The sequence below is a fragment of the Sturnus vulgaris genome, chromosome 5 (assembly GCF_052056855.1).
Source record: "Sturnus vulgaris isolate bStuVul1 chromosome 5, bStuVul1.hap1, whole genome shotgun sequence".
Taxonomy (NCBI): Eukaryota; Metazoa; Chordata; class Aves; order Passeriformes; family Sturnidae; genus Sturnus; species Sturnus vulgaris.
This window is the reverse complement of record NC_142247.1, coordinates 8,395,724-8,523,249: the sequence shown is the minus strand read 5'-3', so window position 1 is coordinate 8,523,249 and position 127,526 is coordinate 8,395,724. Positions and strand designations below refer to the sequence as shown.

Sequence of the window (127,526 nt, the reverse complement as noted above, 5' to 3'; positions counted from 1 at the left end):
ATACAAGTGGGACACATTGCATACACTTTAATTTAATTTCTTTCTGTATAAAAATTATTAAATATTTAATTGTTATTAATTTTAATGGCTCAGTGATGAAGCTTGTGGTATTTCAGAAAGAAGGGTATATAGTCCATATTCATGCACTTTCTTACAGGGCCCAAGGAGGAAAAGTATTATGAACATTACTCAAGAGGGAAAAAGCATGGAAGTGATACAGTTGGGATCCTGAAGGACAGAAAATGTCAAAAGATAAATTTTTTCCCTTTTAGATTCAATGGAAATACTTTCATTAACTTCTTTCATGTTAGCTTAGCCATCTCATACTAACTGAGGAGGTATTAAAGGATCGAGGTGGCTCCTTAGCTGATGGAGACACTTGGGCTCATTAGAAACTAAGCCTGTGATTTGGGGGTCTAGCATCTCCATTAGCAAAGGAAATCATTCAGAACAGTATCAGTCATTCTTTTTTTTTTTTTTTTTTTTTTGTAAAGGAAATATTTGCACAACACTGGCTTTGGAATCAATGTGTGTTCTAACTTAATGGAGCCATCATTTTGTTTTGCATCTAAGTTTCTTCCATGGCTGCGTCTTGTTTGTCATTACAGCAGTTCTTGCTCACTATTGCTGAACCAAATGTTTGAAACTACAAAATAAGTAACTTATCTTCATGTACAATCTTTCAATTTTGTAATCAAACAGCTTGAAGACCAAATTAACGAATATGCCCAGAAGACAACTGTTGATGAAGTAATTAAAAGGACAGAGAGATACAACAGGCAGCAACTATTAAAGACAGTAGCACCAGAAGCTACTGAACAGTTAGTCTTTGTGATTTCATTGTTTTTTTATTACACAGGGGATGATGCATTTCTCAAGTTTTGGCAATGCACAAAAGATAAAACTTCACCATGTCCATGCAGCCAGGGATATGCATCACTCTTTCGTGATGTTCTTGGACTGTGCAAGCTCAGCAGAATCCAGTTCCATGGAAAACTCATAAGATTTGGTAAGATCTGTGTCAGAGGAACCCCTGGGATGGATCCAGGCTGGGGATGAGCAGAGGGAGCAGCCCTGGCAGAAGGGCTTGGGGGTGCTGTGGGTGAGAGCTGGCCCTGCCCCAGCCCAGAACCCCCCTGTGCTGGGCTGCACCCAGAGCCCCAGGGCAGCAGGGGAGGGGGGATTCTGCCCCTCTGCCCCGCTCTGCTGAGACCCCCCTGCAGGGCTGCACCCAGCCCTGGGCCAGCACAGCAAGGACAGGGAGCTGCTGGAGCCACGACAGAGCAGGGACACCAAGGGATCAGAGGGATGGAGCAGCTCTGCTGGGAGGAAAGGCTCAGGGAATTGGGATTGTTCAGCCTGGAGAGGAGAAGGCTTTGGGGTGACCTCACTGTGGCCTTCCAGTGCCTGAAGGGAGCCACAGGAAAGATGGAGAGAGACTCTTGACAAGGGCCTGCAGTGACAGGACAAGGGGGAATGGCTTCACACTGACACAGGGCAGGGTTAGATTGGATATTGGGAAGAAATTGTTCCCTGTGAGGGTGGTGAGGCCCTGGCACAGGTTGGCCAGAGAAGCTGTGGCTGCTCCTTCTCTGAAAATGTCCACGGCCAGGCTGGATGGGGCTCTGAATATTGTGGTTGAGTGGAAGGTGTCCCTGCCTGTGCCACAGGAGCTGGAATGAGCTGGTCTTTAAAGCTCCTTCCAACACAAATCATTCTATGATTCTATAATTCTAAGACTACCCAGAAACCCTGTCCTCCTGCTGTTGTTAATGATCATTCAAATGGGACAAGCTTCTCTGCAATAGTCCTGTTCTGCCCTGCTTGTGCTGAGTGAAATAAGCCTGGAATGAATAGGGCTGAGAGCTCTGTGTGAATTGAGTGGTTAAATGGGTTTCCTTGTCAGAACTGGAGTGACAGACACCCTGATGTCTCTGGTAACTGCCTGGGCACATATGTGTTCATGTGAAATGCAGTCTGAAATTGCTTCTCCATCACTTGTGGTCTTCAAGGATCTCTGCATCTTTTGTGAAAGGAAAGGGCTTTGCACTTCATGTCTAGGTGGAATTCTAACTGGGAGTTTTCACATTCTTCCTGCTTTGATTTCCCTTCCAACAAGAAGTTCATCAGTCCCTGCCCTGGCAGCACAGCTGCTTTTCCTCCTGGCTATGTAGCTGAGCGGGAGCCAAGGCCATTGCCCACCTTAGTGGCATTTTTGACACTGCTGCTCTGATCCACAGCTTTGTGTGGGGCAGCCAGGCAGCTGCTACCTGGCTGGGCAGAGCTGCTGCTCCCCAGAGTGACACAGGTCACTCCAATAGAGATAGCCTGGTGTGACAGTGGTAAACATAACACCATACCCGTTTTCTGATTTCTTATTCCAGACCAAGTCACAGAAGTGGGCAAAAGCTGTCCCCAGCATGGAAGTGCCTGAATAACCCAGAAGTGCAGACATGACATCACCAGTTAGCCTTTGCAGGGTTATACTGTTGGTTCTTGCTGGGTTTTTTAGGGAGGGCTCAGATCAGGGCCCAGGCTCTGCTCTGTGGGGTCCAGCAATGGCACCAGAGGAATGGGCAGGGACTGAGCCCAGGAACTTCCACCTCAACACGAGGAAGAAATTCTTTCCTGAGCACTGGAACAGGCTGCCCTAAGAGGATGTGAAGTCTGACTCACTGGAGATATTTCAGACGCCTCTGGACACAAACCCTGTGCTCTGGGATGGCCCTGCTGGAAGGAGAGAGTTGCAGCAGAGGAGCCACTGTGGTCCCTCAGCCTGAGCCATTCTGGGATTCTGTGTGAGCACCAAAGGTGTAAGACACGTTAGTGAAGGAGGATGCCAAACTCAGCTCCTTTTCCAAAGAGCACCTTAGTATCTCTGGCTTCACTGGCCTGGCTTTTCTAGGGACTGGGTGAGTAGGTGCAGACCCTCCCTTTGCATCCTTGGACTTGTCTAATTTTTAATGCAGTTCAAATTCGGAAAAATGGTAACTGCAGCTGTGGTAAGGACCTTGGGTTAATATCACCATTCTATGTGTGACTTTCCTCTGGTAAAGGTTTCCAATACCTCCTCCCTGTAAGGTCATCATCAATCCCTTTCTTTTAAATAAACAGACACTTTGCCTTTTGTGAGCACAAAACAATGACCTAGTCACACAATTTAATATGAATTAATCTTGCCTGCAATTTCTGCAGAGTTCTATCAGGTTTTTTTCTCCAGATGAAAGTGCTCATATTTGAGACTGTCGTCACCAGCATTACTATTGTGGCTGATTCTCTCCAGCTTTGATTGGATTTGTGCAGCCAGATTTCCTTATCACAACTATTAAGCATTTGATCTGATGGTAAATACTTGTTCAACTGAACATAAAATGTGCTTGCTTATCCAGAAGCTTTACATTCATAGAAAGGAATGATAATTTGCTAATTTTTCTCAAATTTTTAGTACTTCTTATGCTGCTGCATTATTTAATGTTTTTTTCTTTTAATCTGTATAATTAAATAAAATATAATGGCAAGAATAATCACTGTAGGAACATTTGGGAAGTCAGGACAGAGCTGTGCAGGATGCTTATAAAAAAATACATCCTAGTCAGGAGTTCCAAAGCAGCTGAAGGAAACAAAAATTTCGGAGAAAACCCTCAGCAGCAGGGGCTGCAACTACAACTTTTCAGGGAAACAGGAGGTGGGAGAAGTATAAGAAAACCAGGGATATGTAACACTGAGAGGGACACAATGGGAGACTGCTGCCACTCAAGAGTGCTGCTCCTCTTGGGTGCAGAAAGGCAGAGAAAAGAAAGAGAAGGGCACAGGGGAGGAAGATGAGAAAGTTCCTTGCCAAAACAGATGACCTCAGATTGATCCCTAAATCTGCTTTGAAGGAATCATGTTTCCCACCTCCCTGCAGTTCTGTGTGGTTCTGGGGTCTGAATCCATTCTGCAACATTTCTTGTCCAGGAGTTAACTGTGGCTCATGAAGAACAGGGACAGCAGCAAATTCTACAAATGACACTTTTCCTCAAGTTTGCTAAATGAATTAATGTGATTTCTTCTGGCACTTGTTGCTTTCCAGGTGAAGTTTTATCTCCGTCTGTCAGTGCTTTTGCTTAAAGTACCAGTCTCAGAAATATAGTCAAATTTTGCTCTCTGATTCTTCCTGGACAGATTTGAAGTTGTACACAATAGAACTCTATTTAAATGGCTTACTGTCAATGCAAGGAAGAGAGATAATTTTCAGTGCAATTTAAAACTGAACCATAGGATAAAACACCCAGATATTAATTACTCAAAACAGCATATTTAGAAGTGAAAAAAGGGCCATTCTAGAACTTACTTTATTTCTCATCTAACATGTGTTGGAAGATCATGGCATGCCAATGGATGACAGTGGATTTAATTTACTGTTAGTTGATTGAAGTTAGGGTTACTAGATGGAGTGTTGAGTTATCTCTATTTTGGGGCAATACTGGAAGTTTAAAAAAGTTAACAGCACTAAAGCATGAAACAAACCTTTCCTGAGAGATCTAGAACTTTTCTATTTCAAGTGAAGGCTATTGGTGAAATTGGGAAGAGATCATTTATATGATTTTTAGCACACTGTCTGTATTCTTTGGCTGCTGATCCAGCTAAGCTGCTGATCAGGCCAGGAGGGAGGCTGAAACATGTGGGATATGAACTAAGATCCACAGGTAGTTGCTATGGAGTTGTTGTCACTAACAGATTGCAAGAAGTAAATGACTGATTGCTCTGCCTCGAACAGATCCTCGTCCTCAGCATTTTGAAACTCTTACTCACAGTCTTGGAATTACATTATATCCTATATTATCATTGATGGTTTATAGTAGTGATGTTATGGTTTATAGTAGTGATGTTCAGCAACTTTTTCTATTCTGTGTAAAAAGCCAGAAGACAGTAACCAGTCCTTTAAGGAAAGACATTAATGCCCTGTTTTAGCAGCAGTACATACAGCAGAACTCTGTGGTGTGGCCTGGGTTTAATTTAAAACACTGCTTTTGGATCTTTAAGCTGTTAAGGAATGTAACTACTAGAGAATGCTGAAATGCTTTTGCCTATAATGCAATGGATGGTTTTATTAGGGTATCAAGAATCACAGTAATTGGGCAAGGTTTGCTGTTGGTATAGGTACAGATGTGTTATCCACCCATATAATGAGGATGTGGTCTTCATTGATTTATTGTTGCTAAAGAGTGAATAAAAAAAGAGCATATTCATCGTTTGGGAGCAGATTTTTTTCATGTCAGCTACTTGCCTTACCCCATCAGTCATTTCACTGATTTCAAGGCACTGCTGGGTTTTCATTTTCAGCCCTAAAAGACGAAGTTTGTGGAATCTGAGCTAATTGCTTGGGGTGGAAGCCTCAGTGTAGAGTAAAGCTAGTAAGTAATTATCCATTTCTTTTTAAATTTATGCTTTAGGTTTAATTTTGTGGGTGAAATTCTGATGCCACTGAAGTCAAAGACAGTTTTGTCATTGTTTTCAAGGCCTGTTTTAACTTCCATATTGTGCCTCTGTAATTTTTCTCAGAGGCTGTATTTACTTTTTTCATGCTGTTACTACTGTTTTCTGCTGTCATTATTTCTCTACTTGGAGTAAGACAAGAGGAAGAGCTGGCTCGTGGGTGGCTGACATAATATTCAGGTTTTTCCTCATTCAGGCCTAGATGTTCAGAAGTTTGTGAATGTAGTTTGTGAATGCAGCCAGCTAATCAGCTATCCACCAAAATATGCACACCTTTACATCAAGTAGCATAATAAAAGATTTTTGAAACAGGTTGACCTCGGGGAAAACGAGTGTGCCAGCTCTTTGATTTAAATCAAGGATCAACAGTGTTTTGTCTGTATTTAAAGCTTTTGCCAATTATGAGAATCACAGCTTTTCTTTCCATATGTTACTATATCGCATAGTTGTAAAAGGAAGTGTGACCCACATTTAATATAAAGTAAGTCTCAGAAACCAGAAGGCAAAGGAAAAAACCCTCCTAACTTTTTCTTCTTTTTCGATGATTTGTGATTCACTGGGGTAGAGGGTGGTCTATAGTTACAGAAAAAGAGACTTGATCTTCTTATAATCTTTAGTGGGAAGATAGCATAAGTGCAAATGTTCTTGACTATATTTCAATAGAAACTCAAATTAAAAAAAAAAAAAAGAATAGTGCAAGTCTGTAGGGAAGAACAGGTTTTAAAGTGTAAAATTAGGAGAGGTTAAAATGATGCAGTGAAAACTATTTAGTGATTTTTTGTCTGAGCAGTTGTTCAGGCTCTATATGTCAGCATATGTAAATCTTTTAAAAAGAAATGAAACACTCCTTTATGACAGACCATTATCTTAGTGGTTTTTCCATCAATCAGGAATAGGGTGCAGTGAAATACCAGTGTGTACGTTTTTCTTTGCAAGTTTTTCCCCTTTTAAAATCTGTCATTAATTTCTTCACTCATCTTTGTGACTCATATGTTGCACAAAAATCCTAAAATGCTCAAGAAGTTGCACAAGATGCTTTTTCTCTTTTTCCCCACAGAAGCAAGGCAAAACAGGCTCCTAGAGTACCACTGCCCAATGAGCAGAAGGGATCAGATCTCAGTCACCAAAATAGATTTTCTGTGGCCTAAAAAGTACCTTAGTCCTTCAGGATTGGAAGGACATGAGTGCCCTGCTGGGAAAGTGGCTGACCCTGCTGGGCTGTGGCATAATAAACTTGTGACAATGCAAAGCTGTTTGTGTGGGACTGATCCTTGCCAAAACATCAGGCAGAAGAGTTTCAAGGGTGATGCTCTGTTAAGTCAAAGGGTTTTGGTGGAAAATCCCCTGAAACAGCTGGTTTGACTGGAGCCGAGCTTTCTTCAGTTTGAGATTTCCTTCTTCATCTTGTGCTGGGGAAATTACAGCAGCTGAGGCCATTACAGCAAATTGGGTGGACACCACTAATGCTGCAGAGAGCTGCTGGACTCTGTCAAGCTGTGCTGTAAAGAATCCAGTTGCACGATTTCTTGGTTTGTTTATGCTTTATTACTGTGCTATTTATCTTTAATATACTTTCAATATTTGCTACACTTCAATTTCATTCTTGCAGATGGGAGATTGAATGGGCTGGGAGCTACATTATGTACCAGCCCAAACCACAGAGCAAATGATGCTAAATGCCACTGCATGGCTGCTGGAAAATGTCTCAGTCACGTTAATGATATGCTGATGGATGTCTATGGGGTGAATACATCGAGCTTTGGTTCACTTTTGGCAGTAGAGCTGGGAGCTATTTTGATCCAAAAATTCGTTTTAAGAGTTGATTCGGAGGACCTGTTGGGAAAGTGGCTCTAAAAATTATGTTGGATTTCAAGTTTTCTGTGTTCTCAGAAACTCCCAGTTCAAATACATTCCATTTTCAAGGCAAAACCTTTTTGTTAAATTCTTAATTGTTTTCTCTTCAGCACTCTGCCAGGAAAATACATTCAGGGTTATTTTTTCCCATCCTTTTGTGAGCATAGCTATTAAGTATTCTGCAAATAGCAAAGAGTATCTCTGCACTACTCATTCATGGAACAGCCCATCTATTCATGAGAATGATCCTTCAAGAAGGTGTTCTTAGTTCCCAAAGTTTGCAACACGGTGATCTTAATCAAGAGTTGATTTTCCAGCTTTTCTACATTTGGTTATTATTTTCTGTAAGGCAAAAGTACAAATGTTTTGTATTCTTTAACTGCATTCAAATACTTCCCTGTTGTCAGTACTAGTCGAGAGCAAACCTTTGATATTTATGTTTAAAAAATATGCAGTAGACCTGTTATATATATTTAGTTTCGTATGTTTAGTTAAATATTCCTTGTTAGGACACCTATTCTGCCTTCTGTGAAACAGACAGTAGCAGTGACAGTATCAGCAAGTCCTGAACAGCTTTTGGTTTGCCTTGAGGAATTCCTGCTGTACCCACTGGGTTTGTTGGGAAGGAACCTGCCCTCCATGTTACATTAGCAAGAATTCTGTCGACTGCTTCACACCCAAGCAGTGTGGAAGTGCTTCCTTGGCTCTTGCCATCTCACAAGTAAGCAAGAAAAAGTTGCACAGCACCTACAGTAACCTGCTGTGTTTACAGAAATGAATATACAGTGTGAATACTAGTAGTGGGTATAAACGAAGATGTATTAAAATACATCTTTATCAAGCTTAAGTGGGGATCTCTATCAAGATCTCAGTGATTTATGGCTGCATTAGATTAGACATTGAATCTACTGAGTCTGGATTAGAATAACAGAACTATCCCTGGTGGCTGTTTCAGTCTGTGAGGTCAAACATATGAACTGGTGCCTGAGCTGAAGCCTTAGAGCTGAGTGAGCCTCCAAACTGGAAAACTTTGCTGCATCTCCCAGGCACGCAGGGCTGGGGAGATGGTTTGGGCATCAGCTGTCCTGTTGGAGGGAAGTGCAGGCAGGGTATTACCTGCACTGTCTGACACAGTGTCTGTCCGGTCTGGCACTAATATTGCTGCCAGGGCATCTCAGACCAGTGGAGCCTCTTGCTCCAGAGATTTAAGCCAGCAGGGCAACAGGAGCAGACAAGGTCAGGAGATGTACAGAGACCCCACGGAGTGGGTGGAGGACAGAGAGTAGAGCCACACCTTCCTTTCTTGTGAGAAGTGATACTGCTTAAAATGTCCGGAATTTTAAAGTTTGAGCTCAAATTTGACGATAAACAAAATTTAAGCCATAAAAGAATCATTCTAAAAGCTCAGTGTGAAACTCTGTTTAGCTGTGCAAAGAGAGACAAATTTATAAAAATAATGACAAGATACAACAGGACTGGAAAAGCTCCTGATCAGCAACTCATCTCCGCTGTGGCAGTGATGATGTGATATATACACATAGGCTTATTTCCCAGTTTTTATTTGTCTCTTACAGCATTACTGTTGGCTCTGATGGTAGTAATATTTATCTGCTTGGTTTGTTTTTCTTTTTTCCTGAATTGGACAACTAAGTGAATCAAGGACATCAGTCTAAAACAAGAAAGGAAACTGATGTTCACAGAATCATTAAAGCTGGGAAAAAACTTCCAGAATCATTGAATCCAACCTCTGACCCAACACCACCACGGCAGCTAAACCCTATCACAAAGTGCTGCTACATTTGCTCATTTTTTGGACATTTCAAGGGGTAGTGAGTCCACCACTTCCCTGGAAGCCTGTTCCAATGCTTAACCACCCTTTCAGTGAAGAAATTTTTCCTGTTATCCAACCTGAACCTCCCAAATGGTGATTGGATCTTGCTACCAGTTGGAATCTGAGATTACTAATTACTGTTGTGCTCTCATTTGCATTTCAGTTTATACCTAGCTAGAAATTGAAATATTTTGAATTTAGGTCCAGAACTTCCCCATTTCAAATACTCCTGTTGATTCAGAAGTTTACCAAAGAAAACACAGTGAAGCCTGATGAGCACTTGCATTTTTACAGCAAAGTTTTCAGACTATTTTATTGGTCAATTGTTGATATTTATGGACTCTTCTCTCAAGAGGTGCTTCTCAGGTGTGGCAGTCCTTGTGCAGCACATGGATTTAGTCAGGTTTCTGTGCACAACAACCTCTCCTGAGTCTCTCCTATTCCTCTGTGTGCTTGGATTCAATCAGAAGCGCCAGCTCCCAAAATTCAGGCACTTGCAATGGTGGCTGAATTTGCAAATGTTTTTTTGCCTTACTCCCCGTTTCTGGCCATGCCTTGGTGACTCACAGAGATAGTTTTGGTCTATGTAATTGATGTAAATCAAGGATAATCTTCCTGGAGTCACTCCAGGATATAATTGTTTCTGAGATAATTAACATTTCCTTCTATGTGTATAAATGATCCGTGCTGGCTCTTGAGTTTGAGGGAGAATTGAACAGCATTGATTTGAAAATAAATAGGGAATTACAAAATTTAAAGCATCTTCGCTAACCTGCAGCCAGGGAAATAAGGCAATATTTAAAGAATTAAGTTTACACAGATATGAAGTAACAATCTTTAATGTGTATCGTACAAATTAGAAAACAAAACCACTACCACCCTGAAGAACAACAAAAGGGAAGGAAACTCGTGGAGATGAAAGCTCCCACTAACGTAAAACATAGTTGTTATTTTATTTTTTTTTTCTTCTCTGTGAAAAAAACAGATGATAAGGGATGCAGAGCTAGCTTGTGATCACGCTCATTACTATCTTGTTATCAAAGCAAGAACCAGATGGTATGACCTAGTAAGGGTAAGAAGAATGTTTTCTTTAAATAAATAAGCAGCACTAATAGATTTCAGAACATCATGCAATGTTGATCTTCAGATTCTATAAATATTCAAAGAGACCCATGCAAAATAGCTCATTAATGATAAAAACTTACTCTGTAATTAAAAAGAAATCTACTGTCTGAATAATATGCAATTTTTGCAGCGTTCATTACGTAGTAGATGCTATCATGGTTATTTCTAAAACATTCTTCATATTCTACTGTTGTTAATTTTATTTAATTTTTCTGTTGTAAGAGGAGTAATGTGCTACACCTGAGGCCTGGCTACTGACACTGTACACAAACACAGATTTTTGTTCTGCTGACACTCAGTGCTTGCCATCACACTGAGGGGTGATGCTTTACCATGCAGAAAGACTCTCATAAACCTATCCTATAAAAATATTCCTGTCTTTTTAAACTTCTTGAATAGTTGAAATATTTGGTCAACAAATCAGCAGAAGGAATAAAAAAAGAATATTATTTTTTCACTAACTGTGTACATTAAACAGTAGTAGTGGTAATCTCAGTATAATTTAAAAAGTTTTTAAATTGGCTGGTAAAACCACCAACCAACCCAAGCAACCAACACAAACCTAGAGCAAAATCTAATTAGTATTAGATGTAGAATGAATTGGAGAGAAAATCTGCAGGTCTGTCATTTTTTAGTCTGTTACCTGATCTAGTTGAAGATGTCCCTGCTCACTGCAGGGGATTGGACTAGATGGCTTTTGAAAGTCCCTTCCAACCCGAAGTATTCTATTATTCTATTATTTTCCGTTTCTTTCTCAATTCCCATGATTTATTCAGCTTGTAGACAGATCAGACATTTTGTCAAGCTTGTTGGTTCTTGTTAGAGATGATTTCTTTTGCATTCCAGAATTTTCAAGGGTTTGACAGTGAAGGGAATGGCATTATACAGCCAAGGGAGTTGAAGAAGTTCTTGTTCCCATTTGGCATTCCAATCACCCTGGAAGGATTGAAGCAGCTTTGGGCAAGGTATAGCAACTCTAAATGATTAGGTCTTGCAATAATGCATCTTTTATAGGATTACAGAGCCTTTGGTAGTGCAGTGAATGACAATAGACTGTGCTTCACAAGAGCTCTTTTATTTTGTTATGATTGCAACCTCAGAACACGACACTCTTACAGGAGGCAATGTCTTATCATACAAACTCAGTTAGATCCATCAGTTTCCAATGAATTCAAAGATAGAACTTCCTCTTGGCTTCAGTATTTCTGATCCTTTTAATTGAACATGCATGTTCTTCTCATATGGCACTGTAGGTCACTGGTTAAATTAACTTCCAGCAGTTTTTCTTATAGACACAAATGCCCAGCTCAGTGTGTCCTGGGTTAAAGTCAATTCCAGATATCTCAGGTCAGGTGGGAACTGCAAACAGAGCTTCCATCCAGGAGATCTGTGGACAGTCCACTTGGCACACCTGCATGAAGGCACAACCTCTTCTTTTCAGAGCAATAGGTTGACTTGCAATATTTTCAACCTAAATAAAAGCAACACGGTCAAAAGAAAAATGCCACATACCAAATACTTAACAAATAAAGCAAGGCAATTTCATGCTGTGTAAAGATTTCAAGTAATGTCGTGAAATGTTTTTATAGACAAGTAATTTGCTGTGAAGTGGGGGGAGCTTGTCTGTCTTCAACAAAGAGGAGCTGTGCTATAAACTGTGTTTGCAGTGGAATAATGTCAGCTGTATATGACATCATATAGAAAGCTACCTTCATTACAGGTCTATTTTGAAAAGTAATCACTCTAATATACAGAATCTTAGTGTATTGCATTTTGGTTACAAACTGCATTACCTATATAGATCTTTCTTTGCATTGATTCATTTATGAACTATTTTCTACTTCATTAGATTTTACTTGCCATTCTTATTCCTGATTCTTATGGCACGTTGAAGTGCATAACTTCACTCCCATCAGCCACGCCTTTTAGAGAATAGCTAAAATCTCTTACCTGCCTGATATATCTGTAATTTGAATAAAGGAATTAGAGTGAAGCTGAGGCTAAATTAGGCATTGCCATGCATCAGAGCACTGGCAGGGGGAGAAACTCCAGAAGAAACAGCCTATGGAAAAACTTATACCTAAGAAAATACGAAAAGTGTTTATGAAGCTAAACCTATGTTTCTGAAGGACCATTACAACTCTGAGCATCTTGTGTGACTACTTTGAGATACTTGAGAATGGATTTTTTGGAGACCTCTCCCTTTTGCATCTCAAACCAGACTCTGAAAGACTGCAGAACTGAGAGCTGGAGAATACTCCTGGCAATTTTTTACTCAGGGTAGTATTTTTAGAAGTGACTCTGTGACTACAATGTGTAAGCCCCATCCTTTCAGCCTCATGTAAAGTCACTCATTCATTTTCAGTGTGGTATGGCACCTCTGTAAGGAAGGGAAGTCAGTGAGAGCTAAGCTGTTAAGTCAGTTAAGGACATCTGTAATGCCTTTCTATGGGGAACACATGAATATTTAAAAAGAGCATTTCTTTTTCAAGGTATGATACAGATGAGAAAAGATAACTAACTCGCCAAGAATTTTTAAGAAACGGGGGATAGAGTTTCCATCCACTGACAGAGGCTCAGCCAACATATCACAAATGACAACCATGCACATTTACAAGCACTAATTTTGTTTATTATTAGAATAATAAACAAAAGAAGCATTCAAAGCTGAAAGAGCAGCCAGAACAGCAGAAAATAAAGCTCTGCATGTAAAATAAATTACAAATCAGACTAAGTTATTTATGAGCTTAGCATTTAACTTTCAGTGTTTGTGTTTAGTTTGTCAAGATGACACTGTGAGCAATACAAATACAATGTTACTAAAAAAAAGGTTCTGAAAAAGAGTCTTGGAAAGTGCTGGACTAAGCTTATCCATAATGTTATTCCCTTGATTTGCTGGAGATGAACCTAGCTTGTGTGCACTGGGAGACCTTTCACAGATACTCTCCATGGGTTGTATCTTTTACTACACACACCTTGTGGCAGCATCTCTGCTGGCAAACACAATGTCCAGAGACATGCCCAGGCTGCTGCTGCACTGCCAAACCTTTGACTTGTGGCAGCTGATGTTTTCCCTGCACTGCCTGGGAGCAAGAGTGGCTGGAGGACAGCTCCTCCTGGGCAGCTTGGAGGCAGCTGCTCCCTTTGGGTGGCTGAGAATGTTCCCTGGCAGAGCTGTGCCAGGTGTCCCCTGTGCCTGGGCCACTCTTTGGCCTGTCCATAGGCATCAGCTCGTGCTTCCAGTCCTAACGCTGCTGTCAGCTCAGACTGAAGGAGAAGAACAAGTGCAGGTCCCTCCCCGCAGACTGCTCCAGACATCCTTGGCTTGGACCTGGTTGTGCTCACCAGGGGCTTTCCTTGCAGCTGGACTGGGTGCGTGGGTAGGACGCTGTGGACCCGTCTCACTCCCTGTTCCTTGGATGAGGGATGGGTGACAACCACACTCAGCTTCACATACCTCTATCAGCTCCTTAAATTTCTAGGAAATGGGTCTGGAGTGCAGCAAAACCAGCCTTGACAAGGACGGACCCTGGCTCCAAAAAGCATCACGTCTCCAAGTCTCTGTCTGAAACAAAATCAACACTCACGGTTAAGAGGTCACTGCTCCTGAGAAGAGCATTTAACAAAATAACAAATGACAAAATGATCTCCTGCTTGCAGTGGAGTGTGATGATCCAAGCTTGCCCCAGTGAGTCAGCAGTGATTAGCCTGCTGCTCCTGCTCCTGTAAGATTCCTGCACCTGCCAGCAGATTGAGGCAGCAGGAGAATCCTCTGCCCACCACAGTGCTGTTAAAACTTCATATTTTTGTGGATAAACACCACCTGGATGCTTATCATGTTTCCTGCTTGTGCTTTCACTCTTCTCCTGAAATGCATTATATTTTTTATTTTTTATTTAGGAGTATAAACCCTTGGGAGCAAAACCCATGTAAAAATATATCCCTAGGAGCACAGATTTGCTTTCTTTTGTGCTAGGAAAGGGTCTGGAAGTTGTAGAAACTAATAAATTATTGTTTATAAGAATGATAATTCCCGATGACATTGTTGGTAAAGTTGATACACTCATAAACAGAGAAAAGCAGCCTTGCCTTGCAGATAAAGAGGCAGCTTGGGAAATCAGCTCACAACTGCCCCACAAAAGAGAGACAGAAGCCTGCAAACTAAGGCTTTTGCCTTTTTACCCTGCTTTTTAAGATTCTGTTTCTCAGGATCCCAAATAGCCTGAAAGAATAAGAGCAAAACTGTCTCTTTTTTTTTCAGCATCACGTCTCTCCCACCTGCATTGCAGCTCTGGCATAAACTGCACTTACAGCAGGTACCAACAAGAGTTCCACCTGTAGGGAATTGTGTCATATAAAGCAGACATGGGGAGGCAGCTGCTGTGTTGCAGGCATTGTTTATTATTGTATTTGATGTGAAACTGCCTCACACTGGGTTTCTCCTCTCCATTTTTTGTACCAGCCTGTTATCTCTAGTCTGACTTGGATGAAGAGCTCTTCTGGTCAGGAACCTTCTATTTCTTTCCTGTTAGTGCAATGCCAAGTGTGAGGCAGCCCAGCCTCCAATGCTATAAATAAGAAGCATCTCTGCAAGTCAGGAAGATGCTGTGTGCTGCAAGCAGAAATTTTACAGTGTGGCTCAAAGATGCAAATACTCCTCCTGAAGCAGCTGGAGAGTAATTAAATCAATGGAGAAGACATGCCAAGTAATAATAAAATAGTCATGATGTGTGATGCTGGCAGGTCTGCATCCTTCAGAATTATTTGCTGTTGTGAACCTATTGTAACAACAACTGTGGTCAGAACTGCAACAAATCTCACAGATACACATTGCTTACACTTTATTGGGAGAAACAGAAACTGGAGACTGGGTCACATAGAACTGAATGTAGTTATGTGCTAGCAGCTGGAGCTCCTGGTTGAGGTAGAACAGGGTTCTAATAGATGGACATGGAATATTCTGACCCCTGCACTGAGGGCTGCCTCATCCTGAGAGCTGACAGTTTGCAGAGTGGACTGGTATAACCCATTCCAAAATGGCTTTCTAATTATTTGTTAGATTCTGCTTTTCTTAATTTTTATATATAGAACACCTAGTTCTGATCTTAATATTTTGAAATTTGTCACCTGCAGCTTTGTCTGGGAATGATTCACCGATCAATCACTCATGGTCTGCAAAAGTAAGTCTTGCTGTCCATTATTGCCACCTTCAGTTTTGCTGAATATTCTCTTTTTACCTCCCACACTTCTTCACCCAGCTCCTGGACAGTGGGAGCAGTCCTGTGCTAGCAGTGCCTGTCTGGTTTTCTCTCTTGGATATCTGGATGTGGAAGACAAGTTGCATCCAGACCTCTGGACTTTTCAGATTCCATGTAAGGCCCTGGAAAGCCATAAATGACTCTGGAGCCGGAGTCACTGTGCAGTGGATGAAAACCTCCATGTGTGTGGAGCTGTGAGGGCAGGAGTCCAGCCCAGTGTCACCTGCAGCTGCAGCAGCCGCTCAGAAGCAGAGCTGTGAGCAGCAGAGGTGGGACATGCCCCTGATGGGGAGGTCCGTGTAAGGAGATCAGCTCTTGGGCAGCGAAACCAGTGCAGGGGCTGCAAAACCCAGCCAGGGAGTTCCACAGGGGCCTCAGCCCACTTCTGCTTCTCGGTGTGCTGGGAAATGATTCCCTTCACCTCTCCCGTTCCAGCTGGGAGGAGATATTTGCCTGCAGTGTGGATTTGCTCTTTACAGGACCCACTTCAGCAGCGCTGGGAGCAGCACCTGCTCCCCTTGCCATGGTCCTGCACAAGCCCTCGCGTTTTTCCTTGCCCAGTGGCCACATCCAGCCTGTGTCCTTACCTGTGAACCTCACCCTACCAGCTTTGGAGCAGTTTCAGGGCCCTGTGATTGCACACTGTGAGGCAGACAAAAGCTCTGGACATCTTACAATTCAAAACATACTGCCTTGCACTTCTTGGTTTGTTTTTTTTTTTTTCCTTTTGCTTTTGGAACAAATTGCCTAAATTAGAAACAGACATTGAACAGTGTGCAGTGGCTCTGCAGCTCTTCAAGAAAAAATACGAAACATTTGCAAGAAAATATTATTTTTTTGGCACTGCAGCTTGATCTATGGTTTTAATCCACATTTTCTCCATGTAGATATTTATTGCTGTGAGTGGAATAATTACCACCTGGAAATCTTTTATTAGACCAAAAAATGTTGAATGCTTCAATTTTCCAAAAATATGAATCTCAAAATCTCAGCCTCTACTTTCATTGGGACTATTCTGTGATTCTGTGTAGATTTAAGTGGAAGATGACAGCAGTGATGAAGAGTGGCACTGAAAGTAAATATAGTTGAAAAAGAGTTGCTGAATTTTCCTGCAATGAGGGTACAACGTGTACCATATCAACCCTTCAAAGCCCAGCCCTGCAAGATGGAAGGGGCTGTGCTGAATAGACTTTGGGGCTGGCAGAGATCAATGCCTGGCTGAAATCACAAATTGTCCTTCGGGTGATCAGCTGGCTTTGGCTTTTAAGTGGCTGTCCTGCTTCCTTGGTGTGACTCTCCTGGTCTTCTGATGGGCTTCAGTTCCCATCCTCCTCCACCATTGCCCCATTCCTGTAAATCTATGGGATTTAAGCATGGCACATCATCTCTAAAAAAGCAAGCCCTCCTCTGACAGGGGATTTTAGATTTGTTTCTCTGCTGGAAAGTCTGCAGGCTTCTGAACATAATAATATTTGAAACTCAGAGGTGTAATTAGCAGATGTTGTATCTCTAGAGTCTGGTGTGTAAGAGGAGGCTGAGCTGGTTAGTCAGTAATTAGGAGCACGGAGATTGGGGAGAGCAAAGCCAGCAGGAAAGCAGTGCAAGTGCACCCTGCCTGCTGTGCACCCTCTGCAGAGCCCTTCCATGTACAAGTGTTGCTGTGAGTGTGAGCCCAGTGCCACATGGTATCAGGAGTAGGATATGAAAGAGGGGAAGGAATTAAGCAGAAAAAGAGAGATTTGAAAGTGAGAGAAAAAGTGATAGCTCTTTAGGGGCTTTTAGAGCCTCTAAATCACACGGGCATTATTGCAGTTTCCTTGAAAAGCCTCACATCATGCCTTGGAACTTATATACAGTGCCCAGATTAATCATAAGGAAGCTCACAACTATTTTCTGGAATATTGCAGGAGTAGGAGCTATCAAAGTTTTTAATGGCATGAAGCCAAGCCGGGGTGAGAGGGCAATCCATGCAGTTACAGAAAGTAAGTTGAAGGAATATTGCACTCGCAAGGAAACTTGAACTTTTGAAAGACGCAGGTTTCATATAAGAATGCAGAGGGAGGAATCCTTTGAAGAATTTTTGGCTGATCTTAAAATAACAGATCAGTCAAGTAGCTATGACATTTCAGAGATTCCATTTTAAAGGATCAAATCAAAGATCCAAAGATACAGAAAAGATCCCAGCAAGGTAGGATCAAAAAAAAAAAAAAAAAAAAGAGAGAAAAATATGTCTGTTTAGTCAAGCTAGGACAGTTGTAAGGGACAATATGGAAATACTAGAAAGGGAGAAGGACATGTTGTCTGTCTGTCTGTCAGAAAAGGAAACAAGAAAAATTTAACGCCTCTTCAGAGCTATCTGCAAATAGCCAGTGTGAAATACGTGAAAATTCACAGATTCACATTATGTTCAGGAGTTTAGAAATTCTGCAGCAGCTATAGGAAATGCAGTTTTCCTGCAGGACTTTGCAACTGGAAAAGCAGAAGAAAAAGAAAACATCCTCCATATCCCCAGATCTATGTGACGGAGCACAAACATGCAATACAAATAAATGTCACAAAGCAATGCTGTGCAAAAGCTTCAAAAGGGGGCTGCAGACTAAGAAACAACCTCTAAATTAAAAACTGGTGCTCAGTCACTGTTACCTCCAAACACACTGCAAAATATCTGGCCCAGGAATCTCTCCATGTAGAGGAAAGATTATTGAAATGAAGGTGTCTAGCAAGAATCTGATTTGTATCAGAGGATTGAATGATCTTAATCTGAAAAAGATAAACAGGGTAGTTTAAATTTATAACAGAAAGAGTTAGTGCTTGGTTTTTATTAAATATGCCTGTTCCTGGGCTTGGTTAAAGAACTGAGTTGAGGAAGGATCCATAAACATAGGAGATCAGCACCCAGAAATTTTTAATGTCAGAGAAAAAGGAGATACTGAATGGAGAGCTGTGTTTTCACAGCAGTGTGTGCTTCCAGGAGCATCCCTCTGGTCGTGAGAGAGAAGCTCATAAAGGGGCTTGAAAATGAGCCAGGTAGCAACAGCAAGATGTAAAGAGAAGTGACTGAGATTGCTCTTGGGACCAAGTATCTGTTTCAGGACAGCCACTTTCCTGCAAAGAATGTTCTCAGGTGAAAAGGCTGCATAGCTGTTTACAAATATCAGTAATTTTTAAACAAAAACTAAAAATCCGGATTGTTCTGCTGGATCTAAGTAAACTTCCTTGTGTCTGACAAGGTGTTCAACACCTTGCATTTTTACACTGCTGGACAAGAGGTTTTGCTTTCAAAGACTTCCTTTAGGCTTTAAGTTCATTCTTGAGTTTTCACAGGGAAGGCCAATCACTTGAAGAAAGTGTCCTGCTTAAACTGAGATGTCAAGTAGAGAGAAAACCAGTCAGGAGTCTGAGAAAACCATCTGAGAGCCTGAGAATGTGATTATACAAAAATTCAAATGTAAGGGAGGAGAAATAGAATAAAAGATGAGCTGTCAACAACACAAGCCCGAGTCATTAGAAAAATATCACCCACAAAGATAACAAAGGTGTCCAGAGGTCACTTAGCACAGGAATGTCACATGAGAGTTCATTTTACACAGGAAACCCGTGCAAGCAGCTTTTGATTTAGTACAGAAAATGGACATACTGAGCTGTAAATGTGGGAAATGAATTCCCAAATTAAAAGCATTTATAAAGACAACCTCTGGCCTTACATATAGTGGCACTAGAAGACACTCAAAGTCTTCAAAAGATGGCTTACAGGCAGTATTATTAAAAACAAAAAAGGAAATGTGTGGCCTATGTTTCTAGGACAGCTGTCAAAACCAGGACTGGGGCACAGACTGAGAGCAAGGCTCTGGCTCTCACTAATATGGAATATTTCTATAATCAGCAGAGCTCTGCTCTGCTCTCTGGTTGTAAGGAATGTCACATATTTCCTAATCCACCTGTATGGTCAGAGCTGAGACAAACCACTCTGCAGGCAAAGGAAAGAGCAGCTTCCAGAATGTAAAAATAGCATGACTTTTAGTGGCTTGGCTGGTTTTTTTTAGGTAAGACCTAAAAACTAAAAGCTTGATAAAAAAGTGAAGATTGGAGAAATACCTACTGATCAAAGACACTTTACAGAGCATTCAAGGAGTCTCCAGATATTTTGAATACAACGCTGAGCTGAGCCAAAACCGTTAAAACACAATTCAAGCAAGCTGCGAAGCTGAGCAGTAATCCATACTTTTCAACTGAACTTGAGAAAAATGTTGAAAAATGGTTTCTTGCCAGTGAAACTTGGTTAAGGGGAGAGTTAGTCCACGTAACAGAGAAAGGTACAGTGGATCTGAAGCATGTAATAAATAAACTGCTAACAGCACACCTAAGCCATGTCATAATTCAGGCTTTTTTAAGGTGGGTGATTCCAGACACAATGGTGTTTCCTGAACCCTGAGGGCTAGGGAGAAATTACTCTTTGTTCCTATGGAGTGCAAAGCAAACTTCAAAAGTTTGGATTCTTAGGAGAAAAAATAGGCAAGGAAAATAGATTGTCCTTGTAAAGACTAGACTGAACTTACAACTTCTTGAAAACAAATAGAAAACCAAGGATTCTGCAAATTTGAGAGGAAAACAGCTGAGAACAAATTGCAGAGAGGCTTTTGATTGAGTCAAGATGCAGAGAATCACATTGCTTGAGTTTCCAAAGTTTGATCAAAGTCCCTGATATCAGTGAAATATAAGTGACAAAATGAAGGGGGAGGAAAAGTCAAGACTTTGAGGTTGAATTTAATCATTTAAGAAGTGATATCTCAGAGAGGTTTGAAGGTCCTGATCTGAAGTCCAGCACATGGGCATGGATCAGGGCATGGATCCCATGGGCATGGGATTGTTCTGCTCCAGGTTTTGTTGAAGTTGTCCTGCTGTGTCAGAGTTTCAGAAGCCTCAAGAATTGCAGAGAGTTATGGTGCCAAACCCTTATAATTTTAATGGCTGTAGTAATAATAAACATTTTGTAACTCTGATCAGGACAGGCTTTAAAAGAGAGGATTATGTTTTGCATCTGCAGTTTTGAATCTCTTAAATAGCATTTCTTTATAACAAGAGGCCCAGGCCATACAATTCCATGCACAAATTAAATGGAGGGCATATTGGATTTGAAGTTTATTTCTGAACAATGTGGCAGTTTTTGAATAAACTTTATGAACTTACCACGCACAGATAAAAAACTCAAAATCTTTCCCTGCCCCTCCACCCCTATTCTGTGTATTTGTTTGTGTCCTTTTAGCCCATTTAACAAAGGAGCTAAAATAAACTTCTGCTTTCTTTCAGGAATAAATTCAGGGATGACTTCCAAGATTTCAATAATGCCTTTCATAATGGATATAAAGACAGCTATGTAAAAATATGTGGCCTGCACAGGACATTACAAGAATTCAAGCCTTAAGATAAGGCTTGATGGTGATGATGATTTCAGCAGTTTTCTAAACAGGTTTGTTTGATTATCTCCTTAGGACCTCTTTGTTCATACCACACCACCTATAAGCTTCTAGTGAGTGTTAAGTAAATGGAAAAACCCTGTTAGAACTAATGGAGATACCCACAGGTTTATAACTGTAGATGTGTGAAAAATATTTTTGCATAATGAGTTGATGTTGTGGGAAAAAAAAGTTAAATGGTTCCTTCCTTTTTTTTATTTTTAAGTATTCTTTAAATATGTGCATTTGTTTGCTAGGTTGTTTCACTTATTTTATTTCAGTTTAACTGAGCAAGGGTGTGCAACATCTTGTTCAAAATGGAAACACACAATTATATCAGCTTATTAGATAACATTAGCTTTCAAATGATCCAGTGCTGCTGCCATGACGAGCTGTCCTTTTAATTCTCTGTATTAATATGAGAAGAAAAATCTCTATTGTAGAAGCTGAAGAACACAAAGGACCTGCTCCAACATTGGGTTCTGCAGTTCTCTGCCCCAAGCCAGCCCCCAGAGGTCACATGCCTGGCAGCACTGGGTTTTGTTCTCCAGTGCCTGCCACACCAGACTCATTTTTGAAATAAAATTAACAAAGTCTTTTCACAGTTCACCTTTAATTGGGTGATCAACTTTTTATGAATTGAAACCTTAATAGGAATCTGCTGCTTGTTTCTTTCTCAAAGACCTCTTGATGATAAACACCTCCATTCATTGTAATTTTGTGCAGATTATTCCTTTCTTGATCCAAAATAGTCTTTTCTAAATAATACAGAGTAGATTAGCATATGCATTTAGTTTTATTACTAAAATTTTAATGCCCACTTGGCAATTTATTTCTCCGCTGAAATGGTGTTGATTATTTCCTTTTCCACACACTGTCTCCAATATTGGAGCCAGCTTGACACGGGTAGTATGTGGGAGTGCTGTGCAGCTGCAAGATGCAAAATCAGGGCTCTTGAATGTTTTTTTTTCTTACTAGCAGATATGGGGTCTATAGTTAATTTCTTTTCCAGCCTGTTTTATAAAGCTTCCTCTTTGTTTTACTGGCTCTCCCCATTAATTAGACATTCTTGTAACTGGATATTCTGGTGATTGGTAGCTGAGGCATTGGTCCCTGGTGATTTACTGTGGAAACAGATGATAAAAGTGTGTTACAGTAATTCATTTTTAAACAAGAAAATCGAGGTTGTGTGGTGGGGCCATCTCCTCTGTCAAATCTTGGGTCTCTAGGACTTGCCATTACCATAATTCTAACAAAAAAGCTGAGTGCAAGACTGAAAAATCTTCAGGCTTTCCCCTGCAGCATAGGAATCTTCAGGCTTTCCCCTGCCTAACACGTGTGTGTGAAGAACTCATGGTTCTGATAGTTGTCTGTAAAATTATTAAAGTATTTTGTATACCTCTCCAAAGATGGTAACTCTAAAGTCAGTCTGGAATAGTTCCATGGCAGCCAGTGGATCTGTATCAAACATGCCTGGTGTGAATTGCGTTCTGGAGACTCTCTGGTGATCTTTTAAATTCCACACCAGGAAATTCCACAGTCTGCCTGCACTGGCTTAATACAGGGAAAATGAGGGCAGAGCAGCCCCTGCTCCTGTATCCATTGTGGTGATGAGCTCTACAAGCTCACTGGGCTTCTTTGGAGTCCTTGTTTAAAATATATCAGGTGCCTTTTCATTAAGAAACCACAAGTCACAGGCTATTGAAAATAGCTTTTCATGTAATGGTCACTGCTATTCATCTTGTCTTAAATTTTCATGCTAAATTACTTTTAGAGTCACATATTTTATGTATAAGTGAAGCTTGCCTGAATTCCAGTCCTTCTAGAGTAAAATATGCAAATGAAAATTAATTTAGTTTGGTAACATAGTCCTCTGCAAAAAAAACCCCAAAAACATTCCCAAATCATATGCAATATCTCATGATTCCCCTTGCTGATATCTGATGCAAAAACATTTTCACTGTTGTTACCTGGAGCTATCTGCATCCCACTCCATCTCCAGTGTGACAGAACTCAGAATTCTCCAGTGTCTCTGATCCAGCAGATGTTTCAGGTGACAGACAGAAATTTGGGAAGCTCTGAGTGAAGCCTGCAGAGACCATGGGCAGGACTCCCAGATACAGGATGGGCTCCCATGTATGGGATGGGTCCCAGGTATGGGGTGGGCTCCCAGGTATAGGATAGGCTCCCAGATATGGGATGGGCTCCCTCGTATGGGATGGATCTCAGGTATGGGCTGGCCACAAGTGAGCAGGAGAAAAGCCCTTGCAGGACACTTCACCCCACAAGGCAGCAGGGCCAAATGCACCAGCCCTCTGTGTAGCTCACTGAGCACCCCAAAGAGAGCAGGGTCTGTGCCTGAGGCAGCGAGGCTGAGTCCTGCCAAGAATGTGTAAAATAATTCTCTAGTAGCCTGCCCAGCCATGCTAAGAGAAGTGCAGGTTGAGAAAGAAGTCAAACCCTTTGTCATAACCATAGGCAGAAGTGTTGTATGGAATAAAGTTTGGTTATTTCCTCTGTGGTAGAGAAACTGTGAGTATAGATTTGTGTTGCTACATCCACAAAACCAAGCGCAGAAAGGTTCTGGATATCACACTGCAGGTCTGGCAGGAGCTTACAAGGCTGTCTGTGGTTCTGCTGCTTCCTCTTACAATGATCATGAGATTTAGGAGGGTTAAGCAGCACTTCGGCATCTGCGAGTCAAAGATGTTTCTGTAAAGCTGAAGGGCAAGGGCCAGTATCAGCACTTAGCACCAGGAACATCCATTGCTCACCAGAGAGTGTGATGTGAAAGAGAATTCCACAGACAAAGCTGGGAGGCTGCACGTCCTCCAGCCTCATCTGGGATGGCGAGCCCATCAGTGAATGGGGATCCAGACACTGTGCTGAGTTTAAAAAGCGAGGAGCTGTTCCTGATGGACAGGAAGGTTTCACACTTGGGCCCAGGCTAAAGCAGGTTTCCTCCTGAGCATCTGGAGATCGGCCTGGATCTGCATCTGAGACTGTGGTTGAATTTAAATGACAGGATGGGTATCTTAGACCTGATAAAAAGCTTGGGCTGGAACTAACAAGATTTATACACTGACACCACAAGCATATCCTGAAGTGCTGCTGCAGTACAAATAATACATCATAATAATTAATCAGTTCAGACAACATGAGATAATAATTTAAAATCTTTGATATCTCATTCTGTGTTTTTTCCTTAGCTTAGGAATCAGCATTCATGACAGCAAGCTCTCTTATTTTGATTTCCTGAGAGCAATTGAGGATGGCAAAGCATCTGAATACCAGCAGAAACAAAAGCAGGCTGCACCACCTGCAAGCTCTGCAGAACTCAGCTTAGAACAAACCCTAATAAAGATAAAGGAAACAGTTACATCATCTTTGGATTTGTTGTATAAGGTAAGTTTCATCTTATTCAATGTCTATTTTTTTCTGCCTGGCTGGGTACTACCCCAAAGGCTCCAAAATTTTTCTCCTATTGAGTGCTACCAGCAACCTTGGCCTATGTAGAAATACCATCTTCTGAAAACTGCAGGCTTCTTAATTGATTGCATTCTGGTAATTCCACAAAGTAAACACATATCAAATCAAGCCTAGAGGTGTTGTGACAGTAAGATTTGGAAAGGAAAAAGCAAACAGGAAATTATCAGGGCCTTCCTCTCTCCCAAAAAAACCCCCTTTCCTCCTCTAGGTGTCTGTAAATTGTGTCCCAAGCCTGTAAATATCACATCTTCCAAACAGCTCTGTTGATTTTTCTAAGCTGAGACTTGTTATAACTAGATATAATGTGCTACTGCAGGCAGGCATTATGGTTTTATCAGGCAAAAGAAGCATGTAGCAACTGAGAATAAAGACATCTGATCAGATGTGAGCACATTTTAGTGGTTGCAGAAGTTATCATCTGTCACCTGGGGCTCTGCAAGTACCTGCATTTATGCTCTGGGCCATTTCTGATTCTGACACAGACAGATAAGGTGCATTAGCTGTCAAGCAGCATGTTTCCTGGTTTCCCCACCTGTAAAATGAGAACAAGAAAAATAACCACTTCTCCCTAGAATTTGGAAAGCTCTGAATGAGGAAAAAAAAAAAGCTGTATGCTAAGTAGTCTTGGTCGGTTGTGTCGCAGTCTAGTGAAACGCAGCAGCCTCTAGGGGAAATAGCTCTTCCTGCCACAGCAAGATTGTTATCAAGCATGGGAAAGAATAATCAAAAAAAACCTTGAAGAAAATGTTGCCATCACAAAGAAGTCTAGGGCCATGTCATCTGCCCCTGCAGTTTCAGGCCCAGTTTATGCTCAGGTTTTAGAGGCAGACCCTGCATCCCCAGCAATGTGTTCCTGCCTTCTGCCTTGGTCAAAACCAGCACTTTTCTTCTGGCCCTCTGACCTGGGTCAAGGAACATCAACATGATAAAAGCCTGAACAGTGATGTGTGGCCATGGGAGACCTGCAGCCTGCACAGGGGAGGGAAGGGAACAGTCCCTGGGAGGATAATGGGGATAGAAAATCCCTGTCATCAATGGCTTCATTTCTGAAATCTCAGTCTGTGACTCAGAAATAACAGAGATTTCTACAAACACACTGCTAGGGATGTCCCTGGAACTAGAACCCCAAAGAAAAGAGTTCCACAGGGATGCTGCTGTTTTACAGAAATCTCTTTTCACACTATCTGGAGGCTCCAGGAATGTTTGTTCCAAACTTATTGGGGTCATATTGCCACAGCTTTGTTCCAAAACAAAGCTGGTCCATAGCTTTTCTAGACTTTGGTATTTCTGCCACTCTCTTGAACTGCTCTCTCAAAACTTCTGCTGCTGCAACTCTTCCCTAAACTGTTTCCCCTGAGAAACCTCTGGAAAACTCCCACAAGGAATAGGCTGGGAATTTTGTGCAAGGGAGGATGAGAAAAAAGTAAGCCTTCAAGATGAGCTGAAGTTAATGAGGATGAAAGGCTATTGAGTCCTTTATTGAGCAGGTAACGAACTTGCCTCACCAACAGTTGTGGTGGGGGGAAAAAGGCAAATTGAATATGCTCAAGTGAGTTTAATTTTAAAATATTTTCATGTAAATTATTTAAGGCAGCCATCTAATACTTCTGTTTGCTTCATCTCTTGTCTTAACCACTACCTTTTCTGGAATGTTTGGATATTGCTATAATGCCTTTAAGCTTTTACTGCAGGTTGTTGTTTATTTCCATACTTATATTTACACATGTTGCAGGACAGCAAACTATTTTTGGCTCGTTTCAACAATTGCAACTTATTTTTAAAAATAAAAGAAAGGTTCAAGTTAAATGTGGTTCTGAGAAAGGTGTTTTGTTTCTTCATGTAAAAAACACCTGCAATTAAGAAGCATATGGATCTCAGGTGTTTCCATGTGAACTGCTAAATGGCTACCAAAAACGACTGCTCTTTTGGAATGTGTAGGTTTGCTTAAATAATTTGAATTCTTGCTTCTCGGGCATTTTTCACTGTTGGAGAAAGATGACAGTGGTAAGCACTGGAATTTCAGCAAGTACTTGGCCATTTCCCATTTAAATGGTGATACAAACAGTTCAGGCACTTTCTCGAGAACCTCAGCTTTTGTGAGTATTTCACAGTACACTGGAAAGAAATATAAACCACCTCATACATCAGAAGAGCCACCAAGTTATAATACATTTCTTTAAAAGATGGTATTGGATGTGTTAGCAATAACTGACTAAGCATGTGATTCACATATAATCGCATATTTTCAAAAAGTCACAAATATTTCTGTTGACTTCTATCTAACTGCATGAAGTCCTTTCCTTGTTTCAAACTGCTGTAATGAGTTAAGTTGTACACTCACTGAGATTTTGGTCTGGACAGGCAGCAAGCTGGAAGCATTACCATGAATGCAGCCAGATCACCCCATGTGGGTGATACAGGACATGGGCTACTCAAAAATGCCAAATGATTCCTGATAGACTGGCAGGGGCATACAGAAAAATGAGTGGAGTGGGAATCTCACCAGGTTCTTGGTGCCAAACTAGAATAGCAGAGTAGGTGTAGCAGGAAGGTCAAATACAGAGATTAGTCAAGTACAGAGAAAATCCTGACTGCAGTCATGGACAGGGTCTTCTAATGTTCTGAATATGAGAGTTGCAACAACTCAAATTAAACCAGATTTGCTGTTTCTCTGTGCAGAGGTCAGTGCCAACAGTGTCTCACTTGGTGCAGATTGCAGGAGCAGATCCCTCAGTTCGTAATCATGTCCTGTTATCAGTGCAGTCATCCTTTCCATGTTTGCAAATAACAGGAACATTACCAAATGTGTAAACCAAAGAAGTCTCTGTCCTGTTAATTTTCACAGTCCTTTCTTCTGGCTTCTCCCCTCTCAGCCTGCCTTCCCAGTGGGAAGCAGGTGTGAGTAGATCTGAGGGTTCAGGAGCCCAAATGACCTTTTCTTACAGCTCATTTCTGAACCTGGCTAAGGATGTGAAAGTTGTTTGCTAGAAAAGAGTATTAACTTGCAGATTATGTCCTAAGAAAGGAACCATGTTTCGTTTTCAAAAGTACAAGTAAAATGAGAAAAAAAATAATAATCATCATCCAATGGCAAACTGTACCTCTCTATTGCCATGGCAATGCTGGAATGTTGTGCTAAACAGAGCTATACAGCTATTAAACCTCCTGTCATAAAGAAGAAGCTGGAAAACCAGTGACACCAGTCTCAGCCTCTTCAAATCCTGAGTCAAAGTCTGTCAAGTATCAAAATTACAGGGCTTGAGTGATGCACAAGAGAAGGAAGAGGAAGGACCACAGGTTTGAAATGAAGGAAAATCCATAAACAGCTCCAAAAGTTTCCAGTGTGATTCTGAACGTTTGTAATGTTTTACAGGCATTTGTAGCTGGTTAGAGACTTTGTCAGTTGGCAATAGACAGTTTTACCAAAGTGCTTATTGTAAGTGTAGCTTTATTAAAAATTTTATAAGGTTGCTTAAATTTATTTTATTCTCTGTAAATTCAGCATTAATATTTATAGTAGTGCAACTCTTACTTTGTCCATAATAATAGTTATTTTAAAAATAGCTGGAGACTTAAAAACATTTAAGCTGTCAGCTTATGGAAATTAAAATGCAGTTTTAACAAATAGATTTCATAGCTTTCATGTATGAAATAGTGGGATATTTTCTAGAGGTTTGCAAATGCCACATTTCCCCTTTCTTGCTTTTATGCTGGAATAAATTCAGTAAGTTTCACCTGAGTCATATCAACAGAAAGACCAATTGAATGAGCTATAACGTGCCTGTATAATTATTGAAAGAATCTATTTTTGTCCTGTAACACTGACCCACCAGCAAGCTCTCGGGCTGCCTTTAGAACAGGCAGCTGTTTTTGTTAGGGCACGGTTGGCTGTGATGTCCTCTCCTCCTCCAAGGAGGTGTTAAGCATCCTTAACAGCTCATCAAGCTGCACAATGGGGTCAAAAACTCTACAGGACTGTGTGTTTTTACATGAAGTCTCTTTTAACAGTCCCCCAAGACCCCCAATACTTTGCACCTCAACTAAGCAATAAAACAAGGTGCCTCCACATCTTTTAAGAGGTACTTGGTCCGTGACAGGCTGGAGCTTGAGCTGCTTTTTAAAATACTGACTGTTCACCTTGAACAGCTTGTTGGGCTGTGTTAGTGGTAGAATGGATAAATCCATCATTAAAATACAGAATTAGTCCATAAGGAAACATTTTTGAAAAGACAAAGCAAATACAAAGCAGGTTTGCAGTGCTGGTTCAGCTTTCCAGGTCTTCTGAAATCCTCCGTTTTCATTTTGGGTTCAAACCAACATTTCCCACCCACACCTTTAGAATTTCATCCCACCCTGGTTCACATGTATTCCTGGGCTCCTGTGCAGGTTGAGAGAAAAGGCTGCTTGTAAAATTTTTCACTTCATCCAAACACTCTACAGTTTTAGCCTGTAAAGCATGTATGTAAATTAATGAGGTATGCAACTCATTCAGGCACATTAGGAAAACTGATCATTATGCTATACAATTTGATCACTGAAGTATATTAAAAAGTAACAAGTAAAGTATGCAGCTTGATCATTAAAGTATGGAAAATTTACTGAACTAGTAAAGTATGAGCCTGGGATGACTTTTGTCTCACATGGCACCTCATAAATAAAACCCATAACCACAAAGGAAAACATTCACAAACTCAAAAGCCATACAGATTTAACTTTTGGGGCTTTTTTTTCCCTAGAAAACAGCTGAATAAGGAGAGATAAAAAAAAGTCTTGTGGAAATTATTTCTAAATGTTTCATGTGTCACGTGGATCTTCTGATGGCTTTGACATATGTTAATGAGCTTTACATTATGATTAACTCTCTAGAATAGACATTACAGCATCTGTATCTGAGCAGGATGCCTACTGAAATACATCAATGTAGAGCTATAAGGCTGCACTGTACAAAAATAGAATTAAATAAATGTGAAACTTTTTAAGCAGTGTGATTGCAGCTCAATATTCCAGCAGGAAAGAATCATGGTTAATAGCATTTCGATTGGATGTTGCCAGCTAACTGCAGAGGAGCAGAGGGAAGAGACAGACAGGGCACTGGCTTAGGTGGGATTCCATGAACCACTAGTGAATTGTCTGAGAATATTTGTAAAAATCCAGCTCCTGAAGCTATGAGCACACAATTTTCTTGGCTGGCCTGACAGTCTTGTGATTAGTAAGGCCTGAGTGGAGATCTTCTGGTCTGGAACAAGTGGCAAATGCTGTCAGAACTAATGAAAGCTGCAGTCAGGATTCAGGTTTCCCCCAGAACAGAACGTCCTTCCCCTTACTGTGAGCTGTTCCAGAGGTGGAAGCACACAAAGTAAAGAGTTAAAAACACTAATTCAGGGCATGCTGGTCAGGCCTAGAACAGCAAGGTGTTCATCCAGGATCATCACAGCTGCCTGGAGAGGAGAATGTGTGGGGAAAGGATGGGTTATGATCAAGGCCAGATAATTCAGTGTTTAGCCTTCTGGAGCTGAGGCTGCTGAGTGATTTGCTGGAAGCAGAGTAAACCTTTCCCTGTCAAATCCAGCAGTGAGCAGAGAGGACAGGTCAGGTTGAGATGACAGGCAGAAGTGACAGATTACCACTCCTGCCTGTTCAATGGCAGGAGCTGAGCTAGCCAGGGGTCTGTTCACACTTGTGTCTTTCAGCTGACAAAGGGAATTACTGGAATGAATGGAAACAGATTAAGCAATGGTTTTGTTTTCTTAAAAAAATAGTCTTTTCATCTAAAGTTATGACATTGAGAAATCAAATTGAATTCCAAGACTATGCAGAAAAATTTGCAGAATATTTCAATATCAAATCAGGCATTTGGCTTAGCTTCATCCTGAACTTTCTGTTTCCACACTAAATTCTCTATTTTTGTTCATGTTTAACTTCCTGTTCTGAGTTTCTCTGCAGTCTGTCTCATGCTGCCAAGTGCCTTCTTCAGCAGCTGAGTGCCTTTTGTTTTCAACCAGTGCCATCTAATCTGCAAGCCTGCAAAACTGCAGGCTTGTCTGTTCATCCATAATGCTCTTCCTGCTTCTGCTTGGACGGGTACCTGAGAGAGGATTCCTCCTGTACAGTAAGTTTGCATCTCTTCTTGACGTCTGTGAGAATTGTACCTCCAGGTCCAAGGAATAAAGTTCCTGCTATTCCTAAATTAGCAGAGAGGAGAGGGCTGACACACCAGCTTCACAAAAGGAGAGTGGCTGTGCTGTGACTCCCCCGTTCACCTGCAGGCAATGCAATGCATAGAGTGCAACTCTACACTGAATCTGTGGAGCTCAAAACCCCCATGCAATGGAGAAGTGACATCCTCAGTCTGTCTACAACCCTACTTCCTAAATTCAGGTTGCTATTCAAGCCCTTCATTCAGATGTGGGGGCCTGAAGCTGATTTTGCTGACCTGTTCTACTGTGAAGTTGCAGCACAATTATGTAAAGAGCCTCACTGTGGCTTCTATTTTTTTACCCCCTTCTATATGTACTTAATATTTCATAGTTATTTAATACAGTAGTTATTTTAATTGCATTTAGAAGAACGTGGGGTTTTTTTCCAGGCAAGACAGAGGCATGTGAGCCACCTTTGACTCATTGTGTCAAATAATTTTGTCAAACTGTTTTATATTTTGCATATTCCAAACACTCCCAAGAATATCTTACCCTGCAAGTGCGACCTCAAAGCATCAATCTGTGCATTGCAAAGATTTGGTCAAAAGGAAAAAGGTCCATTACAGAATGACCTTCAATAGAGTTTTCATCTTTTGCTTGTAGCTGGGTTTATTATTGCAAGCTCCTGTTGCACAGCAGTTATCAAATCCTCAACAGGTGTAAATCAGCACTCGGGTTAATGAAGCAGACTGATCACTGCCAGGTGAGGGTACAGCTCTACATGTAAACCAGGGATAAAACACAAGTTTCTCTACAGTTGCTGACACTCTGAGAGCTGGAACAGGCTGGCTGGCAAATTACTGATTATATGAACATGAGAACAAAAGACACTTCCACCCCAATCTATGCTCAGGCAACTGAGCCTACTGCTTCCACACATCTTTAGGGGAGAGCATTTATATAACATAACTTGAAGATATATGCTGTGAGGCTAAAGGAGGACCCATGGGCTAAGCTCAGAGGCCTCTAAATCTATGTAAGCTGTCAAAAGGGTGATTCCTTCTAGTCAAGGTCATTCTCACGTACAAAGAGGAAAATGCATTTTATTTTAGGAGAAGATACAAGGGCCTTCTTATGTAAGCTGTCTCCCAAGGTCTTTGCTTTCTGGGCTTTTTCAGAGAGGGAAGGTCAGACTTGTGACAGGGCAATGCAATTCTGGACAGGTCCATAAAAATTCTATTTTATCTTAATGTACTGATTTACTAACTAATTAAGAATTCCTCTTAACAGAAAAATCTCCCAGAAACAGGAAGGAGCTGAAGGAATGGAGCTTCACTGAGCAGGTGTGGGTGGCGGAACCTTCTTTTATTACTAATCAGCACAGTTATGCCATTTATAGAAAAGGACATGAGGCTGTGCAAGGAACTTTCTAAAGAAGAAAAATACAGCACTGCTTTGAACAGCAAGTCAGCTACCTAAGGTGGCCCATAACAAAATCCATGGCTCTGGATTCTGAAGTAATACACAGGGATTGCTGGGGTGAATTGGGCATGTGGCAGTGAATGGCCAAACATCACAAGAAGCAGAATAGCCCCTTTTCTATCCTATTCCACTATACATGTGCTGTACACACTGCTGGGGAAAACACTGCACAGCCCTGAAGCAGCTCATTCCTGCTGCTCCCTTTCATCCATGAGCTGAGAGTCAGACAGAGAAACCCACACTGCATCCCAGGTTAGCTTCAAATGCAGAAGTTCCACTTAAATATCCCAGTGCCCTGTCCAGAGTCTGAGATTTTCATCTCCATCTCCATTATTTCAGCTAAAGGGGATTATTGTAGCTCATGGATGATGGAGTCAGGGATATACACTGAATGTACATGGTACAGGAAATTTCAATCCATGGTTTGTAAGAACAAGTGATTTGATTTTTTATTGGCTCTCCAAGCATTTTAAGATCAAAGTGCCCTAGGTCTCCTGAAATAAACAAAAAGATATCTTGAGATAAAATAAATCAGGAAAGCTTGCATTTACAAAATATGTTTCTTTAAAAGATTACAGAAGTGCCACTTTCCCCAAGACTTCATTAGAAGAATTGAAAGCAGCAGTACAGTGCTTATTAGTTGCAGCAATGTCAGGCAGGCTGAAGGCACACTGCAATTTTCATTTCTATGGCACAGTCCAATTTTCAATCTGCATGCACAATTCCATTTCTCCTATTTCTTCTCTTCACAATCCAACTGTAATACCTATCCCACATGCATGCTTTCTCAAAAATAATACTGAAATACGGATTTTTTTCAGTAATACTGAAAGTGGTATTTGTATCTCAAGATAGAGGAGGTTTTTTCTGATTAGGAAGCAGGTTTCTTGCAGTTCTGTAAGAAACATATTTTCTTTTCCATCCAGTTATAATGATCACGTGAGATGTGACAAGGAAACAGGAGCGCAGGACCAAAAGCCATCTGTTTCTTTTTTGGAATTTCATATTGCATGGAGCAAGAAGGTGGCAAAGATTCTATGCTTCAGCATGGGGGCATAAAATGCAATCGTAATATTTAACATGCTGTAAAGAAATAGCTTTGAACCAAAAAGACTTTTTTTTGTTGTTGCTGTTTTTACCAGGACATCTTACCACAGCTATAGTAAAACTGGCTGCTACTTGTGTTTGTGAAAACTTTGCTTTCAAGATATTTTACATATTTAGTTTAGACAGCGCAGTGGGTGGAAAGTCAGCTTTCATTCCCAAAAATAAGCAGCTTCTTCTTCAAAATTCTGATAGTGTTTTTTTAAATTGTTATTATTCTCATTCTTTGATATTGTGTCATTCTTGAGACTTATTTTATACTTAAAAGTTGGTTTAATTTTTAAAACCTGAAGTTTCTAATTCTGGAGTTTGAATGCAAATGTTGAAAAGATTTCATTGATATTTAACTTTATGAAATGTAGCCTTTTGCATGCAGTTAGATTTTTGGCTTTTTCAGGTGTGTCCCTAACACAGCCTAGCAGTTCTTTGCTCTGCAGTTTGTTACAACCTACTGCCTTTTGTCTTATTTATTTTTGCCTGCCATAAATCCTCCTGTATTTACTCAAAGTGTGCATTTCCACCCTGCAGAATGCATAATGGGAGTTTAGTCAGTAATAAGCTCCAGTGGCAGATTTTAAAAACCATACTCCAGTGTTAGATTTGAAAAACAGGGGTTTGTGCTGGCATTAACACGCTTTCTTCCACCCCCTCTCACTCATTCTGGACCTTTGCAGCCTTCAGCTGCATCATTTCACTGCACTGGCCCTGCTGTGGATGACCAGATTAAAAAGTACTGCCCTAAATATACCTGAACTTAGAAAGGAAAGGGACATAATTGCCCTCTCTTTCATCTCAGGACTGAAGTGCCTTTTCAATCAAAGAGATTTCCACTGCTTGCTAAAGACTATTCAGATGAGAAGAATACTTTTGGGATTTTTTGGGGGCTAGTTGGCACTCCCCTTTTTTCTGCATTAACAGAATAACCCTCTTTGTAAGATCACCGAATTTTTTTAGACCAAGTTTTTTAGTTTAGGTCAGTCTTGGAATCCTGTGCTTTTGTTGGCCTGTCACCAGACTTGTAATCTATTTTTTCCCCTTAACTACTTGCATAACCCCTTTTCTCTTTTGTGGTGCAAGCCAGAATTCGTGGAAGCAGGTTTTACTGCCTGGGGGATCTCAGAGGCCGCTTTCTCCATGGATATTTCCCTCTTCAACTGGCTAAATGCCACACCGACGATTTATAATTTATTCAGGGGATCCATTAGTGATTCTCTGTGTATGTTTCTTGTCTAGACTGAGGAAGGGCAAAAAGTCATTCTGCCTAAATCTGCTTGGGAGCTGTCAGGGAGAGCCATCCTCTCGCAGATACCAGAAGTACTGACTGCTGGTTTTAAAACAGTTGCAAAAGAGTTTCAAGATATGTACTCTTCTAAAGATAATACATTATCAAAAAGAGGAGTTCTGGGATGCATGTAACTGACATTTCCAGTGGCTGAAGAACAAGTAAGAAAATTATATTCTTTTGTCTTGTTAACTTAAGTGTACAATTGGGCAAATTGGTTGTGGCTAGAGACATGTGTTTGCATACTCCTGTGTGTAGGCAAAGCAGTTTAAAAATTTGGATGAAATGGAAATGTTTTCAGACTATCATTCCATGAACATTTGTTGCTGCATTTGTGTGAGATTACATTTTGCTTATCTCTGAGTATGGTTATGAACTATGATAATCACAGGGTTTCTGAAGCAAAGTAACAGAGATGCTATTGCTAATAGTGAAGGTGTGAATTTAAAGCACAGTGGTTCTCTTTCTCTAGCTCTTTGTCTGTATATTTTCTATCTTTAAAGTTTCCTTTTTTCAATTTAAATTAATCCACTTCCAGTTGATGGAGAAAAAAAGCCTGGGATAAAAAGTATTTCCACGGGAGCTAATGCAAATTCCTTTTTCCCAAGAGCCATTTTGTCCTGCCCTCCTTGGACAAAGAAAGGGGTGGGTATTTGATACTTCCTGGCCACCTCTCAGCTACTTTTCCTGGTTAAAGATTCCACCAGATCAGCATTAATAGTTCATATAACCTTAAAATTAGCATGAGTTGCTGAAGTCAGGGCAGCACAAACCATCTGATTAGCCCAGTGCTAATCTCAGGGGAACTTGGACAGGTCAGTTTGTCCTAAGAGTCTGCTTCTCCTGAGCTTAAAATGAAAAAAGACATTTGTTTATTTATCTTTGCCAATGTTGGTTCAATGGGATTTTTTCCTTCTCCCAAGAATAAGGAGAAACAGAGGGAACCTTGACTAAAAGATTTCAGATTTTATTTAAAATCAGTCTCTCCTTCCTGCCCATGAATGCATGAGTGCCATTGGGAAGCAAACTGAAGGACAAGACTCAGAGCCTTCAGACATGTACACATGACTACAAAACGCTGCTCTGGTACTTTGCTCATTGCAGATACACCCTCTGAGTTCTTGTTCCAACATTTTGGACTATAAATGGCAGGCAGTAGTGGAGCCTGCTTTGTAATTACAGCAACGTGGTTGCACAGTCTGCCATGTTATCAGGCACTGCTATGGAGGTGTAAAATTTCAGATGGAAGCACTGAAAACAAACTAAAAATATTTTCCTTTCTCCCCATGAAAATGGCATAAAACCCCCCTAAAACAGCCTGTGTTCTTTCCTCCTAATAGCCACACTTCTGGTGAGCTATCAAGTGCAAGTGCTGAGCTGAACCTGAAGCCTCAACATCAGGTGAAAGCAAAAGTGGCAGCGTGGTCCTACTCTTTGATCCTCCCTTTAAAACATCAGGCAGAAATGCCAGGGTGGGCTTAAGACTGGTCCTGGCTGAGGCAGGAGAACAAACACCTTCCTGAGATGTGGAAAATCTCATGGTTTCTTTCTCTTTTGGAAGCAGTAAGGCAGCTGAAGAGTCCTCCAGGCTAGATCTTGTCTACTTTACACTCAAGAAGAAGCAAAAGGACACAGGAGCTATTTTACACTTAAAAGAACCTCAGACAAGTGAAGAAAAAAATCTTGATAGAAACTGTCATCCATAATAGTAACTAGAGGCAGGCCTGAGGAGCCTCATTTATATAAGCACCAGCCTCTGTGTGAGTGAGATTCAAGCCCTGTATTTCCAGAGATATTTTGATTTTGACAGGCCCCTCAAAGATATGCCTACATAGATCTATATGAAGATGCCCCAGGAGAGCCTTCCAATCTGGGTGGAGATTTTACCACTGCTAATCCAAACCCCTGCCATTCTGACTGCTGTCGTTGCTCAGAGTTGTTGCAGAAGCGTTACTGACAGGCGTAGTCTGGGTGACTTTACTGAAAATGTCTCCTTTTAGCCTTTCCTGGATGATGGCCACTTACTGTTTGCCATTAGCAAGGCTCAGCTGGAGTCTGTCTCAAGTAGTAGATGAAGAATTTCTTGCTGAAGTTTGGCTTCTTGGTCTTCTGAATTTGATACTGTGACCTTTTTAATGAAAGGCTAAGGATGGTAAACACGCTGCAAGTGAGATGTTGATTAATATCTCGCCTAATGACATCTCCCTTTTTACCACAGGCACTTACTTGTACTCCCTTGACTTGCTTGAACTATCTGCAATCCCTCAAACGGCTAAACTTCATTGAGTGTTGAAATAGTTTCCAACTGTAGCTAACCCAGTTCATCAGGGTATTGTTCTATTTAATTGAAGTTTGTAACACATTTTGAGATCCTCGTATGAAGTGTGAAGTGCAATGACAAGCACAAAATAGAATTGTTTATAATTCATAATGTGGTAGCAGCCAGGCCAATGGGGGAAAGTTGAAAGGAAATTCAAAATGTATCCTTTGCCCTTTGAAGTCTGACTGCAGCTTGGCATACGCATCAAAGAGGTGACTAGCTTCCTTCAGGGTTTAAGTCTCTGCCGAAAAAGATCAAATCAAAAGCAATCTGAGGTTCCCAATTGGATCTATATTAAAAATCAATAATGACGACCCTAAAAAGCAATACTGGTAACTCTTGAAACAGTCACGAACTGAGTGCAGCTCATTTAAGGGCAGGCTGTGATAATCTTTGCTTTGATTAGTAGCTTATATCATGAGTCCCATTGTACTCCGTACTTGTGGAATAAAGCACTGCTCAGTGGGAAATCAGCTCAGCCTCATAATTCTGTGCATAGCTCAGAAGGTGCCAAGCCAGCAGGAGCAAGAGTGCCCAGCTCTTCTGCAGAGATAGGGTTGTTTGGCATACACTGTACATGGTCCCAAAGGCTGTGAAGATTTTCTGTGTTCTGGGTTTTTTGTTTTTTGTTTTTTCTTTTGCCCTCGGGGTGAAATAATTTGTTGGAGCAAAAACAATAACTGAGGAGCTTTAAGGGCCTTCTGAGATGGTGGCATCACTCAGGTGCACCCCATAGCATGAGAAATTCCCCTCAATGGTACTTAGCCAGGATGCAAGTGCAGCATGTATTTGATTTACATCTCATGTTGAAGCGTTATTCTTCTATACTGCAGCTCAATCACTATGTCTAATCATGAGGTTTAGTAGTTTAAACAGCACACTGAGGGCCCAATTCAATTAAAAATGTCCTGGATTTTCCATTTTTTCATTGTTCTCCCAGTTTTGTGCAAACTTTGACAGATAAACTGTATTTTTTTAAAAAATAAGATGAACCCTAGGTTTTTTTCCTATTCCAAAGCATCCTTACTCCTTCTTTTTTGATATGTTTTTTCATGTCCTTTGGACACAAAATTTGTGCATTCAAGCATAATCAGGTTTCTGAGAACAAAAAAGCCAACCCCAAATTAAAAAGACATAATAGCTGCAAAAGCAGCTTAAAAAAAATCTGTGGTAATCTAAAAAAGCTAGACAGGACTGGCAGGTGAAGTTTTCCCGTGGATATTTTTGGTGGCCTGTCCTCAAACATTCTGCTGGATTTTCCCACTTTCTGGTGGGTGCCAAATTGCAGCTGTTAGTGCCTGAGAGTCTAAATGATAAACTTGCCATGAAGACCAGTGATCTGAGAGAGGTAAGAGGATTAGAAATGTAGTAGTTCTGTTTGCTTTTGGCATCAGTACTTATAGATCCTATCAAAAATGCACTTTGGTCCTCTCCACTGTCATGCTGGCCTCAGCCTAGTGATAAGATTCATAGAAAAGTAGGAAAATCATTCCAGGAAGAAAAATCAAACATCCTCCTTGCAGAGTTGCACCTATGCTCTTCAGCACAACCAAACCTGCAACAGGAAAATAAAATATTTAGATTTTTTCATTGCTTGAAACATGCTTGAGTTTTCTGACTAGTTCTACGTGGAAATGTTTAGCTACTGAAAAAGAAATAACAGATTGAGCAAATTAAAGATGCAAACAAATTGTCAGGGCTGGTAAATCCAAACATTGGCCCATTGTGAGCTCAATTATTGCATTAACTATAGGTTATTTCTTAGAGAAGTCCAGACAATTAGCTGCATGCATCCTTTGTGATTTGATCCAACTTTCAGAGAAAGCAGCAGAAAACTCCTTGTTACTATTTATAAGTGCTAGACTGAGCAGTGTGAGACAATAGGAAGAGAATTTAAGTGTCTCAAAAACTTGGGGCTGTTGGAAAGATCCCAGGCAGCCTGAGCGTTGATTGTGATGAATGTTCCTGCAGCATTCATTCCATGGAAGTGTTTGTGATACCTCAGCAAGCCTGGGCCAGTGAAACCCTCCAGGCAGCACGGGGAAATCCCACTAAAAAAGAGATTGTATTGGATCGGATTAGATTGGATCTAGACGCCAACACAGCGTGTGTGCATGTATTGTAGGGTTCTGGGCTGAGGCTTTGCTCCTGCCTCTCCCCTGGTCCCACTGAAGCACCAGTGAAAGACATGGAGTATCAGGATCCTCCCAAGATATTCCTCCTGTGCCTCTGCACAGGATCACTGCAGAGTCCTCACAGTAACAAACCAATCATCTCATAATTCAGTGACTTTGCACTGGTCTCTGCTTGGCCTGAGATGGTGTTTCAGTGCTTTTTGTGAACACAATATTTGTTGTTTAATAACAAAGAGCTTGGAGAAGCTATAACAATTTACAGATGAAGCAAAAATAATAAAAAATTGTCATGATCCATTAAATGCATACTGTCATTTTGAATACACTAAGAGTATTCAATATACTTTTTTACCCAGAATTTTGCAGACCAAATGCAAATCAGAAGTGACTCAAGTGGTTGTAAGGTCCCAATCAACTTGCTCAACATGACTTTGCAAAGAGCTTACAATGGTTCAAATACTGAGTTGGACGCACAGGAGAATAAGTTTCTGCTGTACTAACAGGATATTTCACTACCTGTTTCTACAGTCACTTTATGCAAGAACTTTCATTCTTTTTTTTTAATCCCATGATGCTAACAGCTTAGTATTTATTTGGTAAATCATTCAATTGGAATATTTAACTGCTTGGGATCGTGCTCTGTGTATCAAAGTTACACGGTAAATTTTCCACATTTGCTAAAATTTGGGAAAACACAAGGGCTAGTGGTTTAAGAGCTTTTGTTGAAATAAAAAGCAAGCTAGAAATAAAAAGTGCATAGGGTGTATATTAGCCTGACTTTCATCAAGTTTTGCCTGTGCTGCACTGTAAGGAAAGCCCAGAGGAGGTTCCCACTTGCACTGCTGGTGGTGGTCACCAAAAACCAGCAGCCAGGACTGGTCAGGTCACACTGTGCCCTTGCAGCTCTCCCTGCCCCACATTTCTGCTCCCCAAGCTGTGAAGAAGAGGCAGAGGAGCCCCAGAGCAACAGCTCCACACAAGCTGTTCCCCTCTGCCCACAGTACTGCTCCAGGGCAGAGGAGATCAGAGGAGACACAGAAATCTGGCTCTTGTGGCCCAGAAAGGAAGGCATCAGTAATAGCATCCCAATCGAGTTATGTAGTAGGAACAGTGCCAAATTCCAAATCTGCTCATTCAGCGAGCATGCTACATTTTTAGGCTGTTTCTGACTGTGCCTAATTAGTTTAGATACGGTTAGTAGCAGTGTTTTATAGAGAAATTACATTACCAAACTGGTTTTAGATGTAGAATGAACATATTGCTAGGAAGGTATGAAGAAAGCATCATTAGGAATTATCAAGTATTCACTACCAGTAGGGAGAGTAAGGTAAAGCCATTAAGTTTTGCCTCAAAGTACCTCATTATCTTACATAAGGTTTCCTTTATACACAAACTCGATGCTGTGAAATTCCATCCCAATATTCTGGAGAGGATAAAGCAATAATATTTAAGTCCCTATGCAGCTGTTTCAAATATTTTTTTTTAATTTATTCTATTCAGAAAAAAATAATGAAGGTCTCAATCCATGTCTGAGCATCTTTATATAAGGTAATATTTTGACTTAAATTTTCTCATCGTTTTCTCAGTCCTTTCCAACTAAGTATACAGACACACATCAAGAGGAATCATAAAAAGCCCAAATAAAACCCTTTTCTTTTGGTGGCAGGCACAATTCCTTCTCTCTCTCAAAAGCCTGAGAGAATAAACAGCCTAAGGCTTCATGGAAGCATCCAGACTCTGAGCAATGAAAATAACCCAAGTTGCAGTCACCATAAATTGCTTTCTCCCTCCATTCAGTCCGCAGGGGTACTCAGTAGTTTGGGCTGGAAACTGCATTATTTGTGTACCCACTCATTCCTTTGCCTTTGACAACTCCACTGACAAGTACAGCTGGCACCCAATTACAACAATAAATACCAGGAGAGTGTGGGGAGAAGCTGAGATGGAGATGTACTTTTTAAAGAAAGAAAAAGGTGGTGGATCAGATCCAGAGCCTGCCAGAGGACTGGGGCTTGCTGCCTTTGGGAAAAGCCCCTTACTCATCACTCCAGTGTTAAGGTTTTGGAATTAATTTTGCAGTTCAGGGTACAGAAATATAAGAAGTTGACCCAAGTTAAAACAATAGTTCACAACATGTCCCAAGGAAAAAAACACCATGGTCCAGCAGTGGAACCATAGAAAGGTTCAAAAACTGCTAATACAGCAAGGAGTGTAAGAAGAGGTGGGTTTATTTCTTAAATATCTTACCACTCCCACTGTTGGCTTATGCATTCAGTCACTTTTTAAAAAACTTCACTCTGAAAAATGAACACTGATGAGAATTAAAAATTACTGAAACAAGAGTTGAAACAAGGCAAGCGTAACACATGCGAAAACACTGAGCAGAAGTAACACTGACTTCAGAATCAGTTTAAAATAATAAAAAGTTAGGGCTTTGACAGTGATTAAGTAAATATACCATCTGCACTTCCCAAGAATATCAAAATGTTATAGGTTAAAATAATCTTCTGTAAACAGAATCTTGCAATAATTTGTAAACAAGTATTCAGCAGCCAGTCACAGACTAAGGCATTATTACAATCCAGCATCTTTTCATTCTGCATTACAGTTCTGCCCAGTTGTGTTCATGATGCTGTCAGTAAATGCCAGTCACTTTCATCCATCTTTGTTGGCCAATTCAGTCCCAAATGCTGCACTGCTGGACACCAATGAAGAAAAATTCTGAATTCTATCATTAAGTTGTATGAACTGTTAAATATTGCAGATTCAGACAAGTCAGTTGCATTTAGTAAATAATAGCCAGAAAATTATAGCTGTCAAATCTAATCTTCCTGATGGAAAATTTTCATGATTTTCTATTAGGTAAGGGTTCTGTCTCCTCTGCAAGTAGTCAGGTACCTTATATCTCATCAAACAGAAAATACACACCCACATATTCTGAATATCAGTTATTCTTCATCTAGATCCATGAGACATTTGACTTTTGCTTAACTTTACTGATTTCACAATTTTAATAAAATAAGAATAATAACTACTATCTGTTTAGGAATAATTCTGAATATTTGCTATTCAATTGCAAGAAAATAAAATAGGGTGGGACCCTGAACTCATTTAATATTGTGCATATTAGGACACCTCCAGGACGTAATGATTACCATTTGTGGCCAAAGCAACAGCTTTCAAGTCCAGCTCTCTAACATGACATAAGCTAGGGGGAAAATAAATTTAAAAAGAAATCCAAAAAACCAACAGTCACAAAATTAACACTTGGTCTTCATGGATCTAGATCAAGAAACCATCTCTGATTCCAAAATCCGACCAGGCAGGTATGAACCTGCTGTTTGACAACATATCAAGTGATTTGTGGCTGTACAGATCCCTTTATCTCCTAGGTAACTTAATTTACTGAAACAGGGAAATTAGCTTTGTACTAACTTCTTGTACTAACACTGCTATTTATGGCTGTTCTATCTGCAAGAGGTAATCAGTGATTTCTGATGCTGAGTTTGAACAGGGAAAGGGGCAGACTAATCTGAGTTTACCAGGAACCTAAATACAACCAGCATAGGTACACAGGGACACATCAGGTCTCTGGCCAGCTGTCTGGTTTAAATTCCCCAGTGTATCGAATCCCAGAAGTAAACCTCAGAAATCAATGCAATATATTCTTTCATGTGAGGGCACTGAGAATATTTAAAACTGCTGAAGTGCTGAAAGATGTATTAGGTGAAATACCTGAAAGATGTCAGGCACATGCACCTGTGTTTTAGCATCAGGTGAACCAGATGAACCCTGTCCCAGTTAGGTTCTCACTTGGGCAGACTGAGCATTTTCCCATGGAAATTTAATGCTAAAATTAAAATTAAAATTGCATAATGGGTGCTGTGATGTAAGTCTCGGGCTTTGCACAATTTGAGTGATTGGATTATTTCTTTTGGTTCTCTGAATGCAGATCACCCAAGGAGGATAGAGAGGAAGGTGGTTCACCTTTTCATCAGCTCATATCCAGACAATAATGAAAGTCTTCTAAACATTCATTTTTTTGTAAACTAGCTTCTCTGAACAGGGGTGCTGCCCACTCCCAATGGAAACTGAACAAAACCCCTCCATATCCCGGTGTTCTTATGTCCATTTAGGGTGACAATATTAGCATGGCAAGAGTAAGAGATAATAAAGGAGAATTTGATTTTCTAATAATCTGGGAAAATTAAGAGTGAACCTGGATCATCAAGTTATTTTTAAAAGAAATTTTAGTGAGGTAAACTAATGGTTTTACTTTTTCTCACTCAAAGCACTGGAATAAGTTTTTAAGTTGTCTCTGTGTTTTGTAGGTTCTTCATAAGTAAAACACTGACATAATAGAAGGGAGGTTACCCAATATATTAGAACACTATGTTACAATTTTGTCTTCAAAAATATCCTATAATTATTTTCTCTGGGCATTTATACAGTAGGATTTGGCCAAATGCAGGAAACTGTAGATAAAGACAGTGAGTGATTTATAATTTCAAACTAATAAATTAATTGAATATGGGTTTTTTTGTATCTATTCATTAGAAAACTCAAAATAGTTTTAAATTCTGACAGTGGTCCTGTGTTGTGGATTAAATCTACACAGTGAGGGAATTAATTTTGCATAATCCATTTATCAAAAAAGAAAAAGACAACAATTAACATTGTCAAAATAATGCTTCCTAAGACGTTTCCAAAAGCAATTCATTTAAGGAAATTATTTTTAAATTTTATGCATTATATTACTGACACATTTAACTTCACTAGAAAGGTTTACAAGACATACTATTGAATTTTCTCATTTGCCATTTTCCAATTGTATTACTTCTAATACATTTGCCTTCATTATTCAAAAAAAAAGAATCTTATTTCTCAGTGCATTTTTTCCCCTGCTTGCAGTGCCATATGTGTACTCTTAAGAACATGTTTATGTGGACCAAGCATTGAAATCTGAGCAGATGCCAGCTGTGTGTGGATACCACACCTTTCTCTGTTGCAAATGAGTGGTTTGGCTGCTTTAAGACACCATCAAAGGTATTGGTAAAAGCAGGGTTTAATATGAATTTGTGGAAATGTGACTTTACAAAACTCAGTGGCAAGGTCCACTCTATTACTTACATCCACAGGAAGATCAAATGGGAATGCAAGAGAGTTTCAGGGTACAAAGGCTATGGATGCAAAGATAAAGGTACAAAAGGTTTTAGCAGCATTTAATCATTTTAACATTTGCAAAGCAATTCAGTAGGGTTCACAATAATTATAACAGTGCCTTAGCTATGGATCTGAGGCAGCAACATCCAAATCATTCAGTTCATACACCCACCTGTGTGGGCAAAGGCACCTATCCAAAGTTCCCCTTGGGATCAGTGAAATACCACATCAAATCCCCTGGAGTTTCCCAAAGGGAAGGGCTGCACCTCAAGGCCTGTGGAGGGGTGGGGGGATATTCCTGTGGTCAGTAACAATCCTTCGTGCATCACAAGCTTAGAGTTGGGAGCTCCACAAAGGGAGGTGCTGGCACAACCACTGCAATCCAGGAAAGCTCAGAGGGCCTCACTCAGGACTGAGCACTGTTTATGGGGTCTCCAGATGATGACTTGGGTCACCATTCAGTTTCCTTCCTGGCCATAACCCAAGCTGGTAACTACTGCACCTCTCTTGCCCAAAGTGCAGTATCAATCATAACATTTCACTCAGGCTATAATTCCACTGGGGCTGTTTCATTTGGAACACAATTCAGGTGAAAAAAAAGGGATAATTTCTTATCCTTTTGTTTCCTACCTTGACTGGGCAGCTGATGGTCCCAGCTCTGCCATGCAGGAGCTCCTGGTACAATCAGTGAATGCCTCACAGCTCCACTGGTTCCCTCAAGGCATCATTCACCAGTTTGGTCAAGGCTTATCAGAATCTTCTCAGATTGTACAGGAGGTCCAAGGATGGGGAAGGGAGGGGGACAGAGCAGAGATGTACCCACCACAGTCTATTAAATATATAAATAAATAAATATCTCTAGATAGTGTAAATAAATAAATAGTGTAAATATATATATATATATATATGTATGTATGTATGTATTTACACAATAAACAGTAAACTGCAGGTAAAAATCAATGGTTAGGTTACCAGTTCTAGAAAAAATCCTCTTTGAATATCTCACGAGGTACTTAGATCTTGGCAACGAAAAGAAAAGATAATTGTTTGACCATTGAACTCTTCTGATAATTAAAGGCTAACATGATCATCACTGCCTGCTTCCTGAGATTAACAGTTAAACACCCACTCTGAAGAATTGCTAGATAAATATTTCACTGTCTGGTTCCTAAATGACTTTTCATCAGAACACCAAAGGGCCCTTGTCAGCTGTGCTGATTTGGTATCTTTCTCTCAAGTAAAACATAAAGAGAAGTCAACAGATATTACAGAGGGGAAAAATGGAACAAGTTGTAGGTGTACAAACACACATAAACCACACATATAAATACATACTTATATCTCAAGGAAAGTCTTTGGAATGGGGGAGGGTAGAGGAATGTAATCCTATTTTTCTTATTATTTCTAGTGAATGCATGAAGCACTACACGAATCTGAAAGATTCTCGGCATAGAACATTTTAATATATGGGTTTGGTTTGGTTTTTTTTCTGGGAAAATGCTTCTCTGCATTTGAAACTTTTCAGGAAGTACTGCGAAGATTTTAAGTAAAAAGCTTTGGGGAGGCCTAAGGTTGGATGTTTTATATTCTTTCTCTTTTAGCTTCTAAGATTTATGCAATTAGTACGCTACTACAAAATAAATACATTTGGAATTGGATGTATTTGGCAAATAAGCATTCAAAAATGCTTGCTAGACTTTTTTCCCAAAATTGATGCCTATCTGTATGTCCCTGAAATTGCTGCTTAGATGGTTGATTACCAGAGGAAACTGAAACTGCAGTTATTTAGGGATGTTCTCCCACGCTAGATCATTACAAAAATTCCTGGTTCCATTAATAAAAATCATTTTCTGTTATTATTCCATGCAGTTTATATAGTGAATTAATCATTCATATTAATTAAACAGTGAATTGCTACTTTGATACCTAAGATTAACACAAATACCGCATGAATTATTTTTACAATAGTGCGTATAACCAAGGAGAAAAAATTAACTATTCAAGATTATTGGGTATTTTTGTTCAGTTGTGTCTTTTCTTTGTTTACTTTTGTTTTCCCCGAATCTCCTCAACTTCCTGTTTGATAACTGGTTTTAATTTTGTCTCAAATACAGTAACATTTCCATCCCTGCACTGGTTTCTGGCATGGAGTGCAGCTGCTCAGAGGGATGCAGGAGTTTTGTCCCTTGCTCTTCAGTTTTCAAGCTTCCACCATCTTCAGGAGAGGCAGAGCAGGGAGGGGATGAATGTCTCTGAGCTTCCACACACACTCTGCCAGAGGATTTTTCATTAGTTCGACTGGCAGGAGTATCAAATCCAACAACTCCAAAGGGATTAAAGAACAATCTTTTCGCTGTAAAAACAAATCAAATCACGCTGGGTTTTCTTACTGAGTTCTTAAAGGCAGGGATGTCACTTACCAACTGTTTATACAACCTCGAAAAATAAACCTCAACAAAAACCCAACAAACTGAATTTCAATTGCCAGCGTTTTGAGATAACCAAGGCGAGTTTTCATATTAAAATTGCAAACTGCTGGATGGACAAGCTGTGTAATAGAAGAAGAGTTGGGGATTTTTTGGCAGCCACTCCTGTTTTCCAAGGGTCAGCCGTGTACTGACCCCTGTGCTTCCACCCTAAGACTCACATGAGCCATCTTCTATATGGACAACTGGCATGGGGTCTGCAAGGCTAAAAATAGAGTGTGCTTCAGGGAAAAAAAATCAAACAAATGCAGTCATTTGTTTGATTAAGATATTACTATGTGAAGTGCCTGTATCTCTGTGCAATTACTGTTTTTATCAGAATTATGTTCAGCAGGTCACGAGCAGTAAGGGATGCTCCAAACATGAGAAAATGAAAATCAGATTATAAAAAAAGATCCATTTTCTAAAAAAATAATTTTCTTCTGTTTTTGAATTTTTCTAAGCTAAAGGCTGTCATGCAGTGGAAAGAGCATTATTATGCTGTGAAAAGAGTCATAAAGAGAATTTTGTATTATATCAATACTTAAAATATGCAAATATGATATCTTCACAACGCCCCAAAATTATGCTTGGCATGAATTCTTAGCAACAATACAAATATCATCATCTTCAAATAAGCAGGTATAACATGCTGCTCAAATAGCTGTAAAAACAACCTCATCACAGCTCTGGGAGCATCCAGATTTCATCTTTGATGTAGGTAGATTTCAAGTAGGAAAGGGAAGAAAGTTGTCTTAAACATCAGGGTGTGTTGGGATGAGCCTTAATGGGATGAGCAACTACATATTTAACGTGGAAAGGAGACCTGCTGGCGTGCATTTACAGAGCTGTAGTCAGTGTAAAAATGGAGTTGTAGTGCTGTGCAGGCAGAGCTATGGGGGCTGAGTGCTGTGGCACAGCCTCCTCCTTCCCTCCCAAATCCCCATTGAAACAAGGTGGCCTCAGGTTAGCTGGAGTCCGTCTTGGTCACTACACCTAAATTGGCTGTGATTTACAAAAAGGACAGGAGGAAAATAGCAAAACGAGTTCTTACACAGATGTTTCATTGTGGGGTAGATACCCTTTCTCACCTCCTTTCACTGTAAGTAATTTCACAGGACTTGATCCTGACCTCCTTAAATCAACAACCACTCCTCTGGCTTTGGTAGATTTATGCCAGCATTTGAGATCAGGATCAGATCTCAGCACTCCGTTTTCTTTTATTTTTTTTTTCCTGCAGGTTTGCAAGGAAAAAAAAGCAGCTCTTTCTGCTCACTCCAGAGCAAGAGTGGCGGGAGGGTTTTGCCTAAGGAACAATGCATCTTTCTCTGTACACTGTACAGAATTCCCATCTTGTGCATTAGAATAGATGTTGAAACAGTTCTAATTAACATTTTTAATTTGCATTTTAATTGCCTGCCGGGGTGTGAAATGACATGCCTAGGTAAAGGAACATTTTCTTTAGTTGCAGGGGTTTGCACAGGCCCAGTAAGGCTGAAGCACCCTGGCCACTGGTCATTCCCACAGCTAAGGCAGGGCCTGATCCAAATCACAATCACTTGAGTTGAAAGGATACACATGGATGTTTGTTTGCTTGTTTATTGTTAATGAATGGGACTCCCATCATTATTTTCTGTCTGAAGATACACATCAGACCTTGATTTTAAAATTGCCAGTTGCAAAGATTCAGTGCAATCATTCAAAGGTTGTTTTGGTGGTTAATTACTGTCTTTGTAAAGAAAGCACCATATCCAATCATATGAATGCATACATTTTTAAGATGGTGTCCTTGTTTCAGATATGAATTTGCCTACATGCAGCTTCCAGCTGGTGCACCCTGCAGTTACATAAAGGTCACAGAAAATCAGCTTAAACCACTTCTATTTTCCACAAGACAGAGTGAACTTCCCAGATTTTCACCTCTTAGGGCAAATTTTCTGGCCCTTTCCCCATTTCCACGGGCTTTCCTGGAGTCAATTTCAGCTCCTCAAAATCATGCTCAAGTCAGGGATGTATGAACTGGGCATTTTCAAATCTCAGCTAGAGGGATGCCAAAGGCAGAGGGTGTGCAGCCTTCCTCTGTCAGCTTTGCCCAGTCAACTGCTGCATTTGCTCTTCTGGGCACACTTTATGCCAGTCACACACATATCCAAGGCTTCTTTTTTTAGAGCTCTTGTCCTCAAGTCACTCCATGTCCTTGTGATGAGGGGTTCAGGTGTGTCCGTGCTGAAATGTAGGACTGATTTGCTGGACCTCATTTTCTAAAAATCTCTGGACCAGAGTGTTTCTGTGAGACATCCCATCCACTATTTCCTGTAGAACAACATTTGGTTCATCTTTAAAGCTTCAGTGACACTTTTTGGGGTGGGGGAGGCAGGTTTCCTTATCAAGATGAAGCATGTAATTCATATCAGGGCAGGAACCAGTACCTGGATGACCCTGCAAAACATATAGACTCTTCAAGATGATTCCTTATTTAATTACATCCTTTAGTGGGTTTTAATTCATTTGTTGTGTGCCATGTCGAAATTATATCATTTCTCTTTTCTCCTGAAAATACCAGACAGAGGTGCCAAGTCATGTGCTTTACAGAAGTCTATTACCAAGTCTATTACCTTAAGACTAATTCATTTGTCATCCAAACTTGTAATCTCATAAAAAGATACCAAATTAATTTGAGAAGATCCATTTACCTTAAACCCACCTTGATTAGCATTTAATTTTATTAGTCTTTTAATTCTTTATTGCTTAAGCCTTGCACAATCAATCCCACCACTGCTTTTTTTTCCCAGGGATCAAAGTCTGGGTAATGCTCTCTTGCTTTGGCCATTCTCTCTCCCTTTTAAAGATATTGGCACAATTTCAGCCTTCTCTGGACTGCTGAGACCTCTCTCATGTCCTAATGTGTCTGAACACTCACTCATTATTAGCAGCTTATAAAACCTACCTTCTCAGATACAATTCTGAGTCAACAAATTTGTTAAATTGCCATTTAACATGATCTTTCAGGGCTGCTAGGCCTAGAAGTAACTGTGTGCAATGTCCCACTACCACGATTTTGTCTGCAATAGCAAAGAAATCTTAAAATTCCACAGTTTTAATAATACCTCCCATTTCCATTTGCTTTTGTATTCTTATTATTACTGGTTTAAGCCATTGATAGCCCCTTTGTGTGTTTGTTTTACTTGTTCCTTTTTAATACAAATTTCTCCCTTCTATATCTTTTTTTCCGAGTCTGTTTATATTTACCCTCCCAATCAGGGTGGGTTGTTTTTTTTTTAAACTAATCTGAGTTTCTCTTTATTCTGGGACTGTTCTTTGGCAAACTTGATTAAACAGTTTGCAAATACCATTTCTATTTTCCTGCTTAAATGTTTTTCCTCCTCACTGGTGTGTTAACATTTGGCTTTGTGAAATTTCCATTTTGGAAGACAAAGAGTTTATCTGACGTGGTTTATCTCCTAATTTTATGTTCACACAGTGGATGTAACCAAAGTTGTGCTGCTGATACCTCAAGCTGCTTCAGCTCCCTCATTGTGTGAACGAGCTCTCTTGGCCGCCAAGATGAGACATGATGTAGATGTCCCTGCTGGAAGTAGCCTTTCTGTCAGAAAATCGCCATCTGGGGACTTCAGAAATTCTGGCGGACTGAAATTTCCACTTTTTTGCCATTCAGAACAAGCTGCCTCACAATGACAAGTGAGGGTTCGCTGCAAACAATATTGATACATGGTTAAGTAGTAGTCTTGCTCTATAGGGATAAAAGATGAATTTAATTTCCTTTTATGACAAGGTAACCCACCTGGTTGATGAAGGGATGCTGGCTGATGTAACCTTTTCGGTCCTCAGCAAAGCTTTCAGTACTGCCTGTCCAAGGATCTCTCTGGACAAACTGTCCAGGCACAGCTGGATAAACACATGCTGAGATGGGTGAGCAGCTGGCTCAGGGGTCAGCACAAAGGGTGACAGTGCCCAGGGTGACACCAGGCTGGCACCGGTCACTGTGGGGTCCCACAGGGCTCCATCCTCGGCCCTGTGCTGATCAATATCCTCACTAATGACCTGGATGCAGGACTCAAAGGAACACTCAGCGATTTTGGCAATGACTCCAAACTGGGAGGAGCTGTTGAGTCCCTCGAGGGCAGAGGGGCCCTGCAGAGAGCCCTGGACAAATGGCAGGGCTGGCACTCCCAGCCTGTGGGGTTCCACAGGGGAAGGTGCCACATTCTGTCCCTGGGATGGGGCAGCCCTGGCTGTATGGACAGACTGGGAACGAGAGGCTGGAAAGCAGTGCCAGGGAAAGGGACCTGGGGGTTGCAGGCTGTGCCAGCTGGACATGAGCCAGCAGTGCCCTGGAGCCAGGAGGGACATCCCTGTCCTGGGGACACCAGGCCCAGCATGGCCGGCCAGGACAGGGACGGAATGTCCTGCTCTGCTCTGGGCTGGGGCAGCCTCACCTCCAGTCCTGGGGGCAATTTTGGGTGCCACAACATAAAAACCATAAAAAACACATTAAGCTATTGGGGAGTGTCCAAAGGAAGGACATGGAGATGGTGAAGGGCCTGGAGGGCAGCCTCGCAAGGAGTGGCTGAGGGCACTTGGTCTGCTCAGCTGGAGGAGAGGAGACTGAGATGAGACTCATCACAGCCTGAGCTTCCTCATGGGGGAAACAGGGGATCAGGAACTTATCTCACTGGTGACCAGGGACAGGAATGACATGAGGCTGTGTCAGGGGATGGTTAGCCTGGATATTAGGAAAAGTTTCTTCCCCAGAGGGTGGCTGGGCACTAAAACAGGCTTCCCAGGGCAGTGGTCACCAAAGTTGAAGAAGCATTTGGATTACACTCTGATACACATGGTGGAATTCTTGGGGTTGTATTTGTCCTGTGCAGGGCCAGGAGTTGGATTTTGATGATCCTTGCAAGTCCCTTCCAACTCAGGATATTCTATGATTCAATTAAATGTAATGGTGTGAAGCGTGTATCACCTAGAGGGACACCACAAGCTTTACTTCTTAGGTGTAATGGATGAATAAATATTCCAGTTGACTAACTTCATAGTTGCCAGCATCAACATTTTATAGTGTGAGCAAGTTTTATTTCCCTTTTGCCCAGTTGATCTTTTCTAAAGAGATTATAAACAACTTAATCAACATTCCTGTCATGTGTCATCCTATTAGGTTTCATTAATATCAGCTAGTTTTAATGCATGGTTCTAAACAGGCAATTTCTATTCCTTGCATTTATTACCTGGGCTTTTAATCTTGATACATAATCAATTTAGGAATTTCTCCACAGCATAGTCTGTGTCTATTATATGTTGCCAACACCAAGCTTTTGAAGGGTCTGAGGGTTTGGTGGTACCTTCTTTTCAGATATTTCTGTTAATTGAATCCTCCCATTGCAGCTCCAGACAGCCCTGTCTTCTGCAGGAGTGGAGCTCTTCCAAGCCATGCAGTTTCTCTGTTGCCTCAAAAAGCAAAAATTATTTAACTTATAGCTCCCAAGTAAGCAGCATTTTCACTTCATTGTCAGGTTCTTGTATCTTCTGATTTCCTTGATTTTCCTCCAAGCAGACATCCCTCTCCCTCAGTCCCATTTGGAGTGTACATTTTATAAAGTTAGATCATGAATCAGTTCAGGAATATCTTCTGTTTTCAGGAGGTATTGTCCTTTGTGCTCTGGTTCCACTGTCAGTTCATCATTTTGGAGCCAGCCTGTTCTTTGCAGGATATTTTTCCTCTTCTTCTCCAAGCAACAGGAGCTGGTCTTCCTCCCTGGTTTCGTCTTTTCCTGCTTCTTCCAGGTACCCAGTGAGGGGATGCTCTCTGCCTTTCACTGTCCCAGTACACAAAATTCCTTAGACTTCACTTGTGGAAATTGTAAGAAAGCTGTGCAACATATTTACTTATCAATCATCAATTGAACAACTTCTAAAGCAAAATCCTTCCCCAATGAATGGATCTTTTTGCTTGCCATAACTCCAGTTCCTGCACTTGAAATCTCACATCCCAGCTAAACCTTTCTCACTGAAAGTATGCTGCTCTCGAAGTGAAGGTTCAGGACAGTAAGTGTCACTCTTGACTTCTTCAGCCCACCCAGAAAAGAGCACATTGCAAAGATGGACATGGCTTCTCTTGAAAAGGTCTTGAAAAGTTTCATAAACCTTAGGGTGAGGTCATATAAGGATGCTTTTGACTCATACCTATTTAGGTACTCATTTTACTGAGCTCAGTGCTTATTCTTCTGCTGAATTGAGAGGGACCAAGACCAGCATCCACTTCTTCAGAGTGGATTTTCTTTTTGCTCCCCTAAAACAACCAAAGCAAATCAAGCTATTGCACTGAAGACATCAGAGCACCAGAATTAAAACTGGCAGACTCCAGGATTTTGCTGTGGCTCTTCACATACATTAAGATTTGGAGTGGCTGGGGCAGCCAGATGGATATGGTGGATGCCTGGAACTGGCCACCAGTCTGGACATCACCCTGAAGGATGCCACTGTGTAGCCACATGGGCTGGGGAGAAGGGCAGGTGGCTTCCCTTGGGAAAGCAGGGCTTGAGCTTTCCAATCCACAGGACAGAGCATTTTACACCATGAGGGTGGTCAAACACCAGCATAGATGCTCAGAGGGGTGATGAGCTCTGCATCTTTGCAGATACTCAAAGCTCAGCTGGAGCAGCCCTGAGCAGCTTCCACAGTTTAAAGCAAGAGGTTAGACTGGGTATTTCCAGAGGTGCTCTGACCTGAGCAACTTGGAAAAGAGACTTGGGTCATTTAGCTCCTCACAGCTGGTTTCCAGATTCAATGGATCCTGGGCTTCTGACAGAGTCACTCCCACTGGTATCAGCACCCTCTTCTTGTGGGAACAGCTTCACAGGTCTCTGAAGTCATGTACACAGGAAAGGAAAAGCCTCTGTGAAATCATCTAGGAGTCAGGAGAAGTAACTGCCTCTTACAACTGCAAGGAATTTGCAGAATAAAAACAGTCTTTATTTTCCCTTTATTAAAAAACAAAAAAACACACATAACACCTTCCTATTTCAACTCTACATGTAGGCTCTGAGTTCCTGATGATTTTTAGACCAATATGGGAACTGCAGAACACAACCACTGTTAATAATGCCTAGCAGAGACTACTAAGACAAGGCTGTTCTTTAAAGCATGCTCTCCTTTTTCACTCAGAAACAGAAAACAAAGCCAATAGGGAGCATAAAACATCACCAGCACTTCTGAGAGCCCCATTCAGGTAATTTGCTTTCATACATTTTGTTGTTTGCCATCTCCCAGCTTTGAGTTCCTTTTGTTGTTTCTAATAGATAACAGCAGCTTCAAAGTTTGGAGGAACAGTTCCTCTTCTGCCACTGTTGTCCTTTTTTCCTTTAGCAAATTTGGTTTTGTTTTTTTGTTTTGTTTTGTTTTGTTTTTAGGTTTTGGGGGGTTTTTGTAAGTTAAAAGGAGCTGCTTTAACAAAGCATGTCCAGGATCCAGGAGAGATGGATGCCTTATACTGTGACATCCTGTGTTCATGGAGAGATGGAAGGACCCTTTCCTGACCAGCAAATGTAGCTGCACCCTTTCCCCTCCATCCACACAGCCCTGTGGGCTTGGCAGAGAAAGTCCTACTATTCTGATTAAAATCTGTGCACTAAAAGCTCCTGTACCTTTATTTTAAGGGATGGCATAAGCTTGGTAGCAGCTGGATTAAAAGCAGATAAGAAATCCCCTACTTTTAACTCAGAAGAGGGCACAAAATTTCTGAGTTTATTGCAGCATTTGTGAGTGCTTGGTGGTTCCAGCTGTCATGCAACCAGCTCAGTGTTGACTCCAGTGCAAACACACTGACGCAGAGCTGCAGGGGCTGATGAAGTGTCTTCATCATAGTTTGCTGAGTGCCTTGTCTATATTTTCATGATTTATTACTTCCCCGACTTTCTTAGGTGTTAGAAAGAACAATGAATCAATCCAAGCGTTTTCAGAGTGGGGACTGCTAATTGCATGAGCTCTGTTTACCACTCGAGAGCTGCAGTTTTGACAAGTCTCTTGACCCCATGTTAATATATATGATTAATTATTGTTAAGGGTGTCTGCAGAAACGAACCGGACAGGTAACTCTTCAGAGCTTTTATTTCTTTCTGAACAAGCAATAAACATAATTATGTTTACACTGCATTCCAGCTGGAACAGGTGGGGAAAGAAGGTGCTTTTGAAGGTGTGGGGGTAAACCATGGCTGTCCAGAGATGGGTGTCCAGAGAGCACAGGCTGAGGTGAGGGGGAAGAGGGTTAGAAGCAGTTCCTTTCACGAGTCCCTGGTGGCTCCACTGCAGCTTTCCCTTTCCTGTGTATGTCACTACAGAGGACTGCAAGCAAGGGCAGAGGTGCTGCACCCCTGGTGTGTGAATGAGGGGTGGGAAGCACCACAGGCAGGCCACAAGGTTATTGGGGTGCCAGATGTTTGTACCATTTCACAAACTGATGGAACAAACCCTGGTGCTGTGGACCCCTCTGGGCCATTTTCTCTGGAGGCTTTCCCTGCCCTGCCATGCTTTACTTTGCTGTCCTGCTCTCCCTTTGCTCTGTCTGGTATTGGCATTCATTCCCCCCAGAACAGGGCTCCTCCTTCCCAGTGGAGAGAACCTACCCCATATGCAGCATATTTGCCTCACCTGGAGAGACTTGGGATGATGCCAGGAGTTGTCCCCAGGCTCACCCCAAGCAGAAGGAGCTGTCACCTTCTTTTACACCACTCCTGGCTTGTTGCAGGTCTTTGGAGCTAATGTTACTGGGGAAGGTGTTGGGGTTTGTCTGTGGGCTCAAAAACAAGGCCAGGATGGGTTGACCCTCATACATCACCCTTGGGGAGCCCGAAGAGGTATCCAGAGTGAGGGTATCCATGGCAAGATGCTTCTCAGGGAGCCCCAGTGTGAGTGCTGTGAAATGGCAGGGACCAACAGGAAGCACAGGAGCTGCTGGTAAAGGCAACATAATCAGTAGCTGACACACGTGAAGAAGGATTTTAAAACACCACATAGCAGACACAATCAGAATGGCTGTGCCATGCAACAGCCTTAGAAAAGAGTAGAAAAATATAGAAATATATTTTCTTCACCTGTATTAAATGCAATTAAATGCTTTATCCTGCATAAATGTATTATTTCTAGAAAATTTGGCACCTGTAATCATGGTGGGAGGTAAAGTTGGCAAGAGACCCTGAAATTTGCCACTGTGGGTTATTACACTGTACTTCTCTCTGCACAAAGGCCTCCTCAGCACCCTGGAGGTGCAGGGCCATAAAGGACCTGACCTCGTTGCTTTCTGTCCCTTGTATTTCAGCAGAGCAGCAACACCACCAGGCTGAAAGAGAAACTCAGCAGGGACAAGGCTCTCTCTGAAGTTCACAGTGCACAACACCAGGGCCACCTGGCTCTGTGTCCTGCAGAGGAACAGATGGAGTCCCCTAGTCCCCTCCATCAGCTGCAGCCCCACTCCCCTGCAGGCAGGGTCCCCACCAGGACACATTCCCCTGTGGACAAGGGGGCACTCATTGAGAGAAGGCACCTCAACACCCTTTGAGACCTCATCTCACCCTTCCAGTGGAAAGCTTTGTACCACCAATCTTGATATCTTCTGGTATTCCCAACTGGCGTCAGTGAGCTGGGCTAGCCCCTAACCACCACAGCCAGGCTCTAACTGCAGTGGGGAAAGGGCACTTGGGGCTGCACTGCTAGGAGGGTGCTTTAACATCACCTTCAACTCTTCCCCAGCCTTTCCTGGGTGTTGGACAGCTCATGTGGTTGGGCAAAGCTTTTTCCTTACTCTGATTTTGAAGCTTCATTCTACCATAAGCTGCTGCAATGTGTTTATAGCAACCAGCATTTTCCCATCTCGCCATGCCCAAGTTGCTCACCCCATTCAGAACACAGAGAGAATGACAGGGTCAATGTAGTGAGAGTACTCCAAACATCCAGGCTGTCTGCCTCGTTGTTTCCCATGGCTGTTCCCCTGGCCCCGAGGCCATGCAGAGGCAAGACCAGAGCTTCGAGGGAGAGAATGGGCTCTTCTCCCACAGCAGGAAACGTGTCCACAAACCAGGCCCACATGGCCCAGGATGGGAGCAAAGAGCACGAGGGCACGGTGTGCACAGACCCAGTGACATGTGGTGAGGTTAATTGCTCTGCTCAATTTTAGTCCATTATGCTCTGGAGTGGGAGCACACTTCACTGGGAGGGGGGAAACAATGCTGACCGATTTGTGCAAAAGAAAACCTGTTCCTTTAATCTGTTTGAAAGCTTTTGTACATCAAAGCCCTGGCCAGAAGAGCTATCATTGATATAATTGGTGTAGACAATTGTGAAGGTTTTGATAAAGACCTTTGTGGAAGACCTATTCACGGGAGCCAAGGAAGAGTCATGATTTGGGCAGCAGCTAAGAAACAAAAATCCCAAAAGCAGAGTGAAGGCTGTGCAAACATCACACAGCTCCTTACCCCACCCAGCAGAACCCTCAGCTCCCCACACGTGGTGGATGAGGGTCCAGCAGCAAAGCCCAGCCAGGGTTGATAAGGATTGCCAAGGGCACCATCAAAGCCAGGGGAACAGGCCAGAGTGGGGGGAGTAGATCCCCACCACAGACACAGCCTGGGTAAGACTTCCTGAGAAAAAGGGGTGATGGCTGTGGTAAGTCCAGATCAGTTCTCACCTCTTGAAGAGAAAACCAAGCTAGGGCCATGGGCAGCTCACCACAGTGGCCCATTTGGGTTACAAATATATGCTATTATCCCAAAAACTCCTAAAAAAATTGAAGATATTGGATGGAAGTCAGGAGAGAAAGTAGAAGAGAGCTGTGTCTAAATGCTCAGATAGGAAGGAAGAGGAGGTCTTCTTCTGGCACTGCTGCCTCTCACCAACTCCCAAATGACACATTAAAGAGAGAGAAGGAGGGTACTTCCAAGATGGGAAAGTAAGGGAGTTAGAAATAGAGCCTAGCTAGAATGGAAATTATTTTAATTTCTAGATGAAGTGAGTAAAAAGCAGCATAATGGCCAATATACAAAATAACAAATGGCACAAAAGAGGTGTGTATAAGTGCTCCTATTTTCACTTTTCACATAAAAAGAGAACAAAGGGACAGTCAATAAACCCAAGCAGCAGCACACATGCGAGGATAAGCGAAATACTGTTGTTCTAATGCACTGTGTATAATCATCCAGGGTGCTCCCTGTTCCAAAATATCACAGATGCAGAGAGACTTGCAAGAAAGGGACAGGAATGTACCTGAAAGGAAAGACCATTTGCTGTTATATTTGCTCTGTGTGAGTTACTTGAGCAGAAAGCAATAATATGGGTTTTAAGAGAGAAATTTTCACATAAACAGCAATAAATGGGAGGGGGGCAAAGATCCCCATGTGCAGATTATTCCAAAAATTGCCTTCTAAGGGATGACTCGTTCCTCCTTCCTCTGAAGTATTTGCATTAACTGTTGGCAGCAGTCAGTGACTGGAAATGACAAACCACTTCTCATCTCCTCTGGCTCCCTCCTGCAGCAGGACCAGAGCACCTTCCCACCTTCTGTGTCCCCAGCATGACCCTAAGACAGGGCTTTTGATCTTTCCTGGGGCACCAAAAGCAGCTGCTTGGGTGGGTGCTGAGTTCCAGCCTGCTCCTTCTTTCTAGTCAAGGAACATTTCACATCCTCAGCCGTATGTGACTGAGGGAGGTAAAAATAATCTTGTCATCTTTTTTCTTTTTTTTTTTCTTTTTTCATTGACGTGCAGTGATATCTCCCCTATTCATTGCTGAAATGAACCAGAATTAATCTCAGCCTACAATTCTGCCTGGTGATGGGAATGCACATATTAGTGATACACATCAGCACACCTTCCTTACGGAGCGCTGCCACCTGGATAAATACCAGTGAAGGTCAGCAATGGGGAGGTGGGGCAGGAAATTACTTGAGAGGGCAGCCCAAATTTAAATGGAGCTGATAACTGCACAGCTGCATTTGCAGACATCTTTTCACAGCCTCCCTTATCTGAGGTAGATCAGAAACTTAGGTCTTTCTGTGCCCACAAAGTTAAAATAAAAATATTAACCTCCCTCTCTGTGAGGATGTGTCCTTATACCCAACGCAGAGCAGGAACTCTCCTTCCCCCAACTGCTGCCCACTCCCAGAGGATGGCATCCCAGTTCCCAACCTCTCCAGAGCTATGCTGCAGCACTCCCACCATAGCTTTTCCCTCCCTCCTGAACACACCTGGCACACTCTCCCACCAAAATACATCCATTACAGGCAGTGGTTCCTGTTTTCCCCTCTCTCTGCAATCCCAACCTCGTTACCCTCTGCAGGAGATGTGGTGGCTGGAAGTTGGGGGACAGAGCAGGGCACCCTCTGCTGATCCCCTCCATAACAACTTTAATGTCCCACAGCCTGGCTCCTACCCCTGGAGAAGATGTCAGTCATTCCAACATGGGGCTGATCACATCAGCTGAACATTAAGAGACCTTATTTTTTGTTGTGTGGTTTTTGTTTGTTTTTTTTTTAAGACTTTATTTGTCTAACATGCTTGACCAAAAATTACAACACTCAAGTTATGTCAAAATGATTAAATAATCTTTAAGCTTTCATACCTCAAGTACTTTAAATGATATTTTGAAGTAACAGTTGCTTTCATATCCTTTCCACATAAAAATACACAGTATTTGGAAGATACCTTAGGAAAAATTATTTTTAAGAGAATATTTTATGGTTGACATAGAAATTTTGCTGAGGCTAATAAAAGGACCTCTTCCCTTCACTTTAACATTTAAGTGCCATGAGCGAATGTAAACATTTCAGACTTTAACATACAGCCAATTTCCTGCCACATTTGTTGCAAACCACTTGAATTGTGACTAGCTAAGCCACTTTATTCTAACTACATGCTATTGTTCATCTTCCCAATGATGACAGGAGTTCATATTCGACTATGAATTTCAGTTCTTACTGATTTAGGAGCTGATCCTGAAATTTCTACACCAGTAGCTCTGACAAAAGTGGCCCCATCTGAATTAATGGCAGACTGCTCATGCATTTGCGAACCACTCACCCAAAAACCAGTTGCAGGTGTCACCAATTGTGGGTTTCGTTTTCAGGAGAAAAAGCAGCACATTAGTTTAGACACATGGTCACCCAACAGATTACAAGAAATGACAGACCTGTGACTTTTCAGGTTTTCTGGGGGTCTGGTGGCTTCTTGTGGGTCCACAGCATGAGTCAGTTACTGGGCTTGAACATCTTGGCTCCAGGCAGCACCTGGAAGAGCTGCTGCACATGGAAAGCCAGTGAAAAGCAGAGTTTGTGCCCACCTTGCTCAGAGTTGAAGCTCACATGGCCTGCTTTTGCAACACAGGTATTTTAAATTGTTTATGTGTATAATGTACATGCAGCTGCTACGTAAAACTCACATTTACATCCATGTAACACACACAATTCTCCAATGCATGTGAGCAGGTGTGGGCTATGCACAGACCTGCAACCAACTCCAAGCTGGCAGTGCTGTGGTCTGCCCAATGTGTGTGAACAAGATTAATGTCTAGATGCTGTCAGCCCCAAATTCAGGATGTCCACATTCAGAATACAGCAGTAAAATTATCTCCATCAAGTCAAAAGGACATGCTTGTTAGTTCAAGGCAGAAATCCATTTCTTACAGGACATGTCTGAAGCCCTGGGGGTTTTTTGGTGGCTTTGTAATAAATTCTTTTGCTTCTGCCTAGGACATGACTGAAATCCTTGCAGCTTCAATACCTCTGCAGGAGAGCTGCACAGGCAGTATCGTGGCTGTGGACCATCCCAACCAGCTCCTGGCACTTCCCCTGCTTTGCCTGGTGCCAAAAGCAACACAACAGATGGGTTTGTACTGGGTTTGTGCTGGGCCTGTCTCAGCAGTGTCCATGAGTGGGCAAAGAGCAGCACCAGGTCCCCTGAGGTGACCTCTGCTCTGCACACTTTGGTGTGTACTCATTACTCAAAGCCACCCAAAAGTGAGTGCCAAAACTACACCTTGGGTTGATGCCTTCCCCTTGCCATCTATGCTTCTCAAGGACAAAAATGATCACAATGACATTTAACCACTCCTGACCAGGGCCAAAATCAAACCAATAATCTCAACATTGGCTGCACGTTCCATGTTAGCAGGTTTTAAACCAAAGGTCCCAGTGGGTTTTTTTAAAATATCATTACTAATCAATGGGTGGGCTCTTTGCAGGTTTTTTCTCTTTCTTTTTTCATTAAATACAATCACATATCGCTTTACCGTATGAAAACACAGTTATATTTTTTTCTTCTTTTTTTTAAGGGAAATGTCATCCTCTTTTTTTTTTTTTTTTTCTTAAACAGGCAAGGCCAGGTTACAAATTCCTGAGTTTATACTGCACTTAACACAGTCTCCCTTCTTGAATGTAGAGCTGTTTACAGCATGCTGGCAATATGTACCATTTCCCTTGCCATCTGTAATGCCAGATGTAGTAAAACTTCATTTCAGTACAGTGCAGTGAATTAGGGCCTCTATTGCATTGGTTTGCAATAGATGCAAAGACTTAGATCTGGAGGACTTGGAGAAATAACTTTCCTCCTGTGACTGGTCATTTGTGCACCATCTTTTATATTTGCCATGTTGATTAAGGGAAAACATCTTTACCATCATTTTTATTTTACCAAGAGCTCACTGGAAAACATCTGAAATGAGGAAATCCTAGTCTAAACACTTATGTTTAAACTGCAAACTTTCTTAAAGAAACACTCCTTTGAAAGACATCGTTCTTTTAATAAGTCCAATATACGGTATGTACAAAAGCCCCTACTAGATATATATATATATAGATATATATATATATGTGTATATATATATATATACGTGGAATGCATTCACTTTTCTGTGTTCACAAACATTTTAATGGTGAAATGTTAGTCTTTAATCTGTTTCTGGCACCAAAATGTCTTTGTTCCTTGTCCACTTTTGTTACTCTAAATTTATCTGTGAAGAGCTAGCAGGGAAAAAAAGAAGGATTTTGCTTTTTTTGTTGAATGGTTCCCTATTGGGATTCTCAGCCAGCAATATAAAGTTGCTAATGTGTTGGGTACAACTTTAAATCCTCATTATAATCATGTGTTCCTTGGAGTAGGTAAGTCAATAACTATAGGTGGATTAAGTGGCTGGTAATTCACAGTGCACACAGATGCATTCACATAGGTGGTGGTTCCATCAGCCATGACACCATAACCTACAAAGGAAGAAAAATTCTGGTTACTCTCATTATCCCTTATTATCTTCTTTATTTTTTAATTACCTTTATCACACAATGATAAATGCCACATTTTTTATTACTCAGAAGGAATTTTAAAATTCTCTTTGTGCGAAACAGAAATGTTCCCTGAATCAATGCAATCTTTGTCCTACAGCAGAACTTCTTAAATTGTGTAAGAAAAGCAAAATGGGCCCTCAGGAGCTAGTGGCTATTATCTCTGGCAGCCAGCTCCCTAAACCTCCTTAGAAAGACAGATACTTTTCTCTGCACAGATTTTTCTCTTAAAACCTTTTTAGTTTTAGAAAGGTTGCTTCTGACCATTCAGGCTTGCAGCCATCAGTGCAGCAAATTTTGGGCAATTTTAATCTTCCCACTTTTCTTTCCTGCCCTGTGATGAACATCCTTCAACCAACCAATGAAGAAAAAGCATTGCTTGACTGAGGCAAGTACGTGTGCATGTGCATTTGGGCAGGATTTGCCTAGTAGGAACCTCTTCTTGCTATGTCTTTGAACTGGTTGACTAAACCTGATAGAAAGGCACTAAAATGCCTGCCCAGGCTGAGAAAAAAATGACTTTACTATTGGATGCATTGTCTAACAGACAAGGTGAATTCACACCGTAACACATGGGAACATTTCCACAGGAGAGCACACACATCCCTGTGCCTCACCAGTGGTGAAAAAGCTCCAGCTACATCTCATGTCTGGCTAGACACCCAAGGCAAACAATTCCAGAGTGAAATCTGCAGAAAACCAAATTTCCAGCTCTAATGCCTGTAGAAGTACAGTGAAATGATGTTTCAAAGAAGAAGCCCTTTGACAGCATCGGTGTTATGAAAAAGCAGACACACTCTCCGTTGTCAAAAATCTTTTAATGAATCACTAGGAAAAAATGCAAGCTTGATTACATGAAAGTTAAAAGCTTAATGTTGAAAACTTTTACTGAAATATTATGATCAATATGAAGAAATGCATTCATCACCAGAAATACATGATTTTGGATAAATCACCCAGTAGAAAGCATTTGTACTTCAATCTCACCTTTCATAAAGTTAATAGTGAAATGTATTCATTGCTATATACACATTGAGTTCTAGCTATTCAAATCCTAGATACTGAGGACCCTCTGTTTTCTTTGAATGCAATTTTATGTCTTTCAGAGCGCAGAAAATTGCATAATTTGCAAACAAAGAAACAGCCAAATGCCTTTCTTTTTGGTTCCTTAAAACATCCTGAATAATGCAGGGCCTCCTGCACCTCCCATGGAAAAACCACACTATAATTAGGGATCAGGAAGGGATGAAAACTCTGTCAGGTTCCTGTCACAGGCATTTCTTTAAATCCCTTTCTGTTTGCCACAGAACAACTGTTCTGAGGAAAACACAAAATGCACGGAGGACAGTCAGCACCATGGCTGGGACTTTCTATCTCCTCAGCTACACATTTGGAGAGAACAGAATCAGCCTGCTAATACACTCCTTTTGCTGGAACATTCCTAATGCTGCAGCTTTCACTCCTGTCCCCCTGCCAGCAGAGTTTCCTTGGCCATGACCTCAGTGGAGTACTGGCTATAATGGGAAAATAGCCAGAGCCCCTGCCATGCTGCTTGTCCCTTCCATGAATGGATCAGTAGCAAGCCCATGTGCAGAGGTATTTTTTGGCAGACATGGTAGTTCAGAGAGGGAATAGGGAAGAAACATCTCTTATAAGCACCTCTTCCCCCCAGATGTTCAGTAAATGACTGCTGCAGATGTAGCTATGCTCACTCAGAGGAAGAACTCATCTGTTCAAATCACGCATTCTCTCTACAAAATGCAGCTTCGTTTGCACAGGCTGCCTGCAATGGGAATTCTCCACTGCAGAGATTTAGCATCCCACTGAAAAACAGGCTCTGCAGCTCCCCATTTGTTTTCTCTAAATTATGATAGTTAACAAGAAGAGTACCTTGTTTCTGTGTTTTGATACCTACTGTGCCAACTACATTAATTCACAGGATTTACCATTCTATGGAGGTGCCATTCTCTTCCCTCGAGAGCCAAACCTGGACTTGGTTTTAGCAGATGTGATTTTATTTACCTGCCTGAAGCTTCATGGCTTGCTGTTTGCTTATATCCCCTGCAACCCTCTTGGCTTACAATTTCTGAAATGACAATGAGTTTGAACAGTATTCTCCAGCTCTCTTGGTTGGAATATCAAAGACTGCTCTAGCAGCATTATTTGTTTACTCTATGATTTAACAGCACTTTGGACATTAACCAGGCATTAACAGGTCACAGCAGATGAGACACATGAGGAGAATGGACCTAATCCTTGAGCTATAAAATAATGATCTGAACATCTTATCCATTTATTTTGCACCGCTAGAGATGTCACTTCTAAAGTGCCATAGTGAAAGCTCCTAGCAGCAAGTCGGAGAGGGATATCTTGGGAAGGGTTCTTCACAAAACCAGAAGTTTCTGAATGCCAGATCCTCCAGTATTTCCATCTCTACACTGGTGAGATCCACAGAGATCATACAGCAAAGGCTGGAGCAGTCCCAGAAGCAGAAACTGGCAGTTGTGGAGTACCTTTTCCTGCCAGTAAATTTACACTGCCAAAGACTGAGCAGCTGATAATACACACTTACATGCCAATGGTTCACTCCTGCACAGCCCACTGCTTTCTGCTTGGGGTAGGGGCACTGCTTGGAGCCTTGCTGCCTTACTCTGTGAACAGGACAGACAGCATCTACCTTTCCCTTTTCCTGGAATTGAACTCCTGCTGTCACTGACTTCAGCAGAGCATATCTGTCACCATTTACTGCCTTGTGTAACTTTTTTCTCCAGTTAAACATCATATAGTCAATAGAACCACTTGCTTTGTCTGAGCACAAAATGTTTCCCCTGCCAAAGCAACTAAATGCATCCATAAATATCTTGGAACTTCTACACCAGGCAGTGGTGACATCCCTCTTGATTTCAACTTCATATACACACTAATGGGGAGAGACAACCCTTATTGTACAATCTTGAAGATCAAGCCTTAGAAGGAACCCTCAAACATTCCTACCCCTTTTACAAGCACAGAAGCTGAGACACAGAGATCTTTCACGAATTATTGTGAAGCACAGATTCTGCTGAGGAAAAGAATCCCTCCATCCTAATATTCAGTCACTTTGTGTAACTACTGGACTTGTGTTCTTTTCTTAAAACTCACAGTACTCATGCCTGTGAAGGAAGCATCAACCTGTTTTACAGATGTAGAAAATGAAAGATAAACTCAAGTACAAGCATTGAAATGTGGATATCAGCCAATTTCCCCTCTATATATGCAGCTAAATATGTATCTGAATTCAAGAAGTGCTTCAGTTCAGACATTGAAGTTTGAAAATGCTGGTTAAGACTTCTCTGTATGGGGTTTCTAAATATATATATATATAAATAAAGAAATGTGTTCTGACCTTCATGGATATGTCCAAAAACATGAAGCCTTGGCTGTATTCGTCTCTGGACTGTGTTCAGCAGCTCAACACATCCTACCCGTTGCATTTTCTTAGGAACCCAGTCTAGAAAACCTTAGGAAAAGAAAGGAAAGCTTTAAGAGAAGACAGGTAATCCACAAAGTTGTGCTGCTATACAGCATTTTTGAGATTTCATATCTCGTGGCTTTTCACAAACAGTCACAGAAGAATTGAAATAGCAAAAACTGTGTCTGCTTTGGTAAGCAGAAGAAGCTTTATCCATTTTCTTCCTGAAGAGAATGAGGTGTAAAGAGCAGGAAGTCCAAAGCAAGCTTGTGAAGAATTTAAAAGGACAGTTAACTATTTAAAACCAGTCCTGAGACCTCCTTTTTTATATTGAACATTTGAACCAATGTAATGGAATCTGTGCTGCCAATACTACAGCTATATTGTTATCACATTGAATCCTCCAGTAGTGGAGCTCAGGTGAGGAATCCACTACATGCCCAAAAAATAACATCTTTGAGTTAAACCAATTCATGACACAGCAAGCCCCACTTGCCTAAACTGATGGATCTCAGACAGGAAGAGAAATTCAGGTCTTTTGCAGAAGACGTATTTAAGTGCTTCATTTACTTGCACAAAAATTGTGTAAAAATGCATTTCTTGTGAAAATAGGCAGAAATGTTACATCAGCTTGCCTCTTTGTCTAAAAATACTGTAGGGGGAAGTTTACTGCCAGCTGAAGTCTCATGTTTCTTTCCAAGTAGTAGTATAAAGAGGATGTTGTATTGGAGTGTTTGCAACAACCAATTTGTTTTCTTTCTATTGTTCAGTCATTTTCATCAGGCTCAAATTTGGAAACCTAAAAGATAAAATCTTCCTGCTTTTATTTTGTTGTTCTGATATTTTCCCTGCATGCCTGTCATAGCTTTGCATCTCTTGGATTTGCTGCAGTAGTGTGAATATATTGTGATTTTAGCCAGAGGTACAGAGCCTGGACCTGGTTTTCATACATTTACTTTTGATGTCCACTCAAGCATGGCTAAGCAGCCAACCAACTGGTTTAAAAGACCAGAAGGGTGGTATTCAAACTCTTGGAAAAGCTCTCAGATTTGCTAGCTTCAGGGTAGGTTCACACATTGAGAAATACTTCTTTAGCTGCCAGTGCTTGAAAACTGGGCTCGGTAAACTATGAGGTTTTACCAAAATGGCAAAAGTTTGCACTTGTTTCATATCTACTCAGAGAGCTAAGTTCAATTTTCAGAAAAAAACAGTTGGGAATGAGGCATCCTAAGTGCAAAAAGAGGAAGTTCTGATCAGGGTCAAAGACCTGAAGATGCTGTTTGGCACCTGTCAGGGGATATAGAAAAAGAAAGCCCTGCTGAGCTACAGCCAGACTGAGGAATGCTAACTCCTGCTGAATTCACTTGTGCCATCAAAGACAGGTCAAAATTCACTGGAGAAAAACAGTATTTATGATGTCAAAGTGAGGCCAGCAATTTCTCTCACGCTTTTTTTTTTTTTTTCAGAATAAACATATTATAGCCATAGGTTTTATTACTCCAATGATTTGAAACAGTTAATTGTCAAAATGTCTGCGGTGAACATAAAGCCAAAAGTATTTCCACTTCAAAAACTTCACAAACAAAAATCCATAAAATTAACTTCTCCATTAAATTAAGCATTATTTATGTTGAACATGTTTTTGTTTACATGCATTATCACCCTTCTGAAGCCTTCCCATATGTTTGCAGCTTATTATGTACACCTGACTACACAAACTAAGAATAATTGATTACACCTAGCTAACAATTAGAGTTCATCTTAGGGGTTTTTTAATGTTTGGTTACTTGAAACAGGTTTCTGCAGCTGTCAGGAAAGTATAAATCTTTGTCACAGATTATCAAGCAGACAGCTGCAAATGAAGACTTAAAGGTGAAATTAAATTTAAAACAAAGAAAAGAAAGTGAACTTTTGGAAGAGAATAAAAGAATCATAAATGGAGATCATTAGGAAACAAAAATATGCTGATATGGAAACGAGCATTAACACTGATCCCATAATCACAAATACTGTATTTCATAAGCTGTGAAATATATTGCATATCTTTTTTAATGATAATAAACAGGTTATACTAATAAAATGGTCAAAAAATAGCTGGTTTAACCTTTTTTTTTCTCATCCTCTGTGAACCTCCCATGTATCCCTGCCCTGTTTTCATCCCAAAGCACTACTCTAAAACAGAAGAGAAAAATTACTCGGATTTTTGTTACATGGTTAAATGAAAAACAAAGTTAATTAACTCTTAATGGTGCTTCTGCATCTAAATCAGACCATTTCAGATCTATGTAATAGTATAGTATTAATTAGTTCAGAGGGATGCACAGTCTTTTGAAGCGAGGGAATGAGAAAGCAGCACAAAAAATGGATGATGGACGGAATTTAGGAAGTCATGCTGGAGAAAATAAACCAAAACAGAATTTGCAAGAGGCCTGATTGCTATTTATAATCATTAGGAACAACTCCAGTGAGGTTCTGAGTTCCAAGAGCAAAACAACAGGAATCAGCTTTCTGGTTAAAATAACTGGCTGGGAGGGCCAAGGAGGATCCTGTCTCCCAAAAGATCTGTGGACAGAGCTGCACAATAAGGTGGTTCTGTAAGTTAAGCAGAGTGCTAAGTTCTTTGAAGTGTCCTATATTTGTTGCCATGGGTTTCAGGAAGACCAACAGCTCCTGCCCTCAGGCACAGGGTCCTGTGCCTGAGCTGTCTATTAATGCATCAATAAGAGAGAGACAAAGAAAGAGGAACTTCTAAAAAAAAAAAGGAAATTCTTGGGGGATGGTTGAAGATAAAGAATTAAAAAAAAAAAAAGAGAACACATACTGGGCTATGGAGATGAGTGGAATTCACATTACTCCATTACAATCACTGGAGATGGGTGGCCCTTCCTCCAAATTACTGCAATTATTAATTTACTTTTAAATTATTAAATCTATTATGAAATTTGTGACTAAAGTCTGTTGAGTGCTAGCTCTGCAGTGCTCTTCAGGGGTCCTCTTCCCTCTGCTGATGCCTGAGGCTAGCAGGGAGGCCTGGCTAAAGGTGGTTGAATCTCTCCACTTCCCAACATTAGATTTCAAGTGAATCTTCAGCCATCTGAAGGATGGATTGTTTTACAGCTGATCAGCTGGCTTTAAAAGGGGTTTTCAAAGTGCTGAAAAAGCTTTTGAAAAGGTATTAAATATGACTTATAAATAAAACTACATGAAAGACACAGCATTGTGCCTTGGATCCTGGCAGGGATTACCCCCATACCAATAGCTTGGAGCTGATATCTCAGGGCTGAAACACTTAATTTCTGACATCCACTTTTACAATACAGGCTCATATTAAAATCAGTCCATGGCTTGGCATGAGACTCCACTTAGGTGAAGAATCAAAACACACACCCCTAACTGTGAGAAACTCTGCTCACAAAGAACTACTTTCCCCCAGGATTAGTGAGCAGTGGAATGCAAACATGTCTTTCTAAAGAAAACAAAACACAAACCCTTTAGACACTTTCTCCTCCAAGCTCTGAAAGAGAAGAAAGGGTGGAAGACGAGGGTTTTAGCTTCAGGAAATTGGGGAATCTAAAGGTTTAAAGAAACCAACTGCCTTAATTTTGAACAAAGCACAGTAAGACTCAGCAGAACATTTGAGTAAATGCTTTCTTATGTCCATTTATTAAATTAGTGAGAGTCAAACACACAGGCATATTAAATATATAGTATTTGTTGAATCCATTGAAAAAAAGCTTAAAAACCTTAAGCTTTTACTAAATCTGGTCAAGTTTGTGTGATTGTATTATTTCTGTAGCAAAGGTAACATCAAAATTTTCTAGAAATATGAGAAATCTATTATAGATAGAGAGCTTTCATATCAGCTATATTAATATTTGGAAAATGCACATGCAAAACTATTTCTTTTTGATCTGTTCATGTTGCCAAATTGTAATAGAGATAAGGAATTCAACCATCCTGTCCAAAGAACAGGCAAACAATGGGAAGCATCTGAGTATATGAGGCAGAAGGTGCCCCAAGTCAGCATGATGAGGGCAAAAAGAGATTCTGGGTACTGTTGGTGGGAGAATGCAGTAGCAAGTCAGGGAGAAAGTGATAAAAAATAAGTCCTAATAATGCATTCCTCTTCAGACAGGCTCCATGCTTTCAATCTAGTAATTTCACTAGTGGCAGGTTAGACATGTGCATAGGAAAACTAGACTCTGTTTATTTATACAGCTCATTATGGCTTTATGTGTTTATGTTTTATTTTTTAAGCCATTATTTAATTCCCTGCCATTGAGCAGAGATATCATAGGTAATCATGAGCTGAAATCCTGGTGCTGCTGAGATTAGTATGCATGTTGCTTTTGACTTCTGTAAGTCAGGATTGCACTCTTTTTCTAAGGAAAGCCATCAGTTACCATATAATCATCTGAAATACACAGCTAAGAGCACTATTATTTTCTTACCGAGAGGTGGTCCATGTGTTATAAGAATATCTATTCCATCTGGAATAAGGTTCCATTTCTCTAATAGTGCTTGGCCTCGTGGAAGATTAAAGCCCCAGCCATAAAACCAAGGTTGCCTGCCAAGAGAGGAGGAGAATGTCTTCAGTGCTACTTCCATGTACTGGTTATCTAATTAAAATACTGAGGTTGACTCTTTACTACCATGGAATTTGAAGACACAAATAGCATTCATTTTCTTCTTTGTGTGCCCAGTAATCCCCTCTTTCCATACAAGCAGTGTTGTTTAAATTGTATGGCAAACATGTACAGTCCTCCCCGCTTTCAGTAGACAGCATACAGTAAAATATTCACAGTATTGCTCCAACTCCTTACAAGCCCTGGATACCAAGATTCCATGTGTGGATTATCACGCTGACTCTCACAACATTTAGAAGAACAGCTGTCCCAGACACCTCCATGTGATTTATGTTTCACATTGGCTCCCAGCACGTTTGGCCCTTAGCCTATGACCAGCTGGGCAAGGACAGACCCTGGCACCATGACAGATCCTGCTCCAAAGTCAGAGACATCATCTCTGCTGCTTTGTTTCCCTAATTGGATACATCCCATCAGAACAAGAATGCTGCTGCTTCTCTTACACACAAATTTCTTCTGTCCTCTGGTGTGTTGACTTGCTTTTAAGTAAGACTTCCCATATTCAGGATTCCTTATCAGACAGGCATTTACATTTTTTAAAATGTACTTATGGAGCAGCTCATCATGGAGCAGCGGGACTGTAACACTGCCAGTCAGAACATGATTTATCTGTATCTTGCTATCCCATTGATTAAAAAACTATATTTCACAGCAATTATATCACAGTGTTAAATTATGTCTTGCTGACTAGGCTCTAATTCTAGGTCATAAAATTGAGGGGTGAGTTTTAGGTTGGAAGTTTAAATAATTTTTTGACTGATGTCTTGTGGCCATACCCATATTTGAAGAACAATGAACAGAAAGTTTTTCTTCCACAGACAAAAAGAGGCTCAGTTATTGATGACTGAAAAGCTTTTTTCTTATCCCCTGCCTTTTCATCACATGCCCTGGATAACCAGGGTCTTGAGAAACAGGTGTGCCAGGAAAAAAAAAGGTGAAACTTCGAACATCTGCTATCAGGACCAGAAATACATGTCCCAGCCTCCAGAAGCTGTGATGAGGGAGGTGAAGAAGGTCTGTGAAGGAGAAATGCTAACAGCACTGGCAGTGAAGCACAAATCTTGTTCTGAGAAACATTGGCTCAGGCCAAGGCAGCTGGCTAAGAAAAACACTGATCCCCACATCAGGCCACAAACCCACACTTTCCTGGCTACCTGTTCAACATTCCAAGCAGCCTTTCCTCACCTTCCTGATGCCAGGCTCTAGAGGGAGGCTCAGGGGAGACATTATCTCTCGAAAATTTCCTGAAAGGAGGTTTTAGCAAGGTGGAAATTGGCTCTCTTCTCCCAGCTAACAATCACCAGGACAAGAGGAAATGGCCTCAAGTTGTACCAGGGGAGGTTTAGATTGGATATTGGGAAAAATTCTTCACTGATAGGTCAAGTGGCTAAGTCAGATGTCTGGAAGCATTTAAAAGATATGTAGATGTGGAATTTGGGGACAAGGTTTAGCGGCATCAGGTTTATGGCTGGACTCAGTCATCTCAGAGGTCTTTTCCTAAACAATTATGGGATTCTCCTAACTGGTTTATTTTGCAGCAAGCTACCAGTAATGTTACCATGTGACATTGCCACACAGCAACCACACAAGCTCTGTGGAGCTGGATCTGCCCCTCCTCACATTCAACTCACCACTGAGATAAGGAAATTATTTCTACCATACAGGAATGCCTCGAAAATAAAAAAAAACCTTAAAGACTGTGAGATGCTTGGATATTGCAGAAGTGGGAGGCTTCGTAAAAATACACAGTGGTTGGTTTTTTCTAAACTCTTCATCCTTTCCTGCCTTGGGATTGCATTCCACACCTAACATGCCAAGCACATTTCTTCACCAAGAGGAAAATACACAACTGTTTGGCAAATTGTCTGGATGCCCAGGGCACGTTTTCCAGCAGCAAGAACTCACTGACAGAAAATATTTGCAAGGGCAAATAGGTGGCAAAAGAAGTGTCAGCACAGTAAATCATGTGTTTTAAGTCATTGACAGTTTCAAAGGATGTATATCCCTGCTCCCACCCCTCTCTTGGCCAGGTTCTGTTGGGCAGGGACAGGATTGTCCCCAGGTCCCCAATGGGAAGCAAGAGGCATCACCATCCCACAGGTGTGCCAGGCACAGAATAGAAACCAAGGGGAAAGACCAAGTGTTTGCTCAAGAAGCACAGGCCAAAAACTCACAGAATAGTTATCTTAAGACTACAACAAAGCATTTTTAAAGAGAAATAATCATGACTGCCACAGGTCTCACCAGAAGTCAGCTTACTCCTGCTGAAATCCAGACGACCACAAACCACATACACAGCTGTGAGAGCCTCTGCCTGCTTCTACCAGGGCTGAACTACACACAGCCACTTTCTAAAAAAGCCCATTTCCCCTTATGAATAGGCATGATCTGCTTATTAAGACAAGAAGCACTTTCCCCATCCCTCCCTCCTCCCTCCCTCGCTCCCTTTGTGGTGACTGCAGCGGGGCTGGTAAGTTATGCATGCTGGAGCTGTTCTTTTGTGAAGGGGAGATGTTACAACTTGTGTGATTTGCCATTATGCTGTCTTTTGTGACAATCCCGAGATGGAAGGAAATGTCTGGAATATTTCTGGCAAAAAATAAAAAAATAAAAAAAAATCCCAGGTCCAAGAAAGGATTCAGCGGAGGATGTTGGCATGCTTTACATTGGAGAGAAGAAAGACAAATCACACACTTCAGTGCCCCCACCCCCAAAGCAAAAACCATCTTTATAACCACATAGGGATTTTATAAATCCCCACATCCCTTCTTCTGAAAATTTATTACAAATCAACTATCTAAGTTTCTGAGTAGGGAAAAAGCCTTCTTCTCTAATACCCACTAATGAGCCCGTGACCTGGATATCATGCAAAGACAATTTTGTCTAAAATTTGCATTTATGATCGAACCTGAAAACAAAGTTAAATTCTTTATGTTGAGTACCGAATTTTTGTATTCCCAAGTAGTGCTTACTCAGGAAAAGTGTAATTATTTTTATAATGTATTTTTCAATAATATTTTACATTTGACAAAGAAAATATTGTCATGTATGCTCTACAAGAGAAAAATCCACTCTCCTAAAAAAAACCCAGAAACCAACTCAAGAAAAATTGATTTGGCAATTAAAGACATGCATCATTAATGTATTTCACCTTTGAAACGAAGCACTCATCTGTAGAAATGTACTTTGATTTAGGTCTTACCTTTTTCATGTGAACAGTTTGAGTGTCTCCAACACTCTACTGAAATTCAACCGTTTTATTATTTTGATAAGAATAATGATTGTCTACATAGAAGACTCAAGGGGGAAAATATATCAGAGGTGAATTTGTTTACAGCACAATTAACCTTATGTTTAAAACATTTGAACAAGTTTTGCAGGCCAAATAATCTGCCACACAAAAAGGGCTGAATTATCAGAGTTTGTGCTAGAAATCGGATGTTGCTTTATGTACTGAATTTCTATCTTTCTGTTCTAAAGTAACCATTGGAATAATTTTCTTACAGAATGATAGTTGCTATGACAACCATAGCAAATTTTCCTTTTCTGAAACAGATGTCTCATTTAGTTGAAAATTAGAATGTGAAAAACCCATGGGAAAAATTAATTCAAACTTTAACAGAACACTGACTACAATGTAATCTCTTATAGGTTAACCCCTTAACATCTTTCTGCACTCCTATAGTAACCTTCTCATAAATTCTAATTAAACCAGTTTAACCTCCTAGGAATGACCTTCTTAGCTATCATTAGCACTTTAGTTGTCTTTGAAAGGATCATTTCTGTTATAATAGTAACAAAAAAAAGTCATGTTAAAAAAATAATGGTCAAACATATTACCTCCCTAATTATTTATTAGGGTTTTTTTTTCTTTTATTCAGCTAGTAGTGGAAAGAGCTAACATATAGCCCAAGAATTCTTTTGTCATTTAAATGGGGCTTTACTTAGTTTTACATGTGGGGATGCACCACATATATTTGACCTGCCCTTTATGTGAAAATGGAAGGTTTTTCATTTTTAAACCACTGGTACCCATCTCAATCCTACAGGCAGCAATACAAACAAGGGATACTTGACTGGGAAGAACTATCAATGCACATGGATTTTTCTATTGCAAGCAATGAAAGACTGAAATTTGATTCTCCACTGCCTTGATGCAATGTAAACGTTTTAACTCAAAGAATGGTTTCCTTCCTTCCTTTCTTTCCAGCTCAAGGGGACTCTCCACAGTACCTGGGCACCCCTGCAAACAAACAGGGCAGAAAACCAGAAGGCACTCCCAGAAACATCCCCCCTTGGCACTGCCTGCAGGGCTGGGGGGTGGCAGCTAACACAAGAGCTGCAAGATTTACTGCAGCAGCTGCCTCTAGGCTGCCAAGCTGAGTAACACAAATCCTGCCACCAGTAGGCACCAATTACTCTGTTTGACTTCAAGGGAAAAGCCCGGTAGCCACAGGGAGCTAAAGGTGGTTTGACTAAACAGCAGCAGTGTTTCCATGGGATCAGTGGGCAGCATCTTGCAAACACCCTGGTAGCCAAAAGTGCAGAACTGAAGCACATTGTTCCTCCTAATTTGTATTTTTTCCTATAAATTTTTTTTTTGCAGCTGAAAGGCAAGTTCTCTCGCTAGAATTCCTTTGCTTACCAAAATAAATTTCAAAGGTTCACAAACACATGCAACTTGCTCCAGTCTTTTCTCCACAACTGTTGTCATTTTTGTCCTCCAGGAAAATAAACAGATATTGGTTGGTGACTGTCAAGAAGCTCAGTGGGAAAAGAATGGACCAAATCACCTTTCTCAGTCCTGCTCCTCTTCCTGAAAAAAGCAAATATTCTGTATTTAGAAGACTGGGCTACCCATGCTGAAAGTTATACTGGCAGGAGTTACTGGTCAAGGGCCATAGAGCACAAAAAGCAGATTCATCAGTGGCAAACATGGGCAAAACTCCAACACATCCTGATTCCCAGCCCAAGAAAACTCACTGTTGGACATTTAAGTCTAATTTTTCCTGGTCTTGATATCATCTTACTATCATAACTAGCTACAGTCCTGTAAACATGGGTGTACAGAACTATGTACACTGCATGTTTTCCCTGTGTGCAGGTTCTTCAGATATTCATATTTTTACATTCCCCACTACTGCATAAGCTGAATTTACCCAATCACTGCATTTGCCTTTTTAGCCTTTTCTCAGTAATTAATTAACTATTTTACTGAGTATTTCTATTATTTTTTAACTCTACTTTCTCTCCAAGTTATCATTCACAAGAGTTCATCTTTTTGGGGTTTTTTTTGTTTCTTTTGTTTGTTTGTTCGTTTTGTTGGGGGTTTTTGTTTTGTTTTGGTGTTTTGGGGGGGAGTTCGTTGTTGTTGTTGTTGTTTTGGGGTTTTTTTTGTATCAGCCATTTCATCTAAAGTAATTGTGAAATAACACAGACCATTTTGTCTTTTCTTCCTTACATGCAAAAGGGCCATCCAAAGCAAGAAGGGAAAGGACAAAAGCAGCTATCAGGCCACTGGTGCTAAGAATGACTGTTTGTCAGGGCGCTGTTTGTTTACAGGCTTTGAAATTTCATTCAACATCTGGGTATCTGAGTCAAACATAATTGAGATCTAAGGAAAAACAAGTTTCAGAAGTCTTCAGGAGCATGAGAAGATTTATATTACAACTAACTTCCATATGAGAGAGGCAAGGGTGGTGTGCTTTTAAAGAACAGCAGTGTGCAAAAATAATTTAAACATGCAAAAAAATTTAAATATTTTCATTCTTAGTTTTGAAGCCAGATCTTTTTTAATGGAAAGTAGGGCCTTATAACTAACAAATGGAAATGGTGCAACTCAGATCCTCTACTGGCCATAACACCCGACTCTGCTTCCATGGGGAAGTTTGCCCTGCTTGCTTTGCATCCAAGGTTGTCATTCTTGAAACTCTGAATCAAATTAAATTATTGTTTTCACAAAAGGAAATAAGGATAAAAATCTGAGTATGGCCCTTTGTCAGTAATTATTTCTCTTGCAATTCGAGTTACACATGAAATCATTCATCTTTTGTTTAGTAAAGGATTTCATACAGCTCTGACTGCAAAGAAGAAAGAATGAGCTATGACTAATAGGAACTGATCATTTCTAAACATTAATCTGTTATAAAACAATGAAAAATAAAATGAAATCTACTTTATCTTCATAACAAGAAAACAAGAAGGTAACAGGTAAGGAGGAAAATTAATGAAAGGCTGAATTTAAAATATGCCAGTACCAAATGCAGATAGTTTATCTCATTCTTCTGAAAGGCAAATTATTATACCCCATCTGATATTTTTAAAAAATAATAAAACAAGCAAAGGTAGAAGCTAATTTTTAATAATTACTCAAAAGATTCAATGCTGAGGGTTCAGATGTAGAACTGTACAGACTTTCAGTACAGTCTTAGGGATTTAATGCAGAGATAAGGTCTTGAGTTCCTGATGTCTCAGAGTCTGTTCCTCCAATCTCTTGAATTCTCAGCATCTAAAACTATAGACACAGCCAGATTATCAAGCCCATATTTGAGATACTGATAGCTGGTAGTCACAGAAAGAAGGGTTAGGAGAGGAGTTAACAGCCCCTCTGTTTGCAGTACAGCCACAATCTCATTTTAGATGTAAAACCTGCCAAGAAGGGGCCAATCCAAAAGGAAAAAAAAAAATGATGCCCGTCTATGCATGGCATCTTCATGGTTATTCACTGTCAGATGCCCAGACAGCTAAAGAAAAAGAAACCTTTTCCACACTTCCAGCAAGCTGGAGTCCCCTAATGCAGATGTTTGCTACCTGAGGAGATGGAATATCCCTTTTAGGGGCTCTCCCAGATAAAACATGACTAAAATATGAAAAATATGTTAACAGGTGTCCTGAGAAACAACAAAAAAGGCTCTCACAGTAGCCGCTGAATTACTGAGCCCCCCAGTTAGAGTCAGGCCCAAGAGTTATTCTGTTTAGTAATTCACCAGGTTTACATTCTTGTCTCAAAATACCAGGAGTAATCAGGCCATATGGACTAACTGTCTGCCAGTTCTTTTCTGATTTTTTTCCCTTTTTTTCTTACCTTCTTTTGCTTAGAAAATTCAAATCCATTTTGATTTAAACAAGCATGAAAACGCTTCCAAAACTAATAAATTAATGCAACATGTGTGCATATATGCATGAAGTGCATTATTATTAATGTTTCCAATTTAGCAACAGATTAACTTACTTCTTGTTTAAAAAAGCACATACTGATACTTCATATGCCATGTGTCTACCTGAAGTGAGCAAAATCCAAGCAATCCTAAATTCCATATTTACATTTTCCCACAGTCTTAAATTCACTCCACAGTGCAGTGGTGGAAACAAACTGCTGCAATATAGCTTTCTATACCAAAAAAGTAATGTTTAACAGATATCCTTCAGCTATCTAGGAATCTGAGATACCTTAAAAATGTACTTATCTGATGTAGATTACACAATTAGAAATACTTGACACACACAGGTGCAACCCTGTGTTGTAATGTTCAGCAAGATTTGTCTGAACTCAGGAAAAAAAAGGAATTTATGACCTTCTGGAGAAAGACAAGAAACTCAAGAGGACTACAAGGATGTTGTGGTTTATGCAGGGGAAAAAAGGTAGAAGGACCAATTCCCAGAGAGAGCTTAATCTTCCTACTGCTGTAAAAGATGGTAAAAAAATAAATACATCAGCAACAAAATGATGGCCAAGGAGAATCTCCGTCTTTGATTAGATGCAGGGGGAACATGGTGACAAGGACTGAGGAAAAGGCTGAGGTACTCAACACTTTCTCTCCCTCACTCTTTTGGTTGTTGTCATGGTACCAAGCCCCTTAGCTGGAGAACAGGGACAGGGAGCAGAATGGAGCCCCATGCTCCAGGGGGGAAATAGTGACTGCTACAGCACTGAGATCCACCAAAATCTATGGGGCTGGATGGGATGGGATCCACCCAGGAGCTGAGTGCCATCACATGCAGGACAACCAGAGAATCAGCCCCAGCCAAGGCGGGTTTGTGACAGGCAGCTCCTGCTCGGCCCACCCGAGCTCCTTCTGTGACAGAAGATGAAGGAAAGGCTGTGGATGTGTTTCTCTGGACTTTAGAAAGTCCTTGACACGGTCTGCCACACATTCTCCTGGGGACACTGGCTGCTCACAGCCTGGGTGGGTCCCTGCTCCACCAGGTATAAAACCAGACTGGTGGGGAATGGAGCCACATCCAGGTGGGGCCAGCACCAGTGGAGTCCCCAGAGCCCAGCACTGGGGCCAGAGCTGTTTAATCTTTATTGATGGTCTGGACAAGGGGATTGAGGGCTCACCCAGTCAGTCCATGGCAGCACCCAGCTGGGTGGGAGTGTGGATCTGCTGGAGGGCAGCAAGGCTCTGCACAGGGATCTGCACAGGCTGGACCCATGGCCAGCCCAGTGCTCTGAGGGGCAACAAGGCCAAGGGCCCGGTCCTGCCTTGGGTCACAGCGAGCCCTGCAGCTCCAGGCTGGGGCACAGGGGCTGGAAAGCTGGGAAAGGCCCTGGGGGTGCTGGGGACAGCGGCTGGACATGAGCCCAGGTGTGCCCAGGGGGACAAGAGGCCAATGGCACCTGGGCTGTGCCAGCCATGGGGTGGCAGCAGGGCCAGGGCAGGGACTGTCCCCTGTGCTGGCACTGCTGGGGCCACCCCTCAGATCCTGGGGCACTGCTGGGAACCTCAGCACAAGAAAGACACCGAGGGGCTGGAGCGTGTCCAGGGAAGGGAACGGAGCTGGGGAAGGGGCTGGAACAGCAGGAGGGGCTGAGGGAGCTGGGAAAGGGGCTCAGCCTGGAGAAAAGGAGGCTCAGGGGGAACCTTCTGGCTCTGCACAACTCCCTGACAGGAGGGGACAGCTGGGGGGGTCAGGCTCTGCTCCCAGGGAACAGGGACAGGATGAGAGGAAACAGCCTCAAGCTGGGCCAGGGTAGGTTCAGGTTGGACATCAGGAGGAATTTTGTCATGGAAAGGGTGCTCAGGCACTGGAAGGGGCTGCCCAGGGAGGTGGTTGAGTCACCAGCCCTGGAGGTTCAGAAGATGTGTAGATGTGCTTAGGGACAGGGTTTAGTGTTGGCCCTGGCAGTGCTTGTTTTATGTTTGGACTCAGTCTTAGAGGTCTTTCCCAACCTAAACAATTCTATGATTGGTTCCAATTTTCCCTGCTTTCTTAGTGGTGAAGAAAAATCCTCATTTTAATTCATTTTAAACAATGCTAATTTATTGAATGAAATAACAGCAATTCCAAAGGAAGTGTTCTAATGTTAAAGCAGTTTCACAAGTGGTAAATTACTTTTCCCCTTAAAATCTGGTCAGGGAAAAGAGAAAGAACTCAGCCAGCTTTGTTACAATTAGTTGCTGTGTCAGTGGCTCTATTTACAATTCTTCATGTGGAGTCACCATCTCCTTCTTGATGTAGTAACACCTTTCCTGTGTCAAAACCTGGGCAAAATGCACACATATAAGCTACCACAGAGTAGGGAGGCTGATTCTCACCAGGTGTAAATGGCTCAAAAGCTGGTGGAGCACTGCCAAGTTACTCCAGCTGAGAATCAACTCCACATAGACCCGCTCCAAACTAGTTGGCTATTTGTGTTTCTCTTGGAAAATCGCCAAAGGGCTCATCGCAGTGCCCAACTGTGTTTACATCTCTGAAACATCCTGAAATTGCTGCTGTCTGGGACTACAGCTCAGACTGCAGATAGAGCTGGTAGTCCTTTTGTTCAAGGAGAAAAAAAAATGGGGGGGGGGGGGAAGCGGCAAAACAAAAAAAAAAAGAAAGGCACTTTAAACTTTAAAATCAGCTCTGTCTCATAAAATTAAACTTTCAAGCAAATGTGAAAAATAAAGAGAAAACTGCTGTGGGGGATAGCAATTTCACTCTTGTGGTTTATGAACTGCAGGAAAGTGAAGCCAATTCCCTATAGTGAGATTACAGGTCTCCTCTTCTACAGGTCTTAAATTAAAAACCAGCTGAATCCAAAGTGAGCTAGTTTACTGGATCAGAAGATTCAATTATTTCTGCTAAGTAACTGAATGTGAACTACTTCCTTTTAATAATATACAACTAATAATTACTGCCCAAGAAAGGACTTTTTCCTACCGAGCTAATTAAACTAAAGCAATACATTTTTCAACTGCTCTCAAATTTAACTAAAGCAAGGAACATCGAAAAGCAAGTAAATGCAAATCTCCACTCACAGAAGGAAACACAAAGCCACACAAAGCATTCAGACATCACAAGAAATAAGATTTGTCCAAAATTGTTATGTTGAAAACAAGATAATTTCAGGTCTATATTCAGCATACATGCATGTGTGTGTCCTGCACACTTGTACAGACACAGTGAAAGAGCTTTACTGCAAAGTGGATGCAAAGCACTTTTGGCTTCATTAACTGGTTAAACTCCCCCTGCAAGAGGTCACAGTGAAATGTGTTAAAGAACTGATCCATATCCCTAATGCACAAAACGCAAGAGGTGTCTAAACCACTGATTTTCCTCTATTGTGATACTCTGGGATTAAACTGTTCCAGACTCCTCAGTCCCAGGCAACTCTGAGAAAAAATTTTATTTGACAAAAAACATTTTCTGGAATGTTCACCAACGAAAAAAAAAGAAAAATAAAAGCAATATTTAAACTGCTGTGACTCAGGAATACCTAAGAACTAGAATTTATTGCATTGGTTTGAGAGTGATGGTATTTATGGACTACAGTAGGTGTAGTTCAGTCTACATTTTCATTTGTCCAAACACCTATTGCAGAGTTTAATTAATTAATAACAACTATACTCGTTCAACATGATATAGAAAATTCACTTGGAGTTAATGAACTTTTATTTTCTTCCACGCACTTTTTTCAGAAATGTTAAAGATTCTTGCTAATTCGTTTCAGTCACTTAATTTGTATGGAAGCATTCATTAAAAAGACCTCTCCTGAATTCAGTATGATTGCTCTCACAAGCAGTAGCACCTGTATACCCACAGCCTGCTGAATGACCTTCACATCTCCTATATTTTCAAGTCATGAAGAAAATGAAAAGCTTTCCAAGACGAATTTATCACATCAAATGCACCAATTTAAGCTAATTCTTTCTTATAATATAGGAAATAATAATATAAAAATAAAGATAAAAATTATCCAGTGATCTGTTCCTGATGCTAAAACAGCCAGAATGTTAAATCTCACTTTCTGCCACTGGAAAACCTTTCACACTCCAGAAGTTCAGTATCATTCAGTTCTCCACACCAACTTCCCTGAACAGCTGAGCTTAATAGATCTAAATAATTTTGCAGGAAGAACCATGCTTATGATCTTCCATATGCTGCAGACTAAACTACAAGTGCATTGTGGTTTTAAGTTGTTCTAGAAGCACCACTTCCAAAGTGGAAAATGGCTTCTTGTAAGTATGAAAGAGGAAATTAAAATATCATTCCAGCATTCTGCTAAAATACAATTAAACCTGTATCTATGTGCCTCAGACTGATAATACATTTAAACAGGATGATGAACTTTTCTTTCTCTCTTCTGTATATGTTGCTATTTCTTACATATCTGTCACATCTTACCTACCTTATACTGAATGCTTGAAATAAGATATCTTCAGCATTCTCACTAGAGTAATACAGTCACATCAGGTAGGCTTAGATGCCAAACTTCTCTCAAAAATTTCTGAAACCTGAGATGCCTCATTTCTAAATAATGAGTAGGGCCTGTTATTCCCACAGACTACTTTCATTTTATTCAAGAACCACCTCAAGTCTACCTAAATTACTCACTTCTATCGCCTGCCTCAAAGTCACTAATTAAAACAACTCCAGATAGTTCCCAACTTTAACAACCAGGGAACATCTACCACTTTAAAAACATATTTCTGAGCAGAAGTCCACATCATCCACATGCGGGATTTCTGCATCCATCCAAGCAAAACTGCAGCACAGACATGCTAAGAAGTTACCTGCTCAGAAATCTACTTAATCTGAAGTTTGGAAGACTTTTAGAGTGAATTTTCCCCAGGAAATGGTACAGAAACAAGTGCACTTCAGTTATTTGTATTTTTATCTTTTGACCAAGTGTGGGTGCAGCAAGAAAAGAACATAAAAGAATCCAGTATTTTACAAAGAAAAACATCTAGTATGGTTATGTCCAGTAACAAAAAATTTTATTCCTTTATGTGGAAGATGCTAAGTAGGTTTTTTAATTGAAAGGGAACAGAACTAAGAATTGGAATGGTCACTTTGAGGCAGAAGTTCTTGCTCTCTGTGAATTCTGGGGAGTGAAACCCACAGTGTAACACCTTGAGCTGCTGCTGCTCCACATGGAAGCCACACTCCCAGCTTGGGAGGTTTATTATGTTAAATGAAGTCAGTATTTTATTTTAATACAGTTTCATTTTAATTGATGTTCATCTCAATGACTAAAAATTTGTACAAGGTCCCAGAAAGTAAACATTAGGTGATTCATCACCAGCAAAATGAAAGCGTGTCCCTCTCATGAAATGAATCTATAAATCTTCACTGATGGAAACTGAGTTCAGTGAGGAATGAAAGAAACTATTACAGCTGTTCTTGAAAAGATGGAGGAGGAAGGCACTGAAATGGAGGCCTGGCCTGGAGTCTGCGTGGAACCTAAATAAGGCTGCTTCAGTTTGGCCTTTGCATGTCTTTGAAACTGCCCTGATTACACATGGAAGTCACAGCCTTTCCATGCACATGCCCCTGTGCATGTGCACACACACAGAGGAGAAGGAGGACATTTGACAAGGAGTCAAAACAATTAAGTCACCTACTCTGTGACAAAACACAAATCAGACAAGAAAATAACAACTCAGACTAGTTACACACCCACAGCTAAGCACTACTCCCTACACTGGATGCACTTCAGTAAAGACACTTGGCTGGAATAGTCCAGACAACTGCAGTGCACCAAGAAAACAGACAACAGGTTGGAACAAACTGCCAGCTCTCCAACCAAAGGGGGATGATGATTTGGAGAATAAGTCCCCTGTCAAGGCTGCTTTGGGCTGATACTCACTAATGTAACCTAGATGTTGATGTCCTTTAGACTGGAGGGAATTCATCCATCTCCTCTGACAAAGCCAGAGCTCATAGGATGGGCCTTACCCAGTTTGCTAAACTCAATAAAAACAAGACTTGAACAGAAAGACAGTGCTCCCCACATACACACCCTTAACTTTCTTCCCTCAATTCCCAATTTTGGAAAAATAATGTGGCACCAGAGCTGTTGGTCCATGTGTAAACATGCCTGGCCAAATCTAATCAATGCTCCATTGGAGGGAAGCTACAAAAGCCCAGGAGTCCAGCCCAGGCATCTGTCACTGCAGGACAAATGGTCACAAATGTCTTTCTAGGCTGACATTAATATTTGCTCTCCTATCTTCCCTGACTGAGGAATTAAGAGTTTCTGAAATTCTTTAACAAAAGAGTGAAGGAGGAAATGAGAATACATAGACACTCGGGGAAAAAAATTTACTTCTGCAAAAAGAAAAATGAGGTTCTGTTTCACAGGAATGGATCCCTCCAGAAAATTGAAGCCAAGTAAAAATCCACTCTGGATAATGAGTGTGGAGGCAATCTCATCCAAAAGGGCTTCTTTAAGCTATCCAGGCCAATGTATCATTTAGAATAATGAAACTGTCATATGTTTGTAAGAGAGTTGTGATTGTCCCTTCCTTTCCCACATGGTGGAAAATGGAAAAAAGAGATAAAATGCTCTCCTGCCACCTTGTATGCTTGTTTGAAAGCAGGAGGACCAAAGTTTCTCCTGCAGCTGTATACATCTGCTTACAAATATTATGGCAAGCTAGGAAAAAATCTTCTTCTGCCACTTGCATTTCTTTTGCATTGTCAAGTAAAATGTGTACTCTTATCCTGTCACTAGTGCACAGTAATCCACTTCTTAATAGAAAGGCCACTTGTCATTTTCTACAAGATCAGAGCATACACACAGAATACCTGTCTTTAGCAGATGCACATTTTTTCTACATGTTCTCATGTCTATACATAAATGTACATGCACCTTTATAGGCATTTATTTTTACATGGCATTTCTGAATAACAATTGTAAAATATACAGTGGACTCATTCAGCAAGCACAGCAGATCCTGTGCACTGAATGCATCAGGTCTTTTTGTGCAAACACAGTTTGTAATTGTGCAGTTAAAATCCCTGGCAGTACAGAAGCAAGAGTGGATGGTATAGTCCATCTTCAAGCTGTGATTAGTACTAAAATTCTTACCTGCAAAATAGTACTGGGGCGGGGGGGGGGAAGGCTACAATAGGGGGGTGATGAGCTACAATAGAAGGCTGAAAATCTGTAGCTCAAATGCTCACTAATAAATTCTTAGTGTGGTTCTATGAAAGATGTCATCACAGAGTTAATACCCTGTCTGATAACACAGAACCCCGTCTGATGACAAAGACCTGCTCCAAATCCAAATTCAAACTTCCACTATTATCTCAGCTTCCTGACTTCTGAGCCACTTGTTGAGACCATCTACTGCTTGTAGTGAGTGTGATAACAATAGCAAATTCCCAGTTGCAAGGCCTTTGTTGACACCTGTCCATTTCAGGTGTCTGCCTGACACACAGTTCTAGCTCTGTAGTAGGATTGACAGAATCACAGAAAGATGACACAAAAAGGACTTCTGGAGATCTCCAGTCCAACCTACCACTCACTGCCTCTCACCACCACTAGATCTGGTCAGCCATGACTGTCTAGCCAAGTCTTGGAAACACTTAAATATGTTATCTCTACCACCTCTCTGCTTGCTATATTTTTACTTCTATTACCTGATTTTTTTTGTTACTGAAAAATAAATTTAAAACCTCTAGAAAATTACTTCATCCTTGGGAAATCTTAGCAGTCCCAAATATGTTATATGGAATTATTGCACAGAATGCTTTGGGTTGTTCTATCTGCTAGTTTGTCTGTCTTCGTAACAGTTCAGAGCAAAAGTGTTTAAAATTACTTTTCAACCAGAAGCTTTCCATTTTACAGTAAATGTTATTGAGGAACTAAAGCCTTCTCTTTTACATTCACAGCAACTATAGCTACTGTCTGCACAAGACTGTTTCCAAGTCTGTGGATATATTCTGGCCATGCCCTGGTTCTGCCGGGATGAAACCAGAGTGCATTTTCCTGTGACTAGGTTTTGCAAAAAAAATCAGGGTGTCCAGGCTTTTTACTGAAGAAGACCCAACAGTTCCCAGTATCTGGGCTGTACTGAAGGACGTGCATTAACATGAGCATTTCCAGCAGGTCAGGAATGATCCTGCCCCTCTGCCCAGCCCTGGAGTCACATCTGGCCAGCTGTGTCCAGCTCTGGGATCATCAGCACAGGAGGGACAGGGAGCTCCTGGAGCGAGGCCAGCGGAGGCTGCAGAGATGATTCAGGGCCTGGAGCATCTGTGCCAGGGAAAGGCTGAGGGAGCTGGGGCTGTCCAGGCTGGAGAGGAGCCCCAGCTGAGAGGGGCCCTCAGCCCTGGGTGTCCCTGTGTGCAGGGAGGGCTCCGAGCAGGGCCCAGGCTCTGCTCCGGGGGCCCAGCAATGGCACCAGAGCCACGGGCAGGGACTGAGCCCAGGGGGTTCCACCTGCACAGGAGGCACAACTTCTTCCCTGGGCACTGCCTGGGCACTGAACACAGACCAGAGAGGCTGGGGAGTCTCCTCACTGGGGATATTCCAGACCCCTCTGGACACAATCCTGTGCCCTGTGCTCTGAGATGGCCCTGCTGGAGCAGGGAGGTGGCACCAGTGACCCACCATGGTCCCTTCAGCCTGGCCCATCCTGGGACTCTGTGAAGCACGTTGCATTCTTATGGATGCCCTGCTCATCCAGATTTGGCAGCCAGCCCCATCTGCACTGGCCAAACAGAGCTACCCTTTGCATTCAGCATTGCTCTGGACACATTTAAAATCTTGGTATTCCTGAGTTTCTCATGAAACTTCTAATGTTTCCACACTTCTCCTCCTTATCATGATAATCCATGGTCCAAGATGTGGCTTTTTGCAAGTACTAATTCCTAAGTAGCTGCTTTTGTGCATTGCAAGTTGCATTTCAAAATGGCTGTTCCCTGCTCAATGATAATACTTGTGTAATTAACAATTAAGACAGTTAAATTTTCGTTAGTGAGTTGAGGCTCAATCTGGCATTTGAATTCTTGCCCTTGAGCCCAGGAGATTTAGAGCATTGGTTTCTGAGACAAAACACTGTCCCATTTCTTCTGTGCAATTAAAAATAACCACTTAGTTTTAGATAATAATAGAGGACAAAATACCAAGTGCTATTAAAAATATTTAACCACACACAAGTGGTACATATTTAAAAGACCTTAGAGACTGGCATGTTATGCAAACCAATCAAGCTCTCATGGTTTAATTTGCAACTAAAACATTTTAAATAGAAGTAAAATCTAATGTGTACAGGTTATATATAAAAATGCAGATGGCTACAGGCAAAAGACACTAAGTTAATGCTGCTTGGCTTTCACTCAGACCTTACCCCAGTGTTCTCAAAGTACTTTGCAACTATTGATTAACGTGTTTTATGAATGAAGGATATCTCCAGCTTCTAATTATTTCTATGAAAGATGATGTAAGACAGAAGATCAGCACTGCAACCAGAAATGCAAAGTCGAGGTGCATATTTTCAAAGCAGAAAAATAAAATTATTTTAGGATGCTAGACAAGCAACTGCATGAAATTTAACTTTCTTATGGCATTCTGAGATCTTAAAGAACTTTAAATCTAGAAGTCTTGACTATGTTCATAAATATCTTTAAATGGACTAGCTTGATAATTCTAGGTCAAAAAAAAGATTCACCACATAAAGTTCAGCAAATTTCTGTATCTTTTTAGAGATTACATTACTATGATGTAGAAAGAAACTGAGATTGATTTCCCAGGGTGGCTAGGACAAACCTCTCCTTTTAGGGCAAACGAAGTATAGCAACAGAAATGCCAAAGAACAGTGGTGCTCACTAGGCACAGGAGTGTACTACAGCCTGAAATCCAGCAGCAGCTAGTCAAACCCCCCAAAAAGAGATGATTGTCTTCCCAAGCTTTCTGATTGTTGTGCTGGCTGATGGGACTACATCTGCTGCCCTACAGATTAATGACGAGCTGTTATTGCTACTGTTGATGTTTCCACTGGACACGTCATCAATTGGCGTTCAGCATTGCTGAACAGTGAGTAAAAAAACCCAGTTTGGCTGCAAAACTTTCATCAAGACTCTCTCAGGTGGAGAAAGCAAATATCTTCAAGAGACCTTGCAACACTCCTGGATCATAAGGGGGTGAGAGAAGAGTTAGTAACACTGTGAAACATGGAGTGGGGAAGTGTAGCTATAACTTGGAGTTGCAGAAAGGATGGAAAATGTTCTTTTGACTTGGAGGATAGGTCATGGCAAATAACTGGCAACTTGTGCAGAGCAACAGGATTTGTGCACAAGGGGAATGTGATAGAGCTGATTTTACAGAAACATTTATGGGTTAGTGGGTGGACAAAAGGTTTTCTCAACAGGTTTTTGCAGATCTAGTAATACACAGAAAATTCAAATCATTCTCTTTATCCTCTACATAGTGCTACTTTATAGACAGTGTTTTGCTCTAATTTAATTTCTCTAGTCTTCCATGTGACTTTTGGTACTTCAGTGCCTGGAAAATGGTTACTGACACTGGAAATATGGTGCCTGGTTACGAACACTGCAATGAAGATATGAGGTTGCCAGACATATTGCAAACAGAGAATAATTACAGTATTTACAGTTGAACATCAAAATGGGAGAAGATGCCAAGTGGCATTTGTCAGAAGTTAATATTGAGACTGATACTATCTAACATCTTCCCAAATAATTTGGAAAATTAAGTAAACTGCACATTGACTGTATATACTGTACACACAAGAGGAAGATGAACTACAATACAGCAGGTTGGGAGGTTGAAAAAAAAAAACAGAAAGATCTGGAGATCTGAGACGGTGAAAGAGAAGGGTGCATTTAAGAGGGAAACTAACCTAGACAAAAGTAGAATAATAAGCTTAGACAAAATTAACATCCATCTCAAGGAACCAAATGGGAAAAAGCCAATTTTCATTTAAAAAAGAAATCCAAGAGATTTCACAGTTTATTCACACTGAAAATTCACATTGGGGTATATGCATCAGGTTTGACAACTTGTTTGCTACATTTCATCCTGATGTAATGCTAAAAGGAAGTATAATGTATTCCCTTAAAACCCTGCTTTTTAAAATACATTTTTACTTATTTTAAACATATACCAAATGCTCATGAAAGACCCAATTTACAGGCCCATTGGCAGAAATAATAAACAGCAATGGGACATTAGTAAGAGACAGAGAAGCAGCACATATAAGGAATTCAGGAATAAAGTCCATCTGCCTGCAATACTGTCAAGGAGTTCTAAGTGTTCACTGTGCAGTAGAGCAAAATCCTTGAAATATTAAGCTGCTACTGATTTGTTAACTTTAGTTTAGAAGCTCACCTAGACCTCGAGGAAAGCTATTACTTTATAAAATAAAGTAAGATTCTGAGGGATATTCAAGAAAAGACCTTCACAGGTGCTGAAATAAGCTCACTGAGTTAAATGACTACTGTATACACTAATGAACCTCCAATATCATCCCTAGGATGGAAAATTTCAAAAGAATTTACCCTTGCATTAAAATTAACCTGTAATTAGATAAACTCACCAAGGATAGAAAGGATATTTTATGACACAAAAGCCCCCTGCATGGACTGTTAAACAACTGCTCCTGGCTGAGAGTTTGAAGAGCACACCAGTCTTTTTCCCCATCATTATTTGGTTAACAATACCCACAGTATAATACATTATTTTGTCACAGGAATCATTCATTACAAGAAAATATAAAACCTTTATCAAAGTGGGTGTTACTTTTCTTCCTAACACAGCAATCCAAATACAGATGATGCAGACAAAATGGCTGATGTGATAGCAAATTGTATGTTTAAAAACCTGCTTACCAAGGGGAGCCATATATTCTGAATCCCCTCACGGTCACTTCAGAGTCTTGAAGATAGATGCAGTTTGTTAGAAGAGACTGTACATTTTCATAGCTCTCTGGCTTCAGCTTAGAAACAGAGGGGAAATAGTAAAAGTCCTGCTTGATTAAGTCAGCCATGAATTCCTGGTCAAAGGTCAATTCATGATTTCCTGCTATCACAATCTTGTATTCATAGGGCAGGCTACCTAAAACAGTGAAAAACAAACAAATTACTTGTTTTATGGAAAATTTGATAAAAGCAAACAGATACACAAAGTGTTATCGATTCCTATAATATGCTCACATATTTGAAACAATCGAGCCTACCCCTACTACATGTTATTGTAATTCCTGCTGATTTCAGGTAAATGACATTACTGTCTTTTTCATGGCACACTATGATTTAGCATGCTTAGCATTAATGTGTTGAAATTACTTTCAACTCATCAACCTTAAAAACCAGTCTGCAGACTTCTGCTCTACTATTTACTTCTAGTTAATTGCCATTTGTGCTGCAAGTATCATTTACTGTGACAGTGATGATAACTCTTTGACAGAAATTAGGGTTCAAAGAAGATCAGCCGCAATGCTTCATAAAATCATGTCAGCTCTCTTCTCCCAGAGCTGAGGTCTTTGTCAGCCTGTACTGACGAGGTCTAACACTCAGAACTTGGGTCAGCCAGAGGGGTCTTTGCCCTGACATTAATATCAAGCCTTCAAGCAAAGCATGGATTCAGTTTGGCTGTCAAAAATCCACATCCCACAGTGAAATCTCACCGTTTGCCTCTATCCCATGATTTTTTTTTCCTACTCCATTTTCTCAGTGACTCCCTTAGCTCCGTGGACTATAATTTAAAGTGACTCATGTTCAAGAATATTTTACAACCCGTATTTAGTGAAAAACCTTAGAACAACCTCCTGATGAAGGCAAGAATATATATGCCCACACACGTGGGCTCTTCCTGAGAGCAGCACTGAAACAGAAACTTTCCACCTGACTCCGCATTGGGTTATTCACTGGATTCTGCCCCTGAGTGCTGGCATCGCCTGTCTCAAACAGCTCAGCACAAACCTCCCAAGCACATCTGGGAGGAAACAAAGACAGAAACTGTGCAAAGCTGCATTCATTAGCTTTGTTTCTGCACTGTTAATTTGTATCAGGATGAAGACAGTCAGAAAAGGAGATTGGGACCGGAAAGAAACATTTTATTGAAAATTAAACCCACCTTGCATAACAGCAATTTTGTGGGGTTTTAATTTTAGAAATGCATCGTTGGTAATATAAAAATCCTTAGCAATGGCCCATGCTTAACCTGGAGGCAGGCTATTTAGAGAATGCAAAAAAACAGTTAATATGCAATGGCAAAAGTTGGCATGAGTAGGACTTCAGAATAAAATGCAACAGAGTGATTCAGAGTTACAGAAACAGCAGATAGAACAGTGCTAGCCTAAGGGAGGTGACACAGGGCTGAACTTTGCCAAATGAAGACATGGGTGATTCTGAAGCACAAGTTTCAGACACTTGTAACACCTGTATTAGGAAAGCTGATGGTACAGGTTCCAGTCTTTCCTAAGAACCAGATACATACGTGTCTTTAGAATTTTTAACAAAAATTCTTTTCGGATATTTATGATTGCATGCTAAATGTTCAAAATTCAATAATTTACCTGAAGGGCTTCTCTGTTTTGCTTCTGAAACACTTGTCATTTAGCAGACATGTATTCCACGTGTACAAGCTTTCCAGATGTGTGCACAAAAGTTAAAAATGTTATTTACATGCTGCAATATGTATGGGTATCTTCAGGCCTTAAAGGAATAAAATCCTGTATCCCACAACATTGTTACTGACACCATTTCTGTTCTGTTTGGTAAATCTTTTCCAGCTCATCTGATCCATCCATCTAGAAGCCAAGAACCTGTATGAGCTGGTTATAGTTGTTGCTTCCACTAATGTATTTATGTCATGTTGCTGTCTGTGGGTGTTACTTAGGCAAATTAGCAAATTACTCTAAATGTACAGTTACATTTATTATAGTGCCGGCCAGAGGCACTGCTGTAGTTACAGGTCTGTCAGCTTTTCAATTAACAACTGTGTTTTTGATGAGTATGCAGCTCAGTTGTTCGAGTTTTTTTTCTTTCATTCCACACTAGGCTTTGGTAAAACTATTTCCTGTTCTTTGTGTCCTTAACTATAATTTTTACCCTTTAAATCTTAATTTTTTTGACTAACAAAGTATTTTCTGCTGCTTGTTCATAGATTCAGCAATGTTTTGTTCAAACCTTGTTCCTTGGAAGACTTTAGAACGTGATTTCCTTTTTAATCCGAGTGCTCTTGAAGTACAAAGTCGGGTATAAATCTTGGAAATCTTGTTCCTGCCTAGGCCCTGCTGTTGTGAAGTTACGTGTAAGGAACAGATTCCTGCACAATTTGTAGCCCTGGGTCCCTTGGCTAGGAGCTGGACATCCCCAGGAGCACATAATCTAAGAGCTGTTGCATGGCTGTGTTCCTATGCACAACCCTAGAACAAACACTTTTCCATTTTTTATCCCAACAGCTCTTGATTGCAGATAATTCAAACATTTCCAGGTTCATCAGTTATTCCGACAGTCACACCCAGGATGGAGTAACCTCACTCAAAAAGACTGTGCAGTGAGTCTTTGTGGCCATGGCACCCTGGCTATGTTAATCACCAGTGAAACCAGCTGAACAAAGGAAGAGATCTTTCTCCTCCATGTAGCGTTGTGAGATCTCCTTTGGAGTGTGGGGTCCCATCCTGGGCTCTTCAGTGACAGCAAAACTACTGAGATGCTGGAACCTTGGTCACTGAGAATTTTAGACTGTCTGTGCTGACAGGCACTGACCCCCAGGAGAGCACTGCATTTGACCTGAGGCCGTGGAGAAGGCTTCCAAAATTGAATGCTAGAACTGGGATTATGTGTGCGTAGTTTGAATAGAAGTGTGTAATATCATATGGTGGAAATCTTAGAGATTAAGGTTTTAGAATATAGCAATAGAAATAAAGCAAGATGGAGGTTTTAAGGCAGAGGCTAGTCCTTCTTCACCTTCTTCTTCGTGGGTTTGGGTGATACTGTGTAATTGGATAAAAAAGTCCGCATTGTGGACCACGGGGGTTGGCTATTGGGTTAAAAGTAAAAACGATTTAGGTGTCATTTTTACTTGGACAGTTTACCCTTAAAAAGCCTTGTAGAGAGAGAGATAGAGCTCCATTTTTTTAGTTTGTTAGCTTTAAGTGCTGTAGAACTCATGGTTTGTGAGACTAATATAGATAAGAACTCATAAACATCTGAGTCCTAACAAGAAATACCGTCTCGCAAATTTAATCCCAACCCTGGCAAAAAGAAGATAAAATGTGACACTGAGAAACTGAGGCAAGTCCATCAGAGAGCTGCCATGGTGGTTGGGATGAGGGGAGAGACTGAGATCTGAGGCTGTTCACACCCAGAGAAGATGCAGGGCAGACCCTGCTGCTGGTCTGCAACCACCTGGGCTCAGGAAAAACACAAGAGCAAGTCCTCCTCAGAGGTGCCCAACAAGCAGCAACAGGCACAAGTGGGAACGTGCTACAGGGAAAGAATTTTACCATGAGGATGGAAAAATAGTGAAATAGGTGCCCTGAGCAGCTGGGAAATCTCCTCCCTCGAAGGCACTCAAAGTTCACTGGGCCAAGGTTCTGGTCTCTACCCACACCTGCTTTGAGGAGGAGGCTGGACTCAACGTCCTCCAGAGGTCCCCTCCATCCTCCCTGATGCTCTAGGCTCCTGACAATCCACACTGGAAAACAAACCAGAATTTTAGAGGGCCTGCAATGCTAAAACAAATACAAACCTCATTTTGTGTGGTAATTGCAATGGAACAAATATATGGCAGGCAGGCAATTTAAAAGGACTAGAGAGTATGTTCCATTAACTCTGGTGTAACTTTCTCATACTATCCATCTAGCAGATGAGTAGGACTAAATCCCCAACTGATAACCAATTAACATTTGATGCTAGCATATGGCTTTGCTGGTGGGCAGGTAGCAAACTCAGTATTAATACAGAAGCTCTGTGTATACAATGATATTAAAGAAAAATTATGGCTGTCACAGGAATTCTGCAAACATATCCAGGACAAAATTAATTCCCTAGAAAAAATTAAGGCAGGAAGCATGTAAGAAACAGATCTGCCCTTCAGGAGTGCCAAGAAACACATGCAAGAACATATGCTATGGGAGTCAAAGATGTAATTTCAAACAAAGAAAAGAAAAAAGAAGAAAAGTTATGAATTTGGGGGAAATTACATTTTTGTCTGATCTCTTCTTTTGACCAGCCAAAACAGGGCAAGTGATTTTGTCCAAAGTCCAAGGATCCTTCTGTTCTTGGCACCTGAGAAGATTCTGCTCAAATATGCCTGTAATCTGGACATAAACTGCAACTAGAATCGCTGGAAAAAATTTACCTAAATATTTTTCTGTATTAAAATACCATTTGGATGGAATGGGATATATTTGGAAATTCACACAGTCTTTCTGACATTACCAAGGGGAAAAAAATGAAGCAAAATGTTCATTTAAAATATTTGGGGGTGAATAAAAATTTCATTTCTGGGTAAACTTTCACTTTTTTTTCCCTAAAGTAAGCGTTGGGTTTTTTTCCTCTCATAATGTTTAACTTGCAAGAAACTAAAATTATTTTCCTCCATAATCAACTTCTATCCACTTCATCCTATTTGGATTTGAAATGAAATATTTACAAATAAAAATCCTGTCAGAAACACACTGGCTCAGATTCAGCCATGGGCTTCAGAGCTTTCTCTTTCAGGCCACATTCAACTTTTGCTTTCTGCCAATTTAGAACGGGGCTCCAAGCCACCATCCACCCTGTCTTAAGCCTCTGTCTTAATGTGGGATAAGAGATTTCTCCCATCCTTTTCCTTCTTCTCAGCTACATGGCTCGTTAACTTTCTTGCCTTATTTTCCCCTTTCCATTTTGTAATCTCCCCTTATATGCAGTAAAATGCTGGAGACACATTATCTTGTCCTTAATTTAGCAGTTTTAGCAAAATATATCTTTTTTCTTAGGGAAAACATTGAACTGGTAGAAATACAATGCTTTAGACTTCTGTCTTTTTGTCACTCCTTATCTTATTGAAAAACCATTTACTATATAAAGTATATAATTACTCAAAGGTAATTATGTTCCCTTGAATTTCCTGAAAGTGTCTAAGGTGAGTAATGCCCAATCTGAAGGAGAGGTTTCAAAGGAATGAGGAAACTTGGAACCCACAGCAGGTCTACACGATCCAAGGAGTCAGGCAGCAGTGGCTCTGCTCCCAGAACAACTCACCACACAAAAAAATCACCTCTGAATTTCCTCCATCAATATAATTTCTTATTATTTGAGATTATGTTACTACCAACAAGCTCAGGATATTATATTTAACTTATACATAGCCAGATTCTGTAGTATTATCATCTTACAGACTTCTTAATTTTATTTGTGGATTTTTTTGTCAGTTTAGAGCAAACCTTCCTCAGAAAGATTCTTAACCTTCATTTGTTCAGTATAAAAATATGACAGCAGTCCTGGTAATATAATATGTATAGGAATATATATATTTTTTAGCTAGGAACATCTTTGTTTATTCCTTTCATTACTGCAGATTACTAATTAAGAAAATCAACCGAACATCTAATTTTTGCATGTTTGTGCACCAATTACAAAATTATTGCGGCAATTTTTAACTTCCAAACTCCAGTAGGTTCTTTTTATGGCGAACATAATTTCTGCAAAATAACTTGAAGTTCTGGGGAACCATTACTTGAACTACAGGCTGCATAATGGAGCCTGCTGAGCAGCACTGTGTGTTTGCTATTTCTCTGCAGCCGAGCTTGTTCAAAGTGGAATTCTGTGTGCTTAGGGGTCCATCCTCTTCTATCAGCAACCCAGTAAAGCAGATCAACACTGAAAATAATGCAAGTGTAAACTCATGATGTCCATACTCCAGGCTTCCCTTGTACCAAGTGAGGCATCTTTATCAACCTTGGACCTCCTCTGAAGCTTGCAGTTGTTGTCAACTCCCAACTTTGCCGGGCTAAGTGCAAACTCATACAGGCAGATGTGTTTTGCTTCTCTCCTGGTATTTTGAACTGAGCAGAATTTTCAGTATTTGTTAAAAGAAACCACAATCATGTAAGTGCCCACTTAGTGCTTCTTCCCTCTCATTTCAACCTTTTAAAGTACAGCAGTGAGTGATACAGTGGAAAGACTGCATAACTGTCTCAGATTGCTTTTTAGCATCTTTTTGACAGTTCTGTGTTTAAACACTGGGGCTGATGTCTGGGAAATTCACATTAACATACTTTTTGTATGGTGTGTAATCTGGAATAATACTGTAAATGAACACTCCTTCCAAAGTCATCTGTAACCTTCCAGCTCCAGCCATTCTTGCATGAAAAAGCCAGTAATTATACCAAACACTAAACCAGCAAACACATAAAACACTGCTCACGTTGGTAAAACAGGATTCCTTAAAATAGACGAAGGCAAATCAAACTAAAAAAACACCTGATAATAATCCAGCTTAGGCTCTTTGATATCCTGTGCTTTATACACACCCACACATATATAATAATTGGTCAAAATTACTTCTAAAAAAAAAGTGGCTTCCTTTTAGCCCGGTTTATTTAATTACCCTGTAATTATGCAGAACCAGCCCAATTCATAACTAGGCCATTAGAGTAGCTGCAATGAGTCAAGACAAAAGGTTATGTAGATCTGTACCTTCTGTTCACTTGTGGTCTGTAAGAGATGTCTACAAAATTGCACAACTGCAATGTCTGCCTGGACTGAGCCTTCCTTTGATGGGTCCCCTTAGCTTATGGCATTTGTTGGCTTGAAAGCCATCAACTATGTAAGTCACAGTCCATTTTCAGAAGTTTTGAGGGTTGTTTTTTTTACTTCCTGGGATAGTTATAGTCTTTAATTTTCTAAGCAAATATAATTCCTACCACATCTTTTCTGCCTCCTGAAATATTCCAGTTTTGGTTACAACTTGTATCTGGAGACCACAAAAGGGAAGGAGCTGGGAAAACTGAGTTAAAAAGTAACAATTAAAAAACGTTTTACACTTCCTACATGGATCTCTGTGCACACTGATACAGATTCCTATTCAGATCTTCAGATCCCATGGAGGTGCTTTCAGCATCTCCCACTTGTCACCTTCTGGAAGGGAAGACTACAAAGAGCCGTGTGTCATGTCAGCGTACAAGGTGCACAGCACTAATAACCATGTTTAATGTTTGTGTACAGTGCTGCTCAATAGGTGTTCAAAGTGCTGTGCTGAGGATAATTAATCCTCCAACACATTCATGTGGTAGGTGGATCAAGCATCATTTTCCCAATTTCACAAGGGGGAACAATAAAGAGGCTGTCAAATCTGAAGATGACTAACTAGAATTTGGTTGCCTGTCTTCCTCAGGCTCTTTCAAATATCTCTGCCAGAGGCAATGACAGTTCACAGACTCACAACCCAGATCTTTCCTCTCTTCACTTCTGGGCCACACTGCCTTCCTAAAGCTACCCTTGTGTGCTAGTCTGGGATAAAACTGAGTATTTTTATTCACTTGCTCATTTGAAGGGTCAGGGATTTCCGTATTTATGAAGCCTCAGAATCCTGGAGTTTGGCTACTTTCCAATGCATTAGTGGAAAGAGAAAAGTTCAGTATTAGTACAAAGTGCAAGAAATCCCCAGAAGCACACTTTTGGAAGGACATGAAGGAACAATTCTTCAGCACCCATCACCTCTACAGCTTTCACCACTGGCACAGAAGGTGTAGTTGCTTTGGATCATCTTGCCAATACAGGGATGCAACTTAAATATTCCTGAGACTCACAGCAGCCAGTTTAATATTCTGAAGTTCGTAGGACATCCTAACTCCCCAGAACTGGAGAAATACCGGGAGAGTGTGCTACAGTGCACTTTTCTGTGTCTGAGCCTTGGATGTATAAATGCATCCAAGCCACCACACATTTAAGAACTACAGTAAAAACCAGCCCTTTTTTTTAGTATGCCCAGTCTTTAAAAATTGACATCTGTTCTAAATCCCTACACAGCTCAATGTTTTTCACTGCATTTCCAAAGCCATTCTTTTGTAAATAGATAATTAATGCTTAAATACTTCTTTCAAGGGGTTTCTAAATTAACATAAAAATAGTGTAATTACCAATGGTCAAAATGGCATGACTACAATATATAAATTCGAATTCTTTTTGCTGCTCTGAAGCTGAATTTTTTCATCTTCAACATGATTTTAATGTTTTAAATGTGAGTATTACTGAACTTAGAATATACCTGTTAAGAGAAGGGAAAAATATTGCCGTCATTTTGCAAAGCTAAGCAGTAAAGAAAAAGTAAAGCTAAGCCTAGTGACCACAATTTTTTCTAAAGATCTTTTATCAAGAACTTTAAAAAGTAGAGATGATATTTACTGACAAATCTCTGATTCTGTCTACAGACTCTAATACCACAGGATTAGATCAAATACAATCTAATCCTAGAAACAGGTAATTCTAGTAATAATAGTTACTACAGTTGGTAGACATCTTCACTCTAAAATATTTTTTAGTCAGAAATAAAAATCTTATCCTTTGTGCTGAATTTGCCTAGGTCAACTTCTGAAATGCGTGTCAAATAATGTAATCCTTTTTTTGTCTGTGTTTGTGTGGGTACAACATGCATGTAATAATATTTTCAGGAAAATATTCTGAAGAGCTAATTATTGTTTTCCATTACAGCTGCAAGCCACCTTCTATTTTTTTATTTCCAATTTACCTTGAACTTGAATCTCAAATAGAAAGTCTGCCTTAGAAATTGGAAAATCTCAAGCAAACCCTCTGAAACAATATATATTACAAAATGTGTTAGTTTAAGTAATCTTCCCAATCCATGCACAGAAGAGAATTCTCAGAGAAAAGATGGAAGTATGTGTTGCAGCTTATACCACAGATCAGCTACTCACTTAAATTTCCAGGAAAGTAACCCACGAGCTCAAAGTGACAGTGGGTCCTGGAGCATACACAATTTGGAAATTATATTACAGGCTTGAGCAAAGGGAATTACATGAGCAACTGAGCCAAGCAGGCAATTTCCAGTGCCAACAATATGGGAGGTAAAAAAAAGAGATGGTTTTGGAGTCAAAATTTGACGAGGGTACTAAGGTAGAGCACAGGTCTTTGTATTTGTCCTACACATTTGATTGATATGCAGGTAGGGAAGAAGGGAATAAATAATAAAATCTAAGAGAATGAAAAAGCTGCAGATTGTTTTTGTCTGTTTGAAGTGTTAGCATTAAAATATCCTGAATATGCTGGAAAGTTAGCACATGTTCAAAGTCATACCATGCATTCTTATAAATCATCAGAAAGTTTCACTGGATTCTTGGCCTTCTGTTCAGTCCTACCATAAAACGTAGCTTGTGCTGTATCTTTTCCTGATTCTCCAAAACTGAATCTTTAAATTTGGAAGTAAAATACAGTAAGAGAACAAGACAGATAAAAAAGGAAAAAGTTCAGATATGAAAACAGGAGAAGAGTCAGTTCAGAAAAAAAAGAAAAGGAGGGAGGGCAATGAGCAGGTTGGCACCATTTGTATGCTTTGTAAACTGACTACTCACCCCCTTTTCCCTTAATTTTCTAAGTTACCCTGAAAAACGTCAGCAAAATAGAAATCTCACTTGGAAAAGTGCATCATGATATTTCAAGACTGGGCAACAAGAGATGAAACAAGAGATGAAACTGAACATAAATTTATGCAGAATAATTCAAAAAAATTGGAAAAAGATGCACAAAGTAGATGCAGCAATGGGCTCTGAACTAGGTACTACCATTCAGGAAAGACTTCATGGAATTATATTAGGAAATGTTATGACAATGCCATCTCCTTGTTCTGTTCAAAACAGAATAATCCACAACACCTGAAAGGAAAAGAGAACTGGGAAATTTCATTGTGCCAGGGAATAAATCTGTGGTGCTCTCAGAACATGTGCAGTTCTGGTCTCACTCTTTTTAAAAGGATATGGAACAAAGAGGTACAAAGAGTGACACAGATGATCAAAGGCATTTAAGGACTTCTGAACAATCTTCAGCCTGAAAAATATCTTAAGGGCAGATACAGAAAGAGCCTAAAAATTCTTAAGCAGAATAAAGAGTGATAAATTTTTCATTTGCCTCTTCCAGTATTAGGAAATACCAAATGAAACTAGTAGGTGACAGGTTCAGAATAAGCACAGTTCATCTCACCATCCCTGTTATATTCTGGAACTCTGTTGCAAAACTGAGTCTGTGCTAAAACTTTGTACAGACCCAAAAGGTAATTTAAAAACTCAGAGAAGAAAAATCTATATATTCAATTAAAAGTAATGCTGCACTGGCTACCAGAGAAGGCTATGCAAATCAGCACATCCAGTGATCACCAACATTTTATCTCTTCAACAGAGTTAGACACCAATCCAGCCCTAGTGAAACCTCAACTCTCTCCCTGAGACAGGCCTTCGAGAAAAAGACACATGACAGAAAACAATTAATCACCAGAAAGAATAAACTGAAATGAAGTAGAGGGCTTTAAGGGTCAGAAATATAAAACCTGATGACTAAAGGGCAGCCAAAAGAGAGCACCTGGGCTACCAGCCCCAGCCAGGGACAACAGTGGGATCGTGAGCGACGTTATCCGAGCTGGTAGCGGCTTTCCTGGGAACCCACGGGCAGTCAGAAAAAGAGAACAGATTTTAGGGGATGACTCATCCAGCCAATGTGCCTCTATTAGCACAACACTTGAGCATGTGCTTGATAGAACCATAAGGCCCATGGAAGTTAATGATGGTAATGTAAAATAAATTTTCCATCACACAGGCACAGGAGTTTTATGTAAAGCGCAAAGATAAAATCTGAACTTGCTGAAGGGCAAGTTCATCTGGAAAGATGAAACAGAGAGAGACCAGAGTGGCACAGACCCAAGAGGGTATGGCAGAACTGAAAACTAAAAGGTGGGAATCAATGCTGAGCATAAAGACATGGAGCAGAAGCAGGAGGAGGATTTGTATCTCATGCTTGAGGGTAAGCTGAGATCAAGGGAAGGTGTACCAAACCCAGTGTTTATTGCAGGGCATAAACAAAGTCATAATCTAACAACAGCAGGAGACATGGATTAGACAAAGAACAAAACAAGTGGGAAAGCAAGCCCTGTGCATGAAGGAATAAACAGAGAAATCTGGCAGCAGTAAGGAGGAATGTCAGTGGAGGAAAAGTCGGTGCCAGAGTCTGTCAGTTACTTTCTCAAGAAACCAGTAAAATATTAGGAAAGACGGAGAAAGTTGGGTTGGCTATGGAATTGCAAATTATGGAAGGTACTAGAAGCAGCTATCTAGAAAAATCAAAACTGTTGGAAACTAATGCCTTCACAAAATAATGGGCTACCAGAAAAACCTTCTGAAATTCCTCCTCAATGGTTTTAACTATTCTTTTAACTGTTCTGCCATTTACTGCAGATTTTGTGAACACTCAATATATTCAAGAGTTGATAAACTGCTCGTTTAAAACAATCAAACAAAAACTTTATTAAAAATTTAAGTTAAATCTTTATTTCATATTGCCAAGAAACTAAACAAAAACCTTTTAAATTGCTAACTTCCTGTATCTCAAAGATGCTTTTGCAAAAATATAACTCGAAGATCACCTTTTCCCAAGCGCACGCTACCATGAAATTGGAAGCATGCCTGAAAAGTCAGAAAATTAAGCCTTTTTTTTTTTGGAATAAAAATGATGAAGAGAACATCACAAGAATGCCTTGGGAAATCTCCCTACCATTCTGGGAGGATTTCAGCTTACAGACATCTTCAGAACACTGTACAGCTGTGACCAGCAGGGAGGCAGATGGAGAACTGGAGACAAAAACTGTGCAGCAAGCAATGTGCACAGCCCCATCCTTGCTCAACAGCAATATCCCAAAGCATTTCTCTTCCCACACCATCAGATAAATAAAATCAGGATTATTTAGAAGGGGTAACCATATGGTTTGAATAATTTGTAAATGCTATTTTCAGCGCATTACTATAATACATGGTAGAGACCTACAAAATAGGGTCAAAACTTGCTGTTTTATAACCAACCTGTTCCATTTGGGTGCAGAGACAGAGTTGATGGCTCTATATCAATTATTCCACATGCTGTTCCTACCTTCAGAGTTACAGAATGAAACAATTGCTCCATGTGGGGCATATTACTGGGTTCCTGAGCTCAAATAAATATTTATCAGCCTTGCTGATAATTATTTGCTAGTAAATATTTGTTTAAATTGTGAAGTCCTGACTTTGCTTTTTAAATTCCATTTCAGCCTACATGCATCTGTCTGCTTTGTGCCTTCCTAGTGCAGAATGCTGCAATATGTAGAAAAAAAAAAAAGACAGGAAAAATGCAAAAATATCAACCACAAGAAAGAAAATCAACACAAAAACTTGAAATCCATTACCCTTGAATCGTGTTCTTTCTCTCTCCAACTCCTTCATTCCCTCTCACCTTTTTTTTATTAATGACATCTTAGAATCCAGAAGCCACTTTTATTCTAAATTAAGGTATCTGCAATGCTGCAGGAACAGCACTGATGAAGGTTTTTGTCTGGATACAGTGCATGCTTTCCAATTTTCACTGTCTTTTTTTTTTTCTAGCATATACAAGACATTGCAGAAGCACATGTAAATCATCACTCTCTTGCCCAGTGGAACAGAATTTCAGTTAGCAATGCCAAAAGTTGCCTACAGAAGGCATCTACATCTGGTCTGCTACATCCAAGGCAGCAACCACAGGCACACACGGTTTGCTTTGTTCAGAATTCATCTCTGTGGCGCAGCTGAGCCTCAGATATAAAAAAAAAAACAAACCTATGAGCCCTCTGGGGTTAAACTGAAAAATGTTTTCAGTCACAACAACTTTTTGGGGGAGGCAGCAAAGCTGTAACAATGTAGGGAAGAAGTTTTATGTAAATCATTAAAGGCCTCCTGACTTCAATTGTTGCTAACACCAAGAAGTTGCTTAATGTACACTCAAGAGTGTGAAGGCAGAACAGATGAATAGTCTCACAAATCCTATTTGCTCAGTTGGAAAAATGCAAAAATATTTGTCGAAACTAAGGAAAAAAAATCTGATTCCTGCTCCCTGCCATTCAAATTTGAAAGTCAAATTAATATTCATGATTTCTGAGTGCATGATGGTTTTTAACTGGGAGGCAGAAGGGGCACGTACAATCAGTAAACAAATTTACTGTCGAATCCACACAGAATTCAATACCTACCTAGCCACTCGTTGAATTTTTTTACTTCACTAGGAAGTCCCAGCTCAGTAAAATCACCAGCATGTATTAACACATCTCCATATGGCATTTGGATGGGATCAGTTCTTGAGTGAGTATCAGAAATGCAGACAAATCGTGTATATCCTGGAGGCTTCGGAGCGTCGTGGGGCACCGGATCGACCCTGTAGGAAATGCATCATAACAAGGTTATAAAGTATTTACGTACTTCTTAGCGTCTGCTTTGCAATTCTAATGCCACTTTTTACCTTTACAAAAGATTGCACAGACTTCTAAATCTGCCTGATGGAAGGATTTATTAAAACAAACCTAACACTAATGGGAGGTGTAAAAATTCTTGATGTTCACATCACAACATTTTCAGTATTAGTTGGGTAGATAGATTAATTTAAAGAGATTAAGGAAAAGAGATTGGACTATGGCGTAACTCGACACAAATACTTACAAATAAATCAAAGGCATTGCCAGTTTCAAAGGAAATGTACTATCCCATTTCATTGTTTAAATATGATTACACTGTACACAGGGAAAAGATTTATTTCAGATACCTAAATACTTTTTTTTTCTAATTATAACTCCTTTTCTGCAAGTTACTCAATTCCAGCAAATTCAATTAACACATTTTGGAGATATGTTTCAGTGTGTTAATGCAAAGCAACATAAAAACTCTCCTAACAGCTGTAAATGTTCGCTATAGCCTGGCTATTGTCAGGACAAAGTGACGACTTTCTGGGCTTAATTACACTAAATGAAATCAGATGCTGTGAGGGGTGAGGCTGCATTGTTCAGAACCCAATCTCTACATTCAAAACTGAAGAAATGAAAAGATCTAACCCAGTTTGATGAGACTCATAATTTACTAGAGGAAATCAGAGAACACCTCTCTGCAATAGAAGGAATACTTGTTTTCAAATCAATCTTTTTAACCTCAATTCATATATTGTTCGAATACATAGAAGCAAATCTATCTATAGTCAGCTATACTGTATCTGCTACTCCAGTTAGGGAATTCTGGTGGAAAAAAATCAAAAAGCAAAAGATGCAAGAGTTATATTAATGTCACTAGAAACCAGAGAGATACACAAAATTGTTGTGAAGTATTTTACTTTTACAACATTTCTTTTTAAAAGAACAAATAAAACTAGTTTTGTTCACTGTTGCAGTATATAGTACATATTTCTATCCCTTGCTGGTTGTGCTTCAATTCAGGAGCTTACTTTTACATAAATAAACTCAGAGAAAAAAAATATAGAGATCTTTGATTTTAATAATACTACTTGTGTTTAATAGGTAAATTTTCAAAAAGCATTTTATTGCTTAAAAGGTGTAAGATAATAAGCTTTAATCACTCAACCTTTTCTCTGTGTCAAAAAATTCTATGAAATTTATAGGCAGATAAACTGAGGTGGTTTTGACAACTTCACAGGATTAGTGAGAGGGTGAGGAACAAATCTAAAACACTGAAATCTTGTTAAATACAGAAAAAGGTCTTAGCATTTTCTACACTGTAACTACAAAACCAGAGTGTGAAACAATTATTTTGTACCCATCTTTCTCACATAAGAAGAAGAAATATTGGGGTTTTTAAAGCAAAACTGGAGGAGCAGTCTTTTAGTACAAACATCTAAGGGTTGTCTTTCTGAAGTTCAGGTTTTGAGCAGAAAGTAGCTAAATATGAGCTGAGGAGTAAATCCAGCTGTGACCAAATCCTACCTGATGAACTACATGCCAGGGACATATGTAAGCAAGGATGTAGTGGGAACTCCAAAATTTGGGTGGCAAAGAGTGCAGTGCTTGGGCTCTGAGCAGCTGGAAATGCCTCGTGTAGGGCACATGGGGAAGGGCAGATGCAGGAAAAGAGCTGAGATGTTAAAAATGCCTCTGCTTTGGAGGAGGACAGAGCTGCCCAGGGCAAGCTCCAGGGGAGGCATCAAGGATGCAAAGGAATGTGGGTGGGGAATGGTGGGATTTGCCCTCAGGTGGGAACTGTGTGAAGGATGATGCAAAAAATGAACAGGGGTGGTTGGGTAAAAGTGATGAGAGACTGATCTTGGCTATCATTGTAGCTGCTCAAGCTAAAAGGATTAAACATCACTCCAGTAAACTGAATTATTGCTCTCCCTGCCCAACACTTCCCAAAGTGAGTTACAGATGGCATTGCTGAGCCAGCTTTAAATCATGGATACTGCCTTGGCAAACGTAAGGATTTGGACTGGTCTAAAACACCACGTTTTTGACTTTTCATGGTAGGGTAGCCTCTAAAGCAGGTAGTGCTTCTCCTTCAGAATTTTTTTGAAGCTCAGGACAGCAGTGAGCTGGGTGTTAGGGAGCAGTGTACATCTCACATAGGAAGCTGTGTGGAAAAAGCAGCAGACTTACCATAGCAACCCCATGCAGCACATAATGCACATGCTTTGGATGGGGATGGGGAAGGTGTGGACAGCATTTTCCTGGTTGCTGAGGTATGTGTAACTTTTAAATCCTCTGCAATACGCCAGAGAATTTTCATGGGAAAAGGGCATCAATACCAAAAAACGAAACAAACCAAAACAAAAAAACCAAACAAAAAAACCCCCAACAAATAAATGAGATGCAGATTTCTCATGTTGAAGTGATATGCACGCACTGAGACCATATATAGGTAAAAACATATGTCAAGTTTCGCAAACACATCGAAGTTGTATTACTGGAAATAATTTCTGAAGGCTCAATCCCCATATTCTTGTGTAACGCATTCCCACAGCAGCTGTCACACCAACACCCAATGCACAGCTTGCAGCATGAGCTGAGGAATACAGATCTGCTGATTTTTTTTTTTTTTGTGAAAATGCTTTTGTTTTTCTTTATAACAGTAGAAAAACTTGCTGAGAAACAACATCTCAGAGCAAAAACACTTCTAGAAGTTAGTTTATACACTAGATTTCTGTTCTTCAGGAAGGAGTGAGACAGGCACTTTCCAGAAATGACTGATGGACTTGAAAACATTGGCAGAATTTTCCACCCTTCTTGTCAGAGGCAACCCAGTCAATGCCAGACTACGACAGGTCTAGAAAGGGCTGTCAGCATGTTCTGAGAGCTAAAATGTTAAATAAGAAGCCCAAACCTGCACAGAAGACCAAGGAAGAGCTGCAAGACTGAGTCCAGAAGAAAAGGATGACACAACCCTTCTCCCCCACCCCGTGGTTAAAGTAGTTTACTGTGAGTTCAGATGTTAACAGGTCTGTGTGAAATGTTTATGATTGCCTGCAACATTACTAATGGAGATATTTTGAACCATGCACAAAGCCTTCACCTCCCTGAAGTTAAGGACAAAACTCGCATGCACAGAAGCAGGGCTAAGATTTCACCCACAACAATAATGTGAATAAAAGGTGCTTTTGTCACCCTTTTTATGTCTACTTTTCCCTTCTTTGTTACTATTCTATTCACTGGTAGGAAGAAAAAGCAATCCTGCTGGTATTCAGAAACATTATTTACTATTTCTGTACAAAGAGAAAGCGTAGGTCAGATTGTGGTACATGTTTCAATTGATTTGGTCTGTTTTTCTATTTGCACAAGCTTCTTCAATAGTATTAATCATTCATGAGAGATTGCTAAACTCTTCTGAGGAACTATTTTCTAAGGATAGCTTATTTTCAACTCCTTGCTTGGGTGCTGGGTTTCTATCATATAGTTGACTGCCTAAGCCGCCAGTACCATGATTTCTTACTGCTTAGAAGTTTAAACAGCATATCGTTGAGAACCAAGTGAATACTAATAAATAACTTATTTTCAGCCCAGTGAAAAACATTCAGCTTTTAAGACCAGGAAACAAATTCCTGAGTGCCCAGAAGCTGTCTGAATATTCACAAAGAATAGCTAAGCCTCAACAAATCAGGCAACCTGCATTTGGCATTTTCATTTGTAAAAGTATTTCTGAACCCACATTTGTTTGTTTGTACTTTTTCTACCATTTGCCAGCTCTATAAACAAAAGATGTTTCCCAGTGCGAACACTCAATTCATTTTACTGTTTGCATTTCAGTAGGATCTAAAAAACCCCAACACAGACTATAATATACTGCCCCCAAAAACCGAGTGTTTGCTCACCATCTTGATATACATGTTAGTCATCAGGTTTTTTTTTAATATAATCTAATTTATGCCTAAGAAGCATCCACTAAATAGGCACACAAAATTCAACCAGTCACAAGTGCTGAGTTTTTTAACTGCAGAAATCATGACTTACGTTTTTAAGATATCAAATCATATTTAACACCAAAAATGTAAACTAGGTGACTATTTGTTCAGTCTTCCTAAAGGAAAAGGGTTCCCTTTAAAAAATTAAAACCAGCCATCTGATCTAAAGATAAGGCTGCTTCTCTCTTTAATAAACACAATAAAATGGTGCAGACATTTTTATTCCCTATAAAAATATTTTACAGTAGAATTTTATACTTAATTTATTTGTAATAGCTTTACTATTTTGTTCTTCCTTCTGGCTTTAAACTTTATGGCAGGTTTCGTTTTGTAATTATAATTCTCCACTTTACGTTACAAGTAAATCATCTAGAGCAGTTAATTTTACTGATGTTGTCATTATATAAGAAGTCAGAAACAAACACATTATTTTAATTACTCTTTAAGCACTTGGCATTTTCGGAAAGTAAGTTGTCGGATGGGTGCTCACAGTATTTTATGTATTGATATGATTTTTCCCTTGTATGCAGCTGTAATATAACCAACCAAACAGAAATGTGTGCTGTACAGATCCAGGCTTGGTATTTCCAGCAGCCATGTACATCAATATGCAAGTGCACAAAGCAAACAAACATTATTAAGATTGCAGAAAGTATCATCTTTGTAGCATCTTGTGTTTTATTGCCACTGCTTGTTCTTTATTTCTCTTTTTAATACCTAAGTACTATGTATTACACTTACACCAGTGAGGAAATCTTTCTCCCATCTTTTAACAAAGTACTTTTCAAATGGAGTGATTTCTTGTCATTATAGTAAATATTATTAGAAAGGCAGCAAAACCGTGTTCTTTGAATTCTTTTAGACTGGCCCATCAAATACCACATCGACAAGGCAATAACCATTCCGAAGGCTGTGCTGGAGCAATAACAGCACTATAATACTTACATTTGCACATGTGGGGGCTGGAAACGTCCCTGGTTAATGTTGTAGAACGTGAAAGCCTGTGTGGGGTTGGAGCTGTACTCATCCACCTCGATGATGAGCCGGCTGTGCTGGTGCCTCCTGGCTGCCATGATGTGGGACTGGGCGAAGGCCATGTCTGCGCGCGGGGCCAGAGCCCTCAGGCCACCATCTCTGCTATCTTCCTGCTGCGGGGGCCAGCACCATGGCAGCCCCCGGGCCAGCCAGCACACCCCCCTTCCAAACACCTGCAGCACATGGGAGAGAGGCAGCGTCACTGTCGGGCACTTCACCTGCTCGCGACTGGCGTCGTTGGATGCCCGGTGACGGTGGAGGGATGGAGAAGGATTGCTCAAAGTGCACACGGCCAACTTTCCCAGCTCAGCAACCTGATGAATGTGCTTTAATTAGGGATGGGAAGCTTGGAGTGAAAGTAAACTTCCTACAGAACATAGCTCCTGCATTTCAGAATTTTAATCCAAACCCAAAAGACAAGACCGTCATTCAGAAAGCCGCACCAAGCTGCAATGTTTTTTCCAATACAATCTTTTACTTCCTTTTTTTTTTTCCACAGAACTGATGAAGTTTCATTCCCCTTCCTCCCTCAAAAAACCCCCACCAAACTTAAAACAGAATACATGGCTACACACACCTCAAATGCAAGTTAATTGAACAAGAACTAGTGTAACTAAATTTTCCTAACTCATGACGTTTATTATGGAGAAGCATTGCAAGTGCCTGTTCTGTGCATCAACAGAAGAGTGAAAGGCTTCCTGTGCACTTGATCCTGGTTTCATAGCATCACTGAAGGAACTCCTTGAGGAGGACACAACTCCTTGGGTGAAGGACATAAACATGAAGGGCTTCCCTCTTCAAACACCTTTCAGTCAGTACTAGCCCAGCATTCTGGATTCACAGCAAAACAGAGTGATTCCAAGGCTAACACACAGTTAAATGTTACTAAATATTGAAAAAATATAAAATCCATACAGGTTTTATATTTGGGAATAAATTTTTCCCCGAAGGTTATGCAAGTCTAGAACAGCAGTACGGAAAATGGGTAGGGGAAAAACAACATGAAACCAACTGGAATGCAAAGAGTATCCCCTAGAAACAGCAGAAAGTAATTTTAATGTGAATTTTGCTCTTATTTCCCAGTTTTAATAAAAAATGGATTATGAGCTATAAAGGTGGGTATTTTTACAGTATAACTTTGCATCCTTTTTAAAAGTTGTCTGACTTAAATATTGACTTTCATGCAAGCAGGGGCTCTTTTCTTCTAGGGAATACAAGCAATCTGACTCAAAGATGTATTTCATGGCAAGCCACGCTAGAATGCAGCAATTCACTTAATATGCAGAGTTTTGGAGAGCAGGACTAGAAGTATTTTTTGTGACCATGCTGATGTGCCTGTCTGCCATTCTGAAGGGACCAGTGCCGAGAGTGATGGATGAGGGAGGCCTTCACAGTCACTCAAATTTTTAGAGCTATTTGCAAGTACTTAGGTCCAATTCAGTTTAGTGGCAGTCAAGCACTTAAGCATCTTTAAAAATCTGGGCTGCAGCCCTCCGCTTAACTACCGCAGATGTTAAGTGCTCCAAGAAGTGGCAGGGTATTTTTGTTTGGGGAAATCTTGTTCTCAGGAAGCCGAAATGAAAGATTCAGCTTGGTTTTTGTTGCTGGCTGAATGGCTGTAAGATGATGACAATTTGCTGTCACTAACAAGCCGAAGCAAAACAGCCTCAGAAAAAAAGGAGCAGATTCCTATCTACATGCCCTCCCCTAGAATGGAGTGGTAAGGAAATGCTAGAATAACAACAAAGAAAATTTGGGATTTCAAACACTTTCAGATGCAGTTCAGGCTGCAGAAGAAGCAGCAGCACAAAGGAATGTGCCAGAGCAGGGGGAGGGAAGGGAGGCACGATCCTTGTAAGAATAATCAAGTATAAATTGCTGCATTTAGGAAATAAGAAATTATGACAGCAGATGTGAAGAACCTTCCCTAAGGAGCTTCCTGTATTAAATGATGCATTTGTAAAGAAGTTTGAATAGTCAAGGTCAGAGATTTTATAGGGGGCAAACTGTTCTAAGTGAACCTACTTCTGTTTGAAAGAAACTATTAGAACTGGTGACCTCTAGAAATATTCTTCAGTAAGATAAATAATTTATGATTCCACAGCTCTACACAAGGATTTAGAACTACCTGGAAAACACAGCACAATTCAGGGATCGTGCTCACCTTACACACAACGGAACCAGGGTTTCAAAGGAGTTTAGGACCTGCCTTAGGACCCTTTAGCCTTAGGAGGCTCTCAGGAGCTCACAGCAGCTGAGGAAACAGCTTCTGTCAGCCTCCTCTTTGGTTCTGTCCTTTACAACTGACCACAAGTCAGACGTCAAATCTGCTGCAGAAACAGCAGAGAAATGTGCAAGTACCCCAATAGCCACCCTTTGGCTCTCCTGCTCTTTCTGGGCTAGTGGAATAGCACTTACCAAGACAATCTAACTCAAAAGACAAATTTGTTTGGGAACAGAAACACATCAGGATAACTCCTGACACACCCTTTAGTTTATAGAGCTCTTTTAGGCAGGGAATCAACCCTTGCTCACTGGAAAGTGAGTGACTCACACCATTAGGCCAGCCTGAGAGAATGGCAGCAAACACTCAGCAAAAAGTTTACCCTATATACAAGTGAAAAATGGGAAGACAACCTATTTCCTTTGATGTTAAAAAAAAAATAAGAGGGAAAAAAAATATAACAGCATATTGAGCTTTGTGCTCAGTGACAGTCACTCACTGCCAGTCCTGGACACATAAAAACCATAAAAAATATAAAAACAAGAGGGAAGGGAAGGGAAGGGAAGGGAAGGGAAGGGAAGGGAAGGGAAGGGAAGGGAAGGGAAGGGAAGGGAAGGGAAGGGAAGGGAAGGGAAGGGAAGGGAAGGGAAGGGAAAAGGACGCAGATCCTGCAAGAAAAAAAAGAACAGCAGTCATAGAAATGCCTTGTGCTAAACAGAAATCTTCTGTGTAACACACAGGACCAGTAAGCATCATTCAATAGCAAGCTGATTTCAAGCTCATTTCAGAAACATACACAGATGTCTTTGAACCTTACCTTTCAGTCTATGGTTTTCTTCCTGCATAAGTGATTGGCTGACTACTGACATTCTTGGTGTTCGACAGAACAAGCTGTCTCCTTCCAGCTTGACTGATAACCAGACTGACACCCATTACTCCCCTCTTTCTGTTTCCATTTCCAATAGTCCCCCAAATCGTAACTTTTTCTTTCTTTTAATATTCTGAAATGTATTGCTTTCCCAAACCACAGTATAAAATGCAGCAGGGAAATAATTATCTGCTTCTGTAACATGCAAGTTTTAAAATTATATGCCCAGCATTACCAACACAGAGAGTTAAGACTCAGATCCCCACAGCAACAACATGCTAACCATCCTCTTCCCCCAGACTTATGGAGCTGCGGGATGTCTGCCAGGGAAAAACAGAGAAATGTAAAAAGGACTGCAAGAACATGAATACTAAAATAAATATCACAAACCTGGCTGTTGGAATCACAGACTGAGAAAAAGCTATTAAATCAGCTAAGCCATCTCCTTACTGAAGGCAGGAATGTTCTTTGTACATTATTTTCCTGCAGTTTTCTCCAGCGTGTGTCCAAAGTCCACTGTGAGCAATGGACCCCGCTCCAGCCTTCAGAAGGCTTCACATCAGGCCATAAACCATGAGGATTGAAACACCTCTCCTAAAGAATTACTGTACTAGGCAGGTAGGACTACCCAGATATATTTAAGGACTTTATGAGGTCCTCAAATAAATCTTTGTATTAAGATTTTTTTTTTTTCACTTTTTAGCCAGAAATTTCTGGTATCTCACCAGCATAAACATTTCCTCATCTACGTGAACTTCCCAGCCTTTTTATGCATTCTATTTATCTTTTTTTTTTTAAATTTCAAGCCGATGTTTTATTTTGATCTCACTTCTCCACTCACGGGTTTTGCTTTATCCTAGGTTCACTCTCATCTCTCCCCAAATCTCACTCCACTGATCCCACTGTTCTCTCCATCATCCACCCTTTGTCTCAAGTCTAAAGACAGCACTGACACTTCTTGAAAACAATTCCAGCAGCATACAATATGAATCCAGACTTGAAGCAACATGGCTCAAGCAGATGTCACTGAAATAATTAGAAACCAAGATAAAATATTGATGATGATAATAATAATTTTAAAAATGTAATTAATTGGGAGAAAATTATAAAGGTGTTCTCTGTTGAGGAATGATCTTTGTTAAGTTGCAAGCATCTGGAGGTCAAGAAGCACAATGTGACTGTAGCTCATCCCAGCAAGAAGCTGAACAGGGATGGTTGCCAGATTTTCCACCACCAATGAGACAAAGAAAGAGAATGGTGGGACTCCTCTAGGCAATACCAAGGTCAGGGGCAAAGATGCAGCTACAGAAAACATGCTCATTTTGCTCAGCCAGCCTGATGAGCTGGGGTTTGGGGAGGCAATGAAAGAACAAAATGTAGTATCCAAAAAAAAAAAAAAAAAAAAAAAAAAGCATTTCCATGCACCTAAAAAACATCAAAGCTGTATTTTTTTACAAGGGTCCAGGTCTTCCCTATACTACAGTGCCTCTCAAACACTGTCAGATCACCCCATACATAAGGAAGTAGACCCTTTATTTAAACCTCACTGCAAAAATCACTGCAGAGTACTCTGCATCAATGGTCCAAATCGTCACAGTAATATTTTTACAACCTTCAGCTTCATTACCACAAATTCCTGCTTTTGCTTTAACCTCCTGAAAAATGCTCGTTACAAACTGACCACCAGTAAATGAATATACTGAGACTAGAAAAGTGACCACTTACACTGAGAAATAGGCTGCAAGTACTAAGGGTTTCATTTCAGACAGTTCAGATAGAGGCCAATCAATGGAATCAGTCTGCTGTCTTCACTTCTGTCACTGGAAAATGAATATTGAAATAATCCTGAAAAGGCATTGTTCTGTGGGAAAGGATGAGCCAGGGAAATCACGCTGCTGATGGAAACCTTTCCAGGGAGATAAACTCTCCTCTTCCTCCTCTTCATCTTCTGAAACAGAATGCAGGTCCTGGGAAAGCAAAACTACTGAGCCTCCCCTTGGCAGCCTGGTGTGCTCACCTGACAAATGAGGACTTTAAAGGGAAGGCAGTACAGTCAAATGTCATGGAGACACTTGTGGATTTTTAGTTTGATCCTGCACGCTTCTACTGATGGAATCATTAGGCTTCCTAAATGAATGGGGTTTGTCAAAGATAGGAACATTTCTCATTGCATTTTAAAACAAATAAAACTGAATATGCACTTCTTAGCCTTTTTATAAAATGTCTGAGGTGGTTTTCTGTGCCAGCAAATCTAAGTTTGATAACTGTTATCAGTCAAATAATATTCAGTTCTGTGACTGTGTCTTTTCCCTGGAAGTCATAGCTATTTCCACCTATATAAGCAAAACCAGGGAACATAATTCTAAATTACCTGTAAGCCTCAAAACCCAACTCTTTTTGTCCCCTTCTGTTTAGAATCTCATCTTTCATGTATCAGTGAATACTTCAGTGCCTCATCATATATCTCACGTATTTGTTAACTGCAGATCTACGGGGCACTGAGCAATCTGGTTTCTAACATGGAATAAAAGAATGACTTAAATAAAACCTCTTATTTCTCTGTAATTCCAAGCACCTTAACCTGCATTAGGGAAAAAAAAGAAAAAAGGCAATAAAATCCCCCAAGTAATTTCTCACCATTCTAAAACACACTTCACTGTTCTCCTTTGCAGGTTATAATGACCTGACACAGTATGAGAAAATTCTTGACTGAATTGTTTTTTCTTCAAATTAGTTACTTCCTTTGCTCTAGAACATAAATATTGCACATTTCTCTCATCATTGTTTTTATAAAGAACACTAACATACTTGTGAGCTTTAACTGCAATAAAAAGATTATATGGACACAGCAAGTAGGAAAGGAGATAAATTATTTGGGTTTTGGGACTAAGTGGTAACATCCACTTCTGTGAAATTTCATCCAAAAATATACTGCACCTACTGTACACCCAAGTTCTGACCAGGCATCCAGGAAAGGACACAGAAACTGTGTTCAGAAAATACAAAAATGGCACGTTTACCTAAGAAATCCTGTTCTCTCTTTATTTAAAGCAGTTACTACTTGGAAACCTTCTTTGTCAGTCTTATTTTGAATGAATGTATGGTTTTATATTACTTTTTCTCATTCTCTACTTAGTTCCCAAAACTATACAGTAAATAAATATTCTATTTATGAAGATTTAGTTTTATTTTGGCTCATTAGCAGTATCATTCTCTGAATCAATTTCTCATCCATACAAATAAACTGTTCATTTATTCAATTTGAAAAATCAATGCAACCTAATAATAATGCTTTCTTTTCTGCTTAAACTTCTGCTTTAACATATATACAATATATTTTAGACACTGGAGTGCTCTAAGATTTACAGATAGACTGAATATTTGTCAAGACTAAATGCATAATTGTTATCCTAGTATGATAGTGCCTGAATGTATAAAACATTGTCATATTTCAATGAAATATTTAAATGGATGCTTTTTTTCAAAAGCAAAATCAAATCTTTTTCCTGAAAAATACACTATTTTTGCTCAATACAATCTTTAGTTATCTAAAAATACCTGCAGAGGTAGCTCATCTATGTAAGTAATTACCTCTAGGCAAGGAAATTTTAAATAAATATCTAAGAGCCACAAAAATCATTCCTCACTCTAAAAGATTTGCCTTATTCTCTGACAGTAATGCATAATCTGCAACGTTACTGTAAACCATGTGTATGTATTCATGCAGGAAAAAATAGAAGACCCCAAATGAGAATACTCATTCTAAAGGAAAATAGCCAAAAATACAGGTTATGTGGGGAAATTACAAAAAATGGACATTCCAACAGGAATAAACTAGGGTTATGAGGGTTTGATTCTACATTTCAGTTTGCAATTTGTGCATGCCACCTGGTTAAACTCCTGAATCTTTCAAAAGATAATTTACTGAGAAGAAGACTATGAAAGTGCTGAAACATATTTAAGACGCAGTTTGGTTTAATTTTTAATTGAAGAATGCTCTTTTTCTTTGCTCTTTGGTGACAACCACATCCTCCTTTCCTAGCCTAGTGCAAGCCCCACTGGGTGAAAGCTACTTGCCTGCAACACTCACTTTATCCAAATTGATTTCAGTGGAATTTGTGTGAAATAAATTGACAGGATCTTCCCTTTTCGTGCAGCAGCACCACTCAGCTGTGGATTCATTTCTACTGCCAATATTCTCCTCTGATTTCAGAAAGAGATCTGATGCTAACAACTCTTGAAAGGACAAGAGCACAAAAGAGAAGTGGCTTATCCATCCCCGTAGTTTAAGATGAATGGAATGCCAAAGTACCAGCACATATGTCAAAGGTGGGATGTAGAACACAGCTCACATGTAAATATATTTATAGTGATACTACTTCTGAGATCAGTGTTTATTTTTCTACTAAGAACTGGAGATAAATTATAAAATTAAACAAGCAAACCCTTAACAGCTATGTTTTTTCTTTTACACACAAAAGTTTGAAAATTAACTATGCTGTCATATTACTTTTGTGTTTCCACTTCTCGCTCATTTAGCTGCATCTCTCCTATTGAAACCCTTCGTGTCATCTGATTCATGTCCAGGGACGGAGTTGGTGGGTTCGTTACCTTTATTTTCCCAGGTATTTCCTCCAGAACTAATGTAAGGAAAAAACAGTCAACAGCCAGTCCTCCTACCCTGAAGTCCTGTCCACAAAGGGCCCCCCTACACAGTCCATATGAGATAAAGAAATTCTGCCCCTGAACTGTGCACCGTCCATCAGCTGATTCACTGGCTGCTTGAAAACTCCCTTGAAAATTTTTATTTGCACTGATGAAAAGATTTTCATGTGGGGAAAGAAAAAAAAAAAAAAGCTCAAATAAAACTACGCAGTTTAGGGATGGAAAGTAAACAGAGATCAAAATATAAAAATATCTGGGAGGAAAATAACTAAGTTCGGAAAAGAACTCATTGTACATTTTTTTTTAATTTTCTTTTCCCTTCTGTTTTATTTGATCAACATGGGGAAATCTGATTTTTTTTTATGTTGACAAACCTGAAGTTTCCACTAGTATGTGTTGAAATTGACATTTATCATCATTCTTGTTGAAGGTACAAGACAGTTAACCTCTGTCAGTAGCTAAGCTCAAATCTACCCTATCCCCACTACATTAGGCAAAGTGTCTTGGACTTTTACCAAAATCCATTAATATTAGGGACAAAGTGTTGAGAGACAAAACTCAGAACAGCAGTACAGTATAGAAAACCTCCTAAGTATAAATATTTGGGTTTTCAACCAAAGAACCACAAAGCCAAAATAATCCTTCTATTACCATATATTACGAGTGTCCACAGACCAGGTGAAATCCAGCAGCCAATGATGCTGGACACTGTACAGCCCTACAGTAAAACAGTCTCTGCCCCAGGTTACAGTCTCCAGAAACTCAACAAAGGATATGGGAGGAAAACAACGTAGCACAGGAATGAGTGGTGCAATGGCAACACACCACGTTCCTTCCATTTTCTTTTACGGAGAAGGAAAAAATAATGCAAGATTAGCATCACAAAAGACAGAAGTGGAGAGAAGATGGGATCTGATAAGAGTCAGTGAGAGGAGGGAAAAGGTGATGAGGAGGAAAGTGGTGTGCAGGGTGCTGGAGTTACACAGCGCCTTAAGCGAAGTGATGCCATTCCGAGAGCAGGCAAAAAGAGGAGGCTTGTGCAAAAACAGCCAATTAGGAAAAACAATCAAAAATATCAGTCACCATCAGCCTCCTTCATATGCTACTTGTGCAGCTGCTCTGCTGGCTTCAGTCTTTGGTTCAATGACAAGACCCTCGATGGCATAAGGGAAGCCGGGCTGACTTCATGGCAGAGGAATTCAATTTAAAAGGCCAAGAGGACGCACCACATAAAAAGCAAGTTTGCAAAGAAAAGTGATATACTCTTGGTTTTAGCAGAAAGGTACAAATTAGACTAATTAGGCTAATACTTGCAATTGAAATGTATTTCTGCATTGCACCTCTCAATCAGTAAAGACGAGCCCTTACTACACTGATATTAGTCTGACACAGACTACAGCATATTTAAATGATATTATGAACTCAGTCTTTAATCCCGTAGTAAATCAAAGCATTTTAAATCGTGGCCGAATGGAATATGCTAAGCATTTTGTGTTTAGGTTAATATAATGAATCCCAAGTCAGTTATGACTGCAAGTTGCCACATATATACCATGATGGCTAATTGTAAATCCTAATACAATTCCCACTGCCTTGTCAAATCACGGCAAAACTGTCACACTTGTTGACAGTTTCAACAATGAGGTCAAGCAGTGAACAGTGCCCAGGAATGAACTGCTTTACCTCCAGAGTGGTTACTGCAGAAGCAGGGGAACAGCCAGTACAGTAACAGCTCTGCCACTTTTTGCAACAGATTTTATCAGGGACTGTCACTCTGCAACCTTGCCTGAGCATCGCATTCTCATGCTGTTTTATTTGTAATTACATTGGCTGAAAAGATGATTTTCTAGTAGGAAGTAAAGGATAACAATCCAGCGACCTTAAAGAACTCTCTTACATTACCAACTTTGCTTATATTTTGAAACAAAACCTAGAATAGCCAGGATTTAAAATGAAGCATTTCTTTTAAGTTAGAAATAATAATTAGAGACCACTTTGCTCTCAGAAATTCTTAGACAGATGAAATTGACCTATGGAAAATGATTGCAGAACCCAAACCGATGTATGATCCAGAACACCCAAATTAAAGTTTCCAGTGCTGCACTGAGTCTTATTTTGAAAGTGCGTACTGTATGTTACAATATTCTACTATTCCTTCGTGTAACTTAACATGTGAAAAGGCTCTTCCTTCAGCTTACCTTGCATATCCCATATGAATTCTTCAAAACAAGATTCAGCAAGGATCAAATGGACTGCACTGAATTATTTTTATTATGTTTATTAACCAACTGAGATGAAAACTGTTCTCATGGATGAAAAGCATCAAAATTCTCAATTACAAATGCATTTTCTAATTACTATTTGATATTGTTTCCATATGTCTGAAAAAAAGGAACTGACTGAGTAATTGACTAAGCAGTTACCTGGTTTCAGGGGATTTGAGTCTCCGTCCTTGTAATTCAGTGGCAGAACTCTAGCTGACTTAAAAACCAATGATAGCTTTACACACTTCTACTAGTTCTACTAAATAGAAAAGTCCACTTCTGTGTAACTCTTCAGGTCAGGAGGACTGCACCTGAGGCAGCAGATCTGAACATGTTTGGTTCCTAGAAGGACATTAATCTAGAGGATTCTGATTTCATATAGTACATTCAATTAAGTAATTATAATCACAAACAACACTATATTCTATGAACTACTAACTGAAGAAGCAGAAACGTCAATGTCAGAGTCATCTATGAATGTGTGCCAGATCAGAACTCCAGTCTACTTTACATTCCTGCTGACAGTTCCCATAATGAGCATGCAGCATTAAATAAAAACCATGACCTGTTTAAACAAAGATCAGAGCACCAGCTTTATCTTTGCACTCTCTAATGTTTGTTGTTTGGCATCACAAACTAACACCAAAGCAAGTCTCTTGTCAATAGCAGCCCAGAAGGTTTGCATACAGGGCATGAGGGGATGGCTCTTGTCCACCAAGAACATTTGTGTATCTTTAAAATGGGCATTTTACTTCACACGGAGATATACAGGTATTCTCTGCACTTTCTCTGCTTTGAATTATACCACAGGAGATCAGGAAGAGAAGGAAGGAGATAGGCGGGATAATGTACAACCAAGAAATTTTAAAGATTTGTTATGTCTCAGCTTGAGACAATGAAACAAACCTCAAGAGCCAAGCTAAAACTGTTCAAACATACCGTTGAAATTTCATGGATAGCAACTAATATGAATCAGTTCATATACGTATCATGCATGGGAAAACAACTACATTTAATAATTTCAAGGAAATGCATAAACGAATAGAAATCAGCACCCCCATTTTTGTAGTACACTACCAGAGAATTTACAGTGTCTGGCATCACGAAACAGTTTATTATGAATAGGTGCAACACAGATTGCCATTTTACAATGACTCCGTATCTGGTCTTCTCAGAAGATGCATGATTTTTTTGGTAGTCAGATTTCAGATGCACACTTTTAAAATGCAGCCTTACATTGTAAATATCTACCTCAGAAAAACTGAGAGTTCACTTCATCAGAAGCCAATTGAGAAGTTTAATAATCATGCCAAGTTATCAATTTATCCAGAATATCCAAAGCTCATTTATACTAGTCTAAATTAACCACAAAATCCCTTAAACTGAAGTTGAAATGGCTATCAATACCATACATTATCTCTCAATGATAAAATTGTCAAGATACAGACTGCACAAGCAGGAATATTCAACTATTGATCTTCCGCCAAAGAGAATGGAACGTTTAAAATCTGCCCAGTCTCTTCACGTTTCCCATCCGTCCCCTCCGTGTTACCCACGGACAAGCACACCCATTTATAAATGTATTCCACATTACCCACCTGAAAGTGGAAGACAGAAAACGCTAATCCTAAGAAAGCAATTAAAAGAACTGAAATCTCTATCTAAACGTCTCCAATCTTTTCTTTCTTTCTTTCTTTCTTTTTTTTTTTTCTGCTGCTTTGAGCGTGCTGGATACCAAATAACAGCGCAATAAATTACACGCAAATCGGCATGAATCCTACCAAACTTATCGAGCGGTTTCCTCCCGGAACAAAACTTTGGAGGTCACTCAATCCTCTCCTACGACAAAGGGAAGTTCTTCCTCTTCCATCACCCCTTCCCCCGGCTATGCGAGGGGAAACTACCGGGGAAGGCGCGCACGGCTTTTCCACGGGGGCTTCCTCCGCGGTGTTGGCTGGTGACACTGAGCACGGCCGGGGGGATGCGAGGGACGGGCGGCCGGGGCGCCCGGGGGTCCCAGCCCGGCCTCCGCGGCAACTCTGCGAACAAAGTAACTTCCCGGCTGGGCGGCGGAGGGGCACGGCGGGGCAGCGGCCGCCCTGCCCTGGCCGGGAGCGCCGGTACAGCCGGGGAGAGCAGCCCCCGAGGGGCAGGCAGGGTCCCCGGAGCGCGGTGCCAGCCCTTACCTTGCTCCGCGCCCCGCTCCGCGCGGCCGGCGGCGGCAGCGCCGCGGGGCCGGGGCACGGGATGGATGCTGCGAGGCTCCCGGCGCCTCTCCCTCCGCCTCTCTCCCGATCCTCAGAAAAGCCCTTCCCCCCCCTCGCTCCCCCCCCCCCGCCCGCCTCACTCTCTCTTAGCTTTGGGGCATAGATATTATATATATATATATATATATATATATATATTTATATATATATATATAATTTTTTTTTTTTTTTTAAGAAGCCAAGGGGAATCTTGGTTGGGAGAAGCAAAGCCCTGACGCGCTTGGGGGTGGGTAGGTGGGGGGTGCGGCTGGGGGGTTTCAGACCCTCGCACGGCAACACAGGCGGACCCATCCCCCCCCCGTCTCCTCGGTCCCCAGCCGGGGGAGGCGGTCGAACCTCACCGCCTTCCACCGATCCCGCACCGGGAACGGGCCCTGCGCGCCATCCTCCCGCCCGAGGCAGCCGCCGGGACCCCAGCCCCGACCCCCCATCCCTGCGGGGGCAGCGGGGCGGGGGAGAGCCCCCCAAATACGTACCCTGCCCGCCGGGGCTGCTTTGAGGACGCAGGATTTTGTGCGAGCGATCGTCTCCTTCTCCGGGAGCTCAGCCTCCCCTCCCCCCTGCCTCCCCTCCCCCGCCTCCCCCACCTCCTTTGGGGGGCCAGGAATCCCCCACTGCCGGCCCTGCCTCCTCGCCGCCCGGCCGGAGCGGTGATGCGCCGGGGCCGCGGCGCTGCATGGCCCCGCTGCTCAGAGCCCCGGTGCTCCGTGCCCCGGCGCTCCGTGCCCCGGTGCTCGGCGCTCGGTGCCTCGGCTCTCGGTGCCCCGGCTCTCGGTGCCCCGGTGCTCGGTGCCCCGGCGCGGCGGCGGAGCGCGGGCTGTCCCCTCCCGGCGCGGGCGCGGGGCAGCGGGGGCGGCGCGGGGCCGCCTCCGGCGGGAGGGGAGGCTGCGTCCCCCGGCCCCGCCGAGGGGCTGCTCGGCCCGGGGCACAGCCGAGGCAGCATCCTTGGGGAGCGTGTGTGTGCGCGCTGCGAGGCAGGAACTCCGCGCCGGCCTTTCGGGGAGGGACGGGGGGTGCCGGTCGTCCCCCTCCTTCCCGCAGAGGTCAGGGCGAAGTTTGGCTTCGGGGGGATTCTCCGGGCAGCTCCCCGGCCATAAGGGAGCTGCTGGCCGGCCTTTGGGCAGCGCAGGTGGTGGGGGCGAGAAGGGCGCCGGGGGAGGCTCCGGAGGTGCGGTCCTGGCGGGGCACAGGGGGTGGCCGAGGGAAGGTCCCTTCCCTGACAGAGCCTGATGTATTTCTCAGAGGCACCGAGCACGCACAGCTTCCCTCTGCTTCGAAATCAGGCCATGGTAGAATCATAAATATATAATATTACACTCCTATGATATTATGAGTAGAGAGCAGGAGAGTTAAATGCATGCATCGAGGAGAGGCAAATTACATGTAAAGGGCTTTACTGCACAACTGCAGAGCGATTCTCAAATGAAAAAAATTTCAAATCCTTACAAGAATAAATTGAATTCCTGCTCGCGTGTTCCGGTATCGCCTGCTAGGCAAGAAAGCGTGCTGGATATCGAGCAAGAATTAGTGGAGTTACATCTGGGTTTGGTACACATGGTGACTTACTGCTGATCAAACAGCAGGCTGAAAATCCCGAGCTGGAAAATACCCATTCTGGACAGCAAAACTGTACCTTGCACATTTCCTCCAGGTCAGGATGAAACAGACAACGCTGGGAAATATTCTGGAGGAAATAAGAGACATCGAGCCCCACACACATCGGTTCTGTACAACCGAGCAGAGCCAAATTCACACACAGGCTCTGCCTGGGGCAGGGGAACCCCTCGGCTGCACCCGAGAAGTTCCTGGCTCTGGGCAGAGGCTGGGAACCCCAAACTGGACCAGAAAACCTTCCCCCACAGCTTCCATTGCTGGTAAAACATATGTATTTATCTCGAAAGTTTGCATTTTGACATGTCAGCGGTTTTGCAACAATATAAATGTGCTTGAGAAATTTTTGATCGGCCTAATGGTTAGGACTTATTAGAAGCTGCAGAACACATACACAATCAATTCACTTATTCAGATGCATGAATACAAGCTTAGAAAAGTAATTACAGGCACCTTTTTTTGGAAATCTTGAGGTTGTGTGGTTTCCCCATGGGAAATATGAGTAATAAATTCCTACTTAAAAAAAAAAAAGAAAAAAAAAAAAAGAAAGGAGCAAATGTGCTAAGCATTGTTCTTATTTATTTTTGTCTTTAATATTAAAATTGTTGATCAAATGTTCCAGGTGAGGCAAGGGTGGCTAGATACAAATCCTTAATTTCAACTATACTTTAAAAGAACAAACAGAAATATTTCATATTGGTAATTTAGATCTTATTTTCACTTCTTAAATTTTAGTTGTCTTTTATAAGAGAAATGGATTTTCTTTTTTTGGTGAACATGTAAACAGAAATCGGCTGAGCAGTATTAGCAGATTTGGCTATTTTCATTTTTCAACTGAATTAACATCTCTATCGAGTTAACATCATATCTATACACATTAAATACATCTGGTTCTGGTTTAAAATATTTTATTAAAAAATTAATATCTCCCCTCTGTTGTTACATAATGGTGAATAGTACTTGACATTTTTAGTTACGACTTGCATCAAGTTCTCTTTATATGAAAACTGACATTCAATTAAAATTTGAGGTCATTTAAAATTGTTCATTAAAACTACCTTAAATACGCTTGATGCTTTTCAAAAGTATCTTTGCATTTTAAAATATTTTATGAAATAACTGAAATAATGGCCTGTAGAAGGAGAATTAAATTGGAAGCTTCTGGTAGCCATGGCTTTCACAATCTTCGAGAAAGCAGATCTTATCCTCTCACACTTGGGTTTAGCTGTAGATTGACAGAGGAAAATAGGCAATCTTACTTTTTCTTCTCTAATGTTGATTTTTCAGCTTTAATAGTCCTTAACTGAACTACTCAAATGGATTGAAACAAAGAAGATATTCACCCTGACTGCAGAAGAGACTGGGGCTCTCAAAAATTGCTTTCCTGCATCAGTCACATCCTGTTCCATCTGCTTAGCCAAGGCCTTCGGTCAGGCTGGTGGCATCACCTTCCAAAGCTCAGGAACAGCAAACATCTCTTTGTGTCAATTGAAGAGGTGCTGACAAAATTTCGACAAAATGTTACTTGATTATTTTAATTTTTTTAATAATGAATTTTTGGGGAAGATATTAAGGAATAATATTGTCCAGCAAAGACAGTATTTGCAGGGATTTTGATGAAATTCTGGCATAATGAAGCAAGGGACTCCTAATAGTTACCTTTGATTGCACAGATTGTTACTTCAAGGTGGAAGGGCTTATACATCTCAATTTTAAATGATTAGTTTCAAGACAGAAAATGCTCTATGTGAGCACTTGGGTAGCAACAGACAATAATTAATTTCAACTGATAGGGGAGGAAATGATCCCCTTATCTAAAGTGAAGGGCAGTTGGGCAAATGGAGTTCAGACAACCACTGGGGAAGGCAGAAATGGATAATAAATATAAACCTATATAACAGTGCATTATTTCAGCTGAATTTCTGTACTTGATTTGGCTTCTTGGTTGGCAATTATTTATGTGTCTTTTAAATTAAACCTGTGCTTCGAAACCACCTGTTAAACAAATACAGCCTAGTTTAGGATTTTTTTATGTTTCTTGAGCAGTTTGATTTTTTACAGATAGTGCAGACTTCTGTCAGTACAGTGTCACAGCAGAAGAGCAGCAGTAGCCCACTGATGAGTGACAGCCTATGGCTCTGAAATGTGCCATCCATCCTCTCCCAGGCTTTTCCTTCCCCATCCCCTGCACTTCTGTGACATGTCAGACTTCCTGCACGTGCCCTGCCGAGCTCGTCTGTGCCTGGGCCCTCCAGCCTGCACTTCCCCAGCCTGACTCCCACTCCAAGGGTGCTTTCCTGAGGCATCAGACGGAATGCACGTGTGCAAGGAACAGCTGATCTATACAGCCTGGGTGGTCTTTGCCAGGTGAGGATACGTGGTGGACCTGAGCTCTAAGGCATGGCTGTGTGTCCAAGAAACCTGGACAAATACAGAGGAACATGTGCCTGGGCATGGTTATCACATGGAGAGAATGATTTATTGTCCAGGATGGAAAGACCTGTTCCTCAGGCAGTGGAACTTCACACTGCTAACTTACACACACAAAAATAAAAGTTAGCAGGGTTTGGGGATTTTTTTGCTAAATTTTACGTTTTTTCCACAGAAATTTGAAAGTGGGTCTGATGAATGACTAATATCCCATCATCGTTTCTTTAGTGGGGGGGAGGTCTCTAACCTGTGTGATATTTTTAAGCTTATAAACAAACAGCTAGTTCTTAACACTAAACTTACCAATCAAATCAGCCTCGTGTCATTTTCCAGTAAACCTTAGCGATCTCCTTTCAGCTGTGGTTAGGTGTTCCCTGCAACTCCTCATAAAATACAGAGCTGTGGTACTCTGCCTGTGGGGAAAAAGCCTGGAGACACATAGTGATGTATCTGTTTAGCAGTGTGAAAGAGAAATTCCCTATTCACAGCCCCGAACAGTCAACACTGCCTGCTGGTAAACTTTAAATTGCCCGAGTTGCTTAACGTCGTGATTAAAAGCCATTTGTTTCTTTCTTGTCCTGTGCTGTGCTTGGCAAAACAGAAGGGACAAAAGTCTCACAATTGCTTGCATGCCCAGCAAACAATTGCACATTGTCCAATTGTATGGGTTTTTCTTGTTCTTAAAAATATGGTCTAATAATACTATAGATACCAGAGGACCTTTTCATTTGCCCATTGTGAGCAAAATGAAAAGTTGAAATCTTGAATAACAAACTGCAATTCTGTGACTTGTGAAAATGAGTAGGTATATCCAGCAGCTACAGAAAAATGACAGGACCAAACCTCAAACAAGTCATCATTGTTTCTTCCCAAAGCTGCAAAAAAAAAAAAAGGAAAAAAAAAAAGGCTTTGGAATGATATTCAGCTTTTAATTAAGACAAATGAGAAATGTCACAAGTAATGTATTTTACAGGTCACAGCAAAACCATGTAGAATGTAGAATTTCTCCTGTAGAATTTCTCCTTAAACACTGATGCAATTCCAAGTCTCATTTAACATGAGTTTTTCTTGAACTTTACTATTGTGTCGGAGGCTGAGATACTGCAAATAACTCTAAAACCTGAATAGCAGTTGCTTATGTTCCTAATAGTAAGATGAAATATCTGCATCCTCCTGTATTAAAAATAGAAAATAAAGTAGAGAGAATAAAAAAGAAAACAAAGTATTTGCATTTTGAAAGCTGTAGAATTATATATTTGGAACAGCTCTAAAAGATGAGCTGCTGTTCAGTGTTATAAATTAAAAAATATTACTGGGAGACCATCTACAGCAACAAAAGGTTTTTTGTTTGGTTGGTTGGGTTTTATCAGTGATATGTATTCTTCAGCTGAGGGGAAAAAGTCCATTTCAACAATAAGTGGACATATTTGTGCTCCTATTTTAGAAACATATTCCTTTTATAGGCAATAAACACAGTTTACTACTGGAAAATCGTCATTTATTATGTCTGCTTCATGTAGGGTCTTTCATGTAAACATTATAAAAAGGATTTAGTGTTGGATTTAGAAGTTGGGGTTTGGGGTTTTTTGCCCTTTGTTCTCATTTTGTATTTTATTTCTTTGGAGAACTCTTTTTTTCACCCCCCTTTCAGGAAATTTCACATAATCTTTTCCATTCGTCATCAGCCAGGTTGCTGATTACCAGAGTAACTGCCAAGCTTTCAACTCCTTGTCATCAATGGGCTGTGAATGACAGACAGCATTAATGTTGGCAAGCTCCCACTCTCCTTTTTGCCTTTCCCAAATGTAATTAAACTGCACTAATACAGCGAAAGAAAAGCTGCAGCTTTATTTTACTCACCCTAATAACATAACAATTAAATCAGAGAAGCACACAATTCAGTCAAATAAACCCATCACCACAAGGAAATTCAGAGGTAAGGGAAGTGTGGATCTAGTATTTAGAGAGAAACATGAGTAGAGTCTTCCTTTCCTTTCCTGGCACTCCAGTGACTGCAGTGTTTGACCTTTGGTGAGATGATGAGTCCAGCATCTGAGGAACCACTCTCCTACAGCCTGGGCAAAGGCCTCCAGTGTTTCCTCTCCTGCTGCACCTTTGGGTTAGGCATGAAGGGAATAATGAGCTTCTCCTGCAAATGCCGTCCCCTGGGTAGGGATGGCTGGATGGTGATCAGAATCCAAAAAGGATGGGGGTCAGAATGTACAATTTGGGCAGCACTGCACACCTTGGCCACCAGAAGGACGTGGCATTCTCCTGAGCTTTGAGGAAGCCTTGAGTCTTTGTTTTAATGCCTGTAGTGGCTATAGAACAGACAGGAGTCAGAGAGAGGGAGAAACCAGAGTCCTCACCTCAATTGCAGGGCACTGTGGAAATCTGTAGAGTGCACATACACCACTGAAGCAGATAAATTATCAGGAGATGAATATAAATAAATATATATATATATATATATATGTATTTCCCTGGATCGAGGCCAGTGGAGAAGTTACTGGCTCATAGAAAAGTAGTGGAATTTCCCCATAAACCTCTGATTTCTCGCAGTAGTGTTCTAGGATGAGAAGCAAGCACTCCTAAGGAGGCTGAGAACTGCCTGCCATGAGCTCTGTTAGCACAGCTCTGAGGCTGGCACTAGAGCCTGTCTCATCCTTCAAGCCATCCTTAAAAGTAACACAGTTGGCTTACAAGACAAAGCAAATTTTCAGTAATGCAAAGGAATAGCTTGACTAAATGCTGACAGAAGAAAATTAAGGCTGTTACACAATTAGCCAGAAACAAGGGGCACCATACTCAAAATGGAAAAGCCAGGACCCTCCTCAGCCTCTATTTGACCAAAGTAGACACAACTTTCCACATGACAACCCTTAGGCCAGCCCAGCTAAACAGACTAAGTGAGTCTGTCTGCTTGTGCAATTTGGGTGAATAATGGTGACTGTTAGCTGACAGGTGGTACCTTATAAATACAGCCTGTGCCAAATTCTCAGAGGAACTGTTCAGTACATACTGTAAGTAAATAAGTAAGTTCTGTGGAGTAAGTCATTTGCAACGCTGAACAAATTGTCCTGCAATGCCGAAAGCAGTTCAGTATGATGATAATTTTCCAGAGGAAGAAAACTTTGGCTGAAATCATCTTTTAGACAAAGTTTAAAGTAGGATGTTATATTTTTTGTAGCTCTGGGCAGTTTTTTTTATATGCCTGCTAATGTGGCTAAAGTGTAGTGAACAACAGAAAGGAAACAAAGGGAGGCATGTAAAACATAAAAATGCAAACCCACTGGAGAAAAAGCACAATTGTATAGGAGAAATACTAAAGTGTTGGAGTTGGAAGTTTCTGTTAGATTTGTTCTGATACAGTACTGTTGCTTTAAACAGGCGGTTGCAAAATGGCCCAAAAGACTTTTTGGTTGAGTGTCATGATTTTCTGCTTGATTCAGCAAAGATCAAGGCTGCAGTGTTCCAAGCCAGCTCCAGGCCCTCAGAGGGAGCAACAGCACATCAAACACCCATCTC

General features: G+C 40.7%; 1 protein-coding gene and 1 long non-coding RNA gene across 5 annotated transcripts; one reads left to right on the top strand and one right to left on the bottom strand.

Annotated features, from left to right (window-relative positions):
* Window positions 1-57,563: 57,563 nt before the first annotated feature.
* On the bottom strand, window positions 57,564-116,534 carry MPPED1 (metallophosphoesterase domain containing 1). 2 transcript variants are annotated; one of them, XM_088164797.1, is made up of 7 exons: window positions 110,997-116,534; window positions 107,580-107,842; window positions 102,439-102,620; window positions 89,076-89,301; window positions 69,816-69,931; window positions 65,299-65,412; window positions 57,564-61,835 (listed from the first exon to the last, which is right to left on the bottom strand). In XM_088164797.1, exons 2-7 carry the CDS (start codon window positions 107,729-107,731, stop codon window positions 61,717-61,719), a joined length of 909 nt encoding a protein of 302 aa, XP_088020923.1. In that variant the 5' UTR covers window positions 107,732-107,842; window positions 110,997-116,534; the 3' UTR covers window positions 57,564-61,716. The 2 variants fall into 2 exon arrangements, with proteins under 2 accessions (XP_088020923.1, XP_014736545.1); XM_014881059.2 differs by having other exon boundaries at window positions 107,580-116,534.
* A 3,149-nt stretch (window positions 116,535-119,683) lies between these two features.
* Window positions 119,684-125,483, top strand: LOC106854990 (uncharacterized). 3 transcript variants are annotated; one of them, XR_015803672.1, is made up of 3 exons: window positions 119,684-119,740; window positions 121,609-121,831; window positions 122,856-125,483. It is a non-coding gene; the product is annotated as an uncharacterized LOC106854990 (long non-coding RNA). The 3 variants fall into 3 exon arrangements; XR_015803673.1 differs by lacking the exon at window positions 119,684-119,740 and adding an exon at window positions 120,939-121,000; XR_001403319.2 differs by lacking the exon at window positions 119,684-119,740 and having other exon boundaries at window positions 121,165-121,831.
* Window positions 125,484-127,526: the final 2,043 nt, after the last annotated feature.

Excerpts from the sequence above, each read along its gene's own strand:
- MPPED1 (XM_014881059.2), bottom strand. The coding sequence starts at position 107,731 with ATGGCCTTCGCCCAGTCCCACATCATGGCAGCCAGGAGGCACCAGCAC. Across the intron at positions 69,932-89,075 it reads AGAATATATGGCTCCCCTTG|GCAACCTTGGTTTTATGGCT; the intron begins GTAAGCAGGTTT and ends CTCTCTTGGCAG. Across the intron at positions 65,413-69,815 it reads AACACATGGACCACCTCTCG|GTTTTCTAGACTGGGTTCCT; the intron begins GTAAGAAAATAA and ends TCTTTTCCTAAG.